The 144,179-nt window shown below is 38.7% G+C and overlaps 10 protein-coding genes across 17 annotated transcripts; 5 read left to right on the top strand and 5 right to left on the bottom strand.

Annotated features, from left to right (window-relative positions):
• Nucleotides 1-70,972: 70,972 nt before the first annotated feature.
• LOC145130726 (uncharacterized) lies at nt 70,973-72,252 on the bottom strand. Its single transcript, XM_079065500.1, has 2 exons — nt 71,788-72,252; nt 70,973-71,584 (listed from the first exon to the last, which is right to left on the bottom strand). Exons 1-2 carry the CDS (start codon nt 72,250-72,252, stop codon nt 70,973-70,975), a joined length of 1,077 nt encoding a protein of 358 aa, XP_078921626.1.
• A 4,632-nt stretch (nt 72,253-76,884) lies between these two features.
• On the bottom strand, nt 76,885-79,821 carry LOC145129875 (putative protein S-acyltransferase 4). 3 transcript variants are annotated; one of them, XM_079064694.1, is made up of 6 exons: nt 79,698-79,821; nt 78,899-79,486; nt 78,430-78,627; nt 78,026-78,334; nt 77,730-77,951; nt 76,885-77,650 (listed from the first exon to the last, which is right to left on the bottom strand). In XM_079064694.1, the coding sequence occupies exons 2-6, from the start codon at nt 78,953-78,955 to the stop codon at nt 77,192-77,194; spliced, it is 1,245 nt and encodes a 414-aa protein (XP_078920820.1). In that variant the 5' UTR covers nt 78,956-79,486; nt 79,698-79,821; the 3' UTR covers nt 76,885-77,191. The 3 variants fall into 3 exon arrangements, with proteins under 3 accessions (XP_078920820.1, XP_078920819.1, XP_078920821.1); XM_079064693.1 differs by lacking the exon at nt 79,698-79,821 and having other exon boundaries at nt 78,899-79,296; nt 79,386-79,478; XM_079064695.1 differs by lacking the exon at nt 79,698-79,821 and having other exon boundaries at nt 78,430-78,812; nt 78,899-79,388.
• A 135-nt stretch (nt 79,822-79,956) lies between these two features.
• LOC145129876 (putative protein S-acyltransferase 3) lies at nt 79,957-82,545 on the top strand. 3 transcript variants are annotated; one of them, XM_079064698.1, is made up of 5 exons: nt 79,957-80,067; nt 80,777-80,956; nt 81,030-81,338; nt 81,637-81,858; nt 81,954-82,545. In XM_079064698.1, exons 2-5 carry the CDS (start codon nt 80,879-80,881, stop codon nt 82,284-82,286), a joined length of 942 nt encoding a protein of 313 aa, XP_078920824.1. In that variant the 5' UTR covers nt 79,957-80,067; nt 80,777-80,878; the 3' UTR covers nt 82,287-82,545. The 3 variants fall into 3 exon arrangements, with proteins under 3 accessions (XP_078920824.1, XP_078920822.1, XP_078920823.1); XM_079064696.1 differs by having other exon boundaries at nt 79,968-80,075; XM_079064697.1 differs by having other exon boundaries at nt 80,046-80,155.
• A 1,689-nt stretch (nt 82,546-84,234) lies between these two features.
• On the top strand, nt 84,235-85,629 carry LOC145133155 (putative aquaporin SIP2-1). Its single transcript, XM_079068088.1, has 3 exons — nt 84,235-84,827; nt 84,992-85,252; nt 85,355-85,629. The coding sequence occupies exons 1-3, from the start codon at nt 84,546-84,548 to the stop codon at nt 85,514-85,516; spliced, it is 705 nt and encodes a 234-aa protein (XP_078924214.1). The 5' UTR covers nt 84,235-84,545; the 3' UTR covers nt 85,517-85,629.
• Nucleotides 85,630-88,910: 3,281 nt separating this feature from the next.
• On the bottom strand, nt 88,911-90,941 carry LOC145128273 (Chaperone DnaJ-domain superfamily protein). Of its 3 annotated transcripts, XM_079063078.1 has the most exons (4): nt 90,385-90,936; nt 89,931-90,000; nt 89,473-89,616; nt 88,911-89,354 (listed from the first exon to the last, which is right to left on the bottom strand). In XM_079063078.1, the coding sequence occupies exons 1-3, from the start codon at nt 90,786-90,788 to the stop codon at nt 89,554-89,556; spliced, it is 537 nt and encodes a 178-aa protein (XP_078919204.1). In that variant the 5' UTR covers nt 90,789-90,936; the 3' UTR covers nt 88,911-89,354; nt 89,473-89,553. The 3 variants fall into 3 exon arrangements, with proteins under 3 accessions (XP_078919204.1, XP_078919206.1, XP_078919205.1); XM_079063080.1 differs by lacking the exon at nt 88,911-89,354 and having other exon boundaries at nt 89,474-89,616; nt 89,933-90,000; nt 90,385-90,939; XM_079063079.1 differs by lacking the exon at nt 88,911-89,354 and having other exon boundaries at nt 89,604-89,665; nt 89,933-90,000; nt 90,385-90,941.
• A 3,935-nt stretch (nt 90,942-94,876) lies between these two features.
• LOC145128974 (PQ-loop repeat family protein / transmembrane family protein) lies at nt 94,877-98,418 on the top strand. Its single transcript, XM_079063743.1, has 13 exons — nt 94,877-95,028; nt 95,824-96,081; nt 96,202-96,244; nt 96,333-96,359; nt 96,455-96,547; nt 96,624-96,754; nt 96,855-97,014; nt 97,115-97,240; nt 97,349-97,471; nt 97,568-97,588; nt 97,711-97,769; nt 97,897-97,987; nt 98,113-98,418. The coding sequence occupies exons 2-13, from the start codon at nt 95,846-95,848 to the stop codon at nt 98,188-98,190; spliced, it is 1,188 nt and encodes a 395-aa protein (XP_078919869.1). The 5' UTR covers nt 94,877-95,028; nt 95,824-95,845; the 3' UTR covers nt 98,191-98,418.
• A 1,448-nt stretch (nt 98,419-99,866) lies between these two features.
• Nucleotides 99,867-103,967, top strand: ZIGA4 (ARF GAP-like zinc finger-containing protein ZIGA4). Of its 2 annotated transcripts, none has more exons than XM_079069462.1 (12): nt 99,867-100,258; nt 100,964-101,025; nt 101,209-101,296; nt 101,380-101,441; nt 101,529-101,625; nt 101,719-102,141; nt 102,215-102,844; nt 102,959-103,045; nt 103,123-103,230; nt 103,311-103,397; nt 103,507-103,589; nt 103,681-103,967. In XM_079069462.1, the coding sequence occupies exons 1-12, from the start codon at nt 100,163-100,165 to the stop codon at nt 103,733-103,735; spliced, it is 1,878 nt and encodes a 625-aa protein (XP_078925588.1). In that variant the 5' UTR covers nt 99,867-100,162; the 3' UTR covers nt 103,736-103,967. The 2 variants fall into 2 exon arrangements, with proteins under 2 accessions (XP_078925588.1, XP_078925587.1); XM_079069461.1 differs by having other exon boundaries at nt 102,956-103,045.
• Nucleotides 103,968-105,682: 1,715 nt separating this feature from the next.
• LOC145134618 (Presenilin-1) lies at nt 105,683-107,703 on the top strand. The gene has a single exon (XM_079069463.1). The coding sequence runs from the start codon at nt 105,852-105,854 to the stop codon at nt 107,154-107,156; it is 1,305 nt and encodes a 434-aa protein (XP_078925589.1). The 5' UTR covers nt 105,683-105,851; the 3' UTR covers nt 107,157-107,703.
• A 1,902-nt stretch (nt 107,704-109,605) lies between these two features.
• LOC145134606 (surfeit locus protein 1-like) lies at nt 109,606-111,911 on the bottom strand. Its single transcript, XM_079069454.1, has 7 exons — nt 111,771-111,911; nt 111,216-111,509; nt 110,975-111,069; nt 110,639-110,877; nt 110,377-110,560; nt 109,969-110,252; nt 109,606-109,893 (listed from the first exon to the last, which is right to left on the bottom strand). The coding sequence occupies exons 2-7, from the start codon at nt 111,412-111,414 to the stop codon at nt 109,824-109,826; spliced, it is 1,071 nt and encodes a 356-aa protein (XP_078925580.1). The 5' UTR covers nt 111,415-111,509; nt 111,771-111,911; the 3' UTR covers nt 109,606-109,823.
• Nucleotides 111,912-131,618: 19,707 nt separating this feature from the next.
• LOC145133208 (RHOMBOID-like protein 1) lies at nt 131,619-133,926 on the bottom strand. The gene is made up of 6 exons (XM_079068142.1): nt 133,482-133,926; nt 132,777-132,940; nt 132,515-132,678; nt 132,175-132,434; nt 131,967-132,093; nt 131,619-131,882 (listed from the first exon to the last, which is right to left on the bottom strand). Exons 1-6 carry the CDS (start codon nt 133,835-133,837, stop codon nt 131,760-131,762), a joined length of 1,194 nt encoding a protein of 397 aa, XP_078924268.1. The 5' UTR covers nt 133,838-133,926; the 3' UTR covers nt 131,619-131,759.
• Nucleotides 133,927-144,179: the final 10,253 nt, after the last annotated feature.

Below are 144,179 nucleotides of genomic sequence, written 5' to 3'. Positions count from 1 at the left end.
GCCGCATAAATTCATAATAGTAGCTTTTGGAGTTCTTTCAAACAAAAAACGTTTAAAAATAACTATTGAATGAATTTTTTTTAAATAAAGGTTATTTTTTTTTCTAAAAAAAATTGCTAGTTAACAAGCTATTATCAAGAGTGTTTCTAAGGGCCTGTTTGATAGTTGCTGATTGAAAAAGTGCTGACTCGGAAAGGTCTGTGTGGGTAAGAAATTTTGACTGAGTAAGAAATCATATTGTTTGATTGTACATCTGACTGAATGTGCTGACTGATGAAAAATGACCATTTTATCATGCTGTTATATATAGTGATGGATGAAGTTGCTGAATAATTATAAAAATATACAGATTGTCATACAAAATGTAAATTACACACAAGTCATTTAAAAATCCAAATAAAAATTGTCATACAAAATGTAAATTAAACATAAATCATTTAATATCTAAATAAAAACATAATGAAATTTAAAATAACATAATAAATTAATGTAAAGTAGGTGAAAATAGTTGATTTGCAATCTGATCACGCAAAACACGCATATATTGAACGGCTTCTGGACCCTATTCTATGCCTTGTATGTTTTCTCTATCAATTCCCCCACCTTGGACATCCGGAGTAACCATAGTGTTCTCCTAAAAATTTGTAAACAAGTCATCTTCTATATTGTATTTCCTTATAAAATTATGGATCGCGACACAAGCAATGACTATGTCTCTTTGCATTGTAAAAGGATAAGGAGCCATTTGTTTTAAGATAGGGAATATCGCCTTCAATACACCATAAACACGCTCAATAACATTTCTAAGTTGTGCATGAGCATAATTGAACCTTTCTTCTCTAGTTAAAGGTCTGCCTTTTCGAAAATCGGCTAAAAAATGCCTAGTATTGCGGTATGGAGCCATAAACCCACGAGTGTTTGTATATGCAACATCACAAAGGTAGTATTTATCTGTAAATGAGTGTGACACATATTATATAAAGAATATAGATAATAAAAGTTATGTAACGATTACAAACCTGGTGGAGGAAATGGAAATCCAGAAGTCGAACTGAATGCAACTTCTTTCAAAACTCTTGAATCATGTGTTATACCCTCCCATCCAGCCTAAACAAAGGTGAATATCATATCAAAATCACAAATTCCTATTACATTTTAAAAACATTCTCCTTTTCCTCTTCCCCTATAACAAGTTTGTTGATCAACGAGTACAACCACATGTACAAGAGTTCCATCTAATGCACCCATTGCTCCGGAAAAAATCTCTTTTAAACGTCTATGTCGTTATGAGTTATGTCTTATTGGATTAGGAGTTGTTGGTACTATAATTATTTTTGCAAAACACATCATTGCAGTTAGGACCTCGTGAAAACATTGATAAATCGTTTGTGTGGAGTGATGAAATCTTCCCTTAACCACGTGAAAACGTTCATTATGTCATATAACATGTAAGAATATAACCATCTTCTCTTCAATGCTTATTGTCCTACTAGGTTGCAACCAATTTTTTTGGGTAAAATGGTTACATAATAATGCAAATGCCTCTTGTGTAAGAAGCATCATATCGTAACATTGTGTAGAGTCTCCGTACATCAAATCTTGCATATACGCATACCCGCTTGAATCGTTATCTCTAATTCTATGAATTCTGATTTGCCTGCGCCGGTTTGACCTCAACCAATTAATCACAAGTAAAAGAAAAGCTACAACTTCACCATCAGAAACCATACTTGACCTGTTACAAGCAATTAGGTAACATGTTAAAGTAAAAAAAAAAAATCATGCACCAAAAAATCTAGTAAACATCATCCAAAGTAACAAAAGTCATTTAACAAAAAACTAGTAAATAACAAAAGTCATATTCAATATCCAATAACATATCATCCAAAGTAACAAAAGTCATATAATAACAAACTAGTAAACATCATCCAAACTAACATCCAAAAAAGTCATCAAACATAGCATCCAAACGTCATGCAAATAACAAAAAGTCATGCAACAAAAAATTAGTAAACATCATCAAAGGTAACCACACTTCCTACCCGCACCCATCACCCATGACTCACAATTAGTATGTGAAAGTCGTAACTAAACTTTCATAACATCGACACTTTCACCAAATAGCAAAAGAGCGGTCTTGTGTCTTTCATCTTCTTCTCCCCATTCCATTTTGTTCAATTTCTCCATACATGCATCAACATCCTTATCCATTTCACCTTTTTCAATTTCTTCATTTTTTTCCACTAACAACCTTGCACACTTGACAATCTCATCCTCAACTTCTAATGCCCTTGCATCTTTTTTTTCCACCAACTCTTTTGTTTCCACCAACTTCCTTATTTTTTGAACGCCCCGAAGATTCTTCACTTGCACATACGTGTTGAGTTGAGGTTTCCATTGGAACATCATCATCAAAATCATTGGCACTAAACTCTTCTACAGGACGAGGGAGTGTAAAAGATGGCCCCCAACTTTGAAATTCGGTTGAGGTCGAGCCTTCAAATAGTTGGGTGCAAAGATCAGGGAACAACAGAGGTTTAGTTTTCAATGACAACACAAACTTGTTCAATTGTTTACAATTTTTATAAATATTAGCATTTGTTATAAAAATAATCATACTAGTATGTGTTATAAAAAGTATTACCTTCCTCTCTTCCTTCCATTGTTCATCGGTCAGATTAAATTTATTTTTTATAGGATCATATATATTGTCGGTTTTGTTTTTCAGTTTCACCCAAGCAAAATATTTTGATTTGTAGTAGTCAAAGTGGTTTCTCATTTGCTTCTGATCAACCTCTTTACCGTGTTCATTTATCAATTTTTTGCGTATTGTCTTCCATGAACTTGCCTTAAGCCCAGAACCCTCACGACCATGAGTGGTTAGTTCATGGATACATGCATCAAGAAAGGTTTTATCCTCACACTCGTTACAAACCAACATCCTAAAACATAAATAACAAGCTAACATAAATATCTAAACATAAAACAATTTTCTACCAATGTGAAACATCCCGACTCCTAGGTATAATATTTAATTAAATTATATTCATTTTGTTAGGGCAACTCGACGAGTTGGAGGCCCCAACTCGCCGAGTAGAGATTGAGATGGCCGCGTGGTTTTTAGAGTCTACTCGACGAGTTGAGGGGACCCGACTCGACGAGTAGGAGCTGAGTGTGAAAACCCTAATTTTCAGGGTTTACACCCTAACACGCTGACTCCCTCACCACCTTAACACGCTGAGAGAAACCCTAATCGATCTATTATCATCTGTGTGTGAGAGAGAGAGAGAGAGAGGCTAAAAGTGTGTGTTTTAGTGCATTCTTGGAAGGAGTTTGAGGAGCAAAAGGCTTGGAACAAGAAGGAGCCCTTGGATCCAGTATTCTTTCAGTGTTAGCTGACATTTGGAGGTAAAAAGCTATCACCTTGACCATTTGTTTGTTAGATCTCTTCACTAGGTAGTTTATGGCCATTTCCATCTTCTCTTTGAGTCCTTTAGTTGTTTGAGCATGCTTTGAAGATGAGACTTCAGATCTGGACAATATGAGGTCCCTTAGGCCAAAAGATTCAAGCTTTATCAAGCTTTGGCCAACTTTCATGCCTTAAACCCTCCGTGGAGCTTTGGGTTGGCAAACTTAGTCCTAGACGCCATGCATGAACGTAAAGCTTGCAGCTTTACGTGTTATTTCAGCCTTGGGAGGCTAGATCTAGAGTATGGGGCCTTAGTTCTGCTTAAAAACGTCTGAATGAGAGAATGGACTGAAGGGACTTGACGAGTTGGTGAGCCAACTCGACGAGTTGGTTATGGTTTTTCCGCGATAGTCTGGGCGTGTTACGAAATCGACGAGTTGATGAGACAACTCGGCGAGTTGAGTTGGACTCTCCTGATAGTTTCTGAGAATAGGAGGAACTCAACGAGTCGCATAGATACACTCGATGAGTTGGGTCAACGTGGACTGTTGACTCGAGTGTTGACTTTCGTTGACTTTTAGGGTTTGGTCAAGTTATGGGTTATAGAGACCATGGAGGGGTAAAATGGTATTTCACCCTTTCAGAGAGTTAGAAAAAGGGGTTAGCTTAACATCTTTAGAGTTGTTGTTATAAAGTGTTAATTAGAGATGATTATGATATGTAGGCGAAGTCTAGACCGATCATTGAGTACGAGACCTACTTGCTTACGTATGAGGTGAGTCATCTCACTATACTTACCTGAGTGGTAACGATGTGTGACAGAAGGGTCTTATTTGAGTTATTGTCCAGAGGGTCTTATTTGAGTTACTGACCGGAGGGTCTTATGTGCTTATTCTGAGCTATTTGATATCATGCATTTTGTCTTTGTGATTTATGTTGTATATTATTTTGTGCCTTATTGAGTTAGGACCGGAGGGTCCAAACCGAGTTGTGAGACCGGAGGGTCTTCACTGAGATACCATACTGGAGGGTCCAACCCGAGGTGTGAGACCGGAGGGTCTTCACTGAGACACATGACCGGAGGGTCCTTATTGAGTTATAGCCATGAAAGGCTGATTATTTGTGTGTGGTATGTTGGGGAACTCACTAAGCTTCATGCTTATAGTGTTGTGTGAAATGTGTTTCAGGTACCTCTCAGGATCGCGGGAAGGCGCCGACTTGATTGTACACACCAGCTTGAGATTATGTTTTGAGGATTATGGGATATTGACAAACATGTTGTTGTTTTGTGTTTTGAACAACTTTTACATTTGGTTTTGATAAATATGAGATTGTGTTTTAAGATGTTTTTAAGATTGAAAAATTTGTTTCAAAATTTAGAGTGTTACAAGTTGGTATCAAAGCCTTGGTTTGAGGGATTCGGATGTACTCTCGGGTATGTCTGGACTCAAACTGGGGATTTGAGAAAATTTTCTAAAAGAAATGATTTTTCTAAAATGATTAAGAGATTTTAAGAGAAAACGAGATGAAGCAGTGTGTACAATCAGCTAGAGCCCGAATGGTGATTTCCCAAAATGCTATTATTTCTTTATATTATGAGATACTTATGAGATATTAGAGTTGCATGCTAGAGGATAGGCTAGGTATTTCAGGAATTTAGAGCTAGAGTTGTCTGATTAATGATACCTTAGCCTAGGGGATGCTATTCATTGATATTATCTGTTATTTGCTCTGTGTATGTGGTGAGTAGGAGTACCTAGCATGAATCTTTTAGAGAGAGAGAGCTTGAGTCGAGGAGTAATCTAGGAGAGATACCTAGATGTGCATTGAGAAACCTACCGATAGAGTAGTTTGATATCCGTGAGAGATAGAGTACTTGTGAATTAGGATCCTAGGAGGAGGACTTGGGGCGACTACAGGTTGGTGTGGAAGGTGATGGGTTTTGAGCATCCTAACACTCCTATGGTGTACATGCAACCCTAGAACCTTGGATCTATGTTTTACTATGAATACATGCAAATTTGTTTTTCCAAGGTTCATAACCTATCTAGCATGGCATGGGGAACTTTAAACATAAAAGCTAGAAGAATTACATACCTTTCAATAGTGAGTTGATTCCTTGGAGTTTGAGAGCCAAGCACCAATAATGTGGATGCCTCAAATGGAAGTCACAAATCACCACAAACTTTGGAAAAACTATGAGAGTGTATGTTTTCTTGTAGAAATCGGCCACCTTCTTACACACACTTAGTAGTACCATTTCAAGCATCATAAGCTCCTTTATATAGTGTGGGGAATTAGGGTTACATACATGTAAACCCTAATACCCATGACTCTTCCTTTCCAAGGATCCATGGGTTAAAAGCTCCATGGACTATCCATGGACTTCCATGCATGCCAAGCCCATTCCAAATGAGTATTAGCCCACACTTATATAAATACAAGAGCCCATATTAAATTAGTCACCTTTTTGATCACCAAATTAGTTCTCAATTAATTTATGATCAAATACTAATTAAATAATATGATTTCATATTAACATACTATAACTTATAATATATTAACAAATCATAAACATACAATTCTCAAAGGTTTAACCATACAATAGTTCGGGTGAAGTGCAACCCAAATGGACCATGCCGGTTCGGGTCAAGTATATACCAAATAAAGTTATGGACTTAGACACCTTATCCAACAGTCTCCCACTTGGATAAGTCTAACTATATTTGCCTATATTACTTCAGGAACCAACTGGCAATCGTAGCTCTTAAAACTCTGTTGAACTATGAAGCGCCATTTTAGATAAGTGATCATATAATCCTCTGTTCTCAAGATATTGTTGGATTAATGTCTAAGTCCATAACTATATTTGGTATGTACTTGACCCGACCCGGCATGGTCCATTTGGGTTGCACTTCACCGGCACAATTTATATGGATAGTCTTTTGAGAATAGTATATTTATGATTTATATTAATATATTATAAGTTCTAATATATTAATATGGAATCATATTATTTAACTAGTATTGATCAAGAATTAATTTAGAATTAATTAAGTGATCAAAAAGAATTAATTAAATATGAACTCTTATATATATGGAATGGGCCAAGTTCATTTAGGTTGGGCTAAGCTTTCATGGATGGTCCATGGAGCTTTTAACCCATGGATCCTATGTAAATGAAAGGTCATGGGTATTAGGGTTTACATGGATGTAACCCTAATCCTCCATAATATATATAAAGGGGTCCTTGGCTCACAAAAATGGAAAAAAATGTGTGAAAATAAGAGTGGGCCGATTTTAGTGTGCATACATATTCTCTCAAGTTCTTCCAAGGTGTTTTGATGATTTGTGATTCCATTTGAGGCTTCCACACTATTGGGGCTAAGCTCTTAAAGCTTGAAGACATCAAGCTACATCAAAAGGTATGTCATCTAACTAGAACTTTGTAGTATAGATGCTTCATAATATGTTAGTTAGGATGAAACCTTGGAATAGTTAATATTTGCATGTATAATAGAGAAAACATAGATCCAAGGTTTATAGGGTTGCCTGTACACCATAGGAGTGTTAGAATGCTCAAAACCCAACAGTGGTATCAGAGCCTGGTTGTTTTCTATTATATTGATGCAAATGTTTTATTTTCAAGTTGAAAAAAAAGGGAAAAAAAACATGACGTTTGTCAAATTTTAAGATAATTACTTGTTTTGTGAAAAACGAATTATTTGTAAAATTTGAATCATTTGGTATATGAGTTGAATTAGGTCAAATTTAGTAAAAGATAAAATGATATGATTATTTTATTAGTTTTAAAAGTTTGATCTAAATGTTTTAAGGAGTTACATATTTTGTCATAAAATTTTGGAGCTCAAAAGTTTTTTTTAAAGTTGTGATCTTAAGGGTTTTTGAAACTTCCATAAGTTATGGATATGAAAGTTTTTTTTTAAAAAAAAATTTGATTCAAAGTTTTTATGGAGTTACAAAATTTGGTGTTAATGTTTTAAAGAATTCCATAACTTGTTCTTAAGTTATGGAATATGGAAAGTTTCATCATAAAACACCATTAATTCCATAAGTTATGGAATCCAAAGGTTTTCAAGAATTACAAAACTTGCCCTCAAGTTTTGGAATTTGAGAAAAGTTTTTTATGAAAAAAAGAATTGAATTCTAAAACTCTTGGGTTCATAACTTAAACAATTAATTAAATGGTTTTAATTTTGAGTTTAATAATTGGAATTATGATGTTTTGTTGAATAGTTCAAATTAACTCTTATGGACTTTATTAATAGTTAATTAAAGCGTTTAATTAAAAGAGTATTATTAATCCATAAATATATGGTTTGAGTTTAATTAAATTAAAAGTCTAGTTTAGTTAATAGATTAAACCACCAAGTATTTTAAATGTCTAAAATACACCCTTATACTATTATAATATTAAAAGTTTAATATATTATATGTATAAGAGCAAGTCGTCTTACCATTAGTAGGCCTCATTCACGAAGCCGGTCTATAAGGGGGGTATAAGGTTACTGCCTATAAAATGGCAGTTTAATGGGTGTCCACTCTCACTCACCGCTTCCTTGACCGGTGGAGGGTCGTTAGCCGAACAGGTAGGACAAGGACTATAATTCTCCCTTCATTATAAGTATAATGATAAATACTAAGTAACTAAACACTTATAAATTCCCAATCTTAGTTACTTAGGAAAACGTGAATAAGGTGCTAATCCATGAAATTACATTTTGCACTTTGTTTAAGCTGTTAGTGGAGCGTGTGTGGTTAACCGGCACACTAACCTGGACTTAACAAGGTAGGCAAAGGGTAACTTAATGTTTATCATAGTATCGTTGGAGCGTGTGTGGTTAACCGACACATCGATTGAGGGGTAAATATTAAGGGTACCAAGTATATTTGCATGGTTACTTCACACCTTGTTTTGTGATCCTCGGCATCCCAGTCACAAAACCTGAAGGGCACACTCGAGATTTAAACATGCTATTGAAAAGTTCAATGAATCTCAAAAGAATCTAGGAGTTTCAACACCAATTAAAACCTAATAATACATTTCGTTTATCTTGGTGGAAATTGGTGAATCGTCATTCACCTACCTTCAAATATTTTATAGCTTGGATTACGGCATCCCTCTTCCAAGTTATAAAATAGTTTGTTGGGTCCTAGACTTAATATATCATATTGGGTGTTATATTAAGGACTTAAATCAACTTTACGTGAATTTCTCCCATTGTTGATGTCTGGTTTAGACAATAATGATCTTCCCAAACCAAGCTTTCCTAATGAATATGACTTCCAGAGTTTGGCTCATGGAAGTCATACTTCTCTTCCTCCACTTCCTCCAATTATTCTCCCTAACCCACAAGTTCAAGGTCAATTAAGCCCTAATGGCAAGCAAGGTCTATGTGTGATCACATCTTAGAGATGAAGTCACATATTGACAAGCCGGGAGAGTTGGGTGTCAAAGTCTTGAGAAAGTTGGATGTTCAATCACTTTCTAAGTCACATAGTGAGTTCCTTTGGGACTACTATGAAACAGACTATGACATGAACCTTAATGATCATATCTATTCGCTTGGTGCTGCTGAATCAACAATGATTTGGAACGATAGTAAAGCAAATTTGATTAGAAGATCAACTTCCCAAAAACTTTATGGACAGTGACAATGGTGACACTGGAAATCCAGAAAAAGCATTCTCTTCCCAATGGAAAGGGATTGGCCATAGTCAACCCGGTTGACCAAATGGTAAAGAGAAAGGCTAAGTCTGAGATAGTCCCATTACCAAAGGGTCCATATGTTTATTTTGCCAAAGGAAGGGGCGTTGATTGCAAAGCTGCCAAATTTACCTAAGGATGTTAAAGTCAATAAGTTTGACTCTACATCAGGTAGAGCCCATTATCTAACTCTGTTAAGTTCTATTCTGAGATCCTCATTACATGATGTGATTGGGTCACATGTTGATGTTTTAAGAATCAAAGAATAGAGAGAAATCTTAAAGAAAGTATATGCTGATTCTGATCGCGAAGGTGGATTTCGATCGCATCAGAATTTTGAGCAGTTGCTTAAGAAGTTATGATATATTGCTAAGGAATAGATAACAACAATTTTCCATGTGGATTGTAAGGATAAGTTTTTCCGCAAAGTTTTAAAATAAAAGAAAATTGTTTAATTTTATTTATTTGAAGTATCCTTACAATGGCATTTGTGGAAAATTATTGCTTATATGATTCCACTGACAACAATATTGGAAAATGGATTTGATTCTTTCATTTGTGGTAGTGTCTAAATTTACCAAATCAGGAAAGTTCCTCATCACCCAAGTTTCAATTGGACCGAAACTTAGAATCATGCAAGTTGAATAGTATGATGAATGAGAACTTTCAAGCATTGGAAAATCAAGACTAATTACTTGTTCACATGGATGTGTGAGTCAAGTGAAGGACTAAAGGGATCGAGTACACATTCTTGTGCACTGGTCATGTCCACCACAAAGCTCGTTAAGACTATTTGATTTACTAAAGTTTAGTAAATATGGTTATACTTACAAGTTTAAGTATAATTCTCAAACATTTGAAAAGTCTCAATGAATGGCAGAACGAATGGGAAGAATCAAATTAGGCAGAAAGATAAAAGTTTCTCAAATCTGAAAAGATGGGTGAGTACTTTAGTATCATGTTTGTGATCATCTTAATGATTTAGAAATCATATCACAATTAGTCCTCTAAAGGTCATCTTAGTGCATTCTTATGACTAAGAAGAGGAGTCATGAATTGTTGAAATGGTTAGATCAGGAAGATGAGTCATACTTCGTTCCAAAACAATTCTTAGAGTCATACTCCAAGATTGTAACTTGAGTGACATATCTTAAAGAAAGGTTTAAAACACTTATCAAATGTAAGAGTAAAAGTGTCCTACTCTTGTACATTTGAAATTGGTAAGTTGTGATGTTTTGGATAAAACAAAGACCAACTAAGGCCAATTGTGTGAAGTGTTTGTCTTGATAAAGAATCCGCACTATCTCTTGAATATTTGGCAAGATAGTCTTATATGTCAAGAGGATAGTGGGAGTCTTAAAGATCCTAAAAAGAATTTCAAGAACTAATCAAGAATAAAACCTGAGGTTCTTCACTAGCACACGACTTGAGGTTTATAACCTATCGTGTTGACATATTCTGTGCCCATTCCAGTTAAAGTTGGCTTTGAATAGGAGTTCTGAAAGTTCTCAATTGGTTGCATAACAACTTGGAAGCAATGGCAGGTATTGTACTGCCAGGTGGCAAGAAGTTAAGATTGCATAAGTTCAGTCCATATGAGTTTGGATTTGTCATTATCCTTGTCTTGTGACTATGGTTTTGACGATTCACATGGATAAGAACACATACACCATAAAATCTAAGGGTCATAAGGTTTCTCTCCGATTCATGAAAATGATGGTGAGGAAACACTTCCACCAAGTAGATTTGAAGCAGATGGCAAAAGGTCTAAACAATTGAGACTATGATTACGGCATCCCTTTTCATAGTTCTGAAATTGTTTAGACACACATGCATGCTATCTAAGGAAAGGTGTATGATTTTGATAAAGTTTTATCAAAGCATCTCGTATCAGAAATCTAAACTTTGGTAAGAAAGTCAATAAAGTATTGATTTCTAGAAGTCCAACTGATTTCTGAGTACATGTCAAAGCTAGTGGGAGCATAAGTGTTATGCTAATAATCATCATGTTAGTGGGAGCATGATAATTATTGTTAGTGTTGCAAGTTAGCAATGTTAATTATAGAAAACAAAAGTTTCAATTCGTGAGGCTGCAAGGATTGAAAAAGTTGTTTTGCTATAATTAAGGGAGAGGATATACTTCATTTCAGTTCTAAAGGCTTAGATTGAGACCTTAATCATCTTTAGTCAAGAATATATATATGAATTTCATGTTGGATTGGTTCAACTTAAGGAAATTCTATATATTGCGTTCTCAAAATTCGATTATGATTACGACATCCCTCTTCATAGTCAAATTTTGAAAACATGGCAAATAAAAATATTGTAGCAAAAGACTGGTCTAGAATCATGTCTTTATGTGAGACATCATGAATCGTGTACCATTTGCTTTGGGTACAGGATCGATTGCATGTGCTATAATATTTGTCATTTCTAAATTTTTCCAAATGCCCAGAGGCATTAAGAAGGGAAAAGGTCTAGAATTGGATATGACTAAAATGATTAAGCAATTGGCGAGGACAATCTGAGGTTTACCAAAGATTGGTTTCTCAGGGACAGTTGGAAGTATAGTGCTAATTTTGGAAGGACCATATTGACATATTCTGAAAAGAGGCATCTCTTATTCAGAAGTGGTAGTCAAAATGAGAATATGGAGTTGTCTCCATAGGTGGAAGTTATCTGTGTAAGATTAGAAAACTTAATGCAAGAAGCATGTCCAAAGCAATGTACTTTGAATATGAGACTTAGTTTCCATGGAGTTGATCTCCATTGGAATACCTTATAATGACTGTTGACAAGTCTTTGTGACTTTGTACATATTCATTATAGGAGGATCAGTGCATATAAGTTTAAAATCTAAACAGATTTCGATAAATGATAGGAATTTGAAATTCTCACATTTTTCGATAAGGATTTGGGAGTGTGAAATTAGAATCATTGAAATTATGTTCAATTTGTTTATTTCACAAAGTAAGGATCATAGACAAACATAGAGTGCATACTTGGTGTATGGAAAAGCTATTGTTTAAGAAAAACATAGTGTAGATGCTTGGAGCATGGGACAACTAGTGTTTTTAATTCAAGTATAAAGTTGATAAAACCGAAACAATGAATAATGAGTAATCAGTATGGTGATAAATAAAAGTGTTTATTTATATTCATAGGGTTTGATACCATATTTGATTCATTTATTCTTGTGTTTCACTTTGCATGTTTTGACTTCCAGAATAACTAAGTCGCTCTTCCTGAATGATTAAGTTATTCAAACCATCCACAGTCGGTCATATGTTGGAAGTAGATATGAATCAAGACTGTCATGGGTTGGTTTGTAGAGGTCCAAGTTGGTGGGCAAAGTGGTGCTACAACACTCATGAGTGCTCATAAGTTCTAAGTATTGGATTCAACCCGCGCTCATTTGAATCACTTCATGGATTTTATCACGAGTGATCATGAGACGATAATATCTTATATTCTTCAAACCTAGAGATATGAGTTGTTACTATGAGTTGGTTATACATTGATTGCACGAAAACGCATTTGGTAACTCGATGTTATAAAACGTGCCTTTGTGTATGATTCAACAAGTAGTAGAACAAGCCATATGAGTCGAAGTTTATCCATTCCTTTTACCTTCGGGATAAAAGCGATATCTGTGGGCCCCTCGATGATTTAGCGATGACACATGTGAGTGCTTGGCCAAGCCAGGACTGATTTGATTTGTTCAATCAGTCAGTCATCATAAATCGAAAATCGGGAAACAACAAATGGACAGAGAGAATGATTATAATCCATGTCTCAGTCCATCTGATATCTAGAATGGAGGAATATATGATCCCTTATCTAATGGACAAGTCATTGACAAGGTCAGAGTTCGACAACGGCTTTAAGAGCTACGATTGCGAGTTAGGTTTTGAAGTCATACTCAATAATAGTTTTAGACTTATCCAAGTGGGAGACTGTTGGATTAATGTCTAAGTCCATAACTATATTTGGTATGTACTTGACCCGACCCGGCATGGTCCATTTGGGTTGCACTTCACCGACACAATTTATATGGATAGTCTTTTGAGAATAGTATATTTATGATTTATATTAATATATTATAAGTTCTAATATATTAATATGGAATCATATTATTTAATTAGTATTGATCAAGAATTAATTTAGAATTAATTAAGTGATCAAAAAGAACTAATTAAATATGGACTCTTATATATATGGAATGGGCCAAGTTCATTTATGTTGGGCTAAGCTTTCATGGATGGTCCATGGAGCTTTTAACCCATGGATCCTATGTAAATGAAAGGTCATGGGTATTAGGGTTTACATGGATGTAACCCTAATCCTCCATAATATATATAAAGGGGTCCTTGGCTCACAAAAATGGAAAAAAGTGTGTGAAAATAAGAGTGGGTCGATTTTAGTGTGCATACATATTCTCTCAAGTTCTTCCAATGTGTTTTGGTGATTTGTGATTCCATTTGAGGCTTCCACACTATTGGGGCTAAGCTCTTAAAGCTTGAAGACATCAAGCTACATCAAAAGGTATGTCATCTAACTAGAACTTTGTAGTATAGGTGCTTCATAATATGCTAGTTAGGATGAAACCTTGGAATAGTTAATGCATGTATAATAGAGAAAACATAGATCCAAGGTTTATAGGGTTGCATGTACACCATAGGAGTGTTAGAATGCTGAAAACCCAACAGATATCAGCCGGACAAATACATAGAACAACGTTGTACTTATTGTCCAGCAGTTTGTTTCCCGATTTCCGATTTGTTTGACATAGAACTAAATTGAACACATCAATTAGGTTCTGACCGGGCCCGATACATAGGTCAAAACAAAATCATCGAGGGGCCTAGATATCGCTTCTAATCCTCCAAGGACTAGAAGGAACATATAAACTTCGACTCATATACTTGTTCTACTACTTGTTGAATTATACACAAAGGCACATTTTATAACATCAAGTTACTGATGCGTTTTCGTGCAATCAATGCATAACCAACTCATAGGCAACAACCCATATCTCTAGGTTTGAAGACGTATATGATATTACCGTCTCACGATCACTCGAGATAAATTCCATGAAGTGATGCAAGTGAGCATGGGTTTATTCCAATACTCAGAACTTATGAGCACTCATGAATGTTGTAGCAACCATTGCTATGGCTAAACACCTTTAGTCATCTACAAGCCCAATTCATGACAGTCTTAATTCATACCTACTTCCGACGTATGACCGACTGTGGAAGTTTGAATAAAGTAATTTATTCTGGAAGTCAAAACATGCAAAGCTGAAACAATAGTAAATAATTGACAAAAGACAGTAACCCCTTACTCATAAATAAACACACCTTTTACTCATCATCAAATGTCGATTACATTTTACAAGTTTCAGAAATAGCTATCTAATCTGTAAAACTAATATCATCCTTCAGCCCGATGCGCCTCGCATGCTGTAAATGCCTAACCCTCGTCAGTCCCTTCGTGAGGGGATCTGCAGGATTACTTTCTGATGATACCTTCTTTGCCACGAGGAGTCCTTCTTCTATCTTATGTCTTATGAAGTGATATTTTCTATCAATGTGTCTGGATCTGCCATGATCTCATGGTTCCTTGGCTAAGGCAACCGCACTATTACTGTCACAGAAAACCTCCATAGGCTCCTTAATAGCCGATACAACTCCAAGGTCTCTGATGAAGTTCTTCAGCCATATCGCCTCCTTTGCTGCTTCACTCGCTGCTATGTACTCTGATTTACAGGTCGAATAAGCTATCGTCTCCTGCTTGGAACTCTTCCAAGTGATTGCCCCTCCATTTAGAGTAAAGACCCAGCCCGACTGAGAGCGAAAGTTATCCCTATCATTCTGAAAGCTAGCATCACTATACCCTACTACTCTCAAGTCATCACTCCCACCAAGGGTAAGGATCCAATCCTTAGTCCTCCGCAGGTACTTGAGAATATTCTTTACCGCAGTCCAGTGAGCCTTGCTAGGGTTCCCCTGATATCTGCTGACCATGCTCAAAGCGAAGGCCACATCAGGGCGGGTACAAGTCATAACATACATGATCGAGCCAAAAGTGGAAGCATATGGTAATCGAATCATCTCAGCTATCTCAGCCTCTGTACTCGGACTCTGAGCCTTGCTCAGTCTGGCATTGCTTTGGATCGGTAATTCTCCTTTCTTGGAATTCTGCATGTTGAACCTTTTCAACACCTTATCCAAATAGGTACTCTGATTAAGTCCAATTAGTCTTTTACTCCTGTCTCTTAATATCCTTATCCCTAGGATATAGGCAGCCTCTCCAAGGTCCTTCATAGCAAAACACTTCCCAAGCCAGGACTTCACCTCCTGCAAGGTTGGGATGTCATTTCCTATGAGCAGTATGTCATCCACATACAGCACCAAGAAGCTAACTATACTCCCACTAGCTCTGACATATACACAGGACTCATCTTCACTTCTCGAAAAGCCAAACTCTTTGACTTTCTCATCGAAACAAAGATTCCATCTGCGAGGTGCTTGTTTCAATCCATAGATGGATTTCTCAAGCTTACACACTCTATTAGGGTACTCTGTGCTGACAAAACCCTCTGGCTGACTCATGTAAACATCCTCAGCCAACTTCCCATTAAGGAAAGCGGTTTTGACATTCATTTGCCATATTTCATAGTCATGAAATGCAGCAATGGCTAACATAACCCTAATAGACTTAATCTTTGCTACTGGTGAAAAGGTCTCATCATAATCAACTCCCGGAGTTTGAGAAAAGCCCTTTGTAACCAGTCGCGCCTTATAAGTGTGTACATTACCATCCATGTCGGTCTTCTTCTTGAAGATCCATTTGCACCGACTGTCTTACGACCTGGTACATTGTCAACCAAGTTCCAAACTTGATTGTCATACATGGATTGTATCTCGTTGTCCATAGCCTCTTTCCATTTAGCAGCCTCAGGGCTTGCCATGGCTTCCACGTAGTTGTTAGGTTCATCCAGATTTACCAGTGTGCTATCACTGATAAGTGTATCACCTTCCGCATTAATATGGAAACCATAGTAATGCTCAGGTGCATTCCTAACTCTCGTGGAACGCCTCAGAGGTACAGACTCGTCATTTGGATCAACAGGAGTTTCCTCCTCTGGTTGATTGCTAGGGTTTGAGGTTCCTTCACCACTTGGCTCTTGAATTTCTTCAAGGTCAATTTTCCTCCCACTGTTTCCTTGGCTTATGAACTCTCTCTCGCGAAAGACCCATCTCCTTGCGACAAAGACCACATTCTCACTGGGTCTGTAGAAGAGGTAACCAAAGGATTTCTGTGGATAGCCGATGAAAATACTCCTCTCACTTCGAGGTTCGAGCTTATCGTGAGTCTCACGCCTCACAAAAGCCTCGCAACCCCAAATCTTGATATGGTCTAAGTTGGGAACTTTTCCAGTCCACATCTCATGAGGTGTTTTGGCAACCTTCTTGTAACGCCCCGTTCCTGGAATGTATTTAATTATTAAATGTTTTTTTTTTATGAAGAGCTACTCGGCGAGTAGTAGCCCTAACTCGTCGAGTAGATGCCGGGTTGCACGCGGGTGTTAAGTGATCTACTCGGCGAGTCCGCGCCTGGACTCGACGAGTAGGCCAATCTGGAGGAAAACCCTAATTTTAAGGGTTTGCACCCTATTTAAACATCTTATTGCGCCCCAACTTCGCATCCATCACCCTCACAGCATTTCTTACCAAACCCTAGCTATCTTAAAGAGCGTGTGAGTGATTGTTGCTTTGTGAAGGAACTTTTGGTGCACTTTGGAGCAAGTAGAAGAAGGAGAAGGTTGTAGAGTTCAAGGAAGGGGAAGTAGATCCAGAACACACTCATTTGTGGCCATCCTTTCTGGTAATAAAGTCTCCATCTTGCTTATTGATCTATTAGATCTTGTTTGTCCCCAAATTGTTGCTTTTAAGCCCAAAAACCCCAAATCCTTTGTGGAGAAACCTTATGGTCGGGTTATACTTCAGATCTGGACCCTTATTGCATTCTAGAAGTGTAAAGTTTCAGTTGTGGTCATGATTGAGGTCCCTTTTGAGCTTGGAACCCCATTAAGAGCTTAGATTTGGCATTTGAAGCTTTTAAAGTCATGCATGCACGTAAAGTTTGCAACTTTACGTGATAAGCATGCCCTAGGAACTTGGATCTGTGATTTGGAGCCGCTGCATGGCTCAAATCAGGTCTGTATGGATTTTGGACTGAATGGACTCGGTGAGTCTAAAGGCTGACTCGGCGAGTCATATGAAGATAGCCGTCAACTCGACGAGTTGGATAAGCAACTCGGCGAGTCCGATGAAGATTGCCTCAGACTCGACGAGTTGTTCATACAACTCGGCGAGTCGGATGAGTTTTCCCGAGAAAAGTAGTGTTTGAGTGAAATAGCTTCATTCCTTCTTAGATACACGTAAAGTTAGCAACTTTACGTGTCCAGATGGTTCCAGGGGCTCAGATGTACAAGTTAGATGCTCGGGAATGGTTTAGAATTCAACTGTGTGGAATCTGCACGACAGAACTCAGCGAGTTGTTCTTGGACTCGACGAGTCGAGTCGCGAGTCCCCGTTTTTCTTCAACTTGTGAGTCCAGGGTGAGTCAGTGAGTAGGAAAGGGACTCGGTGAGTTAAAGTCAGTGTTAGTAAAGAAGGGAATCGGCGAGTCTGTGCCCTGACTCGGCGAGTCCGGTCAACCAGGAAGTTGACTTTGACCAGGAAGTTGACTTTGACCAGGGGGTAAAACAGTCATTTTGCCCTGAGATTAGTTATCAGTATTTGATTTAGTGTTTATGGGATTTGTAGCCGGGGAGTTCCGGAGCAGCGGTCAGACAGCCTCAGATTTAGCACCTCAGCAGCCAGCGTTACAAGGTGAGTTTCCTTCCAGTAGGAACGGGTCTATGGCCACAATGCCGGCCCGTTTAGTTAGCAGTAGTTCCGGACTTCGGTCTGATGCAGTAGTTCAGTGTGTTTGATGTCTTTGTGATTCAAGCATATCTTTGTGTTATGTGTTCCGGACTTCGTTCCGATGTAGTATGCAGTATATGTGTTTATGCTAGTAGTTATGATTATGCTATGCTATGTTCAGTCAGTTTCCGGACTTTGGTCTGATGCAGAGGGCAAGGCCCTGGTTAGTTCCAGACTTCGGTCTGATGCAGTTTCCGGACTTTGGTCCGATGCAGAGGGCAAGGCCCTGGTAGTTTCGGACTTCGCTCCGATGCAGTTTCCGGACTTTGGTCCGATGCAGAGGGCAAGGCCCTGGTTAGTTCCGGACTTCGGTCCGATGTAGTTTCCGGACTTCGGTCCGACGCAAAGGGCAAGGCCCTGGTTAGTTCCGGACTTCGGTCCGATGCAGTGGGCGAGGCCCAGTATGTGTTTTATATGTTATTGTATGGTATGTGGTAGATTGGGGGAACCCACTAAGCTTCGTGCTTACAGTTTACAGTTTTGTTTCAGGTACCTCTTCAGCGAAGGGGAAGGAGCTGGCGCGGTAGCGGCACATCATACACACACACATTGGTTTTTCCGCATTATGAGATGTTCTGGGATTGTACTTTGACATTATTATTATCTTATGATTTGGTTTTCAAACACGAGATATATTTTTATGAAATGATATGATCGGATGATGTTTTAATACAAATGTTTTACAAATCAATTAATCAAAAAGGAAATTTTTCGGACGTGAAAAATTGGGTCGTTACAAGTTGGTATCAGAGCCCTGGTTTGAGGGATTCGGACGCACCTTCGGGGGTGTCTGGACTCAAATCGAGGGACTAAAAGATCTTTATAAAGAAATGATTTTCTAAAGGCTAAGTAAAAGAATTTTGAGAAAGAACGAGGTGTGTGATGTGCGCGACCGGCCGAGCTCAAGTAAGTTTTCCCCAGAGTACCCATACAAGTTTATGTTATAATTATCAGTTCCAGTTTCAGTAGAATAACATGCTAGAATAGGACGAAGGATCTAGGAGGATGCCTTATGTGCCTGTTATATGTGTTTCAGCTTATTGAGAATTGTATGCTAGTATTGAGTAGACAGCAGTAGGATAGCCTGTTTAGGTTATGCCTGATAGTATGAGCTTATCATTGTATGCTAGTACAGTTTCTCGTTATGAGGATAGATTTGCTTGAGTAGTTTCCTGTGTCCGAATGCTGCTTGCTTCGTGCTTAGTAGGGCTCGGAGTGATGGGAGTTAGCCATTAGGTGAATACGTCACGTCACATGTGATCAGGGTTGAATAATCTAAGAGTGCTGGATTTAGCCCTATTGCGCAGCTCTCGTTTGAGTCTAACCGTTATAGGGACGAGTCTCTTACTCGAAGGATTATCTTAGCCTAGTCACATGTGATGGTATTCAGGTGATGGCTAATTGGCATTACAAGGAGGCCTTCAGCAGCTGAGGACTGGTTTGGGTAGAGTCAGAGATTTCCCTAGGGCAAGCCTAGGATGAGAGTAGGAGAGATCTGTAGCAGTAGAAGTGACTTGGTGGAGTCGAGGCAGTACTTGAGGAAAGTACAGATAGATTTGGAAGGTAGTATGGGCCCGTACTACTGAAAGCAGAGGATCCGTACTTGAACCAAGGAAAGCTGAGATGAGACCAGGAAACTTGTAGTAGTAGTGATCCCTCGAGATATATCAGTATTCCTGACGTGTATTATGATGTGTTTTCAGAATGGTGGTTTTACGCCCTAGACCAACAGTCGACAGTTCAGGTGCCGGAGAGGGATCAGGATCAGGCCCGAAGGCCGGGCAGTTGGACGAGCAGACTAGGGAGTTTCTCTCTTCAGAGATTACTCGCACCATACTTGAGCAGACTCCTGTGATATTCGGTTCGATCAAGGAGGGTATCTTAGAGTTGATGGACGAGAGGTTGAGCACCTTCTGTGTTGAGGTGGCGGCCATGATGGGGTCGCGCACACTCACATTCAGGGAGTTTCGGGCTTGTGGAGCTCTAGATTATCATGGGGCACGGGACCCCATAGCGAGTACCAGATGGTTGGCTGATGTTGCCAACGCCTTCCGCACCAGCAGATGTCCCGAGGGGGATAAGGTCAGACTAGCATCCTGTCTCCTGAAGGACAGGGCACGAGATTGGTGGGAGGAGATTGGGCATGCTATCGGAAATGACGCAGCTATTGATGCGATGACTGTTGGGTTTTGAGCATTCTAACAATCCTATGGTGTACATGCAACCCTATAAACCTTGGATCTATGTTTTCTCTATTATACATGCAAATATTAACTATTCCAAGGTTTCATCCTAACTAGCATATTATGAAGCACCTATACTACAAAGTTCTAGTTAGATGACATACCTTTTGATGTAGCTTGTGTTGGGTTATGAGCATTCTAACACTCCTAAGTGTACATGCAACCCTAAATACCTTGGATCTATGTTTTCTCTATTATACATACAATTATGAACATCCAAGGTATTATCCTAATCTAGCATACAAAATAATAAATATAACAAGATAGAATACATACCTCTTTGATGTAGAATGTCTTCATGAAGCTTGAGTGCCTAGTGCCCCAAGTGTGACACCTCAAATGGTTCACACAACACCAAATACACTTGGAATAACTTGAGAGAAACTTGAACACTCCTTGAAATCGTCTAGCCCTCACACTCACACATTAGTGCACGATTTCTTGAGCCATGGGATTCTTTTATATGGTGGCTATTAGGGTTACACCATGTAACTCATAACTTTACCCATTCCTTATGCTCCATGGATTTTAACCTCCATGGAGTATCCATGGGTCACCCCATGGACTTAGTCCAACATAAGGAATCTTGGATCACAAGCCCACATATATAAGAATGAATGATTTACACAATCAACCCATATATTTAATTAGTCTCCTTTTGATCACTTAATTAATTCCAAATTAATTCTTGATCAATGCTAATTAAATAACCTTATTAATATATTAGAACTTATAATATATTAACCAACCTTAAGTGTTATTTCTCTCATTATAGTCTATCCAAATGCATGATGCCATGCAACCCAAATGGACCATGCCGGGTCGGGTCAAGTTTTACCAATTATAGTTATGGACTTAGACATTAATCCAACAGTCTCCCACTTGGATAAGTCTAAAACTATTATTGCGTATGACTTCAGGAACCGATCAGCAATCGTAGCTCTCAAAAGCTTCTGTCGAACTTTGACCTTGTCGATGAACTCTGACCTTTGTCAATGACTTGTCCATTAGATAAGGGATCATATATTCCTCCATTCTAGATATCATATGGACTGAGACATGGATTATCAATCATTCTCTCTGTCCATTTGTTGTTTCCCGATTTCTGATTCATGATGACTGACTGATTGAACAAATCAAATCAGTCCTGGCTTGGCCAAGCACTCACATGTATCATCTTTAAATCATCGAGGGCCCCACAGATATCGCTTTTATCCCGAAGGTAAAAGGAATGGATAAACTTCGACTCATATGGCTTGTTCTACTACTTGTTGAATCATACACAAAGGCACGTTTTATAACATCGAGTTACCAATGCGTTTTCGTGCAATCAATGTATAACCAACTCATAGTAACAACTCATATCTCTAGGTTTGAAGAATATAAGATATTATCGTCTCATGATCACTCGTGATAAAATCCATGAAGTGATTCAAATGAGCGCGGGTTGAATCCAATACTCAGAACTTATGAGCACTCATGAGTGTTGTAGCACCACTTTGTCCACCAAATTGGACCTCTACAAACCAACCCATGACAGTCTTGATTCATATCTAATTCCAACATATGACCGACTGTGGATGGTTTGAATAACTTAATCATTCAGGAAGAGCGACTTAGTTATTCTGGAAGTCAAAACATGCAAAGTGAAACACAAGAATAAATGAATCAAATATGGTATCAAACCCTATGAATATAAATAAACACTTTTATTTATCACCATACTGATTACTCATTATTCATTGTTTCGGTTTTATCAACTTTATACTTGAATTTAAAACAATAGTTGTCCCATGCTCCAAGCATGTACACTATGTTTTCTAAACACTAGTCATGCCATACACCAAGTATGCATACTATGTTTGTCTATGATCTTTACTTTGTAAAATAGATCAATTGAACATCACTCCAATGATCCTCTTTTCACAGTCCCAAATCCTTACTGCAAATGCAAGAATTCCAAATTCATGCCATTTACTGAAATCTGTTAGATTCTAAACTTATATGCATTGATCCTCTTAATGATTATGCACGAAGTCAGAAAGACTTGACAACAATCATTACAGAGCATTCCAAAGGAGATCAGCTCCTTGGAAACATCCTTCTTTCATTAAGTTTCCTAATCTTACACAGATTGAATAATTTCTAACTTTGAAACATTTCCATATTCCATTTTGACTATCACTTCTGAACAAGAGTTGCCTCCTTACAGATTATGTCAATATGGTCCTTCCAGAATTAACATTATACTTCCAACTGTCCTTGAGCAACCAATCTTTGGTAAACCTTAGATTGTCCTCGACAATTGCTTAATCATTTTAGTCATATCCAATTCTAGACCTTTTCCCTTCATAATGCCCCAGGCATTTGGAAAATTTTAGAAAGGATGAATATAGCACATGTAATCGATCCTATATCCGAAGCATATGGGACACGATTCATGATGTCTCACATAAAGACTAAACCAGTCTTTTGCTATAATATTTCCATTTCAATTTTCCAAGTTCTCAAAATTCAAATTATGAAAAGGGATGCCGTAATCATAATCGAATTTTAGAACGCAAATAATGGACCCATATATAGAATTTCCTTATGTTGAGCCATTCCAACATGAAATTCATATATATATCCTTGATTAAATACGATTAAAATCTCAATCTAAGCTTTTAAAATTGAAATGGAGTATAATTTCCTCTCCCTTAATTATAATAAAACAACTTTTTCAACCCTTGCAACCTCACGAATTGAAACTTTTGTTTTCTATAATTAACATTGCTAACTTGCAACCTTTGTCATAATTATCATGCTCCCACTAACATGATGATTATTAGCATAACACTTATGCTCCCACTAGCTTTGACATGTACTCATAAATCAGCTGACTTTCTTACCAAAGTTCAGATTTCTGATACTAGATTGTTTTGATAAAACTTTATCAAAATCATACACCTCTCTTAGATAGCTCACATGTGTGTCTAAACAATTTTAGAACTATGAAAATGGATGCCGTAATCATAGTCTCAATTGTTTAGACCTTTTCCACTTCTCACAAGTCCATGTTAGTGTGCCGGTAAACCACACACGCTCCACTAACGACTTTGAGAATGCAAATATCACAATTGCTATCTAGCTAAAATCTACTTAGTGAAAGTGTTTCCTCACCATCATTTTCATGAATCGGAGAGAAACCTTATGACACTTAGATTTAATAGTGTATGTGTTCTTATCCATGTGAATTTGTCAAAACCATAATCACAAGACAAGGTTAGTGACAAATCCAAACTCATATTGATTAAACTTGTGCAATCTTAAATTCTTGCCATTTGGCAGCTCAGGTGCCTGCCATTGCTTCCAAGTAGTTGTGCAACCAATTGAGAACTCTCAGAACTCTTATGCAAAGCCAACTTGAATAGGCACAAAAATTTCAACACGATAGGTTATAAACCTCAAGTCGTGTGCTAGTGAAGGACTTTAGGTTTTATTCTTGATTAAGTCTTGAAACTTTCAAGAGCTTTAAGACTCCCACTGTCCTCTTGACATATAAGACTCCCTTGTCAAATATTCAAGAGATAGTGCGGATTCTTTATCAAGACTAACACTTTACACAATTGGCCTAAGTTGGTCTCTGTTTTATCCAAAACATCACAACTTACCAATTTCAAATGTACAAGAGTAGATAACCTTTTACTCTTACATTTGACTAGTGTTAACAAACCCTCTTTAAGATATGTCACTCAAGTTACAATCTTGGAGTATGACTCTAAGAATTGTTTTGGAACGAAGTATGACTCATCTTGTTGATTTAACCATTTCAACAATTCATGACTCCTCTTCTTAGTCATAAGAATGCACTAAGATGACTTTAGAGGACCAATTGTGATATGGTATCTTAATCATAAAGATGATCATAAAGATGATACTAAAGTACTCTCCCATCTTTTCAGATTTGAGAAACTTTTATCTTTCTGCCATACTTTGATTCTTCTTATTCGTTCTGTCTCACATTGAAACTTCTCCAATGCTACAGACTTATACTTAAACTTATAAGTATAACCATATTTACTGAACTTAAGTAAATCATGACGAATAGTCTTCTTGATCTTTTGTGGTGGACTTGACCAGTGCACAAGAATGTGTACTCGATCCCTTAGTCCTTTCCTTATTCACATAAGGAATTAGTCTTAATTTTCCAAGCTGAAAGTTCTCATTCATCATACTATACAACTTGCATGATTCCAAGTTTCGGTCCAATTGAACCTTGGGTGATGAGAATCTTTCCTTATTTGGTAATATTAGACTCTATCACAACCGAAAGAATCAAATCCATTTTTCCAATATTGCTATCAATGGAATCTTATAAGCAACACTTTTCACAAATGCCATTGTAAGGATACTTAAAATAAATAAAATCAAAACCTTTTTCTTTTATTTTAAAACTTTACGGAAAAACTTATCCTTACAATCCATATGAAAACCTTGTTGTTATCTATTCCTAAGCAATATAAATATCATAACTCTGAAGTAATAGCCCAAAATTTTGATCACCGAACCATGCGATTGAAATCCATCTTCGCGATCAGAATCAGCATGTACTTAATAGAGTTAGACAATGGACTTTACCTGAAGTAGAGCCAAACTTATTGACTTTAACATCCTTAGGTAAATTTGGCAGCTTCGTAACCAATGCCCCTTCCTTTGGCAATAGTTACCTATGGACCCTTGATAATGGGACTATCTCAGACTTCGCCTCTCTCTTTACCATTGGGTCAACCGAGTTGACTATGGCCGATCCCTTTCCATTGGGAAGAGAGAGCTTTACTGGATATCCAATGTCATCATTGTCAATGTCCATTGCGTTTTAGGAAGTTGATCTTAGCAAATAGATAAGATCATTAAGGGTCTTGTCTTAGTCTGTTTCATAGGATTCCCAAAAGAACTCACTATGTGACTTAGAAAGTAGTTGAGCCACCAACTTTCTCAAGACTTTGACACCCAACTCTCCCGGCTTGTCAATATGTGACTACATCTCCAAGATGTGATCACACCTAGACCTTGCCTTGCCAATAGGGCTTGAGTGACCTTAAACTTTTTAGGAACTTGTGGGTTAGGGAGAATAATTGGAGGAGGTGAAAGAAGTATGATATCCATGGGACATCATCTTCTATTAGGAAAGCTTGTTTCAAGAGATTTGGGAAGATCATAAATGTCTAGACCAGACATCTTTTTGGGAGATATTCAAGATAGTTGATTTAAAGTCCTTAATATGACACCCAATATGAAATATTAAGGCTAGGACCCAACAAACTATTTTATAACTTAGAAGAGGGATGCCGTAATCCAAGCTATAAAATATTTGAAGGTAGGTGAATGACGATTCACCAATTTCCACCATGAAAAACGAAATAATTTATTAGGTTTTAATTGGATTTGAAAGTCCTAGATCTTTGAGATTCATTGAACTGTTCAAAGGCATGTTTCAATCTCGAGTGTGCCCTTCAGGTTTTGTGACTGGGATGCCGAGGATCACAAAACAAGGTGTGAATAACCATGCAAATATACTTGGTACCCTTAATATTTACCCCTTAATCAGTGTGCCGGTTAACCACACACGCTCCACCGATACTATGATAAATATTAAGTTACCCTTTGCCTACCTTGTTAAGTCCAGGTTAGTGTGCCGGTTAACCACACACGCTCCACTAAAGACTTAAGCAAAGTGCAAAGTGTAATTTCATGGGTTAGCACCAAATTCACATTTTCCTAAGTAACTAAGATTGGGTATTAATAAGAATTTAGTTACTTAGTATTTATCATTAATACTTTTAATGAAAGGAGAATTATAGTCCTTGTCCTACCCGTTCGGCTAACGACCCTCCACCAGTCAAGGAAGCGGTGGGTGAGAGTGGACACCCATTAAACTGCCATTTTATAGGCAGTAACCTTATACCCCCCTTATAGACCGACTTCGTGAATGAGGCCTACTAACGGTAAGACTGACTTTACTCTTATACATATATATAAATATTATTAACTTATAATATTATAAAGTATAAGGGTTGAATTTTAACTTTTAAAATTCTAAGGGCTAACTTGGAATTAAAGTATTCATAAGTGAAAACTTTTCAAATTCCAAAACTTGAGGGCAAGTTTTGAAACTATTCAAAACTAATTAATTCCATAACTTATGAGTTTAAAGTAGTTTTAATTAAAAAAAAAAAAAAACTCTTCAAGTTCCATAACTTGAGGACAAGTTATGGAAGACTTTAAACTAATTAATAAAAAAAAGTAACTTTTTTTTATTGTAACTTATGGAACTAATTAAGGTTAGACTTTTTTTTTAATTTAATGAAGAGACTCTTGAACCTCCATAACTTGAGGACAAGTTATGGAGTCATAAAACCATTTAATTAGAACTAGACTCTTCATTTTGTAACCTTTGCCAACTTTTATGAGTTTTATGATTCTTAAATGTGACTTTTCATATAACTTGAGGACAAGTTACAAAAACACACTTTGGAATCAACTCTTAGATTAAAATGGATTGAAAACAACTATTTCACACAACTTTTCTATTAATCTAAGAACCTCATAAGAACAAGATAATTCAAATAATCAATCTTCAAGAAATTAGCATGAACATACAAACTAATACAAATCTTGAAATTATGACAATTATCTTAGAAATTGGATTAGCATGAACATTACCACATCAAAAACAAGTTTATAAGTCCAAAAACATCTTAGGGTAATGTTCCTAGTCCAATTCCAGCCAAAACAATCGAATATATGCATCAAACTCGATTTTTCAGCTACTTTTGCAAGTATAACAAGAAAACAAGCCTAGGCTCTGATACCACTGTTGGGTTATGAGCATTCTAACACTCCTAAGTGTACATGCAACCCTAAATACCTTGGATCTATGTTTTCTCTATTATACATACAATTATGAACATCCAAGGTATTATCCTAATCTAGCATACAAAATAATAAATATAACAAGATAAAATACATACCTCTTTGATGTAGAATGTCTTCATGAAGCTTGAGTGCCTAGTGCCCCAAGTGTGACACCTCAAATGGTTCACACAACACCAAATACACTTGGAATAACTTGAGAGAAACTTGAACACTCCTTGAAATCGTCTAGCCCTCACACTCACACATTAGTGCACGATTTCTTGAGCCATTGGATTCTTTTATATGGTGGCTATTAGGGTTACACCATGTAACTCATAACTTTACCCATTCCTTATGCTCCATGGATTTTAACCTCCATGGAGTATCCATGGGTCACCCCATGGACTTAGTCCAACATAAGGAATCTTGGATCACAAGCCCACATATATAAGAATGAATGATTTACACAATCAACCCATATATTTAATTAGTCTCCTTTTGATCACTCAATTAATTCCAAATTAATTCTTGATCAATGCTAATTAAATAACCTTATTAATATATTAGAACTTATAATATATTAACCAACCTTAAGTGTTATTTCTCTCATTATAGTCTATCCAAATGCATGATGCCATGCAACCCAAATGGACCATGCAGGGTCGGGTCAAGTCTTACCAATTATAGTTATGGACTTAGACATTAATCCAACAACTTGATGTCTTCAAGCTTTAAGAGCTTAGCCCCAATAGTGTGGAAGCCTTAAATGGAATCACAAATCACCAAAACACCTTGGAAGAACTTGGGAGAATATGTATGCACACTAAAATCGGCCCACTCTTATTTTCACACACTTGTACCAATTTTGTGAGCCAAGGACCCCTTTATATATTATGGAGGATTAGGGTTACATCCATGTAAACCCTAATACCCATGACCTTTCATTTACATAGGATCCATGGGTTAAAAGCTCCATGGACCACCCATGAAAGCTTAGCCCAACCTAAATGAACTTGGCCCATTCCATATATATAAGAGTCCATATTTAATTAGTTCTTTTTGATCACTTAATTAATTCTAAATTAATTCTTGATCAATACTAATTAAATAATATGATTCCATATTAATATATTAGAACTTATAATATATTAATATAAATCATAAATATACTATTCTCAAAAGACTATCCATATAAATTGTGCCGGTGAAGTGCAACCCAAATGGACCATGCCAGGTCGGGTCAAGTACATACCAAATATAGTTATGGACTTAGACATTAATCCAACAGTCTCCCACTTGGATAAGTCTAAAACTATTATTGAGTATGACTTCAAAACCTAACTGGCAATCGTAGCTCTTAAAGCCGCTGTCGAACTCTGACGTTGCCGATGAACTCTGACCTTTGTCAATGACTTGTCCATTAGATAAGGGATCATATATTCCTCCATTCTACATATCATATGGACTGAGACATGGATTATCAATCATTCTCTCTGTCCATTTGTTGTTTCCCGATTTCCGATTTATGATGACTGACTGATTGAACAAATCAAATCAGTCCTGGCTTGGCCAAGCACTCACATGTGTCATCGCTAAATCATCGAGGGGCCCACAGATATCGCTTTTATCCCGAAGGTAAAAGGAATGGATAAACTTCGACTCATATGGCTTGTTCTACTACTTGTTGAATCATACACAAAGGCACGTTTTATAACATCGAGTTACCAAATTCGTTTTCGTGCAATCAATGTATAACCAACTCATAGTAACAACTCATATCTCTAGGTTTGAAGAATATAAGATATTATCGTCTCATGATCACTCGTGATAAAATCCATGAAGTGATTCAAATGAGCGCGGGTTGAATCCAATACTCAGAACTTATGAGCGCGGGTTGAATCCAATATTCAAATGAGCGCGGGTTGAATCCAACACTCCCAAATCCTTATCGAAAAATGTGAGAATTTCAAATTCCTATCATTTATCGAAATCTGTTTAGATTTTAAACTTATATGCACTGACCCTCCTGTAATGGATATGTACAAAGTCACAAAAACTTGTCAACAGTCATTATAAGGTATTCCAATGGAGATCAACTCCATGGAAACTAAGTCTCATATTCAAAGTACATTGCTTTGGACATGCTTCTTGCATTAAGTTTTTCTAATCTTACACAGATAACTTCCACCTATGGAGACAACTCTATATTCTCATTTTGACTATCACTTCTGAATAAGAGATGCCTCTTTTCAGAATATGTCAATATGGTCCTTCCAAAATTAGCACTATACTTCCAACTGTCCCTGAGCAACCAATCTTTGGTAAACCTCAGATTGTCCTCGACAATTGCTTAATCATTTTAGTCATATCCAATTCTAGACCTTTTCCCTTCTTAATGCCTCTGGGCATTTGGAAAAATTTAGAAATGACAAATATTATAGCACATGCAATCGATCCTGTACCCAAAGCAAATGGTACACGATTCATGATGTCTCACATAAAGACATGACTCTAGACCAGTCTTTTGCTACAATATTTTTATTTGCCATGTTTTCAAAATTTGACTATGAAGAGGGATGTCGTAATCATAATCGAATTTTGAGAACGCAATATATATAATTTCCTTAAGTTGAACCAATCCAACATGAAATTCATATATATATTCTTGACTAAAGATGATTAAGGTCTCAATCTAAGCCTTTAGAACTGAAATGAAGTATATCCTCTCCCTTAATTATAGCAAAACAACTTTTTCAATCCCTGCAGCCTCACGAATTGAAACTTTTGTTTTCTATAATTAACATTGCTAACTTGCAACACTAACAATAATTATCATGCTCCCACTAACATGATGATTATTAGCATAACACTTATGCTCCCACTAGCTTTGACATGTACTCAGAAATCAGCTGGACTTCTAGAAATCAATACTTTATTGACTTTCTTACCAAAGTTCAGATTTCTGATACGAGATGCTTTTATAAAACTTTATCAAAATCATACACCTTTCCTTAGATAGCATGCATGTGTGTCTAAACAATTTCAGAACTATGAAAAGGGATGCCGTAATCATAGTCTCAATTGTTTAGACCTTTTTCCATCTGCTTCAAATCTACTTGGTGGAAGTGTTTCCTCACCATCATTTTCATGAATCGGAGAGAAACCTTATGACCCTTAGATTTTATGGTGTATGTGTTCTTATCCATGTGAATCGTCAAAACCATAGTCACAAGACAAGGATAATGACAAATCCAAACTCATATGGACTGAACTTATGCAATCTTAACTTCTTGCCACCTGGCAGTACAGGGCCTGCCATTGCTTCCAAGTTGTTATGCAACCAATTGAGAACTTTTAGAACTCCTATGCAACGCCAACTTTAATTGGAATGGGCACAGAATATGTCAACACGATAGGTTATAAACCTCAAGTCGTGTGCTAGTGAAGAACCTCAGGTTTTATTCTTGATTAGTTCTTGAAATTCTTTTTAGGATCTTTAAGACTCCCATTATCCTCTTGACATATAAGACTATCTTGCCAAATATTCAAGAGATAGTGCGGATTCTTTATCAAGACAAACACTTCACACAATTGGCCTTAGTTGGTCTTTGTTTTATCCAAAACATCACAACTTACCAATTTCAAATGTACAAGAGTAGGACACTTTTACTCTTACATTTGACAAGTGTTTTAAACCTTTCTTTAAGATATGTCACTCAAGTTACAATCTTGGAGTATGACTCTAAGAATTGTTTTGGAACGAAGTATGACTCATCTTCTTGATTTAACCATTTCAACAATTCATGACTCCTCTTCTTAGTCATAAGAATGCACTAAGATGACCTTTAGAGGACTAATTGTGATATGATTTCTAAATCATTAAGATGATCACAAACATGATACTAAAGTACTCTCCCATCTTTTCAGATTTGAGAAACTTTTATCTTTCTGCCTAATTTGATTCTTCCCATTCGTTCTGCCATACATTGAGACTTTTCCAATGTTTCAGAATTATACTTAAACTTGTAAGTATAACCATATTTACTAAACTTTAGTAAATCAAATAGTCTCAACGAGCTTTGTGGTGGACATGACCAGTGCACAAGAATGTGTACTCGATCCCTTTAGTCCTTCACTTGACTCACACATCCATGTGAACAAGTAATTAGTCTTGATTTTCCAATGCTTGAAAGTTCTCATTCATCATACTATTCAACTTGCATGATTCCAAGTTTCGGTCCAATTGAAACTTGGGTGATGAGGAACTTTCCCGATTTGGTAAATTTAGACACTACCACAAATGAAAGAATCAAATCCATTTTCCAATATTGCTGTCAGTGGAATCATATAAGCAACAATTTTCCACAAATGCCATTGTAAGGATACTTCAAATAAATAAAATTAAACAATTTTCTTTTATTTTAAAACTTTGCGGAAAAACTTATCCTTACAATCCACATGGAAAATTGTTGTTATCTATTCCTTAGCAATATATCATAACTTCTTAAGCAACTGCTCAAAATTCTGATGCGATCGAAATCCACCTTCGCGATCAGAATCAACATATACTTCCTTTAAGATTTCTCTCTATTCTTTGATTCTTAAAACATCAACATGTGACCCAGTCACATCATGTAATGAGGATCTCATAATAGAACTTAACAGAGTTAGATAATGGGCTCTACCTGATGTAGAGTCAAACTTATTGACTTTAACATCCTTAGGTAAATTTGGCAGCTTTGCAATCAACACCCCTTCCTTTGGCAAAATAAACATATGGACCCTTTGGTAATGGGACTATCTCAGACTTAGCCTTTCTCTTTACCATTTGGTCAACCGGGTTGACTATGGCCAATCCCTTTCCATTGGGAAGAGAATGTTTTTTCTGGATTTCCAGTGTCACCATTGTCACTGTCCATAAAGTTTTTGGGAAGTTGATCTTCTAATCAAATTTGCTTTACTATCGTTCCAAATCATTGCTGATTCAGCAGCACCAAGCAAATAGATATGATCATCAAGGTTCATGTCATAGTCTGTTTCATAGTAGTCCCAAAGGAACTCACTATGTGACTTAGAAAGTGATTGAACATCCAACTTTCTCAAGACTTTGACACCCAACTCTCCCGGCTTGTCAATATGTGACTTCATCTCTAAGATGTGATCACACATAGACATTGCTTGCCATTAGGGCTTGAGTGACCTTGAACTTGTGGGTTAGGGAGAATAATTGGAGGAGGTGGACGAGGAGAAGTATGACTTCCATGAGCCAAACTCGAGAAGTCATATTCATTAGGAAAGCTTGGTTTGGGAAGATCATTGTTGTCTATACCAGACATCAACAATGGGAGAAATTCACGTAAAGTTGATTTAAGTCCTTAATATAACACCCAATATGATATATTAAGGCTAGGAGCCAACAAACTATTTTATAACTTGGAAGAGGGATGCCGTAATCCAAGCTATAAAATATTTGAAGGTAGGTGAATGACGATTCACCAATTTCCACCAAGATAAACGAAATGTATTATTAGGTTTTAATTGGTTTTGAAACTCCTAGATTCTTTTGAGATTCATTGAACTTTTCAATAGCATGTTTAAATCTCGAGTGTGCCCTTCAGGTTTTGTGACTGGGATGCCGAGGATCACAAAACAAGGTGTGAAGTAACCATGCAAATATACTTGGTACCCTTAATATTTACCCATCAATCGATGTGTCGGTTAACCACACACGCTCCAACGATACTATGACAAACATTAAGTTACCCTTTGCCTACCTTGTTAAGTCCAGGTTAGTGTGCCGGTTAACCACACACGCTCCACTAACAGCTTAAACAAAGTGCAAAATGTAATTTCATGGATTAGCACCTTGTTCACATTTTCCTAAGTAACTAAGATTGGGAATTTATAAGTGTTTAGTTACTTAGTATTTATCATTATACTTATAATGAAGGGAGAATTATAGTCATTGTCCTACCTGTTCGGCTAACGACCCTCCACCGATCAAGGAAGCGGTGGGTGAGAGTAGACACCCATTAAACTGCCATTTTATAGGCAGTAACCTTATACCCCCCTTATAGACCGGCTTCGTGAATGAGGCCTACTATTGGTAAGACGACTTGCTCTTATACATATAATATATTAAACTTTTATTATTATAATAGTATAAGGGTGTATTTTAGACATTTAAAATACTTGGTGGTTTAATCTATTAATTAAACTAAACTTTTAATTTAATTAAACTCAAACCATATCTTTATTTATGGATTTAATAATACTCTTTTAATTAAACGCTTTAATTAACTATTAATAAAGTCCATAAGAGTTAATTTGAATTATTCAATAAAACATCATAATTCCAATTATTAAATTCAAAATTAAAACCATTTAATTAATTGTTTAAGTTATGAACCCAAGAGTTTTAGAATTCAATTCTTTTTTTTCATAAAAAGCTTTTCCAAATTCCAAAATTTGAGGGCAAGTTTTGTAACTCTTGAAAACCTTTGGATTCCATAACTTATGGAGTTAAATACTTGTTTTATGATGAAACTTTTCATGTTCCAAACTTAAGAACAAGTTATGGAATTCTTTAAAACATTAACTCCAAATTTTGTAACTCCATAAAAACTTTAAATCAATTTTTCTTTAAAAAAAAACTTTCATATTCATAACTTATGGAGGTTTCAAAACACTTAAGATCACAACTTTAAAAAAAACTTTTGAGCTCCAAAATTTTATGACAAAATTTGTAACTCCTTAAAACATTTAGATCAAACTTTTAAAACTAATAAAATAATCATATCATTTTATATTTTACTAAATTTGACCTAATTCAACTCATATAGCAAATGATTCAAATTTTACAAATAATTAGTTTTTTCACAAAACAAGTAATTATCTTAAAATTTGACAAACGTAATGTTTTTTTTCCTTTTTTTCCAACTTGAAAATAAAACATTTGCATCAATATAACAGAAAACAATCCATGGCTCTGATACCACTGTTGGGTTTTGAGCATTCTAACACTCCTCTGGTGTACATGCAACCCTATAAACCTTGGATCTATGTTTTCTCTATTATACATGCAAATATTAACTATTCCAAGGTTTCATCCTAACTAGCATATTATGAAGCACCTATACTACAAAGTTCTAGTTAGATGACATACCTTTTGATGTAGCTTGATGTCTTTAAGCTTTAAGAGCTTAGCCCCAATAGTGTGGAAGCCTCAAATGGAATCACAAATCACCAAAACACCTTGGAAGAACTTAAGAGAATATGTATGCACACTAAAATCGGCCCACTCTTATTTTCACACACTTGTACCAATTTTGTGAGCCAAGGACCCCTTTATATATTATGGAGGATTAGGGTTACATCCATGTAAACCCTAATACCCATGACCTTTCATTTACATAGGATCCATGGGTTAAAAGCTCCATGGACCATCCATGAAAGCTTAGCCCAACCTAAATGAACTTGGCCCATTCCATATATATAAGAGTCCATATTTAATTAGTTCTTTTTGATCACTTAATTAATTCTAAATTAATTCTTGATCAATACTAATTAAATAATATGATTCCATATTAATATATTAGAACTTATAATATATTAATATAAATCATAAATATACTATTCTCAAAAGACTATCCATATAAATTGTGTCGGTGAAGTGCAACCCAAATGGACCATACCAGGTCGGGTCAAGTACATACCAAATATAGTTATGGACTTAGACATTAATCCAACAATGACCTGGGCTGATTTTTCTACCAGGTTCAGAGCCGAGTTTGCACCGGTTATTGAGGTGCAGCAGTTAGCCAGAGAGTTTCAGGATCTCACCCAGACTTCAGAGACAGTGGCGGAGATTACCGCCAAGATCAGGGAGAGGGCTCTTCTTGTTCCTCAGTACGCATCTGATGAGGAAATGAAGAAGGCCCGTTATCATGAGATGTTGCGGAGCGATATCCGCCAGTTTGTGAGCCGATCCAACTGTAAAACGCTGGATGATATGATTGCGAGGCCTCGGGAGAGGGAGATAGATCTGGAGATGGAGAGGAAAAGGAAGCCAGAGGTGGCTTCTGGTACAGGGAGTTCTGGCAAAAAGCCCAAGGTGTCGGATCATAGATCCAGAGGACAGCAGAGCCATAGTCGGTGTGGCAAGTGTGGGAGATTGCACGATGGGACGTGCAAGGCAGGTAGTGCCGCTTGCTATAAGTGCGGCCGGACCGGGCATATGAGTAGAGATTGTACAGCTACTACCACCGCTACCGCAGCAGCTGATCTGATTTGCTTCCATTGCAATCAGAGGGGACATAAAAAGTCCCAGTGTCCGAGTTTAGCAGCAGCAAGGAAGGTGGCAGCACCTGCCCCTGCTACCTTGAGGATTACAGACGGCCGTCAGGGCCGGGGAGAGACGCCAGTGGCGAAGGGCAGAGCTTTCCAGATGACAGCAGAGGAGGCGCGAGCGACTCTTGATGTGGTGGCAGGTATATATTTTTCCTTGTATCTCCTTATCAATATTGATTGTTTCTCACGATTATATGTTTTGTATAGGGTCGTTCTTAGTGAACGGCATTTCAGCTACAGTATTGTTTGACTCGGGGGCTACCCGATCTTTTGTGTCTCTCGCACTTAGCAAGAGGTTTAGCAGAGCTCCGGGGGAGCTGGATTGCCCACTAGAGGTTGAGATAGCCGATGATAGGACCGTCAGGGTCGCGAGAGTTCATAGGGCATGTTCGTTGCAGTTATTCGATGAGCAGTTTTCAGTAGACTTGGTTCCCATTCCCCTGCGAGGGAATAAGGTTATAGTGGGTATGGATTGGCTGAGCCCCAATGGGGCAGTGATTGATTGTGAGCTGCAGTTAGTGAGGGTTCGCACTTCCAGTGGGAGAGAGTTAGTGATTCAGGGCGAGAGGCCACAACGCGGACCAATATTGTGTTCAGCAGCGAGAGCGAGGCGCTACGTTCAACAGGGTTGCGCAGGATACGTCGCCTATGTCATAGATGCCCGAGAGAAGGGTAAGGCGACGGTTGACGATGTGCCAGTAGTACGAGAGTACCCGGACGTATTCCTAGAGGATTTTCCTGGAATACCTCCGGAGAGACAGGTCGAGTTTCGGATTGACATGGTTCCGGGTGCGGCTCCGATAGCCAAAGCACCGTATCGGTTGGCTCCTCCAGAGATGCAGGAGTTGTCTATACAGCTGCAGGAGCTGCTAGACAAGGGTTTCATCAGGCCGAGTAGTTCACCATGGGGGGCCCCGATCCTTTTCGTGAGGAAAAAGGATGGGTCACATCGTATGTGCATAGATTACCGGGAGTTGAATAAGGTAACGGTGAAGAACCGTTACCCACTTTCGAGGATAGACGACTTGTTTGACCAGCTTCATGGAGCATCTTGGTTCTCCAAGATTGATCTACGGTCAGGATATCACCAGATGCGGGTCAGGGATGAGGATGTGCAGAAGACCGCTTTTAGGACCCGCTATGGTCATTATGAGTTTGTGGTGATGCCATTCGGGCTCACCAACGCCCCAGCCGCGTTCATGGACCTCATGAACCGCGTATGCAGACCGATGATGGATCGGTGTGTGATAGTGTTCATTGATGACATCTTGGTCTATTCCAAGACTAAGGAGCAGCACGAGGAGCACCTGAGAGAGGTGCTAGAGACGCTGAGGAGGGAGAGAATTTACGCGAAGTTCTCCAAGTGCGAGTTCTGGTTGCGCGAGGTGCAGTTCCTTGGACACCTCGTCAACCAGAAGGGTATACTAGTGGATCCGGCCAAGATAGAGGCCGTGATGCAGTGGGAGGTCCCGAGGTCTCCAACAGAGATTCGGAGCTTCCTAGGATTAGCAGGGTACTACAGGAGATTCATTCAGGATTTCTCCAAGATAGCAGTTCTGCTCACCCGACTGACCAAGAAGTCGGTGGTGTTTCGCTGGGGGCCTGAGCAGCAGACAGCATTTGAGACCCTCAGACAGAGATTGTGCGAGGCGCCGATTCTTACCCTGCCAGAGGGAGTAGAGGATTTTGTAGTCTACTGTGATGCTTCGATCACAGGTATGGGAGCAGTGTTGATGCAGCGAGGCCATGTGATAGCCTACGCCTCTAGACAGTTGAAGCCTCACGAGGATAACTATCCGACGCATGATTTAGAGTTGGGGGCAGTAGTGTTTGCCCTCAAGATTTGGAGACATTACCTCTATGGGGTCCGCTGTATCATTTACACGGATCACAAGAGTTTGAGGTACCTCGTGGATCAGCCGAATCTGAACATGAGGCAGCGCCGATGGTTAGATGTGGTGAAGGACTACGATTGTGAGATCCTTTATCATCCGGGCAAGGCCAACGTTGTGGCCGACGCCCTGAGCCGCAAGGCAGTAGCCGCTCCGATCAGGGATATTTGTTTGAGGATGACAGTGATTACTCCATTGTTGGAGCAGATCAGAGAGGCACAGGTTGAGGGCCTGAAGGAGGAGAGACAGAAGTGTGAGAGGATTGTGGGCCGAGTAGCTTCCTTTGACTATGACAGTCGAGGATTGTTGACCCTTCATGGGAGAGTTTGGGTACCGTACTGGGGAGGAGTACGGCAAGTACTGATGGATGAGGCCCACAAGTCTCGGTTTTCCATCCACCCAGGGGCGACGAAGATGTACAGAGATCTTCGACCCGACTATTGGTGGCCCTGCATGAAGCGGGACGTAGCTTGGTACGTGGAGAGATGCATGACCTGCAGGAAGGTCAAGGCGGAGCATCAGAGACCCCACGGCAAGATGGAGCCGTTAGATATTCCCGTGTGGAAATGGGAGGATATCACCATGGATTTCATCACTAAGCTTCCCAGGACCACACGTGGAGTTGATTCGATTTGGGTCATAGTGGATCGGCTGACCAAGAGCGCGCATTTCATACCGATTCAGCAGAGTATATCGGCCGAGAAGCTAGCTGATATTTATGTGCGCGAGGTAGTGGCACGGCATGGAGTGCCTGTCTCGGTGGTGTCAGACCGAGATGTCCGGTTTACTTCCAGATTTTGGAAGCGGTTTCATGACGAGATGGGTACTCGTCTCCACTTCAGCACCGCTTTCCACCCTCAGACGGATAGACAGAGCGAGAGGACGATTCAGACTCTCGAGGACATGCTTCGGGCATGTGTGCTAGATTTCGGTGGCAGTTGGGATACGTATCTTCCGTTAGCGGAATTTTCGTATAAGAACAGCTATCATGCCAGTATTGACCGCCCTCCTTTCGAGATGCTCTACGGAAGGAAGTGTAGGACCCCGATTTGTTGGGGTGAGGTCGGTCACCGAGTCATGGGGAGTACAGAGGTGGTACTCAAGACCACAGAGTTGATCCAGCAGGTCTGTAGCAGACTGCAGACTGAGCAGAGTCGGCAGAAGAGTTACGCCGACAGGAGGCGTTCAGATTTGGAATTTCAGGTGGGCGATATGGTCCTCTTGAAGGTATCACCCTGGAAGGGTGTTATCAGGTTTCGGAAGAGGGGCAAGTTGGGCCCCAGGTTCATTGGTCAATTTAGGGTTGTGGCCCGGGTGGGTCGGGTCGCTTATCGGTTGGACCCACCAGCAGAGCTTAGTCAGATCCACAACACTTTCCATGTTTCTCAGTTAAGGAAGTGTATGGTGGATGAGTCAGCAGTGGTACCGTTGGAGGATATTCAGGTTGATAGCAGCCTGAATTATATCGAAAGACTAGTCGCGATCTTAGATCGGAAGACAAAGACCTTGAGGAATAAGGTGGTTCAGTTAGTGAAGGTGCAGTGGCAGCACCGGAAGGGTTCAGAGTGGACATGGGAGGCGGAGGAGGAGATGAGGGAACACTACCCAGAGTTGTTTCCGGAGACAGCAGACTTCGAGGACGAAGTCTAAGATAAGTGGGGGAGAGTTGTAACGCCCCGTTCCTGGTACGTATTTAATTATTAAATGTTTTTTTATGAAGAGCTACTCGGCGAGTAGTAGCCCTAACTCGTCGAGTAGATGTCGGGTTGCACGCGAGTGTTAAGTGATCTACTCGGCGAGTCCGCGCCTGGACTCGACGAGTAGGCCAGTCTGGAGGAAAACCCTAATTTTAAGGGTTTGCACCCTATTTAAACATCTTATTGCGCCCCAACTTCGCCTCCATCACCCTCAGAGCATTTCTTACCAAACCCTAGCTATCTTAAAGAGTGTGTGAGTGATTGTTGCTTTGTGAAGGAACTTTTGGTGCACTTTGGAGCAAGTAGAAGAAGGAGAAGGTTGTAGAGTTCAAGGAAGGGGAAGTAGATCCAGAACACACTCATTTGTGGCCATCCTTTCTGGTAATAAAGTCTCCATCTTGCTTATTGATCTATTAGATCTTGTTTGTCCCCAAATTGTTGCTTTTAAGCCCAAAAACCCCAAATCCTTTGTGGAGAAACCTTATGGTCGGGTTATACTTCAGATCTGGACCCTTATTGCATTCTAGAAGTGTAAAGTTTCAGTTGTGGTCATGATTGAGGTCCCTTTTGAGCTTGGAACCCCAATAAGGGCTTAGATTTGGCATTTGAAGCTTTTAAAGTCATGCATGCACGTAAAGTTTGCAACTTTACATGATAAGCATGCCCTAGGAACTTGGATCTGTGATTTGGAGCCGCTGCATGGCTCAAATCAGGTCTGTATGGATTTTGGACTGAATGGACTTAGCGAGTCTAAAGGCTGACTCGGCGAGTCATATGAAGATAGCCGTCAACTCGACGAGTTGGATGAGCAACTCGGCGAGTCTGATGAAGATTGCCTCAGACTCGACGAGTTGTTCATACAACTCGGCGAGTCGGATGAGTTTTCCCGAGAAAAGTAGTGTTTGAGTGAAATAGCTTCATTCCTTCTTAGATACACGTAAAGTTAGCAACTTTACGTGTTCAGATGGTTCTAGGAGCTCAGATCTACAAGTTAGATGCTCGGGAATGGTTTAGAATTCAACTGTGTGGAATCTGCACGATAGAACTCAGCGAGTTGTTCTTGGACTCGACGAGTCGAGTCGCGAGTCCCCGTTTTTCTTCAACTTGTGAGTCCAGGGTGAGTCAGTGAGTAGGAAAGGGACTCGGTGAGTTAAAGTCAGTGTTAGTAAAGAAGGGACTCGACGAGTCTGTGCCCTGACTCGGCGAGTCCGGTCAACCAGGAAGTTGACTTTGACCAGGAAGTTGACTTTGACCAGGGGGTAAAACAGTCATTTTGCCCTGAGATTAGTTATCAGTATTTGATTTAGTGTTTATGGGATTTGTAGCCGGGGAGTTCCGGAGCAGCGGTCAGACAGCCTCAGATTTAGCACCTCAGCAGCCAGCGTTACGAGGTGAGTTTCCTTCCAGTAGGAACGGGTCTACGGCCACAATGCCGGCCCGTTTAGTTAGCAGTAGTTCCGGACTTCGGTCTGATGCAGTAGTTCAGTGTGTTTGATGTCTTTGTGATTCAAGCATATCTTTGTGTTATGTGTTCTGGACTTCGTTCCGATGTAGTATGCAGTATATGTGTTTATGCTAGTAGTTATGATTATTCTATGCTATGTTCAGTCAGTTTCCGGACTTTGGTCCGATGCAGAGGGCAAGGCCCTGGTTAGTTCCGGACTTCGGTCTGATGCAGTTTCCGGACTTTGGTCCGATGCAGAGGGCAAGGCCCTGGTAGTTCCGGACTTCGGTCCGATGCAGTTTCTGGACTTTGGTCCGATGCAGAGGGCAAGGCCCTGGTTAGTTCCGGACTTCGGTCCGACACAGAGGGCAAGGCCCTGGTTAGTTACGGACTTCGGTCCGATGCAGTGGGCGAGGCCCAATATGTGTTTTATATGTTATTGTATGGTATGTGGTAGATTGGGGGAACTCACTAAGCTTCGTGCTTACAGTTTACAGTTTTGTTTCAGGTACCTCTTCAGCGAAGGGGAAGGAGTTGGCGCGGTAGCGGCACATCATACACACACGCATTGGTTTTTCCGCATTATGAGATGTTCTGGGATTGTACTCTGACATTATTATTATCTTATGATTTGGTTTTTAGACACAAGATATATTTTTATGAAATGATATGATCGGATGATGTTTTAATACAAATGTTTTACAAATCAATTAATCAAAAAGGAAATTTTTCGGACGTGAAAAATTGGGTCGTTACACTTCTTTGTAGGGACTAAATTAAGGATATGGGCGGCAGTCTCTAAGGCATACCCCCAAAAAGAGATTGGTAGTGAAGCTTGACTCATCATGGAACGAACCATGTCCAACAAGGTCCGATTACGCCTCTCAGCCACACCATTCAGCTGTGGTGTCCTGGGAGGTGTCAATTGTGAGACAATCCCACACTCCTTAAGATAGTCGAGGAACTCTGTACTAAGATACTCACCACCTCGATCGGATCGAAGCATCTTAATGTTCCTGCCTAATTGATTTTCTACTTCCTGTTTAAACTCTTTAAACCTTTCAAAAGTATCTGACTTATGCTTGATTAAGTAGACATAACCATATCTACTATAATCATCAGTAAAAGTCAGATAATAGGGATTAGCATCCCTTGTGGCGGTTTTGAAGGGTCCACATACATCAGTATGTATAAGGTCCAACAAACCCTCACCCCTTGTACAAGTACCAGTGAAGGGTGATTTTGTCATTTTCCCAAACAAACTAGATTCACATCTATCATCTGACTTTAGGTCAAATGATTCCAGTACTCCATCCTTTTGGAGTTGGCCTATGCGTTTCTTGCTTACATGTCCAAGACGACAATGCAACAATGATGCTTTATCTGTAAGGCCCGCGTTTCTAGGCTAGGCATTATTGTTGATGTAATAGTCTAGGTTAACCTTTGTAACTCTTTTGAAGTATTAATGATGAAATATTTGAGTATTATGTGTTTTATGCTTAGTTGTGTGGCTTAATTGAATTAAGAATAAAATAAGCGTCAAAATTAAAGTGTGAGATAAACCCGATATCTTTACATAAAGTTGTAGTGGTTGAAACAAGGATTCCGGAGATATAAAGAACGTCGAAATCCGAGTTATAACGAAGAAGTTATGACCTGTCGAAGTTTCGCGACAGAACCGGCACGACGCTGAATGATGTAAAATATGAATTTAAGATAGAGCGATATATAGCCTTAGTGATCTAAACGGAAGTTGTAGAGTTCGTTAAACCGAGAGCGTGCATAAAAAGAACGCCCAAATCTGACTTCGTATGAGGAAGTTATGATTTTCCGAAGTTTCGACTTAGCGGTATGGAGCCCGAATACTCGAATATGAGATCGAGTGATTTTTAGCCAAAACAATCTAAACGAGAATCGAAGATCTCGTCGATAGTAGTCCAACGGTAAAAAGACAGATGAAAACGGACGTCGGATGAAGAAGTTATGAATTTCTAACGGAGTTTTCCTGTCCCGGCCTACTAAAAATAATATAATAAAAATATAATAAAAATAAAGTCAAAATTAGCCAACGGAGTCTAAACGAGAGTTGTAGAGCATAATCTCACCTACGCGTGCATATAAAGAACGTCGAAAACGAAGCTCGTATGCGAAAGATATGAATTTCTGAAGTTCGGGGCACGAAATCCGATCCTGTGTCAGAACTCACGACGTGAACACTGTGTTCACGACGTGAACTCAGAAAAACGTCACCTGGACTCTGTCAGACCCCGCTTGTGATGACGCATGCAGTGACGATCAAGCCCCACGACATGAGACCTTAAAACTCACGACGTGAACCCTGAAATCTCAGCCGATAAATAGAAATCAAGGGTCAGCCGATTATGGTTGCTTTATCTCTTCTCTCCCACTCCCGATACTCTCTCTAAGCCCTATTTTAACCCCCCGAAGCCCCGGTGTTCATCCCGAAACCCGAAGCAAGTCCCGAAGCCTGAAGATCCCGAGAAGAAAAGAGTTTTCGAGCCGAAGCTCTGTCCGCGAGAAGCCCGGTGTGTGAAGTGATCCCGGTTTCACCGAAGAATACTACTTCTACAAGCCGTAGTGCTGTCCGATCATCTTCTGATCAAGTGAGTGTGTAGTTACTTTCTTCTAATACATAAATACGAAGTATTTACTATGAAATACGTGTTTTGTGTTTATATATTGATGTTGATTTGAAGGGGGTACATAATCTCTTTCAAATGCACGATCTTATACAAGTATCGATTTAACGTACTAAGTATATGTGTTATGTGAGTGTATCGATGTTATCTTCTAATCTCATAGATATGATTTATTCTCTATGAAATACGTGTTATGTTTATGTGTCTCATCTTTTATCTGGAATGTGTTTTGAATGAACATACTATACAGGTTTTAAACTATGTATAAAAATGTATATGTTATCTACTAAAATGTTGGGTAGAACATGGGTAGATAGTTGTCTTGTGATAAAAAGATGAGAGGCATCGATGTTTTTGATTTAGTCATCTAGCGGAGTTTAGATGACGGCCACAGACTTTTCTAGACAGTCTTGTGGAACGCTAGCAGGCTCGCCACCTGTAGGTGTTAATGAACTTGGGTGTTCATTCGCTGTACTCCATCCCCCTCGTGGTTGCCTTATTTGACTTATATTGCTGAGGAACCCCCGAAGCATGTGCTGTCGCCCCGATGAAATATTCTTAGACTAGGTCCCTTATGTTAGTTGTCTTAGGGACGTAAAGTGAGAATAACGGGAATGGGTAATTGGGTTATTGTTGGTTGGTGGAATTAAATATAATTATTTATTGTGGGTTGAAAACCCTATATGCTCACCAGGCTCCCAAGCCTGACCCACTCAGTTTTCCTTGTATTATAGGTAGTGGCGCCAGAGCATAAGTTGGATGACTTGTCAAGTTATTTTTGGATTATAGACCTGTTGTTTTATATAACTGTTGTAAGGTCTGTATTGTAATGTTTATGCTTTTGGTCTGTTTATCGGAACATGACATCCCGAGTTTTGTTATATAATGAAAATACAAATCTTTATGAAATGCTTTGGTAAATCTTATTTTTATCATATTTCGTTTTGGGAACAAATTCCGCAACTCTTTTAATCAAAGGATTACTCTGAAATCATTTTAAAAGCATAAATTAAACCGGTCTTTTCTGGCCGTGATTTTGGGGATGTCACATTATCCAAACTAGTAGAGGAATCAATATACAACACATTATTTCCTAGGTTATCTACAACCGACACAGTTTCATACACACCATCACAAGGTAATGCTTTAAAATAAAGAACATTATTAAATAAAGCATTAATACTACCACATTCATTATCAAATGAAAAGGTAAACCCTTGTTTGTACAAACCATGAAAAGAAATAATATTCCTCGCCATTTCAGACGAGTAAACACATTTATTCAAATCTAACTTTAACCCACTACTTAGCAACAAAGTATAAACTCCAATCTTGGTAACAGGTGAAGCCTTCCTATTCCCCATGATTAAGTTTATCTTCCCGTGCTCCACATCCTCACTTCTTCTTAGGCCCTCCAAATCAGAACATATGTGAATACCACAACCTGTATCAAGGACCCAAGAGTTAGAATATAGTGAGTTATTAGACAATATAGTGTACCTGCATGGGATGGTTTCACTTTCCCATCCTTGACATCCTGCAAGTACTTTGGGCAGTTTCGCTTCCAGTGCCCCTTATTCTGGCAATAGAAGCAATCAGCATCCTTAGGGATGGCAGAAGGAGTAGCAAAACCACCCTTGGTTCCACTTGATGAGGAGCCATCAAGAGACTTTCCCTTGGTACCCTTCGAAGGGTGCTTCCTCTTCTTCCCTTTGCCCTCCCCGATAGCCAAAACAGGGGTTGATGTAGGAGTAGGAGTAACAACCGACTTACCTTTAAGACCACTTTCAGCGGTCTTCAGAAGTCCTTGAAGCTTGCTGAGTGTAAATTCCTCCTTGTTCATGTGGTATGTTATGCGAAATTGATCATAACACGAGGGTAGGGAGTGCAAAATGATATCAATTGCCAACTCCTCTGAGAAGTTCACATTCAGTTTCAGCAAACGGTCCACATACCTTTGCATTTTCTGCATGTGGCCCGTGATGGGTTCACCATCCTTCATCCGGGTTGTTATCATGGAGGAGATTATTTCATACTGCTCTTAACGAGCACTTTGATGGTACCTTTCCATCAAGTCCTGGTGCATATCAAAAGGTTAATAGTCCTCATAGGACTTTTGGAGCTCGGCTGTCATTGTGGCCATCATGATGCATGCCACTTTGGTGGCATCTCTTTCATGTGTCCTGTATTCAGCGATCTCCTCAGGAGTAGCAATAGTATCATCGAGTTCCTTAAGCTCCTTGTCGAGGACATATTCTTTGTCCTCGTAACGAGTGACCATCCTGATGTTCCGGATCCAATCCATAAAGTTGGAACCATCGAAGATGACTCTCCCACAAAGGTTCATGAGAGAGAAGGAGCCGGTAGGGTTAGAACCCGAAGCATTGTTGGAAGACATCTGAAAATAAGAAAGACAAGTTTAGATTAGATATATAGAGTCCTTAATAAGACACCCAAATGTAATATTAAGGCTAGGACCCAACACAATATATTATAACTTAGAAGAGGGATGTCGTAATCTAAGCTATAACATATTTGAAGGTAGGTGAATGACGATTCACCAATTTCCACCATGAAAACGAAATAAATTATTAGGTTTTAATTGGTTTTGAAATTCCTAGATTCTTTTGAGATTCATTGAACTTTTCAATGGCATGTTTCAATCTCGATTGTGCCCTTCAAGTTTTGTGACTAGGATGCCGAGGATCACAAAACAAGGTGTGAATAACCATGCAAATTTACTTGGTACCCTTAATATTATCACCTAATCAATGTGCCGGTTAACCACATGCGCTCCACCGATCTATGATAAACATTAAGTCACCCTTTGTTATCCTTACTAGTCCAAGTTAGTGTGCCGATTAACCACACATGCTCCACCAACGACTTGGTAAGGTACAAAGTGTGAATTTTATGGGTTAGCACCATTTTCAGATTTTCCTAAAGTAACTAAGATTGGGAATTTGTAAAAACATTTAGTTACTTTATAATAATCATTATACTTTTAATGAGAATTAAAGTCATTGTCCTACCCGTTTGGCTAACGACCCTCCACCAGTCAAGGAAGCGGTGGGTGAGAGTGGACACCCATTAAGCTGTCATTTTATAGGCAACAACCTTATACCCCCCTTATAGACCGGCTTCGTGAATGAGGCCTACTATCGGTAAAACGACTTGATCTTATACATATATATATATATATATATATATATATATATATATATATATATATATATATATATATATATATATATTAACCATTAATCTTATAATAGTATAAGGGTTGAATTTTAACTTTTAAAATCCTAAGGGTTGGAATTAAAGTGTGTGTGTCTTTACAAATTCCAAAACTTGAGGGCAAGTTTTGAAACTATTCAAAACTTTTCAATTCATAACTTATGAGTTAATGGTTCATAAAAGTGAAGACTCTTCATTTTTATGTAACTTATGTGTTTTAAATGTACATTAAAGAAAGTGACATTTGGAAATCCATAACTTGAGGACAAATTATGGATTCCATTAAAACACATAATTGATCAAGAATTAATCATTAAACAATTTAGCAAGTAATTCCTATGATCTAACAATAACGCATAAGAACATTAATATCATATCAAAACTTCAAGAATCATATGAACACATATAAAACATGGAATTTTGATATTAGCCATTGTAAATGGATTAGCATAACCATTACACCATCTAAGACAAGTTTTAAAATACCAAAGCAGTTTAGGGTAATGTTTCTAGTCCATTTCCAGCAGTAAAAGTCGAAAAACTGCAGTCAAAGCCTCCTACTCGTCGAGTGCAGGAACCTACTCAACGAGTAGGATGAATTTTTACTTGGATTCGTCGAGTCCCCCTATGGACTCGGCGAGTCCACTGCCCAGACAGCTCAATTTTTCGATTTTTCAACAGTTTGCATCAAGTATTCAAGAAAACAATCCTAGCCTCTGATACCACTAATGAGTTTTGAGCATCCTAACACTCCTATGGTGTACATGCAACCCTAGAAACCTTGGATCTATGTTTTACTATGAATACATGCAAATTTGTTTTTCCAAGGTTCATAACCTATCTAGCATGGTATGGGGAGCTTTAAACATAAAAGCTAGAAGAATTACATACCTTTCAATAGTGAGTTGATTCCTTGGAGTTTGAGAGCCAAGCACTAATAATGTGGATGCCTCAAATGGAAGTCACAAATCACCACAAACTTTGGAAAAACTATGAGAGTGTATGTTTGCATGTAGAAATCATCCACCTTCTTACACACACTTAGTAGTACCATTTCAAGCATCATAAGCTCATTTATATAGTGTGGGGAATTAGGGTTACATCCATGTAAACCCTAATACCCATGACTCTTCCTTTCCAAGGATCCATGGGTTAAAAGCTCCATGGACTATCCATGGACTCCCATGCATGCCAAGCCCATTCCAAATGAGTATTAGCCCACACTTATATAAATACAAGAGCCCATATTTAATTAGTCACCTTTTTATCATTAAATTAATTCTAAATTAATTTATGATCAAATACTAATTAAATAATATGATTTCATATTAACATACTATAACTTATAATATATTAACAAATCATAAACATACAATTCTCAAAGGTTTAACCATACAATAGTTCGGGTGAAGTGCAACCCAAATGAACCATGCCGGGTTGGGTCAAGTATATACCAAATAAAGTTGTGGACTTAGACAGCTTATCCAACAGAAGGTAGTATTAGGCCTGTACTACTGAAAGCACCAGATCTGTATGCTACCCAAGTAAGAACCTTACGATGCTAAGGAGCATGTAGGGGTGGGTAATTAAGTGTGCGTTTGAGCCAGTCCCTGATGATTTTGTGTTTGTGTTTCAGAGAGACTATGGTGATTACCCGCAACAACCCCGGGGGCAGTGGTACTAGTAACGAGGAGATCCGCAAGATCATTGCTGAGGAGGTGGCCGCAATTATCAGGGAGGCCATACCATAGATGTTCGGGTCTATTAAGACCATGCTGATTGATACAATTGATGAACGATATGCTGCTGTCACAGAGGCTACTGCTGCTGCAGCCACCACAGCTGTAGCTGCTGTGAGGCCACAGGGGGTGACTCGTTGTTGTTGCGAGAGTTCTGCAACATAAAGCCACCAGAGTTTGACGGGACCCAGGACCCGATTTCTGCCATGAGATGGATCTCCGACATTGAGGGGTGTTTCCATACGTGTTCATACCCGGAGCACTTGAGAGTTCGGTTTGCACTAAACCAACTTTGCTTGGGAGTGAAGGACTGGTGGAAGTTCGTGACGACTGATTTTACTCCTGCAGACCATGCTGCAGTGATTTGGGAGAGGTTTACCCAGTTGTTCAGAGATGAGTATGTTCCCCAGGTGGAGAGGGAATGTTTGGCCCAGGAGTTTCTGTCTCTCAAACAGAAGACAGAAACAATGACTGAGTTTATGATGATGTTTCATGAGAGGGCGTTGTACTGCCCTGAGCACGTGTCTACTGAGCAGGCACGTGTTAGCCGATATTTGAGCATCTTGAGGAGAGATATTCGGGAGTTCGTGTCGAACTCGTCATATCAGAAATTGGGTGAGTTACAGACCAATGTCAGGAGGAGAGAGATTGAGAGGGAGATTCAGACCAGAGAGGAGGGAGAGTCTCAGGGGAGAGACATGAGACCAGTGCAGTCGCAGCCGGCGACGAAGCGGGCTAAGCCCACTGATACGAGAGCAGGAGGCCAAAAGGGCCGCACTTGTGGCAAGTGCGACAAGAGCCATGAGGGATCTTGTCGAGCAGGGATTTGCTACAAATGTGGCAAAGAGGGGCATATGGCGAAGGACTGCCCCAAGGGATTTTCGGTTTGCTTTCATTGCAACCAGACTGGCCACCGGAAGGCCGAGTGTCCTCAGCTCACTCAGGGACTAGCCCAGGCTTCTGCTCCTGCTACTTTGCGCGTTACTGATGGCCGGCCAGGGAAGGCCGAGGCTTCGAGAGCTCGTGGGAGAGCATTCCAGCTGACTGCGGAGGAGGTCCGTGCAACGCCTGATGTTGTTGCTGGTACGTATCTCCTTATTCATGTTATTTTGAGATTTGTTTATGCTTTTACTGTGTTGAATTAGGTACTTTTCTTGTGAGTTCTGTGCCTGCCTTGGTGTTATTTGACTCGGGTGCGAGTCGATCTTTCGTGTCTTTATCCTTTAATCGTCACATTAGTGTTAGACGCGAGGTGTTGAGTCGACCACTGAGGGTTTCTATAGCCGTTGAGCATGCGATATTTGCCACCGATGTATTCCGGGGATGTGTATTAGAGATTTTCGGTGTTGAGTTTTCGATAGATCTGGTGCCGATAGCGATGGGTGATGTCTGTGTCATAGTGGGCATGGATTGGTTTAGCCGGTTTGGAGCCGTGATTGACTGTGAGCGTCAGATGGTGACCATACGAGACCCTAGGGAGGGAGTACTTACTGTGTATGGCGAGAGAACTAGATCGGGATTAGCTTTCTGCTCTGCCGCCAAGGCGAGGCAGAGTCTACAACAGGGATGTATGGGCTTTTTAACGTACGTGATGGATACGCGAGTTGCCACTGAGAGGCAGAGTTCTATTTCCGATGTTCCAGTAGTATGTGAGTCCCCGGATGTTTTCCCCGAGGAATTGCCGGGTGTGCCTCCTGAGAGACAGTTGGAGTTCCAGATCGATCTGATTCCGGGGGCGGCGCCTATTGCCACGACACTTTATCGCTTTGCGCCACCTGAGATGCAGGAGTTGTCCTCGCAGATCCATGAGTTGGTGGGGAAGGCTTTTATTAGACCGAGTAGCTCACCGTGGGGAGCGTCGATCCTTTTTGTCAAGAAAAAGGATGGTTCACACCAGATGTGCATTGATTACCGGGAGTTGAACAAGCTGACGGTCAAGAACCGTTATCCACTACCGATGATCGACGATTTGTTTGACCAGTTGCAGGGGGGTCTTGGTTTTCCAATATTGATTTCAGATTTGGGTATCATCAGATGAGAGTCTGCGAGGAGGATATTCAAAAGACGACCTTTAGGACTCGTTATGGGCATTACGAGTTTGTGGTGATGCCTTTCGGGCTCACCAATGCACCGACGTTGTTCATGGACCTCATGAACCGGGTGCGTAGGCCCACGTTGGATCGGTCGGTGATCATGTTAATCAACGACATTTTGGTGTACTCGAGGTCTAGGGAACAACACGAGGAGTATCTTAGGGGGATTCTTGGAGTGTTGAGGATGGAGAGGCTTTATGTCATATTCTCCAAGTGTGATTTCTGGTTACGAGAGGTCCAGTTTTTGGGACACCTCATCAACCAGAATGGGATTTTTGTCGACCCGGCCAAGATTGAGGCAGTTATACGATGGGAGGTGCTGAGATCCCCATCCGAGATCAGGAGTTTTCTGTGTCTGGCGGGTTACTATCGAAGGTTTATCAGAGATTTCTCCAAGATTGCCGTTCCTCTCACCAGATTGACCAGGAAGGGTGTTACTTTTGTCTGGGGGCCCTAGCAGCAGGCTTCATTTGGAGATGGGGGCGGTGGTATTCGCCCTCAAGATTTGGTGCCACTATATTTATGGTGTCTGATGTACCATATACACGGACCATAAGAACCTGAAGTACCTTATGGATCAGCGCAACCTGAATATGAGACAGAGGAGGTGGTTGGATGTAGTGAAAGACTATGATTGTGAGATTTTGTATCACCCTGGCAAGGCTAATGTGGTAGTTGATGTCATGAGTCGTAGAGCAATGAGTGCTCCGATCCGAGACGTGTGCATGAGGATGACGATGATGAATCCAGTATTAGATACCATCCGAGAGGCCCAAGTGGTGGCCATGAGAACAGAGAACCGTAAGAGAAAGCGGGTGATCGGGCAGATTTCTGAGTTTGAGACTGATGTTCGGGGGCTTATGACCTTCTGTGGGCGGATATGGGTGCCATATACGGGTGGAGCTCGACGTATTTTGATGGAGGAGGCCCATAGGTCGAGATTCACGATCCATCCTAGGGTCACCAAGATGTATTTGGACTTAAGAATGGATTATTGGTGGCCCTGTATGAAGAGATATGTGGCATGGGTAGTCGAGAGATGCCTGACCTGTCGTCAGGTCAAGGCAGAGCACCAGCGTCCCTAAGGCCAGTTGCAGTCTTTGGAGATTCCCCTGTGGAAGTGGGAATAGATCTCCATGGATTTTATTACCAAGTTACCGAGGATTGTGCGAGGTGTCGATGAGATATGGGTGATTGTAGATCGGTTGACGAAGAGTGCTCACTTTCTGGCTATAAGTGAGAGCTCTTCTGCGAAGAAATTGGCCGAGATCTATGTTCGAGAAGTGGTGGCACAACATGGGGTGCCAACATCGATAGTTTCAGATCGGGACGTGTGTTTTACTTCCAGATTCTGGAAGAAATTTCATGAGGAGTTGGGTACCCGGTTGCATTTCAGCACCGCTTACCACCCACAGACAGACGGGCAGAGCGAGCGGACGATTCAGACGCTCAAGGACATGCTACACACATTTTTTATGGATTTTAGTGGAAGTTGGGACACTTGCTTTCCCTTGACTGAGTTTTCATACAACAACAGCCATCACTACAACATCAATATGCCTCCCTTTGAGCTTTTATACAGGAGGAGGTGCCAGACTCCCATTTGTTGGGGAGAGGTAGGGTAGAGGGTGATGGGGAGCACTGAGATAGTGCTCAAGACGACAGAGTAGATCCATCAGGTTAGACAGAGGTTACTGACGGCCCAGAGTCGTCAGAAGAGTTACACAGACCGGCGACGTTCAGAGCTAGAGTTCCAGGTTGGAGATTTTGTCTTCCTGAAGGTATCCCCATGGAAAGGGTTGATCCGATTCAAGAAGCGGGGCAAGGTGGGCCCTAGATACATCAGTCCTTTCAGAGTGATCGCTCGAGTGGGTAAGGTAGCTTATCAGTTAGAGCTGCCTTCAGAGTTGAGTCAGATTCATAACACCTTCCATGTGTCCCAGTTGAGGAAGTGTGTAGCCGACGAGACCGCAGTGGTCCCTTTAGAGGACATTCAGGTTAATGATCGCCTGAACTACATTGAGAAGCCGGTGGCGATTTTGGATAAGAAGGTGAAGGTCTTGAGGAATAAAGAGGTGCCCTTGGTTCAGGTTCAGTGGCAGCATCAGAAGGGATCCGAGTGGACTTGGGAGCCGGAATCCGAGATGCGTGAGCAGTACCCAGAGTTGTTTCCGGAGGATAACTTTGAGGGCAAAGTCTGATTCTACTGGGGGAGAATTGTAACATCCCGACTCCCAGGTATAATATATAATTATATTATATTCATTTTGTCAGGGCAACTCGACGAGTTGGAGGTCCCAACTCTCCGAGTAAAGATTGAGATGGCCGCGTGATTTTTAGAGTCTACTCGTCGAGTTGAGGGGACCCGACTCGATGAGTAGGAGCTGAGTGAGCTGAGTGTGAAAACCCTAATTTTCAGGGTTTACACCCTATTTAAAGGACCTTAAGTCCTTTACCCCGCCTCCCTCACCACCTTAACACGCTGAGAGAAACCCTAATCGAGCTATTATCATCTGAGAGAGAGAGAGAGGCTAAAAGTGTGTGTTTTAGTGCATTCTTGGAAGGAGTTTGAGGAGAAAAAAGCTTGGAACGAGAAGGAGCCCTTGGATCCAGTATTATTTCAGTGTTAGCTACCATTTAGAGGTAAAAATCTATCACCTTGACTATTTGTTTGTTAGATCTCTTCACTAGGGAGTTTATGGCCATTTCCATCTTCTCTTTGAGTCCTTTAGTTGTTTGAGCATGTTTTGAAGATGAGACTTCAGATCTAGACAATATGAGGTCCCTTAGGCCAAAAGATTCAAGCTTTATCAAGCTTTGGCCAACTTTCATGCCTTAAACCCTCTGTGGAGCTTTGGGTTGGCAAACTTAGCCCTAGATACCATGCATGAACGTAAAGCTTGCAGCTTTACGTGTTATTTCAGCCTTGGGAGGCTACATCTAGAGTATGTATGGGGACTTATTTCTGCTTAAAAACGTCTGAATGAGAGAATGAACTGAAGGGACTTGACGAGTTGGTGAGCCAACTCGACGAGTTGGTTATGGTTTTTCCCTGATAGTCTGGGGGCATTACGAACTCGACGAGTTGAGTTGGACTTTCCCGATAGTTTCTGAGAACAGGAGGAACTCGATGAGTCGCATAGATGCACTCGACAAGTTGGGTCAACATGGACTGTTGACTCGAGTGTTGACTTCTGTTGACTTTTAGGGTTTCGTCAAGTTATGGATTATAGAGACCATGGAGGGGTAAAATGCTCTTTCACCCTTTCAGAGAGTTAGAAAAAGGGGTTAGCTTAACATCTTTAGAGTTGTTGTTATAAAGTGTTAATTAGAGATGATTATAATATGTAGGCGGAGTCTAGACCGATCATTGAGTACGAGACCTACTTGCTTACGTACGAGGTGAGTCATCTCACTATACTTACCTGAGTGGTAATACTGTGTGACCGGAGGGTCTTATTTGAATTATTAACCGAAGGGTCTTATTTGAGTTACTGACCGGAGGGTCTTATGTGCTTATTCTGAGCTATTTGATATAATGCATTTTGTCTTTGTGATTTATGATGTATATTATTTTGTGTCTTATTGAGTTAGGACTGGAGGGTCCAAACCTAGTTGTGAGATCGGAGGGTATTCACTGGGATACCAGACTGGAGGGTCCGACCCGAGCTGTGAGACAAGAGGGTCTTCACTGAGACACATGATTGGAGGGTCCTTATTAAGTTATAGTCATGAGAGGCTAATTATTTGTGTGTGGTATGTTGGGGAACTCACTAAACTTCGTGCTTACAATGTTGTGTGAAATGTGTTTTAGGCACCTCTCAGAATCGCGGGAAGACGTGTAACACCCGCAAATTCGGGCTAGTCAGTTAAAATATAATAAACGTTAAAAATATGTTTTTTTATAGAAATTTATCTAGGATAAATAATCTTAACCAAAATAATAGTTAGGATCGACTATTGTAACCTATTTGACGTAATAAAGAAGAATTATATGAATATTATGTGTTTCATGATTATTATAATATAATAAAATTGGGAAAATCAGCCGAAACGTCCGTAAATCGTAAAAATAAGTGTGCCAAAACATATATATTATTATATATTTAGAAAGTACACGTCTTCTCGGTCCCAAAAATATAAATTTCGTAAAAATCCGACTTCATATGAATTAGATATGATCTTTATAAGATATAAAAGTCAGTCGCGCACAAGGAAAGTGTGACGTAAAAAGTTACGAAGAGAATGATTGACTTTTAGCAAATGCCACCAAAACAAAAATCATAGTACTCCTTAAAATAGGAATTTTGAGAAAAAAAGAATGCCAAAAACGGAGTTCGTATGAGAGAGTTGTGATTTTAGCAAAATCATTTAATTTTATAACAATATGGACGAAAAATAAAGTCAAAATTAGCCGACGGAGTCTAAACGAAAGTTGTAGATCTCATCGATAGCTACGCGTGGATATAAAGAACGTCAAAAACGGAGTTCGTATGAACGAGTTATAACTTTTAATAGAATATTTATGTATTAAAATAAAGTATAAATCATATATAACTATAAGGTCATTAAGCATACATACGTATACATATATATACATATGTATATATCATTAGAAAGGTATCGAGGATGCGGTCATTATAAGAGTAGTGTTGAGTACTTTCGACATTAGTTTAGTACAAATATCCTTAAATCTATCTAAAATAGTATTATAAAGGGGTGTTTACTCGTTTATATAACTATAAGGTCATTAAGTAACTATAGAGGGTAGTTTTTGAAAATTCAATTATTATAAATAAGAGTCTCTAGGCTCTCATATTTCTTACATCATTCTCTTGATTCAAGAGTCTTTCTCTTCTTATCCCTCCCGAACATTTCGGCCCCTCGTGATTCGACTTCTCTTTCTGTAGTTTTAGTATAGTAAGGTGAGTGCTGAAGCGCTGCAAGAATCTTTTTTAGAAAGATCCAGCGACGAAGTTCTGCCCCTGAAGAGCCTGGCTCCTAGCCAAACCCCCTTGTAAGTAAGATATGCTTACCCTACTTTAAGTATAGCTTATATTTAAAATTAGTGTTGTTATTATGAACTTATAATAAATATTTGGGCTAGTATTATGACTTATATAAGTGTCGTTATAATATCTTTTTAACTACTCGCGGTACGGGGAATCTGGTTTGAAGGGCCGCATAGGGTTGTTGGATTTCAAAACGGCTTAAATGCTAAAATGGTCATGCCCTCCGGTGTTTCATGTATGACCCTTGTCTGTACATAGTGGTTGGAAAGTATTGTTTAACGCTTATATAATAATAATAATAATACTAAGACTAATAATGTAACATCCCAAAAATTTTAAGCCAAATTTAAACTTTTTCAACCATAAAACCAAATAGTGTTTTACAAAAATGTTTTCAAAATATTATTCATCAGAGTGTCCCAGAAGTATAATCATATGGATGAGGAGCGGTACGGTCAAGCCTTCGCCTTGCCACGATCTCCAGAAGTACCTGAAACAATAAACTGAAACTGTAATCCCGAGGGCTTAGTGAGCTACCCCCAAAATACCAATACTACACCGATAATACCATACTAACCACAGGTAATCAACAACATGCATACTAGGCCTTCGGCCTGACTGGACCACCCAACCGGGCCTACAATCTATCTGGATCTATCTCGAGCCTTCGGTATGACTGGACCGCCATACGGGCCCACAGTCTACCCGGACCGCTCGTAGGGTATGTTGGCCTTCAGCACAAAGCAGGACCGCCTCAACCCAAACATCAAGAAAATAACCATGTGCACAAGACTAACATAAGCTAGCATATACAGACATCAGATATAACTATCTCACAGATCATCGATCATAGCAATCTCTCCTAACCAGAGCACCAAGCTAACCAGGTCACTAACATACCAATCCTACCGGATCATAAGAGCATAACAACATACTGTCTATCATGTTACCGATCTAACAGATCATAACCACATGTAGCATACTGTAACCAAGATAACAACTAAAAGGGCCGGCCTTGGTGCCTTAGACCCTATTGATATAGTGAGCATAACTCACCTTGGTAGTAGCTCGGAGTTATACATGCCCATACCTCCCGATATAGCTCCAACCACCTCGCCTGTACCCATAAGTGGTCCACTCAATAATTACTCAAATTACCAAAATGCCATTGGAAGGTACAAGACATCACACAGTCAAGTCAAGTCTCTGGTCAATGGTCAACAGTCCATGTTGACCTATTTGCTGAATATAACTTTCTCTGCTTCGAGCCTCTCCTGATTCCAGAATTTCTCGACTCAACTCGCTGAGTCTCTAGCAGACTCGTCGAGTCGATACGCGACTCAGATTGGAAGTCTAAACTGACTCGCCGGGTCATTTCCCAGACCTCGCCGAGTCCAAGCGGGACTAATCTGGACAAAACCCTACCCGAATTGTCGAGTCATCTTCCAGACTCGCCGAGTCCATACGCATACTCTCATGATCAAGCGATTCTGAACTACCCCTTTGATCCAAACAGTAGATCTAGGTCCCTAGAGTGCATTAGCAACGTAAAGTTGCTACCTTTACGTTTTTGCATGACTCAAAATCCACATGTAAGCTTTGAATGGGACTTGACTCATAAACAAGGGTTCCTTCATGACCCTATTAAGAACTTTATGGACTTAGGACTTAAAAGAGGTTCAGATCTGAAGTTTCAACTTCAGATCTAGCTCCCATACCATAATCCCCTTCATGAATAGCTAAGGAAAGCCCTAATCTTCACATATGAAAGATTCTAGAAGAAAAGAGGTCAAGGTAACAGCTTGTTACCTCCAAAACGTGCCCAAGCTGAAGTCGACTCTGGATCCACACGAAATCCTTGATGCTAGCCTCTTGATCTACAAGTTTCCTTCATAAAAATCACTTTCCAAAGCTCCAAAACACTCTCCAATCTCACACTCACGGAAATTAGGGTTTCTGGCTCTCAAGGGGTGATAGAGGACAGTGGGAGGCGATAATGGTCCAATATATAGGGTGCAAAAACCCTGAAATTTAGGGTTTCCTCTGCCAGCTCCTACTCGTCGAGTCCCCATGCCGACTCGCCGAGTCACTCATTAAATGACGTGTCCTGGCTCACTGCTACTCGACGAGTCACAGCGTGAACTCGTCGAGTAAACCTTAAGACATGAAATCTAAATGGAATAATAATGATACCTGACGGTTGGGATGCTACAATTCTCCCCCACTTAACTTAGACTTCGTCCTCGAAGTCTGCTGTAGCGAATAACTCCGGGTAATGCTCCGGCATCTCAGCCTCCGACTCCTATGTCCACTCGGATCGCCTCTGATGCTCCCGTTGTATCTTCACCAACGAAACCTCCTTGTTGCGCAGGACTTTCACTTTCCTTTCCAAAACGGCAACCGACCTCTCAATATAATTCAGGCGCTCATCAACTTGAATGTCATCCAGTGGCACCACTGCCTCCGGGTCCACAATGCACTTTCGCAATTGCGACACGTGAAAGGTGTTGTGAATCCGGTTGAGCTCATCCGGTAGTTCCAGCCTGTACGCCACTTTACCAATCATGGTGATGACCCTGAACGGCCCAATATAGCGGGGACCCAACTTTCCCCTTTTTCTGAAGCGAATCACGCCCTTCCAGGGTGAGACCTTCAAGAGTACCATATCATCAACCTGAAACTCCAAATCCAATCGGCGTCTGCCATCGTAACTCTTTTGTCGACTCTGGGCGGTCTGTAGTCGCTGTCTAATATGCTGGATCTTTTCGGTAGTCTGCAAAACTACCTCCGTCCGACCCAACACTTTGTGTCCAACCTCACCCCAACAGATCGGGGTTCTACATTTCCGACCATACAACAGCTCAAAAGGCGGGGCGCCTATACTGGAATGATAGTTGTTGTTGTAAGCAAACTCTGTAAGAGGTAGATGGGAATCCCAACTCCCTCCGAAGTCGATAGCACATGCCCTCAACATATCCTCGAGGGTCTGAATGGTCCGCTCACTCTGCCCGTCGGTCTGAGGATGAAACGTTGTACTAAAGTGAAGGCATGTACCCAGTTCCTCATGGAACTTCTGCCAGAAACGGGAGGTAAACCTGACATCCCGATCGGAAACGATGGAGGCCGGAACCCCATGGCGAGAGACAATCTCGCGGACGTACATGTCGGCCAATTTCTCGGCCGACGAACTCTCCCGAATAGCCATGAAATGGGCACTCTTGGTCAATCGATCCACGATGACCCATATAGCATCGAACCCCTTCGCCGTTCTCGGCAGCTTCGTAATGAAGTCCATCGTGATCTGCTCCCATTTCCACATGGGAATTTCTAGAGGCTGCAGCTTACCATACAGCCTCTGATGCTCGGCCTTGACCATCCTATAGGTCAAGCACCTCTCGACATACCAAGCGATTTCTCGCTTCATACATGGCCACCAGTAACTCAAACTCAGATCGCGGTACATCTTGGTGGCCCCCGGGTGTATAGAAAAATGAGACTTATGAGCCTCCTCCATCACTGTCTGCCTGACCCCACCAGACATCGGAACCCAAACCCGACCGTATCATGTCAATAATCCACGGCTATCCTGAACAAACCGGGCGCTCTCGCCCTTGACCTTTTCCAACTTTCAGTTCTCTGGCCGCATGCCCTCAACCTGGGCATCTCTAATCAAGCCCACAAGCGGAGAATCTATCGCTATCCTCATGCACCTTGCTGGGGTAGAAGACCCATCTGACTTGCGGGTCAAAGCGTCCGCAACCACTTTCGCTTTACCGGGGTGGTAAAGGATCTCGCAGTCGTAGTCCTTGACTACATCCAGCCACCTGCGCTGCCTCCTGTTCAGGTTCGGCTGATCCATGATGTGCCTCAAACTATTGTGATCCGTGTATATGGTACAACGGACCCCATATAGGTAATGCCTCCAAATTTTGAGAGCAAAAACCACCGCTCTCAACTCCAGATCGTGCGTAGGGTATCTCGTCTCATGCGGCTTCAGCTGCCGTGATGCATAGGTTATCACTCGTCCTCTCTGCATGAGGACTGCCCCCAAACCTGTGATAGATGCATCACAGAATACTACAAAATCCTTAACTCCCTCGGGGAGTGTCAACATTGGTGCCTCGCATAAACACTGCCGGAGGGTCTCAAATGCCCTCTGTTGCTCAGGGTCCCACCGGAAGTCCACCCACTTCCTCGTTAGACGAGTGAGGGGTACTTCAATCTTTGATAAATCTCGAATGAATCTCCGGTAGTACCCTACTAATCCTAAGAAGCTCCTGATATCTGAGGGAGATTTCGGAATCTCCCACTGCATAACCGCCTCAACTTTGGCCGGATCGACCAAAATCCCCTCCTGGTCAATGAGGTGCTCAAGGAACTGGACCTCTCGCAACCAAAACTCACACTTTGAGAACTTGGCATAAAGCCGTTCTCGCCTCAAAACTCCCAATAGCTCCCTGAGGTGCTCCTCGTGCTGCTCTCGGGTCCTAGAATACACCAATATAGCATCTATGAACACGATGACCGAGTGATCAAGCATCGGTCTGCAGACCCGATTCATCAGATCCATGAACACTGCCGACACGTTGGTAAGCCCAAACGGCATCACCACGAACTCGTAATGACCATAACGAGTCCGAAACGCGGTCTTCTCCACGTCTTCCTCTCTCACCCTGACCTGGTGATATTCGGATCTCAGATCGATCTTGGAAAACCAAGATGCACCCTGCAACTGATAGAAAAGATCATCTATCCTTGGGAGTGGATAACGGTTTTTCACCGTTAACTTGTTCAACTCCCTATAATCAATGCACATCCGGTGCGAACCGTCCTTCTTCCTGACAAAAAGGATCGGTGCTCCCCATGGAGAACTACTCGGACGAATAAACTACTTACCCAGCAACTCCTACAGCAGAGATGACAACTCCTACATCTCTGGCGGTGCCAAACGGTATGACGCCTTAGCGATAGGGGCCGGACCCAGCACTAGATCAATCCTGAACTCCACCTGCCTCTCCGGAGGCACTCCAGGTAACTCCTCCGGAAACACGTCAGCAAACTCTCTAATCACCGGAACCTCTGAAACTGTAGTTTGATCCCTGACCCGTGTATCCACCACATACGCTAAATAATCTGCACACCCGTGTTGAATATACTGCCGAGCCCTGGCTACCGAACAAAACCCTGATCCTACTCTGGTGCCCTCACCATATACCACCAGTTCTCCCCCACTTGGGGTTCGAACTACTACTCGTTGTCCCTCACAATCGATTATGGCGCCAAATCGACTGAGCCAATCCATCCCCACGATCACACATACTTCCCCCATGGGAATAGGAATCAAATCTATCGGGAATGATACCCCAAAAATCTCCAACTCACATCCCCGATAGACCGAAGAAGCAGAAACCCCGTGTTCGTTGGCGATAGAAACTCGCAACGGACACTCAAGCTCATCTACCGGCACACTGAACCCCCTACTGAAAGTCTGAGATACAAACGACCGACTCACCCCCGAGTCGAATAAAACCGATGCAGGCAAAAAGTTTACTAAGAACGTACCTAAACATAGGTACAACAGATAAGCATAACACACATATGATAACTGAAATAGAGAATAGAAACATACCAGCAACCACATCCGGTGTTGCCTTGGCCTCCTCGGCCGTGAGCTGGAAGGCACGCCCCTGAGCCTTCGGAGGCTCCATCTTAACTGTCCTCCCATCCGCAATCCTCAACGTAGCTGGTGCGGGAATCTGCGCCGGCTTGGCGGCGAGCTGCGGACAGTTGGTCTTCACATGACCAACCTGATGACAGTGATAACATATCCTCATATCTGTCGGAGGGGCGGACTGGCGACAGTCCCTGGCATAGTGACCCTCCTTGCCACATTTGTGGCAACCACCACCTGCTCAACAAACTCCAGAATGACCCCTGCCACACTTTCTACAAGTGCGGCTCTGCTAACCTCCGATCCTAGTATCAGCGGTCTTAGACCGCTTAGGTACCGGCTGAGGCTGAGCCGGAACCTGACGCTGCTCCTTCAACTGCAGCTCTATCTCCAACTCATGCCGCCTCGCGGTTTCCTGAAGATCCAAAAGAGTATCACAATGTTGCGTAGCAACAAACTGAAGGATATCTGTCTTGAGCATACTCAGATAACGGGTCATCTGAGATTGCTCGGAAGCAAACTTCGGGCAGAACATAACCCTCTCTATGAACATGCGGGTGATTTCCATCATCGACTCTCCATCCTGTCTCAATGTCAAAAACTCCTGAGCAAGCCGCTCCCGCTCCACGCGTGGAGCGTAGCGGGTACGGAACATATCCCTGAACTGCTCCCAAGTAATAGCAGCTCTCTGATCATCGGTGTACGACCCAGTCGTCAGTCTCCACCAGTCCTTGGCCCCAAGCCTCAGCAGGTTCAGGGCACACCTGACCTTCTGGTCAGTAGGACAAGAGCACGTGAAGAAATAGCCCTCCACGTCAGATAACCACCTCATAGACCTGATCGCATCCTTTGTACCATCAAACATCGGGGGCTTCGTGTTATCGAAGTCCCGGTACTGGAAAGCCCGGCTGGCTCCTCCTCCACCCCTTGCCGCTGTTACAGCCGAAGTGGCTGCAGCGGCAGCCGTCTCTGCTAAGGCTGCATAACGCTCATCAAAGTACTCGACCATAGCGGTCTTGATCGACCCACACATCTCTGGTAGTTGCGCTCGAAACGCAGCAGCAATCTCATCATGCAGGATCTCCCGAATCCTGGCATCCAACTCCTCTGTCCCTATCTGCACCACGGGCTCAGGTGCTATAGGCTCATCCGGGCCTCCGCCCCCTGATCCTGATCCTGATCCGGTCATAAAGCGTCTCGTCATCACCATACTGAAAATATGCCCAAGACGTCAGATAAACAACATAATATCGGGAGACCAATTCCCACAAACACTAGGGGTTGTGACTACCTTGCTACGCGTATGGGTCCTGTGCTTTCAGTAGTACGGGCCCATACTACCTTCCACAACTACCCATATTTGTCTCAAGTATCACCACAGCGCCCTAACAATAGACATCAACATAGCAAGCGCTCAACCCTCACTCCTAGAGGAATGTGAAACTATCTCACAACTGGCCTCACGGCTTCTCCCGACCCATCCATCCATGAAACTTCCACCAACCATGCAGCTTTAGTGTATGCTAGCCACACATAAAGCTGGACCCGATAGACTTTCAAATATCCAATCCTACCCTAAGGTCGAATCAAACATTCTCAGACTATAAGATCTTGATTATGCACAGCCGTGATGCATACACTAAACAACTACAGTAATGATGTCAATTCAATATAAAAGAAACCCGAGGCTAGTAGGCATCATATAATCAGACAAGTCTATCATGCAATTCCTGAAGATCCCTAGCCTAGCACTAGCATGCTGTTCTAACAGATCATAATATCAAATAACTGTATGGTATTTTGGGGTCTACTTACTGGCTCCGGCTGACCGTACACTCTGCATCCTCCATCCCTTATTTTGAAAACCACTTTAGAATTTATTCAAAAAATTTCCTTGATTTGAGACTAGATTCACACGAGTGTTCCTCCAATTCACTCAAATCAAGGCTCTGATACCTACTTGTAACATCCCAAAAATTTTAAGCCAAATTTAAACTTTTTCAACCATAAAACCAAATAGTGTTTTACAAAAATGTTTTCAAAATATTATTCATCAGAGTGTCCCAGAAGTATAATCATATGGATGAGGAGCGGTACGGTCAAGCCTTCGCCTTGCCAAGATCTCCGGAAGTACCTGAAACAATAAACTGAAACTGTAAGCCCGAGGGCTTAGTGAGCTACCCCCAAAATACCAATACTACACCGATAATACCATACTAACCACAGATAATCAACAACATGCATACTGGGCCTTCGGCCTGACTGGACCGCCCAACCGGGCCTACAGTCTATCTATATCTATCCCGAGCCTTCGGTATGACTGGACCGCCATACGGGCCCACAGTCTACCCGGACCGCTCGTAGGGTATGTTGGCCTTCAGCACAAAGCAGGACCGCCTCAACCCAAACATCAAGCAAATAACCATGTGCACAAGACTAACATAAGCTAGCATATACAGACATCAGATATTGTAACATCCGCATTCTCATGTATTCTATGTTATTCATTTATTTTGAGTTGGAGAGAAGGACTCGACGAGTCGACGCCTAGACTCGTCGAGTAGGATTGCGATTTGCTGACTGGATTAACGAATGGACTCGACGAGTCGGCAGGGTGACTCGACGAGTCCGTGCTGGCGGCAGAAACCCTAAATCTTTGGGCCTGTGCCCTATTTAAGGGTCCTTATAGCCCTCATTTGCGACTACCAGTCCAGAGAGAGAAACCCTAGAGAGCTTGGGTGAGTTGTGTGTGAGAGTAAGCCATTTTAATCCTTTTTGGTGTTGTTTTGCAAAGAAGAAGGTGTTTCCAGCTAGAGGAGGTCAAGAGGATTGCTAATCCGTGATTTTCAAGCTTGGATCTGCAGTATTGAGGTAGCAAATCGAACTTTCCTTCTGTTTTGGTTAAGATCTATGAATCTAGGGTTTTCTATACCCTTTTTATGGCTTGAATTTATGAGTTTATGGTCCCTTTATGTGTTAGACTTCAGATCTGGACCCATAAAGGTCCAGAGAGCATTATCGATCTTGCTTTATGAAGTGTTATGGAAGGAATGAACTTAGGTTGCCATTTTTGAGGCTATTTCTTCAAAAGGAACCATATATGTGTTGCATGAGTATAAAGGTTTCACCTTTACGTGATTAGTGGGTATGGAAAGGTCAGATCTATAGGTTAGAGAAGCGGATCTGACCTCAGAAAGTCATTTGAGTGTTGCCATGGACGCTACTCGTCGAGTTCATAAGTGGACTCGACGAGTCGAGTCGGGGTTGCCTCGCGATTCGTGACAGGAGTAACCCGTCGAGTGAAGGGATGACTCGACGTGCCAAGTGAGGCTAGAAGGATTCAGAGGACCCGCATGGACTCGCCGAGTCGCCCATGTGCACTCGACGAGTCGGGTCAAAGTTTGACCGTTGGCTTCAGTTGACCTTAGGGTTTTGGTCAAGCTGATTCAGGAGAGTTCAGGGAGGGGTAGAATGGCCTTCTACCCAATCTTTAGAGATGAGACTATGAGAAGGTATTGATCAGGAATGTTATTCGGATGATAGGAGGAGGCTAGGTCGGGACGTCAAGCACGAGAGCTTATCCGACTTCGTACGAGGTGAGTCTTCTCACTATACTGTACCTAGGATGGAACCTATGTGTGACCGAAAGGTCTTATATGCTATGAGATGTATGTGCTGTATGCTGTTATATGATATGTATGTGTTATGTATGTTATGAATGAGAAGGACCGGAAGGTCATTATGATGTGGACCGGAAGGTCATGATGATATGGACCGGAAGGTCATTATGGGTAGGATCGGAAGGTCTACCAGGGTTGTGGGACGGAAGTCCTCTGAGACACAGTGACCGAAAGGTCTTATAACCTTGAGTGGCGTATGTGCATATGTGGTATTTTGGGGAACTCACTAAGCATTTATGCTTACAGTTGTTGTGTTATGTGTTTCAGGTACTAGCGAGGATCGCGGGAAGGCGCCGGCATGATCCGTACACACTCATGGAGTTTATGTCTTGAGATTCTGGGATATGTTTTGTTATGATAACATTGGATACATTATGTTTTTATATTACCTTATGAATAAAAGTATGTTTTAAAAATGAAAAATTGTTTTGGAAATTTACGTTGTTACAGATATAACTATCTCACAGATCATCGATCATAGCAATCTCTCCTAACCAAAGCACCGACCTAACCAGGTCACTAACATACCAATCCTAACGGATCATAAGAGCATAACAACATACTGTCTATCCTGTTACCGATCTAACAGATCATAACCACATGTAGCATACTGTAACCAAGATAACAACTAAAAGGGCCGACCTTGGTGCCTTAGACCCTATTGATATAGTGAGGATAACTCACCTTGGTAGTAGCTCGGAGTGATACTGCCCACACCTCCCGATATATCTCCAACCACCTCGCATGTACCCATAAGTGGTCCACTCAATAATTACTCAAATTATCAAAATGCCATTGGAAGGTACAAGACATCCCACAGTCAAGTCAAGTCTCTGGTCAATGGTCAACAGTCCATGTTGACCTGTTTGCTGAATATAACTTTCTCTGCTTCGAGCCCCTCCTGATTCCAGAATTTCTCGACTCAACTCGCCGAGTCTCTAGCAGACTAGCCGAGTCGATATGCGACTCAGCTTGGAAGTCCAAATTGACTCGCCGGGTCATTTCCCAGACCTCGCCGAGTCCAAGCGGGACTAATCTGGACAAAACCCTACCCGACTCGCCAGGTCATCTTCCAGACTCGTCGAGTCCATACGCATACTCTCATGATCAAGCGATTCTGAACTACCCCTTTGATCCAAACAGTAGATCTAGGTCCCTAGAGTGCATTAGCAACGTAAAGTTGCTACCTTTACGTATTTGCATGACTCAAAATCCACATCTAAGCTTTAAATGGGACTTTACTCATAAACAAGGGTTCCTTCATGACCTTATTAAGAACTTTATGGACTTAGGACTTAAAAGAGGTTCAGATCTGAAGTTTCAACTTCAGATCTAGCTCCCATACCATAATCCCCTTCATGAATAGCTAAAGAAAGCCCTAATCTTCACATATGAAAGATTCTAGAAGAAAAGAGGTCAAGGTAACAGCTTGTTACCTCCAAAACGTGCCCAAGCTGAAGTAGACTCTGGATCCACACGAAATCCTTGATGATATCCTCTTGATCTACAAGTTTCCTTCACAAAAATCACACTCACAGAAATTAGGGTTTCTGGCTCTCAAGGGGTGATAGAGGACAGTGGGAGGCGCTAATGGTCCAATATATAGGGTGCAAAAACCCTGAAATTTAGGGTTTCCTCTGCCAGCTCCTACTCGTCGAATCCCCATGCCGACTTGCCGAGTCACTCATTAAATGACGTGTCCTGACCCGCTGCTACTCGACGAGTCACAGCGTCAACTCGTCGAGTAGACCTTAAGACATGAAATCTAAATGGAATAATAATGATACCTGACGGTTGGGATGCTACAAATAATTTGTCACGGTAAATATTAGACTAAAATCTAATGGTAATGATACTAGGTTTCGTCAGAGGAAAGTAAATTAATAGAAGCGAAGGGTTGTCTGAGTTCGGAATCATCAGAGTAGATAACTCAAACCCCGCGCATAATCTGCCCTCTACTCGACGAGTTAGGGCCACCAACTCGTCGAGTTACCCTTCCAAAATAAATAAATAAATTAATTAAATGCATACCAGGAACCATGCGTTACAATAACATCATGCAATGGGTCCACAGCTAACAGACTAGATTACCCTTGAGCCCTCAGAATAAGTCTGGATTGCCCTCGACCCACAACTTATGTCTGGCTTGCTCCCCGGCTTGATCAGTCCTCAGACTGAATACCACTAAGCCCTTAGTACGAGTCTGACATACCATTCCCGACTCTCAGCTCGTATCTGGAATGCTCATGAGCCCTCAGTATGAGTCTGGCATGCCCTCCCCGGCCCTCGGCTCATATCTGGTTTGCTCCAGGGTTTGTTGGCTACAACACGGAGCAGTACAACCTCAACCTAACCCCCACAATATGTCGACATATACATATAATATCATATACAGATAGACAAACAATATCACAGGTAGTCCTACAGATCTACTAGACTAGCATATCAAATCTAGCATGAATATCTATTCCATACTCAACATATCAACAAATATCAGGTTATCAAACCAATAAGTCGGCCTTGGTGCCTTCGACCCGAAAATATAGTGGGGAAATCTCACCTCACAAGCTGAACATAACTGATAAGGCCCGATTCTGAATCTCAGCTCTCTACTCAATGCCTACATCCACCAAGTGACCAATTCCATCAAAATCCCAAAATACCCTCATTAGTCAAACTTGGTCAAACTTAGTCAAACTCAAAGTCAACTGGTCAAAATCAATAAACCCATTGAGTCAACCCAACTGAGTCAACCCAACCGAGTTAACTCAACATGGGATGATTTATGCGAGTACGCGGGGCGTACTCCGGAAGTACGCTCAGCATACACGAGGCTTCGCCGAAAACCACCATCGGGGTGGCTGACCGGGTATGCGGGGCGTACACCAAGCTACGCGGGGCGTACCCTCGCAAACTCAAATTCTTTATTTAGTGCTTAATGGCTTCAGCACTTAAGCTTCCATTTTGATCCAAGGTCCAGAGGCATACTCATAAAGTTTCCAACTTTATGACTCTACACGTCCATAAAGTCCTTAACACAAGGTCTTAATCCATTAAGACCTTCTACAAGATGCATGGAGCCAAACTAGCTAAAAGGACCTCATTTTTATGGCTTAGGACCCTTCATAGGGTCTGAAAGGACATCTCAAAACGTCTTAAAACCAAACATGCATGAAATGGGACTTTTGAGACAAGAAGAACAACATAAGGTTATCAAAATGAGATCCATGCAAACAAAGCATCAAGGTGGAGACTTTTTACCTTCTGGAGCTTCTCAAGAAGGTAATGATCCAAGATCCACAAGCTTGCTTCAACTTCTAAGCTCCTTGATGCAACTCCTTCTTACTTAAGCACACCAAGAACACACTTTTTAGCTCAGACACACTCTTAAGGGACTAGGGTTTGCCAAAAACGACTCAAAGGGTTTGGAGGCTGAAAAGGTGGGGAGAAATGAGCCATAATGATGCTTATATACCACCTAAACCATAAAAATTAGGGTTTTCCCCTGACAAGAGTATGCCCCGCGTACATAAGTGTACGCCCAGCGTAGTAGGGTGCGCCCTAGTACGCTTAACGTACCCTCATGTATGCTTGGCATACTCATCCTGCTCAAATTACCAAATTGCCACAAGGCTTCAAGGCTCATTCTCATGGACTTAGGGACTAAAATTTCATATGATAAAACCATAGGGATGAATTTAGAAGTACCTGAATCTCGGGATGTTACAAAAATAAGTTTTTTCAATTGAAATTTTTTCATGAGAAAACTTCAACAAAAAACTCTTATATTGTAGACGGTTTAAAAGCCATCAAACGACATACCCATGAAACTCTTATATTGTAGACGGTTTAAAAGCCATCAAACTCTCTCTCTATCTCACTCTCACTCTCACTCACTCACATACACACACACACACACACACACACACTCTCTCTCTCTCTCTCTTAAGAACACAATCAAAGCGACATGATTTTTCGGACACTTATTTTTGGGCCTAATTGTTGACGAAATAAAAAATTTGAGTATATTGGAGGTTAAAATACCGCCATTCTTACGTTTTCGTGTTTTATCGTTAAGTACCAATGACAGTTGTTGACGTATTTTCCAGGCTGTCACACATCTACAATGTTGATTCCCAAAAGGTCGCACATGTTGCTCTCTTTTGACTTATAGTGAGCACATTCTTTGCATTCTACGGTGAAAACAGGGAGGACATGATCTCCGGCCTGAAGTTCAGTTACTCATTCCGCAACACTCTCCACAATCCCTTTTCGATTTGATACACGAATCAAATTAACATACCCTCCAAATCCATGTCTTAAAATTCAGGGAAACATGAGATTCTGACCCTGAAACGTTCATCGAAAACCAAGATTCAAGATTTGAGTTTTGATAGAGGTTCAAGTAAGAGGGATAGTAGATTGATTACCTTGGCTTCCCATAAGTAAACAGCTGAAGAGGAATTTGATCCAAACTTCCATTTTCTAGGGTGGTGCCACCTCCACTTTTTCGATCAACAGTGGCTTTCCGGCTTCCCATGCCACCGTTGCTATCATATTTACATTCATCAACAACAGTTCTTCTTTTAGGGAAAATCACAATATAATGAATGGAATGCTTACCTTTGCATCGAATCACCTTTTTAGTAGTGCTCGACATTTTTATCTTCTTGTTACTTGATTGTTGAAATATAGAATATGAAAACAACTTCAATTGGGTTTGTTAATTACTTAGATATGAAGGAGTAATGAAGAATTGGGTATTTATAAGAGAGTGTGTTAATATAATGATCGAGAAGGTTTGATTTGAGTTTGTAGAATTTAGTAAACAAGATACTAAACCAAAACTAGAAACCTGCCTCTAGGTTTTGATTTGCTTATATTCGTTGGATCAAGGTGTTGACTAACTAAACGCACAATTTAACGAATTTGAGCTGAAGAAACTAGCATATACCATCATTGGGACGTTGCTAGATTGTGTTCTTAAGAGAGAGAAATAGATAAATAGATAGATAGATATATAGAGAGAGAGATAGATAAATAGATAGATAGATATATAGAGAGAGAGAGAGACCTCAAGTTTTGTCTATATGTCACTCAAAACGGCTAAAACAAGTAAAAATGGCTAAAAATATAGGTTGTCTACAAGTTGGTTCCCTCGTAAAGCCATGAAAACAATTTAGAGACTAAAAGGACCAACCCTCTAAAAAGTTCAGGGCATTTGTATCATTTCTCAAAAAAAAAAATCTAATATTGTGGTAGGTATTTCTTAAAGTGAGTAAGGTTTAGTGAAGAAGTTGTGAAGCTGACATACTTTTTGAGTAAGAACGTTGTGACCTATTCTGTATAACCTAAAAAGAAGTATATTGTGTACCAGTAATAAAGTACACATTAATAAAAAGAAACATTGCAAATAAAAAAGAAATATATTTTTAGCATTTAGTTAAGCTTTTCTAGACTATACATCCAAAAAAAACTTTTTTAGACATGCATCCATAAATAATAATTTTAATATGAAACTTTTTCTTTTTTGTGTGGAAGATATCTTTTATGACATAAAGAAGGTTAGATATTCATAAAAAAAATAAATAAATAAAACCAAAACCAAAAACTAAATCGACCATTATCGTTTATAATTAACCAAAAGGCTTTTAGATTACATTCGCAACTTGAAAATTAAAACCGATGGCTCAAATCCCATATAAAGTATTGATGAAATTAAAAACAGTTTATGAATAAATTAAATTTGTAGTTCTAAAAATATAGTATAAATTAGAGAGAGCAGTTTTATATAGCTCTAGATAATGATTCCAATCAATTCCAAGATTACGTGGAATACGTTTTGGTTTAGATCCAAAATTCTGTCGGCATTAGAAAAACGCGGAGTGGATAAAATAATTAAGATACTGAGGTTTGTTGGTATTTAATGGTTACGCGGTTTATACGCGTCATGTGACTTGGGGTCTCACCTCGGGTTGACCAAATCTAGTAGTGTATACCCCCCCACGTATTTTACCATTTACCAAACCACCAATCCTGTCCTCGATTTGGTTGACTTAATAGTTAATACCATTTTTTTTTTGAAAGATATAGATTCCACACTCTCCAATGTATTTTTTGAATGAACTTTTGTGTTTGTACCAAATGAAAGTTAATGATTTTATCCTTTCCACTATATTCGCCGGAACAATGGGAATATTATCGAAAACCCATTTGTTTCTATCAATCCAGATACACCACAACGCTCAACATAGTATCGCATTCAGCAAACTTTTTTTTCTTATTGCACCTAGACCACCGTGATATGAAAAACAGCATATTCTTCACTGAATTAAATCTGTCACACCTGATTTCACACCAAGCAAGAATCGAATCCATAATAGCCTTCGCCATTGGACATGAGAGCAAAATGTGATCACTAGTCTCCTCCTCTAGATTACATGCACCACACATCGTAGATGGAATTGTAATCCCCCTTTGTCTTAGCGCCACTGCTGATGGTATTCTTCCCTGCTTAGCTCTCCAAATGAAGCATAGAATCTTAAATGGGGTCACCTTACCCCAATCGAATGGTCCATCATTGACCACATAACCTGCTAATTCAATTCGTTCGCGTAATTGACTCACAATAAAGCGACCATCAATTACGAATTCCGATTCCCAGCGACCATCAATTGAGTTCCAAGATACAATTTCCTTAGGATCAATGTTGAAATTCTTCAAACTCGACCGGGATTTAGTTATATTTTTCCACACTCCATTACTAGATCTATTAGCAAAAACAGTTTCTAAGTTGTGGATACACCGAATGGCTTTCACCCACAAGGCTGACGTCTGTTTTCAAGCGCCACATCCACTTAGCTAGCAGGGAAATATCGAGAGATTTAATAGAACCGAGCCCTATACCACCCGCCTTTCTTGGAGCTATAAGCTTTTCCCATGCAACCCAACAAATACTTTTTTTTATCATACTCCCTACTTCAAATAAAATTCCTTCTAATTCTTTCCAGGGTTTCAATGACTCCTTTTTGGATTACAAAGATGGACATAAAAAAAGTAGGGAGATTACCAAGCACCGCCTTTGCAAGAGTTACTCTACCACCAAAACTCAGTGATTTCGCTTTCCAAGACGAAAGCTTTGCATGAATTTTATCAATAATCGACCTCCATGCATTTTTCAAATTCATGTTCTCACCCACCGGAATACCAAGATAAGTGAACGGGATGGATGATGGTTCACACCCAAGAGGAGCAGACAAATTTAATAATTCCATATGAGATGCTCCTACCCCATACACCTTCGACTTCCTGAAGCTCACCTTTAACCCCGACGAGATATGAAAACATCTTAAGATCCGAGCCAAATTAGCAATATTGCGCTTCGACCATTCTCCAATAAATAATGCATCATCTGCATAAAATAAATGGGACAAACAAATGTTAGAGTTTGGAAATTTTATCACATCGAAAACTCTTTTTTCCACTACTGTCTTCATCGCCATTTTGTAGTTTGTAATTTTGTGTCACTGTATATAAACCTACGGTATTTCTTATGATAAAACTTTAGTTTAGCCTTTACAAATTGATGTTACATGTTCATAATCATTAAAATAAAAAGTCAAAATTTTAATATCGGATAATGACAACAATCACTATAAAGTTTTGCCACCCTTTAAACAATATCTTAAATGATCACCAATTTAAAAAAAAATGGTCTAAGTTTCAAAATAGGTTGAAAATGTTTAGTAGTACAAGGATTCTATTAGTTTGGAAATACTTTACGATTTACAAAAGGGTGCAACATTCCATGGTTTCGGCTACCGGCACACCGCTTGTATCGCTCTCCCAGTCTCAGAACCTCATTAGTAGGTTTTTCGGTTTATAAAATGAGAGGTATGTTTGTAAAAATAGCTAGTAGGTGGAAATTGTATCTTTTATTTGTATCAAAGTGTTCGAAAAAAATGTTGCAAGATTTGAATGATGTGAAATGATTTAAAATATCAAAGGTAAAAACTCTCAAAATCTATTTGATGTAACTTTTGAATTATGAGTTTTTGATTAAAATAAAAGTATTGTTTGTATTATCGATTTTTTTTTATTTTAATTTTTTTCCTAAAAGTTTAAAGCAAAAATGTCTTAAAAGCTTTCAAAAGTTCGTTTTTTAGCATACAACAAGTAAAGTTTTATAGGTACCCTATACACAAAGGTAAACTGAGTTGCAAGTTCTTCGGTATAAAAAAAATGAGATTATAATTGTGAAGACAATGATAACTATTGTTCGACAACTCATTTCTCTATGTCTGTCTCGGATCATGGGGACCTTTATTACAGTGGAGAATTTCCACAAATTATATGATGTTTGCTACAAAGAGTTGTTAATGAGTCAACAAGAGGGATGTGGAAGATTGTAAGGAATTATTATGCACAAAGACATTAGAAGAAGTAACAATGAAGAAGAAATGAATTGTCGGAATTAAATAATAGATTAAACTAGTAGAAAAATGGATACCCGTATTGTTGTTTTCAATCTCGACTTCACAAAGAGTTTCATCATCTTGAAACAATAATGGATTTATTGATGGCAAAAAATATTATATTCTTATCAGTTATAAGAATTATAAAAATAAAATTAGTTAGAAAGATATTAACTTTAGTTTCTTTTTTCGTTATTTAGTTATTTGGTAACTAATGTATCATATATTTGGTTTTATAATGTTAAGATGCAATTTATTTAGCTGTAAATTTGGTTTTATTAAGATGCAATGTATATACATAATGAGATACTTAAACAGTTGGTATCATACACATATATATGATAAATAATATAAATAGCCTTGACATTTTTTGTTTCCAACTGACCACCGCTACTTTTATACTCTAAAAACATACAAAAAATACAACAATCCATATCATTATTTCATTACGATATACACTTGACACTACGAAAAGTGAACATCACATCCGAGATATGTTTTCCACTCAGTCATCTTCAGTAATCTATTGACTCTAAAAATATAGGGAGACGAACCCCAAAATGACGAAATATTTCTTTCACCCTTTCAAGTAAAGATAAAATGTAGGCCGATGATTATAATGAAATATACTATAAGGATTACGGTCATGAAAATTATAAAAAATTGATTAATCATATTTAACTTGATACATTTTATAGAGAATAAAAATTGATTAATCATCTTTAACTTGATACATTTCATTGATAGTAATATATATGATTGTTTTTACTTTTTATAGTCATTACGTACCTGTATATATTTTCTTATACAAAAAAACTATGAAAAAAAACATAAAGTGTAAAATTATAAGTATGATTAGAGGGTGTGTGTTAGTCCTTAAAAAAATAAACATAAAAGTTACCAATATTAGGTATACATAAATAAATATTAGCATATATGAATAAAGTTTAGAATGAATAAATAAATATTGGTATGGATAAATAAAAGTTAGAATACACATATTGTAACATCATTAAAGGCAAGTGTAATTCTTGTGGACATTCGATACTGATCCAAGCTCTAAGAGAGGTCAGAGTGGATCGGGAAGAACGATTTTGGGCTGACGGTATCGTCGATACTGTCGGAGGATTATACCGAGCAAAAAATGGGACCTCTGATTCTTTCTGAGGCAGGTAGGAGAGCCGGCGATTAATTCTTGTTTGATTTTTCTTCCACCTTTGACTTTGACTGGTCAACGGTCAAAGAAATTAAATATTTTTTAACTTATATATAAAACCATCACATCCCATTTTATTTCCACTCCATTCTATCCCAATTTCATTTTATTTTCTCTCAATTCTATTCCAACCTTCTCCAATTCCATTCGTTTTCTCCAGCTTTTCAACAAAATGAATTCAATTATTCGTAAAATAGTAATGGAAAATTGTGCAGACGATTCATCTTCATCCGATGATAAAACTAACAACACTAATTTGTTTGTTGCATTATCTTGTTCTGCACAACTTTTGTTTCAAAATAATGTTGGTTCAAGTAATATTAATACGAGAAGGTTAATCAATAAAGGTCGAAAAACTACTAATCTGAAATTATTTTGTTGGTGATCCAATTTTTGCGAACCAGTAATTTCGTAAAAGGTTACGTATGAGCAAACGTTTGTTTATGTGTATTCGTGGTAACCTAGAAAATACGTATCCTTGTTTTTAAACATCATAGAACGCAAGTGGTGGGCGAAGTTTTAGTGCGCTTCAAAAATACACTTCAACAGTAAGTCAAATAGTGTACACCCATAACCCAAACTCGCTAGACGAGTATCTGAATATGTGAGAAAGGATTTCACGTGAAAATCTTCAAAACTTCTGTTATGGTGTTGTCAAACTGTATAAGTCTGAATATCTTCGTCGCCCAACATCCACTGACATTCAACTCTTGTATGAAGCACACGAAAACAGACATGGATTCCCTGCAATGTTAGGTGGCATTGACTACACACATTGGAACTGGATGAATTGTCCAACTGAATTGAGAGGTCAATACATGAGGGGTGATCATGAGTATCCAACAATGATACTAGAAGCAGTAAAATCACAAGATTTATGGTTTTGGCATGCATATTATGGTATAGCAGGTTCGGACAATGATTTAAACGTCCTCTACGCATCACCATTGTTTGACGAAAAATATCATGGAACAACACCCGAGTGTTTCTTTTATGTTAATGACGAACACTACAAGCATAGATACTATTATGCAGATGGAATATATCCACTGTTGTATATATATTTGTGAAGTCATATCCACATCTAATAACCGATAAAAAGATATAGTTCAAGGCCACACAAGAGTCGGCAAGAAAGGACGTAGGACGTCGTGCTTTTGGGGTCCTTAAAGGATGTTGGGACATATTAAAATTTTCGGCGCGGTTTATGTCGGCGAATAAAACACGAGATATAATGTACACATGGATTATACTACAAAATATGATACTGCAAGATGAGGGTGTTGCAATATCTTCTGTTCATCAGCCTGATCCCCCAAATAAGTGGTTGACCCAGAAATACTACACGAATTGCGAAATGCAGAAATCCATCACCAGCTTTGGTCCGATCTTTGTTGTTTTATTGAACATGACTACATTTCATCTCTAGATCATGAAATATGTTATTTCAATGTGTTGTAGGTTGGGAAAGATGAAAGAAAAATGAGAGAGAAAAACCGATGTAGAGCTGATATGACAATGGGTTGGAAGGGAACAGGGACGGATGCAGAAATACATAGCAGGTGTAGCCGGGATGAATAGGTGTTGCCGATACATGAAAAATAAGTAAAAAAATTGAAAAATCGAAAATTTTTCCACTGCGGCCAGAAAAGTTAGGGGTTGTCGGTGCCACACCGGGAACCCCTTAGAACCGTCCCTGGAAGGGAACCACTCCTACCTTTCTAAATGTCAAATTTGATCTGAAACAATGTTTGAACAAGTTATAATATATCTTAGAGAAGAAATGATGAGAAGAAAGTGTTTAGGAAAAAAATAGTAAACGATACACACTACATTGTTGTTATGAAATGAAATGGGACAAAATGGAAGTTTAGTAATTTATGAATCCCATCCAAGGCATCAAAGAGTTTGTCAGGTGAAAAGTGTGCGAGCAAATCACTTGTAAACCATATGTAAGTGTCATGAGAACCTTTGCAACTTGGTGTTTCAAGAACATAAAGGCGAATATGGATATACCTCAAAGATGTGGAAAGGTTACAATTTAGGAAGATAACGTAAATCGGAAAGAAATTGATAAATGTTGTTTAAAATTATATTTTATATGCAAATAAACCATACGAATTATGTTAGACAAGTTATAATGTGGTTTAGAATGAAAATGGTGTTAAAGAACACCTAGCTATACAAAGATTAAACAAAAACTCAGAATGGGTTTGCTGTTGTGTTACAGAATGGGACAAAGGCCGAAACCATAAATAAGGAGGAATATGCCCTAGGTTTTTAATATATCAAGCCCAACCTTATTTACATATATTAGGAAAAAGGCCCAAATAATAAATTAGGCCACACCATTGTAATTTTGAAAGACCGACTGAATAACACCTAACGAGTTCTACAACATTGAGAAAGTTGACAACAAAAATAAAAGGAATTGAAAATCAAACTACTAAACCAGTTCTTGATTATTTCACTAACAAGAATCATGTTCTTCATTTGTTGTGGGAGTTCTTGATTACATCCAGAATTTACAACAAGATTGAATTCAACATATAAATTGGCAGGATTCTGCACTTATGTTGGGAAGGATGACATTGCCATTTCAAACGCAAAAAACATAATAGATCAATGATGCCAAAAAATAGTTTGAATGTCAAACCTGCAAGATGTATGAAAACAGTGTAAAAGTTTCAGGAGTTTTAGTTTCTTAGTATCAATTTATATATTGATGAAGAAACAGGATATTTGTTGCCTCTATACTTGATGACCAATGTGAGTTTGAGGAGTAATAATTCCATCATCACACTTCTCCTCTATTTCAATACGAGACTTCCTTCTTTCTACAACCACATCATTTGCCTCAAAAAGGAAGGGAGATGGAAGGGAATCCGCTATTCCATTCCCCTCCTTACTTCTCATGCTCTCTTCTAACTCCTCATAATGCAAATGCTGTAGAATTTCAGGAAGCGAAATACCACTTGCTTCTGCAAAACTACTTCCCATTTCAATGTCAATTTTTTCCTTTGAAGTACCTCCAAGATTTGGACTTGTAGGATCCATCACTATACTGTCATCTTCTTGAATATATCCCCGGAAATCAATAAGAGAAGGAGGAATTGGTGAAAGAAAGACTTGTACAAGATTCTGTTTTACACCTTTGTGATATGGATTATCCTTCTTATCATATCGGTATCTGAAGTTTTCATATGTTGTCTGCATTAACATAAATTGTAATCAACTTTATATGACTATGACATTTACATTATAAAGATTATGAAGAGGATGATATTACCTGGTTTGAGCAAATAAGATAGAAGTGGAAGATTGTAAGCCCCCCCACAAACCAAACTGCAATGAAGCAGTAAACTATGAGAAAATCTGATAAAATGTCCTGTGACATAGCCTTCAATATGTGGTCTCCTTGTTGAGCTATGTTGACCCATGAAAATATGAACACATATAGGCACAAGATGGTTGATGTTGAGATAAACATGTAAAAGAACCGATAGTTACGCTGCAAATAGATGAAGAAAGAAAACTGTTAATTTTAATTCAAGCATTAAATCTTATAAATAAATGTTGACTTACTAGTCCAATGCATTGACCAACCCATGGACAGTGATGATCAAATCTTTGAACACAGTTGTTGCAGACAGAGCAATGTGAAGCTCTTGGAGGACGATAGAGCATACAAGTATCACAGTATTTGACTTTGACTGTGTGACCATTCACAAGGACATCTCTGGTTCTAGGTAATCTCAAGTGAGGTGTTCTTCCATTGATCCACTCCATTGAAGGGGTGTTCATGTCAAATCCTTCATCTGTGTCAGGTGGTGATGTGTTTCGTGGGACTATACCAGGGTCTCTTCCGGATGTCATCAAAAGAAATGTTATATCCTGTGTGTTGTGTAATAAATAAGGTAAATGTTGTTTGAAGAATCTGAGAAGAAGGTAGTTATAACCATGGAAACCATGAAGATTGGTTTACTTACTAAACAAGTGAGGGCTGCTGCTAGAATCAACACTCCATACCAATAATAACCAGGATCATTGTGGTGTTGTTTATTGTGGTTGATGATGGTGTAGACTTTAATACAGAATGATACAGCAGGGCCTGCAACTAGGAGCACGGAGAAACACAAAGAAGCAACATCTGGACCGAAGATCAATCTTCCTCCACATAAAAATTTCTGAAACATCAGATTGTAATGAAATATGTTCCCAACAATTCATTATAAAAAGAAATGAAAGACTTATATGATCATTTGCTGCAGTGAATTCTTTGGTTGTATCGGACTCTTATATTTGAAGTTAAAAGTTTCTGACAATATTTCAGTGCAAATAGCGATGATCCTTTACCAACAAAGAAGTAATGCTAGGATTGACATAAGAAACAAGCAAACCAAGTAATTAATCGAACCCTAATTCCAATTAACTATAGGAAACGTGAGAAGAACTTACATTGCTTCCTTTCCAGAGCTGATATTGTCTTTTTGGGTTCTTCTTCTCTTCTGCCATCAGCTTTTTAGACTAAGAATTTGGATTTAGAGTTTTGGAAACTGATTGATTTTGTTCTGATCAACTCAAAACCCATGAGAATGATGAAAAAGAATCGCAACGAACGAAAGGAGACGAAAAGCCAGGAATTAGGATTTGAATTTGGACGGATTTACCCAGAAAATAGGTGGCAACAACATCACATATACAGCTTATACCTTCAAACCTTCTTCACTGTCATTTGTCCTTACTCGGCCAACAAAGCTGGTATGGCGAATGTTCCAATTTTTGTAGCGACATTCCCGCGGGTAACTTTACATACATTATTTTCCCTCGCCATAACCCGTGTTCACTGTTCAGTTCTTTCATAATTTGTCGTTATTTAATTTAATACTTTAAAATTTTTTGTTGAATGAGAGATGACAAAGTCCATGTTAACATTAAATATTACCACAAACTCCATATGCGTAAGATTCTCTTGAGACTCTGCAGAGGCATGGTGCGAGTGCCAATTGTAGAGGTTGAGTTGCCGTTTCACCACCAAGATGGGTCCTGATTAATTTGGATCATCAAAGGGTCAGTGAAACGGAAATGGACATGGTATCTTATGGTCGCATTGAAAAATAGTAAGGATTCCCATTTGATTATTTTATCCGAAAATGTGATATGCATCTCATATACCCACGAAAATTTAGCACAAATTATTTGGGATTTTGGAACCCTCCGATTCTATCGGTGACAAGATGGAGAGAAAGAGAGATACCAAAACGATTTGGGTTTCAGCAATTCTAATCAGAGAGAGGAGGAGAGCCGGGGCAGGGGCCGCAGCTGTTGATCGTAAAAACAGAGAAGATATTGAAAGAGAAAGCATAACATATCATAGTTTAATACACAGAGATTTAGAGAGAGAGGGAGAGAGAGGGAGGGTTTGTTCATCCGTAACAAAACATAAACTCCCCCTATCGATCTCCCCCTCTTCTTTAAACAACAAATTTCCTCTATCCGGTTTGAATTCAAGTCTGAATCTGAATGGGTTGATAACCATCTTCAACAATTAATGATGATGAGCGGAAGCGATACCCCGAACTCCCTTCCTCCTCCCAAGACCAAGAGGCTGTATCAAGTTTGGAAAGGTCGTAATGTGAGTTGATTATCCTATTCTATCATCATGCGATTTCATGATTATCTTGTGGGTATTGCTTAAATCTCAAATTAATTTTGGTAATGATCACATTTCCTTTGTTTTCTATGATAATTATCCTATTCCTTGCAACATTTAATCTTTCATACTCCTAAGGGGCATAAAGAATACAAAATGCTTATGTGGGTTTTTGTTCATTACAAAAATTGATCTTGTAATTATTATATATCTTCAAAGTTATTGATTACCTGCAACATCTTCAAAATAAACATGGATGTAGATAAATCTCAAATTGATCTAATAATTAATAGCTATCTTTTCATAACTTTTTCTGTGAGAAATATGGGTTTTCTACAATTCTCTAAAGAAGTGAAAATTTTGACTTCAAAGAAGACACAAATGTATATTGAGGAGCATATTGTTTGGTATGGGAATTATATATTCCCTGCAACATTTCAGAAGTTTGGCTTTCAAAAGTCAAAATGGACATGAATACATTTTAGGGTAAAGTTTTGCTATTAATATAAACAATAAAAGAATGTTTTCATGGTATTTATTCAATATCAGATTGACCTCATTAGCACTCCTGGGTACTTGATAAATGTAACCTCATAGTTACCATCATGTTCTCATTACTTTTTGTGTGAGGATTATGGATTTTGTACAAGTCTTAAAAAAGTCAACATTTTGACCTTGTGCAGAAATTCTGTTGTGGCGGTAGATTGGTTTTTGGTGCGGATGGTGGGTCAGTGATTTTATCTGCAATCCTTATCGGAGCTCCGGCGATCACCTTCTGCATCAAAATGTTTTTCAATATCAAAAAAGACAAAACCAACTTTGGATTCGTGGAATTATCAATAGGAATAATCCTCACATTATTGGTATGTTACCTTCTTTTTTTTACGTTGACCTTAAATTTTATGAATTGACTATCTTTCTTTCTTGTATACACAGGATCTAATTTTTCTCTTCATGACATCCGCAAGTAACCCCGGAATAGTTCGCCGGAACAAACGACCGCCGGAATGTGAAGAGTCGTTCGATTTCCGGTCACAATCATTGAGATGGATGAATGGATCGGTGATGAGTATGAGGATACCAAGAATCAAAGATATGCTTGTTAATGGACACACCATAAAAGTTAAATATTGTGACACTTGCATGCTCTATCGCCCGCCTCGTGCCTCTCATTGCTCGGTTTGCAATAACTGTGTTCAACGTTTTGATCACCACTGCCCGTGGGTAGGCCAATGTATCGGAGGTGTAAGTCCACAAAAATTTGTTTGTCTATCGGTTAGAATTAGACTGTGTTTGTTACATGGGACAAGACTGCGTCATAAGATTTTTAGGGTTATTTTCGATGATGATGAGTATGTGGAGGGCATTAACATCTTTTTCACATACGATGGACCACTCCATCTTTTTGGATGGTATAAAGTTTACAATTTTAATTTTGTCCCATTATGTCAGTCTCATTGACCAAACACAGTGCAACCTTGTTCTGTCATGTCATGTGTGTCATGTCATGTGTTGGTTGTAACCATGGTAAATGGATTTGCAGCGCAACTATCGATTTTTTATTGTATTCATCATGACATCAACGGCGTTGTGTGTCTATGTGTTCACGTTTTCATTGATCGATGTTATCCGTCAACACGGAAGCTTGTGGAATAGTTTATCAAAAGACGCTATTTCGGTTGCACTTGTAGGATACTCTTTCGTATGCTCTTGGTTTGTTGGTGGGCTCTGTGTTTTCCATATTTTTCTTATTTCCACAAACCAGGTTAGATAAACAATGGCAATGGCAAATCGGTAAATTTACTTAGAATTGTTTTCCTCATATCAAAGTATAATTTATTATTTGGTCGTATATTGTAGACAACATACGAAAATTTTCGGTACCGATACGAGAAGAAGAAAAATCCATATAATGAAGGGTTTACAAAGAACCTTAAGGACATATTTGGTTCTAGATTGCCACCTGCTATTGATTTTAGAGAGTGGGTGACAGTTGAAGAGGAGGATGAGGACGAGGATGCGTCAATGTCACATAGATTTGGTGGATCTATGCGTACCTCAAAAATAAAACTCAATGGGGAACCCAAGGATGACAAAACATTGCCAAAGACTTGTGGTTCTTCAGCTGCAGCAGCTGATAAAGATTTAAAAGGCAACCATGAACCTAAAAACTCACCACAGGACCAAAAGTGATTGATTGTAGTTAGCTACACAAGGTTTCAGTAGACACACGGAACCGTGTTATTTTCAAGGAATAATACGTGTTTATTTGCTTATTTTGAGCATATGTGGTTGTTTGAGGTAGTGATATTTGTCTTTCAAATAGATCGTTTTTCTAGATCAATGAGTTTCAAATCCCACATATTTTCCTCTCGTTGACGGTTTACTAGAAGAGCAAGTAGGTTGTTTGTTTGATGAATGTCTTGTATATGAAGCAAGCACTATATATGAACAGGTTGTCATATATAAGAAATCATTACCAATAAAACAAGATGCATGGCACTATCAGTATTCAAACATTACATGTGATGCTATCGGTACTCATAACAGTTATATCAAGTGAGTATAAAAATTAAAAATAAACAAATCCAGATTCTGCTTTTATAAAAAAGGTATGCAGTAAAAACCATGATATCCCGTGCATCTTATACCCAAGGATACTAATAAAAGTGTAGACATACGCCAATATTGTAAAGACTCATGCCCTCACAAAAAACTTAAGAGAAATTAAATACCCTCCTACCATTTCTTCCTACTTATCTTCCTACCCATTTGAAATGGTGACATGTGTCATATTTTGATAAAATTAATTATATTTTAAAACACTTGTCATCATTTAAAGTGGGTAGGAAGATAATTAGGAGGAAAAGTAGGAGGATATTTAAATTTAAATAAATTTTAAATTAATAAATTAAACCCACGATTTTTTTTAACAACCTACTTACACTTTTATAAGTTTTATAAATAAAAATGTATGTTATCATGGCCGAAGCTAGCATTTAGCAAGGTGGGTCCCATCTAATTTTTTAATTTTATTTAATATTTATGTGAGAAAAAATTTAGGACATATATTGAAAAAAAAAATTAAGACATATCTTACTGAAAAAAATAAGAAGAAAATAAATAAATAATTTTTTTGGTGAAAGGTTTATACTTAAAATTGCAATGTAAATGATTAATATTTATCAAAATTTAACTCACATAAGAGATAAAGAAAAAGATATGTAGGTGTTTGATTTTATAAAAAATAATGATGAAGGGTTATAAGGAAATTTAAAAAACAATACAACTCCTCTTACATTGTTGGTTGTAGGAAATGACATTTGCAAATAGAATTTTTTAAAAGAAAAGTAAAACAGTCATACATAATTAATAATTATAATTTTGCAAAAATTCGTCTTTAGGGGTCAAGTAGGCTGGTTTTTAAGACTTTTTTTTTTACAAACAGGCCGGTTCTTACTGGGTCAAACTCAACCCGATTTGACATGCCACAAGTATTATTGACTTCGTCGTTTTTATAGGCTTTATTTGATTAGGGAACCACATGTTTTCCTACTTTAAATTAATTCACCAATGTTATATAATTTTTCAAGAATTTTGACACATCTCAATAACATATATGGTCAATGAGAGAATAAACCAACTAAAATGGGGTGCAACATCACCAAACAATCTTGAATTCCTCATTTTGGTCGATTAGTCGTATGTATGATATTTAGAGTATCACACAACATAATGGGATGCAACATCACCAAACAATCTTTAATTTCTCATTTTGGTCATATTTAGAGTATCACACAACATAATTTAATAGAATAAATGAAGGAGGTTAAATGTTTAGTTGATATTCAATGGATTGAATTTAACCACGGTTAAATATCACGAGTTCAATGACCATTGAATTCGTCGATGAAGAAAAAAAAATTTGTAATACAAAAGTTTTTTTGTTTAAATGTGTTTTATTGAACTTTTGTAGAAATTAAATACAAAATCAAATGGTAAAATTATATGAAAATGAAATAATAATGTAACAATCTACCGTATATTTTTAATTGATAACAATCATTATGGTTATGTATTTTAACCTTTTATAAATTGTCTAGATGTTTAATATATTTTTTTAGATTATGAATGAATTTTTGAGGGTTGTTTCCACAAGTTCTTGAAAGGTAAATTCATACAGCGGTTACAATTGTAATGGTAGAAATGGGATCAAATCCTCATCTTAGAAACGGAAAACGACGATACTTTCCGGTGGTAGCAGTAATCTTCTGAAGAATGCAATTTCGCCATTTTTCGTTCCCCTTTTCCTCATACACCCACGAGCCTTCATATCACATTTTTTCAATGTAATCGATAGAATTCACTGAAACTACGTACAATTCGTCAAACTGAACCCATTTTGGGGAAAAGAAAAGAGGGTTGTCAAATCGAAACCAACCACTTTTAAAAATGGCGGGAATGGCGCAGCTGATGATCACAGATACGATAATGTCTTTCATGTGGGTTTGGTCAGGCATTATCATCAGATTAATTGCTCACGTTGTTTTAGGGCTGAGCGGTCACGCTTCTGAATTCGTTAGGTCTGTTCTCACCATTCTCAACATGTTCTTGTTTACTCATCTGGTTAAACTCACCGATGGCGGGGCGTACAATCCCATTGTTGTCTTTACATCCGCCATCAATGGAACTTTTACCACCTTTCTCTTCAACATCGCAAGAATCCCCTTTCAGGTCCGTTACAGTTTTTATCATTTTCTTCTGATCTTTTGCGATATGAATTAGGGTTCTGCCAATCCCGTTTTCCTGGTATCGACTCAGATTGATCCTGTTTTCGGAATGGGATTAGATTTTTGTTAGTTAAAGGTGGTTTATGTTTGATTATGAATGAATGACAGGTGGCTGGATCGATTGTTGGAGTGAGGCTTATCATTGAGACATTTCCCGAGCTATGGCGTGGGCCAGCGCTGGTGATCAACCTCCATCAGGGTGCACTGACAGAAGGATTATTGACATTCTCACAGGTGCTCATCACACTTGGTCTTGACAGAAGCATTAATGGCAGTTTCTATATGAAGACATGGATTAGTAGCATCTTAAAATTTTCTCTTCATATACTCGGATCTGATTTGACTGGTGGATGCATGAATCCAGCTGCTGTAAGTATTAGTATCCTTTAACTTCAATTTTTGTCCCATTAACTTCAGTCTTTTTCTTGAACTTGACAAATTGACAGTTATTAGCTTTAATAAATCTTTTAGGTAGTTGGATGGGCGTATGCATTTGGTGTTCATAAAAGAAAGGAGCATATAATTGTTTATTGGTTTGCCCCAATTGAGGCGACTCTATTGGCATCATGGACATTTAGGTTGCTCACGCATCGTCCAAAACCAGAGAAGAAAAAGAAACAGAAGATCAACTAATCAGAGTTTTTTATTTTTTATTTTTTTGAGGTTTGTAGAAAATCAATCCTTCTATATATGATGAGAATTCATCTATACAAGTACATTTTAGATTATAGATTTTATTTTCTTCACATTTGTGTTCCCTTTATCTAAGATTTAGCTAATTTGACTTTTTTCTAGTCAAACAAGTATTAGTTGGGTATTGTCATTACCAATTAGTGTAGAATCAATTTTTTAATAAATTTGGGTTTTGGTTTGTTCCAATCAGATTCCTTCGCTATGACGTACATACATATAATACATAACTACGTATGTATATACACATATACATTTATACTATCTTATAAAAAACTCTTAAGTTTAAAAAATATAAACTATAAAACATTATTTGTGTTACAACCTTTGAATATTTGGTTTTAGTTTGGTTTATTTCCAAAATGAATAGTTTTAAATTTCTAGCCAAAAAAAGGATGAACAAGTAATTTTTTCTTTTAAATATGTAAGCTTCTATTGGTTCATATACTTGAATCAAAGAATCATGGGCTCGTTTTCTTAGGGAGTGTTTTTCAAAATGATTTATTAGCTAGCTTTTCAAAAAGTCAGTAAGTTAAAAAGTGTTTGGCAAATAGGGAATTTATAGGCAAAAAAAAATGGCTTTTTCAAAAAAGCTAGATTCTCCAAAAAGCCAATAAGCACTTTGAGAAGCAATCACAAACACACCCTTAGTCAAATGGTGAACCTAAATTGTTGGGAATGATTAATTTTTGGATTTTCCCTATAAACTAACCATTGTTTTTTAATTTTAGTTTAAAAAGAGATCTTTGTTTGGTAGCCTAATGGTGGGGTTTTTGCAAAGCAAATATTGTGTAGTGTAGAGAGTAGAGTATAGACTAATAGACCAGTAATTGCCATATCAAACTTTTCATATATCTGGTGTTGTTTACACTTTAAAGATATCTTATCAAAGTGGAAAGCCTCTACGCTCTCCTTTGGCGGCAGATTTACATTATGCAAAGCGGTGTTGGGTAGCCTCGGTACATTCCTCTTTTCATTATATAAGGCACCAATTAAAGTTCTTAATAATCTCGAAAAAATAAGAAGACGCTTCTTCTGGGGTGGCTCATCAGAGAAATCAAAATTAGCATGGATTGGCTGGGAAAAAGTTCTATCGAAACAAGAGAATGGAGGTTTAAGTATCGGTAGTCTCAAAGCCCATAACCTCGCATTGTTAGTAAAGTGGTGGTGGCGTTTCAAAGAACACAAACAGGAACTATGGAAGAGTGTCATCATTTCAATCTATGGACAAGATGGGGGTTTTAATGCACCCTCCAGAGCAAAGTGAAAAAGTTGTTGCTGGGGTAATATTGTAAACCTGCCAACAATTCTTGCAAAAGAAAATATTGACCTCAAAGAACTCTTCACAGAATCTCAGTCTAATCAGCGATCAAATTGGAGCTGGAAGTTGGAACCATCAGGAATATACTCGGTCTCTTCCCTACGGACTTTGGTTGACGAAATGTCATTGCCTAAATCGACAGTAGTCTGGGATTGGAACAATCTAGTCCCTAAGAAGGTCAATATACTGGCCTGGAGAGTGGCTCACGGTCGGATCCCAACAAGGGCGAACCTCTTGAAGAGAGGAATTGGAACTAACCCCATGTGCATACTATGCGAGCAAGAAACAGAAACTGAAGAACATCTTTTTCTCAATTGCATAATCTCTGGTGAGGTCTGGAATAGTCTCAAAACCTGGTGGCGCACACTCCCAGACTCTCTGACATCAGTGACAGACCTCTTGTTTTGGGAAAATGGGACATCAAACATCACACTTCAACTCCAGTCAGCTATAATGCTAGTCTACATATGGATCATCTGGAATTACAGAAACTCGAAGGCCTATTCAGGAAAAATAAAATCTCACAATGGTCTGGCAAATGATATCCAAACGATATCACACTTATGGATAAATGCAAGGTTAAAAAATAGGTCAATTGAATGGAAGGACTGGTGTTTCGATCCAATCAATACAATCTGTCGATTATAAGTGATATGCTCTTGGGATGTGGTACTGGTTTGGATGGTGTGGACAAAAAAAAAAAAAAAAAAAAAAAAGATCTCTTGTTGTCTTCTGATGTGGCTGGGGTGTTACAGTGTTCATAATTTCCCAACTTTAATCAGTTGTACGTTGATGTTGGCGTCGCATTGACTTGGGGGGGGGGGGGGGGGGGGGGAGGTGGTAAGGGGATAATTTGGGGTCTCTTGGTGACATATCTCGGCGCAACTAGTGTGTGTTTGGCGTGTGTTTTTAATTCATAGGGTAGACATCAATTAGGACATATGTTGCGTCGGATATTCTTTTCTGTGTCTTAATTGATTCTTTCGTGTGGGTATTGGGTCGGGGGGATATGCTTTGGTGTGTGTAAGTGTTTTCTTTGATTGGAATATTCTCCCAAGTGCAGGTAAACACATTTCAGTTAAGCCCATCTTAACCAGAAGGTGGAGGTGTTGTTGTTGGAAGTATTGACCAAATTGCCCCTATCAACGGGGTGGCGGAACCATTGAAGCTGTCCACCAGGCTTGATGCATAGAGAATGGTGTTATCAGCTGTGACCTAGGATCATGGATATGCAAAAGTTGGAGACTAGTTCTGGTCCAAAAAATACCCCTAATGGGCGATGGGATAGCAATAAAGTCACTTGTCGTTGTTCTGCAAATAGGCCATGGATTGTCTGCTCCACAAAAAATTTGGTTTTAAGGAAGTCCTATACTCTTGAATATACTAGGGCAAATCTATATTTGGTTTCTCAAATTTCGTGGCTGTCCTCTTTGGTGAGCCCAGTGATACATCACTCCATGTCTGTCATCAAATGGTATGGAAATTACCCTTAAAAGAAAGGTGTTACTCAATGTTGGTTGTTGCTGCTGTCGACTTCTAGCCATCCTCTCCATTGGACACTAGTTACCTCTTTCAGTCACTTAGATATTGTCCATCAGATATTTGGGTGTTGATTTTAAATTCCTATGTATTTTCTTTTTGTTCTTATGTTTTTGTTTATTTTCTGTAACTGCCCAGCTTCTAGCTGGTTCTTTTTAATAAATATATTTATTGAGCCGTTCAAAAAAAAAAAATCCCTTTCTTCCATCTGTTTATGTAATGGATAGAGTCTTTACATGGTGGGAATTCAATCATCATTTAAAGATTTCACCTATGTATGCAATTTGATCATCAGATTTGTTTGTCTTGTTTGTATTTGTCACAGAAATTCATAATCGAAAAAGAATTCTTCATTTATATTCATAAACAAAAGGTTATTGTTTATTTATCGAGTCTCACGTTTGAAATATTGTTTATAGGTTTTGTAAATTAATCTGTTATTTATATGCTTGATAGAATATACAAAGATAGAAAGAATAACGAAAAAGTCCAAGTGTAAAATCACATCTTGGTTGTCACAATAACCAAAACCTGTAAGCGTTTGCATTAGTGAAGTTTACAATAAACAAAATTTTATCTCTCTGTTGGTTCCACTACACAGTTATACAACTAGTAATATACATAATACACAGATAGAGCACTTATTGGTTAAATTCAACTTCTGTAATATATCATATTCTTCCACTTCATTTAAATTGACATCAAAATAACATAACCAAATGCACATAAGGCCTCATAAGTCATAACATACACATCAATGTCACACCTACACCTACATTTATATTTATATCTCTATTCATTTTCTTTAGGTTGGACTTAAGAAAATATATCATCATAGCTAAAAATTGTTGTTGGCCTTGTTAATTATTTTTGTACAAAAAACATCGTCCACTTTTTCTTTTGCAACAAGCTCCCTCTTGGCTGATTACCAAAAAAAAAGGAGGATGTTATTCTTGGCCGAAATGATTATACTGGATTCCAAAAAGTAGAGGTGAATATAATTTTCCAGAGACAAAAGCTTAAAAAAAATATAACTTACATTTCAGATTCAATGCACCATTGATATTTGTGTTCATCTTCTGTTACTTGTGTAGAATCTGGAGAGTATTACACCTCCTCATTATTCCTTTTCCTTCACTGTTTTTGTCTTCTGTATAGATTCCATTGCTTCTTCAAATGATTTCTTTACACAAGAAAATGCACAACTGTCAATATCACTCTCAGCCATTTTCCTGTTTATGCAACAATGTTTCAATCTCTTACCAATTTATGCAACAAACTCAACCACTTGCCAATTTATGCATGCATACATTCACATTTCACACATTGGTAAACGTTGGCAGCATAAATTGGTAAGAAAGCCACTCCGTTGTGTATTTTGTTGCATAAACAAGTCACAACCCCAAATGTTAAAGCAGAATGATTTTCACTTCTGAGCTGTAAATTGGGTATGCAAACACTTGAAACATAGTAAGTCACAAAGGACAAGTAACATACACCTGGATTCTGCATCTTCCAGATTGCATCTCTGCCTATTTCAACAGCCGCTAGACCACTTAATATAGCCCTGCAGAAAGTTTCTATATCACACAGTTAATCATCATTTGGGAAACAAGTTTGAGCATACAGGTATGATTCATGATCATGCATGCTTTCATGGTCTTAAAAATTTACAGAAAAAGACAGACATGTGAGATATTGAATGGGGAGGAAATAAGATGTGGGGAGTGAGGGGCCTGAGGGCAATCTGGCCTTTAAATGGCAGCTATCAAACGGAAAGGGATACAAGATTCCTTCTGTGATGGTTTCTACAGATGAAGGATGTCTACAAATCATGCTATAAGATTTTCGAAAAAGTGGTAATAATCAAAAGAATTAAAACCTAGAAACATGATTGTTTTCAATTTCAAAAGCAATCATGATAATTTTAGTTCAAGAGACAGAGCAATACCCGGCAAAAGCAACATTGAGAAGGAATGCACGACTGTTTATGTATCCAAGGGCGATCTGAAACCTAGACACGGATGCCTTCTTGCCGTAGTAATCATAATTAGATGAACGGTTCTTCCTGCTATCATATGTGTACCCATATCCATACCCGTACCCGGAACCACTTGGGCCGCCCTGATTGCTACGATTAGAACGGAGATTATAATCAGCGCGCTTGTGATCATCGACTAAAACCTCGTAAGCTTCGGATGCCTGCTTGAATCGGACGGTGGCACCGTCCCTGACGGATTTCGGAGACGCAGAGTGCTTATCGGGGTGGAATTTCTTGGCTATATTCCTAAATGCTTCTTTGATTTCGTCTTTGGTAGCGTTGCTACTCAGACCCAGCACCTTATAATAATCCATCCTTCAATCGATTGACAGAGAGAATTGGGTTGAATTTGACATAACAAAGAGCAGAAGAGGAATCAACAGGAGGTCACTTGAGTGGTCGGGAACACGATCTCGTGGCCAGGGTACAACCATACATCGCCGCAAACTACCTCGCCTCAGAATTACTACACTAGGCTAGAGCCTAGAACTCGATTCCGTAACAAATTTGCTCGGCTAAAAAAAACACCCATTTTTACCATTTAGACAACCTAAATAATTTTGAAGAATTTTTATCAGTTGAAATTGCATTGTTTTTCGAAAAAACTGATTACAAGTAGTTTATTATAGGTTGACTTTTTATAAAAATGATGAGAGGGTGTCTAAGGGGTGTCTTATTAGCAGCACCCAATTTTTAAGGCCTGTAAAATCTATGATACGGTTCATTTTCATTTTTTATTTTTCTTTTCTATTTCATATCATGTTAATTTTGAACTCTACTTAAATGACATTTTTAAGGTCAAAGGGAGTGTGCTTGGAATAAGCTGGACATCGTCTACGTGTACTCGACATACACCATGGTAGGGTGTGTAAGAGGCGGTTTGGTTCGGTTATTAGTCAAAACTGAACCATAACCATTACAATTGGTTAATGTATTTCAATAACCATTGGGTAACGATTAATATTGGTTTTGGATAACGGTTTTAGTCGGTTGATGGTTGTTTTGCTCCTTGTGAAGGAAGTATAGAAGTGGGAAGGTGCTTTATTTGTTGAAAAGGTTATAGATCCAAAATCATCACCCTTTTTGCAAGTTTATTGAGGTATCAAGTTCAAACCTTGTCTTTTCCATGATTAGATCTCTTCATTTCTTTGTTTTTATGCTTTTGGTCCCTTTTTGGGTTGGTTTGAGGAGTTGGGTCGTTTTAAGGACTTATTGTTTTAGATCCGAGCTTGTTATGGACTCCTATTGCATAAAGGTGCAAGCTTTATGGGATTTCTGGTCACATGCATGCATTAAGTCACTTGTTAAGTCCTCTTGGGCTTTAAGAGCTTCATTTAGTCATACGTGAACGTAAAGTTAGCAACTTAACGTGATAATCCAACTCAAGGAAGTCAGATCTATGTTTTGGAGCAATGTCTTAAGGGATTAAGGGTTGAATGTGAAAGGTGGCTGAACAGGAGGAGTACGCTGGGCGTACAATTAGAATTGATATCCTAGAAGGAAAAAAATACAACTACAAATGAATCTAAGGCACGCCTGAAGCGTGGAAGACCAGCCGGTTCCAAAGATAAAAATCATCAAAAATGAAATTGAGCAAATATAATTGATGGTCTAAAAGAGAAAACAAAATCTCTTGAAAATATTAATGAAGCTCTAGAAGAGCCCAATGACACAACAAAAGAAAATAAGGTACCTGAAGAAAATGAAAATGATGAGATCTCAATAAATTATGTCATGACAGGAATAAATGAAACTGAAATAAGATAGACGTCGACGATAATTTTCATATCATGTTGCGCGCGAGATTATGGAAGAAAATGAGGATCTTGAACCCGAATCTATAGATGAATGTAGAAATAGAAAAGATTGGCCAAAATGGAAAGGTGCATGCATTAAAGAGCTTAATTCTCTTACTTAATGAAAAGTTTTTGGACCTATAGTTCGTACACCAAACAGAGTAAAACCAGTGGGACACACATGAATATATGTGCTTAAAATAAACGATAAAAATGAAGTTGTGATATATAAAGCAAGACTCGTTGCACAAGATTTTACCCAAAGGCCCAAAATTGATTATGAAGAAACATACGCTCCTTTGGTTGATGCAACTACTTTTTTTATCTAATAAGTCTGGCAACACATGAAAAACTGGAGAAACCCTAGAAGGGTTTAAGGTGCCAGAAGCACAAACTTCTAATTCTCGAAAAGTATATTTGGTAAAATTAAATAATTCTTTGTATGGATTGAAACAATAAGACCATATGTGGTTCAATTGTTTAAATACCATTTTGTTGAAAGAGGACTACAAAAATGATCCAATAAGCCCATGTGTATTCATAAAAAGATCCATACCATCATTTGTCATAATTGATGTTTATGTAGATCATTTGAACATAATTGGAACTCCTAGAGAATTGAAAAAGGCCACTTCTTGTTTGAAAGAAAAAAAAATTGAAATGAAAGATCTTGGTAAAACGAAATTTTGTTTGGGTCTTTAAATTGTGCATACAAGAAAATTGAGTTTTTGTACATTAATCCATTTATCTAGAAAATGTGCTTAAGAGGTTTTTATATCGATAACTCACACCCATTAAATAACTCGATGGTGGTAAGGCACTTAGATGCCAAAAAGGACCAATTATGAACTTGTGAAAAACATGGAACACTTCTTGGTCCCGAAGTACCATATCTTAGTGTTATTAGTGCACTAATATATCTTACTATTAATAAAAGACCTGATATATCTTTTGTCGTAAATCTTCGAGGTACAGTGGATATGAATTTATACTACTCAAATTCATCAAATGCGAAGTTAATTGGTTCTGCAGATGCTAGATATTTATCTGATCCACACAAAGCTCGAACTCAAACATGTTATTTATTCACTTATGGAGGTAAGAAATTTTTTTGACATTCTGTTAAACAAACTTTAGATGTTGCTTCTTCTAACCATGCAGAGATTATAGCAATTCATGAGGCAAGTCATGAATGTATTTGGTTAAGAAATTTAACTCAACACATTCGTAAGAATTGTGGTCTAACTTCTAACAGTGATGTTTCAAACATAATATATGAAGATAATACGACTTGTGTAGCTCCATTCAAGGAAAGATTTATCAAAAGAGACGGAACCAAGCATATATCACCCAAGTTCTTTTTCACTCATGATTTTTAAAAAGAGTGTGGCGTTAACATCCAAAATATTCAGTCAAGTAACAACTTTCCCGATTTGTTCACTAAAGCACTTCCTACATCCAAATTTGAAAAGATGGTACGAAACATTGTTATGTGGCGCTTCAAGGAAATCAAGTGATGTGTTGATCAGAGAGGGAGTTGTAAATATATTGTACTATTTTCCTTAGCTATGTTTTTCCCACTGGGTTTTCTTAGCAAGGTTTTAAACGAGGCAATTGTTTCCAACATCTATTATTAATCATGTACTCTTTTTCCTTAATAAAGAGTTTTTCCCATGAGGTTTTACCTATTAAGGTTTTAACGAGGCATGATACAATCGTCAATTAAGGGGGAGTGTTATGAAATATTAGTTTGTGAATGACCATTGGATTCCCCATTTCTCCTACAACTCTCTATCGTTATTTAGCATTAATAACAATCATTTCAATTTGTTTTATGAGTGTAATAATGCACCATCATAATTTGCATTCATCTTTTATCTTATTTTGGTTGTATAAATAGTGAGTCATATTATTAGAAAGTTGATGATTTCATCACAAGTATTGAAATAAAAGTTCTCTCCATTCTTATGTCTTTGTTTACTTTATAATTTATCTTGTTATTTGATCATATTTTATAACAACATGAATAGTTTAAAAACACAAAATTAATTAATCGTTATAATGATAATTTTCAAAATACAATAACTTTTCAAAATAATAATATATTAATATTTAAAAAAATAAAAGCTATAAATTACTAAAAATGATAAATAAAAGAATACCTGATCGTGATCTTTGAATTGTATGAATACGTGCTTGTCGAACTCTTTGATGATATTTTTAGGATATATGATATGATATTCAGAAGTTAAAAACTTTAACAAACAAATTTAAAACTAAATTTATTTCACAAAATTTCACTCTTCACCTATTATTTTTCCATAATTATAGTTATTATTTTTTATTAATATAATAATATAATGATAAAAGTATATACATTGGAATTATTATTAAAAAAATTATGAGCGGAATTACTATAAAAATGGAGAAGTTATTTGAGAAAATAAATAAAAATAAAAATATTAAATACATTGTAAAAATTTATAATAACTTTTTTCTCAATATTCGTCAAATTATATAGTTTTGGATTGAGAAGCCCATATTTTCACTTGAAGGCTTGAAGTGGGGTAGCCCTAATGGCAGGCAGGGCAGGTGGCTAATGATATAAAGCAAGCAAAGGTGCGGCAGAAAGCTGACAACTCCTTGTAAATTGCACACCATTATGCTTTTTAGTTTTTAGCCCTTGCACTTGCAGGATTTCCTTCAATTCTCAAAAACAACCGGAGAAGTTATTTAGTGATGAATTGAAGACTATCGAGTAATCACCTACGCTATGTTTTTACAATTCTTATCGTTTACCTGAATCCTGTTTTCGCGTTCTTCTGCTCATATGGTTTAAGCTTCACATCATCCGATTCTAGCTTCTGTTTTGTTTATACTTGATAATGCAGCATCATCTAAATTCGAACTGTTCTTATTATGGCTACTAAATTTCTATCGTCGCAGTTTGAATTTTTCTGTTTTGCCGCGAAATTGTAGGGATTTTACGTTGGATGTATTGTGTTTTACTTCTGCCCTATCGAGTGATTAGTTTCGTGATTTGCTTTGATGTTCTGGTAATCGTAAGTAATATGGAGTAATGATGAAAACATTATATACATATATAATTATGAGTTTTTCAAGGTACCCTACCCTCAATTGAATCCGATGTTCGTATAGTACAGATCCCCTGGGCCATTGAACTCTTGGTTCCCTATATTTAATTAAATATTAATGTATCACAAAAGTTGAATAAACAATTTGTTTGCATATGTGTTAAATTGATAAAACAGAGGTTGTTTTTGTGATTCTTTTCGCCACAAGGTCAACAAATAGCAACAAAAAAAGTCTATTTCAACAAAATTAACAATCTTGAATAGTCTTACTACTTTGAGGAACATGTACTTTTTGACTTTTATGATCAAAGGAATAACCTTTTAAACAGAATTGATCCTTTATTTTTCTAAACTTAATAGAAACATCTTTTACATGCGGTATAAGTTTGAATATTTCATATATCACTTGATGCAATCTTGAATCTCCTGATAATAATTTAATGTCATGTTCTTTATAGGTACTACAGTTTGTTGGATGCCATGGAACTCTTAAAAAGTAATATGCCAATGTGCCCTGCAGATCAACATTGCTCACAATGGGCTAGGAATTACATGAAATATTGTCTTTGCACAAGGAAGGATTGGATTTCACTGATATTGGGATTAATTAGTGTTATGAGTTGGGGTGTTGCAGAGGTACCTCAGATCATCACAAATTACAAACAAAAATCTTCAGAAGGCCTTGCTATGTGTTTCCTTTTGACATGGATACTCGGGTAATAATATACTTATATTTTCTTCACTAAAGATATGTAAATCTGATCAAATAATTCACAAATCTTCATTCTTTACTCTTCCCTTTTTCCCTTATTTACTTTTCTTTTTCTGTTTGGCAGAGATCTTTTCAACGTGTTTGGTTGTTTGCTCGAACCAGCTACAGTGAGTTTCTGTTTTTGTGTAAAGATATGTTATTTATCTTCTTCATTGTGTTAACTATGGTGTTTGGCTCTATTCTCTTACCCTGCAGCTTCCAACACAGTATTATATGGCAGTGGTAAGCAGTTTATAACCCCACAAAGTGTCTTAATTCATTTGTCTATTGTTATAAATTGAATTTGCACTGTTTATTGACTTTTGGGTGGGATGTAGTTGTACTTGGTGACTACCTTAGCTCTTACCTCCCAGGCACTTTACTATGGTTACTTCTGTCATCAAAATACATCCAAAAGACAAGATCATAAGGTAAGAATTTTCCTTTTTTTTTTTAAATTCATATGGTAGGCAGTTCTTAATCCATAAAGTTTCCTCATTTTTACAGATTGAGTCAGCAGACAAGAAAATAAAATGCAACCTGGAAGAGTCAACGGTTCCTATGCTATCAAAATCCACCCCAAGTTTGCCAATTCCAGCTGGTGATTACGATTCTGCCCCTGAGAGAGTATACTACACGTAATGTTCTTCCATTGAAGCAATTACTTTATAATATATCTCCATGCTTTTTACTAGTAGTTTTTATTTATATATTTATCTTTCTTGGTGATTGGTGCAGCTCTGCTAGATCTTTAACTAGAAGTCACACTCCTACAAATTTCTTTCAAAGAGCAACTACCCCTATACCTATATCTGTATGTGATCAGGGTTCTGTTCAAGAACCCTTGCTTTTAGGAAAGTCGCCACCTGTTTCACAACTTAAGTCTATGCTATGTGTGGTGCGTTTGTTGTATTTGTATGCAACTTCTTCATTCGAAAGAAAAATTTAATAATCTTGTCACTGATTTTTTGCAATAAATATGGTGTTTTATGATTCAGGTTTTCACTGTGGCAATTTTCTTGTACACATCGAATCTCAAACTTGAAAGAAACAGTTACCTTGATTCTACTTCTGTAAAACCACATGAAGGATTTGTTATTCAATTGGGAAGAAAGCTTTTACAGGTAAAGATTACTAATTTGGTTCTTTAAATCAACAACATATACTTATTTTTTCTTGTTATTACATTTATTACTGCATTTTAGTTTACCTAATAATTATTATAACTGCAGGTAAGTGGCAGTTTACTGGAAGGTAATGAGGGGGGCACTCAGAGTATTGGAATTGGTACCTTCCTTGGTTGGGGAATGGCAGCTATTTACATGGGTGGACGCCTCCCACAAATTTTCTTAAATGTAAAAACCCCTCCCTTTTCTTAAATTTAATTTTAAAAAATAAAATAAGATAAGCATATTAATATGTTTATATTTGGATGTCCTTAATTTCTGCAGATAAGAAGGGGACATGTTCAGGTATATCTTTCATCTTCTCCTTGTTTATTATTTCTTTTTTTGAGTGGGCAAAATTTTAATAAAAACATGTATCTGCATATTGAAATTAATGTTTCAGTTATGTTATTCTCTGAAATGTGTAGGGTTTGAATCCACTGATGTTTGTCTTTGCACTTGTTGGGAACTCTACTTATGTAGCAAGGTTAGTATATATATATGATTGTGATATCATGAAAAAGTATGATTATAATGTTAATGAATTGTTTAAATAAATATATGTTAAATCTGTAAAGTATTTTGAAACGTATGATGTTTATGTATTTGTGTAGCATACTTGTGAGCAGCCTGGAATGGTCAAAAATACACCCGAATCTTCCATGGGTGGTGGAAGCAAGTGGATGCGTGATGCTTGATACTTTTGTATCCTTGAAAACTATGTTTTTTTGTGCCTTTTATAAAATAAATCATTTGAGTTTTATAAAATATATAAAGTTTTTTATTTTTCATATGACTGTTTATCCTTAACATGCAGCATGTGATACTAGATTCTAATTCAGTTTATCTACTTTCGCTATCGAAAAAATAGAAGTATTGACACGAGGCATAGGGAGTTGGATCCATGATTGTTAAACAACAAAAGGAAGTAGAAATTTGTTGTTTTGTTCACCACTCCTTTGATTTATTTCTTATCTTAATTTAATAGAAAACATTTCATACAAAATGTTTCAACGTGTAATATGCATATGGAGTGGAAAGTTGTATTTGAGGCATTTTGCATGGTTGACGCCCGTTTAACATTGAGATTCTTTTGTTTCAAAGTGGGCTCTAGTAATGACAAAGAATTTCAAACATTTCGTTGATCTTGTATTAAAAATGACTATCACGATTATAAGAATACAACAGATGATGAAATTATACATAATTGATGATTCAAAATGTTATTTTATTTTAAATATTTTGATTTTTAAATGATTATTGTGTAATTTTGTTTTTGTATGACAATTTATATGTTTTTATAATTATTCAACAACTTCATCCATCACACTATAAAACACTTTATTAGATAACAACTATCAAACGGGCCCTAAAACATAATGTATAAGATTCTATCCGTATTCTTTTGAACTGAAAGTCTTGTTGTATATCTTTTTATTCGATAGGAGGTATTTGATATGATTTTTATTGAGTCCATAAGAGATTGATTCTAATTTGGTCAAATTACGTTCAAAAGCCTCTGATTTGGTCCTAACTCCTCTTATATGCCTTTTACTCGATCGGATCTAGAGCTTTGTTTGATACAATCATATCCGACTCAATCAACAACTATCAAACAACCTTTAATATAATTTAAACACCACATGACCCGTTAAAAATGATTATTGATTTTACTTCGATCTTCATTATGAATGATTTTTCATTTTAAAAAGGAAGAAAACAGTAATAAAATGTGAGCCGTATATCAAGAGTGTAGCATTACTCATTCCGGTAATTCATAATTGGTTTCATAAGTTGAATCTCTTAGGTGTTGTTTGTTTTTTGGAAAAAACCTCTTCAGACCTCTTATTGTTGCGCGGCGCAGCACACGTACAACACTTTTCATCTCGCAGATATTTGTTTTTCAGAAGTCTTCGAATTAAAAAACATATGCGCGTGTTCTTCTTGGCGCAACACTTGTTTTGCCTCTTCATACCTCTTCCAACCTCTTCTTCTTTTTTTTTTCTTGCTAAAATATTGATTATATATTGCTGAAATCTTATTTCACATTTTTTTTCGTTTTTTTTTTGTTTAGTCTTGTTGATTTTTTTTTATATTGAATAATAATAATTTGTTGATGAAATATCATTATTTTATGCTAAAATATCTTTATTTTTTGTTAAAATATCATTATTTTTTGCTGAAATATCATAAATTCTTGCCGAAATGTCATTCATTATTAAATTTTCGGTATTAAAAAACTATTTTTGGATTATAAAATCAGTTTATTTTAATTTTTTAATATCTGCAGCAGCATGCAGATGTTAAAAAAACAAACACGCTTCTTATTGCAGTCTGCAGCCGTTTGGTCCACCTCTTCTACTGCAGAGGGTTGCAGAGGTGGTCCGCAGACTTTATGGATTTTTGCTTAAAAAAACAAACAACACCTTAGTCAATATGAGTTGCGACACAATATTTCATAAGTTGGAGGGTTGGAATGCTTTAAATCAATCATAAGGGAGTTGAAATGCAAATTTACCACGTTTTGACTGGACAGGGAGTATAGGCAGAGCATCATGTACTGTAACGGGCCAAATTTAAATGGATATTGGATGGATGTGCACAACTACACTCTACAAATAATGCATATATAATTGAGCCTAAAAGCTAAAAAGCACAATTTCAAGCACTAATTTTTGTCGTTGCGCTGACGGGATAGCTAGGAAATCGAGCAAGGGTCGGGAAGAGGGATACCGCTGATTCATTCAATCCCTCTCTTTGAAAACCCAAAACCCTAGATTCAGTTATCCTCTATTTGTGTTTATTTTTTTCTACTCAGATTCACAATTTGAACAATTTTTAGGATAGGGAGCAGTTTTTCTTGAGGAAATCAATACAAAAATGAGCAGCAGGAAGGAGGAGGAGCGAAATGAGAAAATTATAAGGGGTTTAATGAAACTTCCCCCTAATCGAAGATGCATCAACTGCAACAGCTTGGTGTGTGTTTCTATGTATATACCTTTTTAAAGTTTACAGTTTCTTTTAGTTCTACTAGTTTTATGTTTGTAGTTTTTGGAAGTTTTCACACATGTTTTTCATCGTTGTTCGAGTATTCATGAATGCTGCTGATAGAGACCGAATCAGTTGCTTAGCTAATTATGTTAGTTCATATGACTGGAAGTTAAGTTGTTTCATTGTAACGATGAGACTCCCAGTTACGTAACAACATTGATATAAATAATTTTTTGCAATGGAAACAAATTAGAATTATAGGTGTTTCAAAAGTTGGAGACCTACCTTTTCTACTTGAAGACAATATATCTACTTAAGTGAATATTAGCTCACATAAGTCTGAGTGTTTTCATAGTTGATTTCCTAGAAATGATTCATAATGGGACATCCGCATAGCTAAATGAGTATGCCATATTGATGATGAGATTCTTACTTATCTCTTAAAGTGACAGATTAGTCTTTGCATTCCTCTAACTCCATGGGAGGCCCGAAGCACAAAGTGTCATATGCTCCTTCTGTTAATAATCAACTATAACTTATAGCTCCATTATTTATGTAAAGCATACTAGCCTGGGGTTATAGCAAGTTACTTGAAATAATAATTGCATAACTTGTTTATTTTGGTGATAAAACTTATATTGCTTCACCTTGTTCCCTGACCATATTTTAATTTTAAAATTTGATTTCCAGGGACCTCAATACGTGTGCACAAATTTTTGGACGTTCGTTTGCATGACATGTAGTGGGATACAGTGAGTTTTTGTCCTTAGTTGAAGTTCTTTCTTTCAATGTTATTCAACATCATGAATTCTGTATAGAACAATGTATGTATGTATGTGTTACTTAGATATACATAAAACAATGTATGTATGCTGCTGGGTAACCTAGTTATCTGTTTCAACATCATATTAAAGTTACCTCAATGCATGTTGCAGCCGTGAGTTCACTCACCGAGTTAAGTCTGTATCAATGTCCAAATTCACTTCACAAGAAGTTGAAGCCCTTCAAGAAGGTGGTAATCAGGTACACGTGAAACATGATACTACCCAATTTCCTTTTCTCCATGGAAGCTATTCTGGTTTCTGACATTATGTTTGCTTCTTCAGCGTGCAAGGGAAACATTTCTTAAAGATTGGGACCCACGAGAGCAAAGACTCCCAGATAACAGGTGATACACTTTTATATTTTTACATGTGTGTGTGTGTTTTTTTTTTTGATAAAAAAATAGACTTGTCATGCATGGTCTCTGTTACAGCAACGTGGAGAAAGTTAGAGAGTTTATAAAGAGTGTGTATGTGGATAAGAAATTTTTCGCTTCAAAGGCCTCTGGAAAACCTCCTAGAGATACACTGGTAAGATACAACATCTTAAGTCTTAACAAGTGAGCCTGTTTTGTTTTGGTGTGTACTGATTTGTTCCATACCATTTGGTTATAAACGTATCAGAGCCTTAGAAACCATGAAGATGAAACAAGAAGAGCTAGTTCATATCATTCTTACTCTCAAAGTCCACCGTATGATTATCAATATGAAGAACGACGTTATGGGAAACAGGCTCCTGCACTTACTAAAAAACCTGGATCAGATAGAGGAATGTTGAGGTTTTTGAGCACCAGTCGTTTAAGTGATCATGGGCAAGAGGATAGTTTTGCTAATGAGGTGGCTAATGCTCGAGTCTCAGATTATTCAGCAAGTAGTGGAGCTGACCCGTTTAGATCTGGTACCCAATCGCCACCTCCCTATCAGAAGGAACTTGGATTCAGTAGTCTCAGTAGAGAAATGTCAAGAGATAATTTAACTGAAGATGTTCAGCAGCAGTCTTCAGTCAACACATTCTCCAGTCCAAATGCTAAAGGAGAATCAGATCAGGTTGAACTACATTATCCCTGTTGTTACACACTATACTATATATATATTTTGTAGATTCTGATTTTTATTTTAGAAACCTGGTCCTTCAGGCACCACATCTACAGCTTCAGCTGAGTTTGGAAAGTTTGATGGTCTGGACCTGTTTAGTGCACCAAATGCACCTCAATTCACCACATCTGCACCTCCAGGTGAATCTGAAAAGTTTGGTGGTTTAGACCTTTTTAGTGCACCATATCCATATACACCTCAATCAACCACACCTGCTCCTGCGATTGCTCCTTCAGTCATTGACCTATTTGACTTTTCAGCTACATCTTCTTCAACTTTGTCCATAAATAATAATACTTCCCAGCCACCACATGATCCTGTTCCACCAACTTCAAGTGTAAATCAGCAGTTCCAACCTTTTGACCCCTCATCTTTGGATTTATTTACTGTTATGCCACAACAGCAGACAACCACCCTGAAAGCCAAAGATATAGAAAATGAGGGATGGGCCACATTTGACATGCCTTGGCATGCACAACCTGCTAAAAATTCAACCACCATTGTGCCAGAAACTTCTACAAGTGAAGGGTCTTTTGGGAAATTTGACCAACCTCCATCTAATTCTATGGACAAAAACTCTCAATGGTCATTTCAACAAGACTTTGGTGTTGATGATATTGGGATCCCACTTGGAGTTGGGGTTCAGAATAATCAGGTATGCTGTCTTTGCAATAGGTTTGTGTTATCAACTCAAACATAATTACATGTATTGTATTCATTTGTATAAGTAAAATGACATTATATTATCACTCTTAATTTTCTTTAGCAGTCATCATGGAGTTCATTTCAAGAGTCTAGTACACCTTTTCAAGATCCTTTAGCTGTTGATCCGTATTTGGCATGGGGGATATCAGAGGTAACCCTTTATTTAGCTACAAATATCATTATTAGGAAGCAAACTATTTTTTTAATATATTATATATTTATTTACAGAATATGAAGATGAAACAAGCTGATGTGGATGCCAGACCTGCTTCTTTTCTTAACACAACACCACATGTCATTGGATCATTAGACTCTTCAAATGAACTCCCTGTCCTGGTAGGATGCTTTAATTTATTTATAAACACATTATAATTATCATTATTAATTTTTTTTTTTTTTATATTTGATTGTTTCAGGATGCAGCACAATCACATGGAATTGATACAAAATCTCGCAATCCGTTTGATTTTCCTAGCGATGATGATCTTGAAGCTAGCAACATGGTTAGTTTTTGATGTATATAAATTTTTTTTCACTAATTCATACTAGCATACTTCTCAAAATCTGTTTTTTTTTTCTTTTTAATAAAATAAAATAAAATTCCAAATGCAGTTCTTGGACATGAGCTCTTTGCAATCTAGTCTGCCAAATCATAATTGGTTTCCTGAAAGTGCAGCACCGGGCATGCAGATTCCGTAAGTGTGTCTGTGTTGTTTTACTTAATTTTACAGTAGTAGTAACATAATTTATTTTATTTTAGTTTTATGTTTTTGGGTCGTTTTGTAGGAACATTCAAGCTCAGGGACCTGTGGCTTCAATTGGTGGGAATCCGTTTGGATAGGGGAGATTCTTTTGTGATTTTGTTTACATGGTTATGTTAAAAATTGTTATTCTTGTTTCCTTGTAAAAATAAGGTGTGTTTGGGTTTAATGGTATTTGGGGTTTCTAAATTACTTGAAACTTGATGTTTTCGTTTTGGCAATTTTAAAGCAGTCGGTAGGTGGCATGTATAATCTTAAAGGAAGGAATGCTAGTTTATTCGTAATAAAAAACACAGGATTTTGAACGAGTCATCACTGAGTCACATTTGATATGAGTTGCGTACAAGAGCCTGATTAATAAAGTTATTTGCAATTAGGTAGGTGTAGTTAAGTCGATTAGTTGATTTTAAGTTTTTAACCGGCTTTGGTATAAGCAAAACGTATCCTGATGGTCTACTTCTATACAAGGTTGCAGAAATTGTGATTAATCGTTTGGCGTTCTCCAACCGATTAGGATTAGGGGTGCTTGACGGGAATTAGGGATTCTTTGGGTTTGGCGGGATTAATCAGTCTTGGACGGATTAATCGGTCAACAAAAGTAAAAAAAAAAACAAAAAAAAAAGTTAAAAAATTCAAAAAATCAACTTTTTTTTTTTACCCAAAGTTTTTAGATTTTCAAAATCTCAAATATTATACAAAAATGTTCATATTTTTAAATTTTCAAAATGCAAATTTTCTTATTTTCTAATTTTGATGTATTTGTATTTCTTAAGATGTATTAATCTTTGATTAATTTTAATATTTTATTAATAATCTATGGTTTCCGATTAAGCCTCGATTAATCCCCGCCAAAAGCGATTAATCCCTTAACCTCAGTCGATCGTCGAGCTATTGTCAAACGATTTTTACAACTTTGCTTCTATAGATTTCTATTTCTTTGAAATTATACATCAACTCGTTTTATAGATTTCTATTTCTTTTGGAATACAATGAGCAAGTAAAAGAGATGGTGTTTGGATCCATATTTTGGAATTCATTATTCGATTGGACATATATTATTGAGAAAACAACTTTAAAGTTTTGTATATATTTAATATTTTTTTATATAGTTTACCAAACTCATATGAGTTGCTCAAAAACTATCATTTTGACCGATTATTATTATTATTATTATTATATTGTTTATTATTTACCATTAAACTTGCTTTGGACACAATCTACCCTCCCACCAACACCATCGGCCTCCAACAACAAACGTTGTCTTCTATCATCACTATAATCATCCGTCTACACCATTCATCAATCATCACTACCACCACGAAAATAATCTAAATTCTCTTAACGGATGTGGTTACTGATGGCAAGTGCTTAAAGAAGTAATGGGATAGAGAGAGATGTATAGGTAGGATAATTTTCATAAAGTAGCAAGAAAAAGATCACACGCTTAGCAACAAACTAAAACACAGACAAAAAAAATGATAATAGCCGGAAAATATGAAAGTGACCCAATGTGTACAGATATTAGTTTAATGTACAAAAATATAGGTTTACTTGTGTTTATTGAATAACAAATACAATTTTAAATGTGTTTTTTAAACCTGTAAACCGCTAGACATGTAATAATCAGTCAAAATGATATTTTTTATAAACAACAAACATGATTTTAATTGTATGCAAAAAAATATAAATATAAATATATAAATATATAAAAAATAATAGTTAATTACCCTATAATTTTTGAGATAATAATAGTAATTTTTAGGTGGGCAAAATATGTGAAAAAAGCAAAACAGATTCAAAATTTCTTTTCTTTTATCTTCTTTCGTCAATTTTATGCAATTAATTATTTCATTTGTACTTTCTTTTTATAATCCAAAAAGTTTGCTGATTAGTTCAATGGGATTTTCTAAAAACTTTATTATATTAAGAAACATACTCAAAAGATGTTTGCACTTTGCAATATAACTTCTTTAAATATACATTTTTAGTTAAAAGTCAAAAAACTAAAATATATTTAAGAAATCCCAGAGTGGCAGGTCAGACTCCGTAAAGAAGTATGTTCGAGAACGGTTCAAATACCGTTTTGTAAAATTCCCAATTACTGTAACTTCACCGGAAATCCATAAGAACCCTAGAATTTGACGACAGTTTTACCTAGAAATTGCCCTTCGAAAGCCAAATCGGAAATCTAAAGCCATGGATGGGAGTATCCTGGAATCAATCGGAGTGGAAATCATCGGCGTAATGTCTCCGGTCTCAATTTGCATGCTCCTAGTTGTCCTTATAGTCTACTCTCTCACATCCTTCTCCTCTTCGTCTGGCGAGCCCATCCGTACCGCTGCTAATCTCGTCTACCTCGAAACGCCGACGGATTCTACATCCGAGAAGATCGAAGGCTCACTACTCAATGCTCTTGTCTTTGTCATCCTCATCGCCGCTGTAACTTTCCTTCTTGTTCTCCTTTATTACTACAACTTTACCAATTTCCTCAAGAACTACATGCGTTTCTCGGCCTTCTTTGTGCTTGGTGTCATGGGCGGTTCCATCTTCATCTCCATTATTCGACAGTTCTCGATTCCGATTGATGCCATCACGTGTCTCATTTTGCTTTTCAATTTCACAGTCGTGGGAGTTCTCTCGATTTTCGCTGAGGGTATACCGATACCGATATTGTTGAGGCAGGTTTATATGGTCCTTCTGGGTATAATTGTGGCTGCGTGGTTTACTAATCTGCCAGAATGGACCACTTGGACTCTGCTTGTAGCATTGGCTCTCTACGATTTAGTTGCGGTTTTGGCCCCTGGTGGACCTCTTAAGATCTTGGTTGAATTGGCATCTAGCAGAGATGATGAACTTCCTGCTCTGGTTTACGAGGCTCGACCAACAGTTTCTCGGAACCCTAGAGGGTCTGGTTTTGGGCTTTTGGTTGGCGGGGTCTCTTCTGAGTCAGTGGAGGTTGAGATGACCCGGCATAATCCTAGTGATTCCAGGAACGGTGGTGATTCCGATGAGACGATGGAGGAGACTTCCCCATTGGTTCCAAGCCTAAGAGATAGGATGAGGTCTAGTTCAAGTGGCAGTAGTGAGTTTTCTTCTATTGATCGCATCCATCAAACTGGAACTGATATCATTGAAGACGAAGAAGTGGATTTGTCGCCACTTGGTGCGATTCTGGGCATGGGGGGGGATGAATCTAGAAGAGGCAGGGAGATTATTGATGAGGAGGAGACTAGTAGAGGCATAAAACTTGGGCTAGGTGACTTTGTTTTTTATAGTGTTCTTGTGGGTAGAGCTGCAATGTATGATTTGATGACAGTGTATGCTTGTTACCTTGCTATTATATCTGGATTGGGGTGCACTCTTATACTGTTATCAGTTTTTCGTCAGGCTTTGCCAGCTCTCCCGATTTCTATAGCACTGGGCATCATGTTCTACTTCTTGACCCGGTTATTAATGGAACCCTTTGTGGTTGGGACATCCACAAATTTAATGATGTTTTGACTCTACTCTCATAGAGCCAGGTTACTTCAAATCATTCTAGAGGGGTAGGGGATAACTTTCACCTTTTGAGTTGTAAAATTTTTGCAAGTTGATGGATGAATCATTCCATGCTGCAAGTATCTTCATGAATTCCAATCCTGTAAGTGTTTATGATTTTCTTGATTCAAGGGTAAATGAGATCATGCCGCAAATTGTAACCAGAAATTTTCAAGTGACATACATGTTTATGCCTCTATCTTGATGGATTCCTGTAAATTTAAAAAATCAGCTTTAATATTTGTCATACATGCTGATTATACTTATACAAGATTCACATGTGGAGAATCATGTATGGCTAATGGGTCTATGTAGAGTGGATGACAATGACATTTTATTTCACGCAACACAAATATGAATTGAGTTAGTTTGCAGTATAAGCGTATGCATATGAAATTATCAAAACTGTGGGTAGGCATAGGCGTAGGTGTAGCTAGTTAGTTTTGAGTCTTGTCAAATATTGTAAATTCGTGAATTATAATATTTCTGTTGCAATCCTGCTTGGTTTCTTGCTACCATAACCATAACCATTACCATGCCAAATGCAAATTATGCTCTTTCTTCTTTATGTAGAGCTGGTTTGCAGCCATGAAGATAATAATATTTCATGCATCTTGGGCTGATGTAAATCTTGTGATTTTCTGTTCAGTTTACCACATACTGCAGAAAAGAATTTGGTTTGTGGTTCATGATTTCAGTTACTGATGTAGTGTTCTTAAGATCTTTCTAATCTTACCACCAGCTGTGCGACAATGGCCTTAACTCATTTGTAATTCTCACGACAAGGAATAGCTATGTGCAGTTTTAGAATAATCTTCCTGCTCTTCTAGAAGTCTCATCAGTGCATGCTACTCCTTGAATAACCCGATTGAGGGGTTTAATAAGGGAATCGACAATGTTGTCTTTGGTGGGTACTTTATATATTGTCACAGCACATTTACCAACAGTCTCACAAATGAGACGTTTTTTTTTTTTTTTTGGTGTTTGTGTTTAAACTTATAGTAAATTACAAATTTGGTTCTTAAAGCTTTACCAAAAACCACAAGTTCTGTCTAAATTTGTAGATCGTTCAAATGTTTTCCCTAGTTTTGCATTTTATTATGCTTCCGTCTTATATAACTTCAAATATGGACGGAACTTGCATTTGAGTAAATCACATGACTATATTTGCAATGAAATATTAACTTAAGGATGACATTAGGACAAACGTAAAGGAGCTAAAATTTTATGGATGATTTTCAACTTGCACTTATGGTCCAAAAGTTATAACATTTTGTGGTTTTGGTACCTAAAAAAACTCCAAAGACTGTAATGCCTTTTTAATTTTTCTACACTATTTTAATATTCATTTCAATATTTTTATATTTAGAAAATAAAATGTAATGTCCCCCTCTCTCTAGAGTACACATCATCTTCATCAACTGGATTTCAAATTTAACTCGCACACAATGATGAACAAACGTCTGCAGATCAATGACTTTCAGATTCAACACACACAATGATGAACGGACACATCTCGTACCAAACATTAAACCCTCTCTTACCTCATTACTCACTTCTGAAATGAAATCAATGGACACCCATGAACTCAAAAAGAAAATCGATGAACACCTATAATCCCAAAAACAAAAACCATGTGTGAACAAAATTCTATTTGTGTATGTTTGTGTTTATCGTCAACCCTAACAAAACACAAAAGTCCATTTGTGTGTGTTTATGTTCATGGCCTGCAACCATGTGAGAAGATGAAGCATTTGTTTGTGTTTGTGTTTGTGTTTTTGTTCGTCGTCATCACTCTCACCCAGGATAGGATAAACCACCATCACCTGCAACTAGCCCACAATCTCCCCTTCCTTCTCCTACCATTCTTCAAAAATCAATACATCCGAATGACAAACATTCCTTTCAAGTTTTCCAAGTACCAAAACCAAAAAACAGTTTCGTTTTTTGGACCACTGTTGGAGGTTGAAAACTTTTTCGACCTCATCCATAGGTTTTAGCAAACCAAAAGTAACAAATTTGCAGCTTAATTTCAAATTTTGGACTGAACTTGCAATTTTGTGTAGAGCATAAGGACCAAATTTGTTATTTACACTGGTGTTGTCATATTAGATTTCTATTTGATTCAAGAAACTAGCGACTAGGCATCAAATTTTGCTATTTACCCAACTATTGCAGTTGAATTGGTAGTTCCGTTTTGGAACTTAGACTTGTTTGAGAGGCTGAGGTGTTTGATTATTCTATTTCTACTGAATGGGCAAATATAATAATCAGGTTTTCTCAATTGCTTACACTGAATATACTTGCATGCAGGTTGTGCAACAAATGGCTCGGTTCAATTTTGGTCAAGCCATGCTAATTTGGATTTCAGCCAATACAAAACATTCAATTTCAGCTATTGGGCTATAAGAAATCATGCAAATATATTATATATTAGCTTGTATGTTAAAAAATAACAAGTATTTTACTGAAGTAATCAAGTATGTGATTATTAATAACAAACTAAACAATGTGTCAACTCAAACAAGAAAAGAGCTAACAATGTTGTGTACCTAGCCCGAAATTTGTCAGTTTTTAGAAGAGAAGCAAAAACAAACACAAAAATATGATCAGCAAAAGCACCTCAAATTATTATCTCATTTTCTTTTTAGGCTGTAGTCTCTTGAAAGCCATAAACGTAACTGCTGCTGATAAAGAATACCTGCATCATAAACAATTAGTATATATTAAAATCCAAGTAAAGTAGAATGATGAAACAAAGGATTAGAGCATATACCAAGTGATTGTATAGTTGAGATGATCCTGTGGCATTACTGAACTGCGTATCAAGGCATTGTTATCTTTTGGAATTGGGTATGGATTACTAGGGTTCACATTTTCATTCACTGCTTCAATGTATATCGTGTTCTCAGGAAGCCCACAACAACAAGCAATCCCATCAACATCAACATAAAACCATTGAAATGAATTCGGATCATTTGCTGGTACAAAAATACTAGGTTTCTCACTTCCACGAATAACTCCAACAACCTCATCCACCATTAACTGTTCTTCCTCTTCCTGTACAAAACATGTGTAATAGTTTTCAACACATCAGCTTTACTTCTTCTCATCATCATCATCATCCATATTTCATTTCATATGCTCTTAACTCTTAATTATTAAGCATACACATTACACACACCTTTTCTGTAATATCAGCCTTCTTAGACCAAAGTCTCCACCAAGAACTGCTCTCTTGTCTAGTAGTAGATTCAGATTCCATGTTTGTAGGATGTTCTTGTTCATCCTCTTTTAGAATTTTCACAGACTTGTCTCTCCAACTTCGTGGGACCCATCCTCTGTTCACTAAGATAGGCATCTGCAAGCTGCATTATATTTTCCACAAATGTACAAATTTAGAAAGAATGGAGTAATGTGAATATAAACAAAAATGGTGAAACAACCTTTCTGGACTGCTTGGGATGGGCATAAGGGGGGTAATCAGGTAATATCCGTTTTCTGTCACTCCTGATATGCTTCTAGAACGTGGACCAACATATATGGATTTTGAATCATCAAAAACTCCTTTGCAGACCACCCTTCTGAACTCTAAAGAGTCCAGATTTTCACCTGAAGGGGTGATGTAGTTGCAGTTAATAGGTTCCATTTGTAATCTACTCTGTTTGTACTCCAACATTTTCACCTACATGATCTCATCGTTTCAGGTAGTTATATAACTATATCACTATGTATGGTTGAGATTTGAAGATGAACAATAAGGTTCAAAGCAGCATTTCAACCTTTTCTTGTCTTCTGAAGATCTGCCAAGAGCCTAATCCAAAAGTGATAGCTCCCGGAACAAAAAGCAGGAATCTTGTCCATCCTTTTTGCTTCTCTGATAGATGATAAATGTTTAGATCAAGGTCCTTTAAAGATGTTCTCAATAGCTTTAAACTAAAGCATAAAATAACACAAGCTAATTCACTTTCTGTACCAAATTTAAGAGTCAAACGGACAGATATTTTGAGAGAAAAGAGGAACCTTGAGGTCGAGAAGAAGATGTTGGTAGTGGAGGTGGAGGTGGAGGTGGAAGTGGAAGTTCAGCGGCAGCAACGGCGGAGGAGTATGAGTATACAGATGAAGAAGATAGCTGTTCTAAGACTGGGGCTGGGACCCACCTCGATGAAGAAGCTCGAGCAATTCTTCTTGCTGTTAAGAAGCTTTTGGAAACGGAAGCCATGGGAATAATGACAAACTTGACATCTACTGTGAAGCTTTATCCTCCTCTTCAGAACCTACTTGGCCAAGCATACTGAACAAGCGCTTGATCGCAACCTGGCAATGAGAGAGAAGACGATATCATAAAAAATAAAAATCAAAACAAAACCAGAAATTGGAATCTAAATAGGATGCAACACTGGCCCCCGTTAATCTTGTATTGATGCATTATTGTTTACAATATATCTGGCGATCTGGGCCGTGATTTTTTACAACAGAAGATTACCAACTGAGAGATCTAAGAATAAGCGGACAGCAGAACACAGAGAGAAACCATGATCATGTTACTACCGAGCATAAGATAGAAATTCAGGATACCTGTATAATAATCAAGTGACGAGGGAGGGATTGGAGATTTTAGCAGTAGAGCGAATTCTGGTGGCTAGGGTTTATGCCACTCTGCACTGCTACGAAGGCGATTAAGGGAAGGACCAAGTCGATCAGTCGAGTATACGATTCGACTACTGTTAAAGTAATAATAATCGGTAAAACACGAGTTTGTCTTAATTTGCGAGTAATTTCGTTGTTATTATTTAAGTAAATCTTTTCGAAAAAGTTCTACAATTTTATCTTAGTTTACGAAAAAATCCATAATTTAAAATTTGTTTATGAAAAAACATGAAGTACTTGTAAGAATGGCGGTTTGACTATTTTTTTCTGGTTTACCAGTTTCATTACTTATTTGGTTTACCGGTTTCATTACTTATTTGGTCTCGTTATTTTACCATAATTTACGAATAAGTTCTAAACTAAAATTTAGTGATGATTTGACCATTTTCTCCATATAACATACATTTTATCAATTTCATTGCTGACCTGGACGTCTAGTTATTAAATGAGCTAATGAGATAGATATGTTGAGTTATATAATGTTATGTTTACCACAAAACATGATATCCTGATGCATTGTATATTTTTTGGAATATAAAGTGCATCTAACAAAGACTGCAATAATTACATAAACTAACAACAACTTCGTCATTTTTATGTTTATAAGAAATGTCAGATTGTCTATCTAAACTTATGTAACCTAATATATCCATCTCATCAGACATTAGCTCATTTCCTGCTGTTTTTTTTCCTAAAACACACATTTTATTGGTTTCATTGTTGACCTAGATACATAATCATAAATGAATCGATGAGATGGATATCAAATTTTACAGTAAATGTAGTATTATATAATCCATCGTATCTATCTTATCAGCTAATTTAATGACTAAGTGTTTATGTCAGCAATGAAACCGATAAAATGTATGTTACATGGACAAAAGTGTCAAATCATCACTAAATTTTAGTTTGAGACTTATTCGTAAATTAAGGTAAAATAATGAGACTTTAATGAAACAGGTAAGTAATGAAACCGATAAATATGGAAAAATTGGTCAGATCGCCATTCTTACCAGTAATTCATGTTTTTTCGTAAACAAATTTTAGTTTGAGATTTTTCGTAAATTAATGTAAAATTGTAGGACTTTTTCGAAGATTTTCCTATTATTTATCTAAGTTCGAATCGAATTAATTAAAATTTTAAACTATTAAACCTTTTTTAGTCACTTGGACCTAGGGATGAGCAATTTGTCCCAAATCCCGATCACGTACCGGCACCGTACCGGAACCAGTACCGAATCGTACCAAATTTAAAAATATGAGATGGTACTTGGTACTCCAAATACATGAAATTCGGGAATCGGTACCGCCGGTACCGGTACTAGTACCGAAAACCGGTACCATTCCCGGTACCGGTTTCGGTGATGTTAATTCGGTTCGGTATTCGAGATTGAATTTCAACCAAATTCTGTTTTCGGGAAATGGGGAACGGTACGGGTCGGTACTGGTTCCGTCCCACGCTCATCCCTAATTGGACCACCGGTTATAACAAGTTTTGTATCTCACAAGTAATAAACCGAAGACCATCCACGACCACGTTTAGATAGCTCTACTCTTCCTTTTTATCATCGCCACCCACCGTTTACACATCACCTTTCTCCCTCCTTAGCCTCCTTAGCCTCCGGTCGGCGACAATTTCATCTCCATCTCTGCCAAGGCGACCACAGTTGGCCACCCTCTCTTCAACGCCAACTGATACCTTCGGCCTCCAACGTTGGAACTCATTATACTCTATCTCTCTTGCCTCCTGCTACATTGCCACATCTAGCGACGACCACCTCCTCCATATCTCTTTACCCCGACATACATGTAGTTGCCTAACACTGCCATCTTAACGAATCTTTCTACCATAGCGGCGTCGACCACCTCCTACCCCCCCCCCCCCTAATGATGTTTGTTTTTATTTTAGATTTAGGGTTTCCATTTTGGTGGTTATGATGATATTGATGATCGAGGTGGTGTGGATAGTTTTAATGTTGGTGGTGGGTTTGGATTTCAATAGTGATGGTGGTTTAAAGTTTCAGTGGTGTAGTGATTGGTTTTCTTTCGACATTGTGGTTGGGTTTTTGATAGAAATGGGTATGGTAGTAGGGTGATATGGTGGTGTTGATATTAGTGATTGTGGTCGTGATTTGTGGTGTAATGGTGGTGTGGAGATGGGGTATGTGAGGCATTATGTATATTAATTAAGATAAAGATAATATAAAGGTAAAATAAATATGGGCATTTTCGTCATTTCACTTGTACCGAACATAACATCTTTAGACGGTAATAGCCTCAGGAGATTATTGGTGCAACTTTTGGAAACTTCATGTACCAAAATTGTAACTTACTCTTAAAATAATTAATTTGATATTATCGGTGATACTTATTTCCAATTATCGACAATAGATCACAAAGCTCGCAAATCTTGGTCACACATTAGTGAGATGTAGTCAAACCGTGTATTATTATTGATATCTCAAAGATTACGATACATATGAACCTAATATATATAGGTTAGATAAATACAATTAGGTACCCTCTAATTTAAGTAAAATACAATGCAACACATAAACTTAGTCTAACATTCCCCCGCAAGCTAAGGGCGGGGAACGACCTGTAGCTTGGATCGTAAAAAGAGAAATCTTTGAGAAGACAGTGGTTTGGTAAAAACATCAGCGATCTGATCAGCAGTAGAAATGAACTGAACACATAATTGACCAGAAGCCACACGTTCACGAACAAAGTGAAAATCCACTTCAACATGTTTGGTGCGAGCATGAAAAACCGGATTAGCAGCTAGATAGGTAGCACCAAGATTGTCACACCAAAGTGTAGGACGTTGAACTGAAACTCCCAATTCATTGAGAAGAGCTTTCAACCAGACTAATTCAGCCACCGTATCTGCAAGGGCTTTGTACTCCGACTCAGTTGAAGATCTTGAGACAGTACGCTGTTTTCGGGCAGTCCATGAGATCAAGTTCGATCCCAAATATATAGCAAATCCTCCCATGGAACGTTGATCATCAGGGCATCCTGCCCAGTCTGAATCCGAGAAAGCATGTAAAGAATCAAATGCAGAGTGTTGCCAATGAACATTCGTAAAGGCTTGGAGAGAGGAACCCGAATCATGCCTAATGAGAAGTCCAAAATCAGTTGTGCCCTGTAAGTACCGCACGATGCGTTTGACAGCAGACCAAAGGTTTTTGGTAGGAGCATGCATGAATTGACACACTTTGTTGACGGCATAAGCAATGTCAGGACGAGAGATACTATCATACTGAAGAGCTCTAACGAGTTGTCTATAGATAGTCGGATCCGGCAAGAGAGGACTGTTACCAATAGATAAGACCTGAGTGGTGGTCATTGGAGATTGGACCGGTTTGCAATCCTTGAGACCCGAACGATGAAGAATATCCAAAATATACTTCCGTTGAGACAATATGAGGTCAGAATTACGAGAAACAATCTCAGTGACCAAGAAGTAATGTAGTTGACCAAGGTCTTTAATGGCAAAAGTGGAACCCATCTGTTGAATGAGGTGAGCAATCATTGCATCATCATTACCTGTAATAATGATATCATCCACGTAGACTAGAATGTAAATTCGAGTCCGACCTGTTTTCATAATAAATAAAGATGGGTCAGTGCGAGACCCCGAAAAACCAAAACGATGCAACACAGTGGACAAGCGTTGAAACCAAGCTCGTGGAGCTTGCTTGAGACCATACAAATACTTGTGAAGAAGGCACACATGACCATGTTTAGAAGGATCAACAAATCCTTGTGGCTGCCGGATGTAAACGGTTTCTTTTAAGTCACCATGCAAAAATGCATTATGAACATCCAATTGCCTGATTGACCATTTGTTAGTTACAGCAAGAGAGAGAACAACCCGAATTGTGGTGGCTTTGATCACAGGACTGAAAGTTTCATGATAGTCAACACCCGCTTGTTGTTTGAAACCCTTTGCTACAAGTCGTGCTTTGTAGCGAGAAATATTGCCCTCGAGGTCTCGCTTAAGTTTATAAACCCATTTGCAATCTATGATGTTGGCATGAGGAACTGGAGGGACAAGAGTCCAAGTACCATTTTTGATAAGAGCAATGTATTCCTCTAACATGGCATTCCGCCATTCCTGAGATTTGCTCGCAACCGAAAAAGAGGTAGGTTCGGTAATAGAAGCAGTAGCATGATATGTCGAGGGGCTATAAGGTGTAGTCTGTTTCGAGTTGGGGCGTAAATGTGGGGGACGGGTGCGTGGAGCAGGAGGTGGCGTGGCAGCAGGAGAGGTATCAAACGACTCAGGCGGGGTAGTTTCGGTGGTGAGGGGTGGCGACGCTGCCAAGGGAGTAGTGATAGGAGATGCAGGAGGTGTGGCTGGAGGTGAGTCATCAATAGTAGTAGTAGAAGTAGGATCGGGTATAAAACTCAGGAGAGACGAAACATACGTAGCGGCAGGAGTGGTACTAGGAGGAGGTGGGCGTTTGAACAGAAAAACATTCTCATTAAATCGAACATGGCGAGCAATGTAGATTCGATCCGTAGAGGTGTCAAGGCACCGGTAACCATGGTGTAGTGGGCTATAACCAAGAAATGTACAAGGAGTAGAGCGGAAATCCATTTTGTATCTATTGTACGGGCGAATATGTGGAAAACATTCACATCCAAAAACCCAAAGAAAGGTGTAGTCAGGTTTTCGACTGAAGACATGTTGGTAAGGTGATCTATTGGATGAGGTTCGAGATGGTAAGCGGTTGATAAGATACACGACTGTCTCAAAAGCAAACTGCCAAAATCATTGGGGAAGATTGACATGAGCAAGGAGAGTAAGGCCAGTTTCAACCACGTGACGATGACGTCGCTCAACAAAACCATTTTGCTCGCTAGTGTGAGGGCATGAGCGACGATGAATAATTCCAAGTGATGAGAAAAAGGAAGATAGATTGCGAAATTCCCCTCCCCAATCGGTTTGAACACTTTTGAGTTTGGTATTGAATTGTGGTTCTACCATCTTGACAAAGTTGGTGAAAGTTTGAAAAACATCATATTTATGTGTCAACGGGAAAAACCACATATAGCGAGAGTGATGATCAACACAAAGTAAAAAGAACCGACAACCATCAAATGATAAAGTAGGTGAGGGACCCCAAACATCACAATAAATTAAGTCTAAAATATTATTGCTTCGAAAAGATGAACTAGGTAAAGAAAGTTTGGAAGATTTCCCTAACTGACAAGCAGAACATAAATCTAAACAATGTTTTGTAGAAACAGGAAGCGAACAACTAGAAACAATAGTGTCAAAGACACGTTGATGTGGATGACCAAGGCGGTGGTGCCAGATTCTTGAGGAAGCTTTAGTTGCTGTGAGAGCCAACTTTGGTAAATACTTGAAACTTGGAAGACGATGCGAGTAGAGACCGTTACTACTTGGTCCCGTGAGAAGAGTGGTGCGAGTACGTTCGTCCTTCACAACAAAGAAAGAAGAGTGAAATTCAAAGAAAACATTGTTGTCTTGACAAAATTGTTGAACGGATAAGAGATTTTTCTTGACATCCGGAACATGAAGAATATTGGAAAGATTAAAGGTTTTATTAGATGAATAACATTTTGAGGATCCAATATGAAGAATAGGAAGAGAGTTACCATCACCAACATGAAGAGAATCAGGACCACGATAGAACTCGGAGGTGTCAAGGTTGGACAGATCTGGTGTGGTGTGGGAGTTTGCACATGTGTCAGGGAACCAAGTAGTGCCTGAAGTAGAGACATTGTCAGCAAAGGTTGCGAAATTTGCCTGCAAATTCGGTTTTGGCGAGTTACTTGCATATTGGTTATTTGGACACTGCGATGGAAGATGGCCAATACCATAACGGTTTCAATGACCAAATACTGTGTTTTGTGTGGAGGCCCATGAGAATTGCCTGGAGGGACCTGAGTTGGCACCATGAGATCGATTCTGAAAATTCCCACGCGAATTATTCCCACGCGAGTTTCCTCGACGGTTGCCTCTATAGTTGTTGTTTGGGGGTTGTGAGGCATAGAAGGCTTGAGGAGTTACACTTTGTGGAGCAATCGGATTAAGTTGGAAGCCAAGGTGGGACGCCATGCTTTGTAGAGACTGAAGTTGACTTTGAAAATTGTTAATGTTGAGTGATGTTTCTGTTGAAGCAGCAAACATGTGTGGCTGTGATGCAGGGACAGCAGTAAGATTTTTACTTATCATATAATCATGATCACTCAGAAGGGCATGTAGCTCAATGAAGGTAACAGGTGGGTGACGAGCTAAGAGGGTAGACTTAAGTGCGTTATACTCTTCATGTAGCCCAAAAATAACAAGAAGAACCAGATCCTTGTCTTTAACAGGTTCACCAATATTAGCAAGTGCAGTAGCATATTCTTGTGCACGTACAAGATAGGCAAGAGGAGTTTCATCGCCTTTCATGGTGAGTTTTAGCAACTGGGTTTTTAATGTATACTCTCTTGAAGAATTGGTTGGTGTCACACCCCAAAACCAGAATGGCGGAAACGTTCTGGGGTGGAGGACGTCATGTATAGCATCACAACCAATGTATAATAGCAATCATAGCAACGCAACCATTACAATGAATACTTAAATAAAAATGTTTACATCAATTTGGAAATCGTCTGAAACTTGTTTGAATTACATCATATAGTTTGTATGAATATAAACATTAAACTCTTATTGCTCCAACTCCTCAAAAACCCAGCAGGTACCTGTCTACTGATTTCCTGAGAATACAAGCAGTTTGAAAATATCAGCATAAAGCTGGTGAGTTCATAAGCAGTAGTTTATAATGAAGACTTGTTGATGAGCTAGCAGAAATGTTTGTATAGTTTCAAGAAAATCCGATATTTTCTGTAGCGAAAATGTAGTGTTATCGATTCCGTATAAAACCATGAATGTTCGTTACTGAAAACTGTAGTAATATGTGAAAATACTACCTCATGTGACTAGCTAAAGCTAATCATGAAGTATAAGTGTCTTGTATGTGAAACCATTGCATAATCGGTTCTGTTTAAAAACCCTGGCTTTAGCCAGTATAAGTAGTGTGTTTTAGTTCTATTTAGTATAAATAAAACCGTTGAAGAATGCCAGATTGTAAACTAAAGATGATTTATACATAATGTGAGTCGTATAACCATACTTGATATGACTAGAGACCTTTCCAACGTTCTTCAGGCGTCGAGTTAAATGACATTTGTCACCCTAGGCATGCCTGCCTAACTGTAGCTAGCAGTTCGGGTGTGGGATTGTCGGTCCGGAATAGATCTATTCACAAATCTCACGCTCTCCCTCCAGGAGACTCTAGTTATACTATGATAGGATTTATCCCTGTACACCTAAGGGTACAGTATTGAAGTAGTGCCTCACAGTATCGTACAATCTAGTTTACATGTAGTGTAGTAGCGTTCTACCATAGTGAAAATCCGTATGTACACCGTGTATAGTGATATTTATAGTGATAACGTAGTGATGTAAACTGTAAACTATTTCTGTCTTAGTGCATATGTTTAGTAGTGAAAATTATTGTACTTGTTATATTTAGAAAATTCCAAACTATACCGATTATAGTTTGCATGTATAACATAGTGAATAGCGAATCCGGAGAACTATGCAATTTTAGTGAAAAACGACCCTTATGCTCAACACAGTACAAAAGGGTTAATGTATGAGGATTGCATGAGTTTTATACTTGTTAAAAATCTCTTTGTACTAACAAAAGCATTTAAGGTTTAGCTTGTATTCCCCCTGAAAACGTTTGAAAACCAGTAAAATGTAGGGGTATGAACTCACATCGGGTAAGTGGTTTGATTGAAGGATCGATACGGGGAGCCGGGTGTTCAAGTGAAGCCTTGAACACGATTCGATCCTAATAACATGTAATGACACATAAACGAGTCAAATGAGGGTATTTCACCACTATAAGTGATGGAAAACCACTCTAGGGACTTGAAACTATTTGCACCAAGTGATAGGACCTTGTAGGATTGAGTGTAGGGGGTGTATGGCCACCTAGAGTGTGTGTGCGGCCATGAGTGTGCGGTCCAATGGGTGTGCGGCCGTACAAGTGTGTGTGCGGCCGTACACAGGTGTGTACGGTCGTACACTCCTCAAAACGATGCCCAAAAGTCCATTCCAAGGTGTAGCGAGGCTAGGGGCACATCTACATCGAATATGGAAGTTAAACTCTCACTTTGGAGGGTGTTTTAGGGGTGTGCGGCCACCCGAAGAGGGTGTGTGGCCGCACTCACTTCCAAATACGAAGAACATGTCGTTTTTGCACACATAGAGCTTGGATAGAGTGGTCTTTCATGGATTGTAAGCTAGAGGAAGAAGTACTCACGTTCTTGAAGCTTTGGGAAGGTTCAAAGTTGGAGAAACTTGAGAGGAAATGATGTTGTGTGCTGCCAAGGTGCTAAAGGAATGAAAGGAAGGGGGCTACCCTATATATAGGGGTAAGGGTGCTGCCCAAAAGTGAGTGTGCTGCCAAGGGAGTGGGTGTGCGGACGCACACCCATGTGTACGGCCGTACACTCCTCCAAGAGGTGTGTATGGCCCGATTTTCTCACTATTCAACACTCTGACTCATTCCTAAACTCAACCTTGGTTATATACAAGCTTAGAACACTTAAATGAACCCTTAAATAGCATCAGAAATCAACAAAACAAGTTGAATATTGATTGAATTGACTAAGTGTACAAGATTGAAGTTTCCGGGTTGTCACATCATCCCCCGTTAGAGGGAATTTCGTCCCGAAATTCAAGAATAAAGCACAGTCATGAACTTGGAAAGAAATGGGGATACTTCTGCTTCATTGAGTCCTCGCGCTTCCAAGTGAATTCAGGACCCCGCTTGGCATTCCAACGGACCTTCACTATCGGGATGCGACTATGTTTCGTACGCTGGACTTCCCGATCCATGATTTCGATAGGTTCTTCCACGAAGTGTAGACCCTCGTCCAATTCGATCTCGTCGAGAGGAATCACAATTGTCTCGTCGGACAGACACTTCTTTAGGTTCGACACGTGGAAGACAGGATGGACATTACTGAGTTCTCGCGGTAACTGTAGTTTGTATGCTACGGGACCGATCCTAGCAAGGATCTCAAATGGTCCAATGTACCTTGGGTTTAGCTTTCCACGTTTTCCGAAACGTATCATGCCTTTCCAGGGTGAGACCTTCAGGAGGACGCGGTCACCAACCTGGAATTCCAAGGGTTTTTGTATCTTATCGGCGTAGCTCTTTTGTCTATCCCGAGATGCTTTCAGTCGCTCTCTGATTTGTACGATCTTTTCTGTTGTCTCTCGGATGATTTCAGGTCTAGTGAGAGTACTGTCGGGGACTTGACCCCTGGCTAGCTGCGTGTCACCCACTTCAGCCCAACACAGAGGGGATCTGCACTTGCGGCCATAGAGGGCTTCAAACGGCGCAACCTTGATGCTGGTATGGTAGCTGTTGTTGTAGGAAAATTCGACCAAAGGAAGATGAGTGTCCCATGACATACCGAAGTCGATGACACATGCTCTCAACATATCTTCCAATGTATGGATTGTCCTCTCACTCTGACCATCTGTTTGAGGATGATAAGTTGTGCTCATATTCAACTTAGTTCCAAGTGCCTTCTGAAGCGATTGCCAGAACCTTGAGGTGAACCTGCTATCTCGGTCAGAGATAATGGATACAGGTACCCCATGAAGGCGAACTATCTCTTGAATGTAGATCCGTGTAAGTCTCTCCATCTTGAAGTTTTCTTTGATTGGCAGGAAGTGGGCGGATTTAGTCAACCGATCGACAATCACCCAGATGGCGTCGTGCCCACTCGGGGATCTAGGTAACTTAGTGATAAAATCCATTGTTATCATTTCCCACTTCCACTCAGGTATTTCTGGCTGCTGAAGTAAACCTGAGGGCTTCTGATACTCCACATTTACCTTGGCGCAAGTCAAGCAATTGCCCACGGTTGCAATTTCTGCTTTCATGTTTGGCCACCAATAGAGCTGCTTGAGATCCAAATACATCTTATCTGAACCTGGGTGAATGGAGTATTTCGCCTTGTGAGCCTCATTCATGACAACCTCTCTGTACCCGCCAAACTTTGGGGTCCAGATCCGGTTCATGAAATAGTACACTCCGTCTCCCTTAACCTCTAAGTTCTTGTCCATTCCCCGCAATGCTTCATCCGCCACTTTCTCTGGTTTCAAGGCTTCCTGCTGAGCCTCTCGGATTTGTGCGGATAGATGGGAACGAATGGTCATTGTCAATACCTTCACCTTTCGCCCTGAATACTCCTTTCGGCTGAGGGCATCTGCTACCACATTGGCCTTGCCGAGATGGTAGCGAATTTCGCACTCGTAGTCACTGAGTAGCTCTACCCATCGTCGCTGTCTCATGTTTAACTCCTTCTGATCAAAGATGTGCTGCAGGCTCTTATGGTCGGTGAAGATAGTGCACTTGGTTCCATAGAGATAGTGTCTCCAGATTTTCATTGCAAAGACCACTGCTCCCAACTCTAGGTCGTGAGTTGTATAATTGACCCCGTGTGCTTTCAACTGCCTCGAGGCATAAGCGATAACCTTTCCTCGTTGCATGAGCACACAACCTAAGCCCTGATTGGATGCATCACAGTAGACAACGAAGTCTTCCGTCCCTTCGGGCAGGGACAAGATAGGTGCGCTGCACAGGGCCTGCTTCAATGTTTGAAATGTAGTGTCTTGCTGGACTCCCCAACTAAAGGTTACACCTTTCTGTGTTAGGGTAGTTAGAGGCTTAGCGATTCTGGAGAAGTTCTGGATGAACCTGCGATAATAGCCCGCGAGACCCAAGAATTTCCGGATTTCTGTGGGTGTCTTTGGTGCAGACCAATTTTCAATCGCTTTAATCTTGGAAGGGTCCACGTGTATTCCTTCCTTGCTAATCACGTGACCTAGGAAATTTACCTTCCTGATCCAGAACTCGCACTTTGAAAATTTCGCGAATGGTCGATTCTCTAAGAGAGGATTTGTTCACAGCCGAGTCTGTCCAAGAGCTTGGGTAAGCATTCAAAGCAAAAGCAGACTCCTTTCACGACCACTTTTCAGTATCAATGAGTGCTGCGGGAACAACAACCTTTTCTTCTTCTGAGTACCACTCTTGTATAGCTTTTCCGCCCTTAATGTTTCCAACACCTGTCGCAAGTGGTGTTTATGATCACTCTCACTCCGCGAATAGACAAGTATGTCATCGATGAACACGATCACGAACTTGTCTAGGAAAGGGCGGCACACCCGATTCATCAGGTCCATGAATACTGTCGGTGCGTTAGTCAGACCAAAGGGCATTACTACAAACTTGTAGTGTCCATAGCGAGTTCGAAATGCTGTCTTGGGCACATCACTCTCGTGAACTCGCAGCTGATGGTACCCTGATCTTAGATCTATCTTTGAAACGTAACTGGCTCCTTGCAACTGATCGAAAAGGTCGTCGATTCTGGGTAAAGGATATCGGTTCTTGATCGTCAGCTTGTTAAGTTCTCGGTAGTCAATGCACATCCGAAAAGATCCATCTTTCTTTTTCACAAATAAGATCAGAGCTCCCCAGGGTGAGGAACTCGGTCTTATGAATCCCTTGCTGATCAGCTCATTGAGCTGGCTGGATAACTCTTGCATTTCCGCCAACGCTAAAAGATAAGGGGACTTAGCTACAGGAGTAGCTCCGGGAATTAAGTCGATACGAAACTCGACTTTGACGCTCGGGAGGAATTCCTGGGAGGTCTTCGGGGAATACATCAGGAAAATTGCAGACTTCGGGAAGACTCCCGAGGTCTTTAACTTTTTGCGTCTCATCAACGACGTGAGCTAGGAATGCATGACATCCTTCCGCAGATACTTCTGGGCCTTGATGCACGAGATGATACGAAGGATAAATCATGAGGATTTCACCAGAAGGAAGATTGAGACGGATAGCTTTCTCGAAACAAAGGATATCAGCACGATTGGGGCTTAACCAGTCCATGTCGATGATGACATCGAAGCTCTTGATGGATACCGACATAAGATCAATGGGAAAGGAGTGATTGTCTACGGTAAGAGTACAGCCTATGAATATGTCGCTAGCGTTCTCTTTCTTTCCGTTAGCCATCTCGACAGTGAACGTTTCAGTTAAAGGTTGGGGTTTACGTTTGATTAGATGTTTGAATGCATGACTCACAAAACTCCTCTCCGCACCAGAATCGAAAAAATGCATGCATAAGAGTTGTCAAGGAGGAACGTACCCGTAACAACGGTAGGATCAGCGACCGCTTCCTCCTGGCCCATTGTCAGAACTCTCCCTGCGTTGCCACCGGTTGCTGCCTTGGGGCAGTTTCTCCTGAAGTGCCCAACCTCTCCACATCCATAACAAGCTTGACCAGCACCCGCTCCCGGAGCCTGGTTGGTCGGTTGGGTTGGCATTTTGTAGAACCGAGTTGTGTGTCCCTTCCTTCCACAGCTTTTGCAACTCAACTCACGGCAGGGTCCGTGATGATGAAAGTTGCACTTGTTGCATAGAGGTAGCTTCCCTGCATAAACACCAGTAGGAGCTTGAGCGGTTGGAACGATAGCTGGAGTAGCAGCAGGAGTAGTAGCAGCATGAACTACCACTGTTTGTTGCTTATTGGAAGGCTCCTGCGAAGGCTGACCCTTCCGTTTGTTCCATGATTTCTTCTTCTTCCCACCACTTTCCTTCTGTGGCTCAGAAACAGCTGCCACCTCGTCTAGATCAACCCCATTATCGATCAGAACCTGTGCCAGATCCTTGGCGCTCTCAAATGTAGTTGGTCTAGCAGCCAAGACATTTCCCTTGGTGGGTTGTGTCAGCCCCCAGATGTACCTCTCGATTTTCTTACTTTCCGGGGTGACCATTCCTGAACAGAGAAGCGCCAGATCACAGAATCTAGCAGTGTAAGCAGCAATGTCAGAACCCTTCATCTTCAAGTTCCAAAGTTCGTGCTCCAACTTTTGCACCTCGCCCCTCGGGCAGTATTCAGCCAACATGAGTTCCTTCAGTCTTTCCCAACCCATGGCATTAGCCACTGACAGGGTTAGGGTTTTGACTCGACCATTCCACCAGGTCAAAGCTCTGTCAGTGAAGGTGCAGGCGGCGAACTTCACCTTGTTGGCTTCGGAACAGGCGCAAATTTCGAAGATGGATTCGATCTTCTCGAACCATCGAGTCAGAGCGATGACTCCTCCGTTTCCGTCAAAGGACTTGGGTTTTGCGGTCATGAAGTCCTTGTAGGAACACTCCTTTTGATGTCCCTGACTTCCGTCTTGCCGTTGAGGGTCGGTTCCACCTCCAGCCCCACCGGAGTTCACTTGTGCCATTGCTGCGGTTACAGCGGCGGTTACTGCTGCCTGGAACATGACGGGGTCGAACTGGGGTGGTGGTGGCGGAGTGTCGTTCCTTCTGTTGGGTCTTGGTCGATGAGGCATCATTTTCTAGAAACAATCAGGAAGAAGAGGATGGTAAGTCCTCAAGATATATGAAACAAAATATATCTCATCCTGATAAACAAGTGTTCTACCAAGCGATAAGCAAGAAAGGTTACTAATGTAACTAAGTTATCGCTACGAAACAAATAGGTAGCAACACCGAGAATGAATCTCCTCACTGAATTTGGCTCTAGCAAAATACTCCTATAGTATTTTATAGTGAATGTTTTTGGTAAGTTTTAGGCTTGTTGTAACACCACCATCATACCCAAGCACATGTTGGTCATGTTTCGACTGAATATAGTTGATCAGGCTATATTCACCCGAAACATGATTACATAGCTGCCCAGATTTAACCGCAGTGTCCCAACATCCAAATACTCTTTGTGTTGTTCCACTAATGACACGAATTATGTTATGTGTGCATGCTCGTATACTTTTTATACAAATACTTATATTTTTGAAAGTATACTTTTAGTGTAGAGCACTGAGGCCCCTTTAGTGTTTATAGTTGTATACCATGTAAGGTTCGGTATACTAGTTCGCTATAAACAAGGGCTCTGATACCAATCTGTCACACCCCAAAACCAGAATGACGGAAACGTTCTAGGGTAGAGGACGTCATGTATAGCATCACAACCAATGTATAATAGCAATCATAGCAACGCAACCATTACAATGAATACTTAAATAAAAATGTTTACATCAATTTGGAAATCGTTTGAAACTTGTTTGAATTACATCATATAGTTTGTATGAATATAAACATTAAACTCTTATTGCTCCAACTCCTCAAAAACCCAGCAGGTACCTGTCTACTGATTTCCTGAGAATACAAGCTGGTGAGTTCATAAGTAGTAGTTTATAATGAAGACTTGTTGATGAGCTAGCAGAAATGTTTGTATAGTTTCAAGAAAATCCGATATTTTCTTTAGCGAAAATGTAGTGTTATCGATTCCGTATAAAACCATGAATGTTCGTTACTGAAAACTGTAGTAATATGTGAAAATACTACCTCATGTGACTAGCTAAAGCTAATCATGAAGTATAAGTGTCTTGTATGTGAAACCATTGCATAATCGGTTCTGTTTAAAAACTCTGGCCTTAGCCAGTATAAGTAGTGTGCTTTAGTTCTATTTAGTATAAATAAAACCGTTGAAGAATGCCAGATTGTAAACTAAAGATGATTTATACATAATGTGAGTCGTATAACCATACTTGATATGACTAGAGACCTTTCCAACGTTCTTCAGGCGTCGAGTTAAATGACATTTGTCACCCTAGGCATGCCTGCCTAACTGTAGGTAGCAGTTCGGGTGTGGGATTGTCAGTCCTGAATAGATCTATTCACAAATCTCACGCTCTCCCTCCAGGAGACTCTAGTTATACTATGATAGGATTTATCCCTGTACACCTAAGGGTACAGTATTGAAGTAGTGCCTCACAGTATCGTACAATCTAGTTTACATGTAGTGTAGTAGCGTTCTACCATAGTGAAAATCCGTATGTACACCGTGTATAGTGATATTTATAGTGATAACGTAGTGATGTAAACTGTAAACTATTTCTGTCTTAGTGCATATGTTTAGCAGTGAAAATTATTGTACTTGTTATATTTAGAAAATTCCAAACTATACCGATTATAGTTTGCATGTATAACATAGTGAATAGCGAATCCGGAGAACTATGCAATTTTAGTGAAAAACGACCCTTATGCTCAACACAGTACAAAAGGGTTAATGTATGAGGATTGCATGAGTTTTATACTTGTTAAAAATCTCTTTGTACTAACAAAAGCATTTAAGGTTTAGCTTGTATTCCCCCTGAAAACGTTTGAAAACCAGTAAAATGTAGGGGTATGAACTCACATCGGGTAAGTGGTTTGATTGAAGGATCGATACGGGGAGCCGGGTGTTCAAGTGAAGCCTTGAACACGATTCGATCCTAATAACATGTAATGACACATAAACGAGTCAAATGAGGGTATTTCACCACTATAAGTGATGGAAAACCACTCTAGGGACTTGAAACTATTTGCACCAAGTGATAGGACCTTGTAGGATTGAGTGTAGGGGGTGTATGGCCACCTAGAGTGTGTGTGCGGCCATGAGTGTGCGGTCCAATGGGTGTGCGGCCGTACAAGTGTGTGTGCGGCCGTACACAGGTGTGTACGGTCGTACACTCCTCAAAACGATGCCCAAAAGTCCATTCCAAGGTGTAGCGAGGCTAGGGGCACATCTACATCGAATATGGAAGTTAAACTCTCACTTTGGAGGGTGTTTTAGGGGTGTGCGGCCACCCGAAGAGGGTGTGTGGCCGCACTCACTTCCAAATACGAAGAGCATGTCGTTTTTGCACACATAGAGCTTGGATAGAGTGGTCTTTCATGGATTGTAAGTTAGAGGAAGAAGTACTCACGTTCTTGAAGCTTTGGGAAGGTTCAAAGTTGGAGAAACTTGAGAGGAAATGATGTTGTGTGCTGCCAAGGTGCTAAAGGAATGAAAGGAAGGGGGCTACCCTTTATATAGGGGTAAGGGTGCTTCCCAAAAGTGAGTGTGCTGCCAAGGGAGTGGGTGTGCGGCCGCACACCCATGTGTACGGCCGTACACTCCTCCAAGAGGTGTGTATGGCCCGATTTTCTCACTATTCAACACTCTGACTCATTCCTAAACTCAACCTTGGTTATATACAAGCTTAGAACACTTAAATGAACCCTTAAATAGCATCAGAAATCAATAAAATAAGTTGAATATCGATTGAATTGACTAAGTGTACAAGATTGAAGTTTTCGGGTTGTCACAGTTAGGGCATAAACACGTTCTAATTGTAGCCAGAGATCTCGTGAGGTAGTACCCTGAACATGATGGAAGGAAGCCTCTGAGATGGTAGAGATGATGATCATACGAACATGAGCATCGTTAGAAATCCAACGAGAGTAACTAGGATTGTCTGTAATTGTCTCTCCTGTGCCGACTTTGGGCTCAGGGCATGGTATTGTACCATCGACATAGCCGAACAGATTGTTGGAGACGAGAAAGGGTTCTAGCATGGCCTTCCAATACCCATAGTTTGTGGGTGTGAGGGTAAAAGCGAATTTATGAGAATTATGAGAAGTTTTCTCATGTGTCGTGAAAGCAGCAATGGTCGCCATGAAGTTTCTTGACAGATCGGCGATTAGGGTTTATCTTGCGTAAGAGGCTATTGTGAGGATGCCGCCAATAAGGTAAGGATTAACTTGGCTTTGATACCAAGTCAAACCGTGTATTATTATTGATATCTCAAAGATTACGATACATATGAACCTAATATATATAGGTTAGATAAATACAATTAGGTACCCTCTAATTTAAGTAAAATACAATGCAACACATAAACTTAGTCTAACAGATGTACACTTTATTTGGCAACCTAACCTCATGTGAGTGTAAATCGATTCACGAAAGAGCATTACGTCTTGCGAGTCATTCGAGCATCATTATTTTTCTAACAACTTAACTACACACTCACGAATGGTGTTCACGAAAGCTATAAAATTCACATTCACTCCACGGAGTGTAGAGACATACGAAGGTCCAACACTAGACCCATGAAGATGATTTTGAGTCTCCATGAGTATCTTCCTATCTGCACAATACATAAATTCCAAAGTATAGTTCCTACATTGTCTACTTGATAAAGCAAACAAACGTGAAAGGTTTACCGTGTTTTGATAGTTGTTTGGCAATATCCATAACAATGTCATATTGTTCACATGTCGTCCACAATTCCCAAACATTCACGAACAAGGGAAGTGTGAGGGGAAGTTCGTGAAAAATAAATTATGTGAAACTTTATGTGCCATTGATTCTTTTGACACCATTACTGAATTCTCCGATTACTTGTGACCAATGAAACCTAAAACCCTAGTTTATGTGTACGTGCGATGAAGGAGAAAAGACCTTATACCGGGGAAAGGTACGATCAGTCCACCTTTGTGCCTACCGGAGAAGAAAACGCCTAATCAACAATGGATGATCGTCGATCAACCATAATGTGAATTATTTTTTCCAACTTTTTTATAATATTGTTATTGTTGTTATGATCTTAACACATTATCATGGTGGGACACTACCAACTAAAATCCCCGATTTTATTTTCAGAGCAATGACGGGAGCTAAAGAAGACAATCGAAGTGACTCCGAAAAGAGAGTTAGATACTTAATTAACGTGTAGACGTTCTCTTAGCATATGTGAAAGAAAAGTTGGAATGGGTAACTAATAGTAAAAAGAACTAAAGTTGTAGAAAAGGTGGATAAATGGTGTGGATAAGAGGATTGACATGCTTATGGCGGAACGGTGTCGTGTTACGGATGTTATTAGAATTAAATTTGATTGATCGTGATAAAATATGTATTTGTTACATAACACCTCTAACCACATACAAACAAGGATAACGCAATCACAAATGTTACATTGTTACGGTAGATTCTCAAGAAAACGAATCTTCAACTACATGTAGGTTTATTACCCTTCAACTTCGATGTCTTTCTCCCCCTCGCATTGGTTTTATTACCCTTCGCGATAAGATTAAATTGAAGTTAGTTTACCATGAAAACATACAATAGTCAATGAACATTGTATTTGATATCATTCTTTTTGGTTTTCAATTGCTTCACATTTATTACCCTTTAATGGTGTCTCTCTCCCCCTCCCCAGTTTTATAATTGCCAACATCTTACTATATATAGATTTCTATAAATATGATCCCATGGATACCAACACAACAAAAAAAAAATTCATTATAACTAAACAAAATCTTTATTTTATGAAAATAATACATGTTTCATGCATTTAAATTGTTTGCAACCAAAATTTTTCATGGTTTGACAAACAAATTGCCTTGATTCCCCGTGAAACCACGCTCCAACATGCAAATAAGACATACACAGATAACATCATCAGCGTAAAAGATCGAGCTCTCAAACAAGTCAAGTAAATTCTTAAAATATAAGAGATCAGTAGCATTTTTGTCGGGGAAGCCCCACGTCTTAAACCGGAAAATACCATTCTCATCCATCCGTGTAACACTACCAAACTATAGATCGGATATAAGACAAAACTATTCACATCCATGACGCAGCTTATATCATCTAGTTTGAAAACACAACCTATCATCATCATTTTCAAGATTGATTATTGAAATCAACATTGTATGGATGAGAAGATGGTCCTTATTCGTATTACGTAACTCCAACCTTAACCAAAAACATGAATTTCTAAACAGTGTCATTCAAGCTAGAGTAAGAGAACCTCTCCCTTATTTCAGTCATAAAGCTCCAACTTTCTCGTCAATACTCGATAGGGTTGGGTAATAGTCCTAGATCAAATGCTATTTTAGACAATGTTATCAAATCACACGCAAAAATACAATTACAAATTCGCACACATACAGTTAGTACAATGTCAATGTGGATAATTTAAAGCTTTCGTGCATGGTTAGTGGATGGTGGTGAAGGTCTTGTGGACATATATGTACCATTCCCGAGAGTTTCATCGTTGAGTTGGTGACGATTCCCTTTAAACTACTTGCAATTTCGTTCAAGGAAATGATAGTATATGATTATCAAATCCAAGTAACTAAACAAAATTACGTAAAACGTTAAAACCCACTTACCTGAGTGTTCTTATAGAAAAAAAAAGGTTGATTGATTACTTACTTGCATCATGTTTTTTCAATAGAGGATACACATTAACAAAGAAAAACGATGATCTTTGCTTCTTTTCTATAGTAAAAGAACTGGCAGACGGAAATGAACTTTTGAAAAGTGGGGACATGAGAGACCTTTTATTTTAGCTCGAGGGTTAGCAAATTCTTTTTTGCGGACCTCATGGTCATTTTAAAGATCATAAAATGGTGGTTACCCCAAAATATACATTTGAAATATATGGTCATCTTTATAAATAAATCAAATAAAAATGGAATTTATATTTATTGATTTTTTAATTCTACTATGAGATATTTTATTACTTTGGATGTTTTATCAATTAATTCATGAAAAAACTCAAACAACAAATTATTTGATTATATAATCTCAAACAGACACACAGCTGTTACAATTCAACATTTTATACAATACAAAAGCAAATGTATTTTAGTTATAAGATATATCTGTTCCCCATAATTTTCTAAAAAACTCATCCATAACATTTGGCTAAAAATTCATAAAAACAAATATATCATGCTGAATCATAATCCATTTCAGCTATAGGCCTTAAATCATATCATGATCCATTGCCTAAAAGATCATATGATGGTTAATAATATAGATTAGACGGCCTAAAAAAAACGAACTATAAATCAAATCATTACAATAAATGCATAAATGTTGAGTTGCTATATTACATCCATCAAAATAACCAAAAAAAATAAAAAATCATATTACACAGATATAATGTCCGTATACAAATGTGGTGTACATCTATCTACAAAGCTGACTACAAAGACCACGTAATTGAGACGTATTCGGATCTGTCAATGTGTATGTACCATTTTTACCGCTGTCGGAGCACGTCAATGTATACTGGTTATCCGTTTGCTCAGACTGTCATAACATAACATCTCTCAGTTAGCTTTTATCACTTAATACAGAAAGAACGACTTAACAGTTAATACACAAGAAACTCACCACACATGACACGGCCGATGTGTCACAGCTCCACCTAGACGTAGGTACACAACTCATGTAATGGCACCAAGAACAATGGTCATTCAAGTTCACTCCACGAAGAAGTGCAACAAGCCCCACAATCATCCTGTTTAATTTATTATTATTTTAATTATCTGTTGTAAATGTAATCAATCATCATATTTAATAAATACATGTATTTTCTTACCCAGTGACCACAAGGATCAATGAAAGGACCCACAGAACTCGCTGATATGTCTTGTATTTGGGCTTATTGGCTCCAGCCCTAGAATAAGGTGGGGCGTATCTTTGGCTAACCCATCCGAATTGAGGGCGCATCAAGAACACAAACCCTAGAAGAAAACCAGATGAAAACCCACCAAGATGAGCAAAGTTATCGACATGTGGCAGAATCCCAACCGCTAGATTGATTGCAATAATGATCACAAGCGTCACTAATGCTGCCAACTGACCATAAACATATATAGAAAGAAATGGGTTAAGTTGATTGAATACAAATGAAATAAGAAGATTTGGCTAATAAGTACCTTGTTGGCATATATAGTCCAATTGGTTATGAGTTCTGATAGCATTGCACCTAGCAACCCAAAAACTGCACCAGAAGCACCAACTGATATGTTGGATTGAAGGAAAAGAGCAGACAATAAACTGCCACCAAATCCAGATATGATATAGAGCAACCCAATGCGTACTGCAAATAAAGAAGCAAAAGGTGTGTTAGTATTTATGTATGCAATTGCACATTGTGACATTGAAATAAGTTGTGAAAGTTGAAGTTGATGTACTTACTGAATCCAAATTCTTGCTCCAGTCGAATGCCAATAACTAAGAGACTCAGCATGTTTGCTAATAAATGGAGAAGTCCACCGTGTAACCAAATGCAAGTAATGAGGCGCCACCCCTGGTGATCATCAACTACTTTATTCACATCCAAAGCCCCCATCTTCTCTAGCCTAAGAAACACAAGTTGCAACTGTCAATTTTATGTTTTCTCGAGAAAAAAATGTTTTGTACACAGCTTATTTTGATTGTCATGCGTATAAGTCTGGTTTTGTGGCTTTGGGAGAAATGAAATGAATCAAGAAAAAGAAGGTGATTACTGATTAACAGTCTAGTTTTGTGGCTTTGAAACTGAAAACGGGTATTTGTTTTCTATATAAAGGGAAATCTATAATAGGGTAAGTCTTCAACCTCGAATTGAATGCGGATGAAGTAAATCATATCCTATTCTCAATATTTGAGTCTAATTTATCAAAACCATCCACAGATTCAACTGCTCTTGGTCGCAGATTCTCTAGATTTTTCTTCGTTACAGCTTAGAAGAAGATCAGCATAATATTCAATCAAAATCATGTAAATCATTGATTGAATACTAAATTATCTAGTGTAGTTAACTAAGTTTGGAAATGGAACATCAATTAGGATCGAATAAGTGGGAGATTGCGTCTATTATCTATCAATTGCGATATTAGGAAGAGAGATTTAGAGATTTACGCCGAAGAAGAAGGACCGAGGAGGGGATTCTCTTTGAATGGCTGAAAGGAAAACCTCCCCAAGAAGGTAGCGACGCAAGTAACCGAGTTTTTGGGGCAATTGTTGACATACATCGTGATTATAAACATGACGACATCTGCTATAACAAAACTAGGAATCAACCATGGGAACCACTTCTTAAAATGCTTAATCTCCCGGAAAGGAGATGGGGTTTGACTTTGATATCCGGCGCGTTGTGCCGCCAGCAGAGGTGTCGGTGATGACTCAACTTCAACAGGATGAATTACATTTCCAACGCCGAGACCGCGCCTAGAATTGACCTTGAGTTGGATCTCCGGCCGATGGGTTTCCGCCATTTTGCCGGAAAAGGAAATTGGATTCTGAAATGAGGAAGTTCGTACAATGGGAAGAAGAATCTCTACCTAAGTTTGTAAAATTTAAGAGAGAGAGTGTGAAAGGGGTGGGGGTTGACAATAGGAAGATAAATTTTCAATAAACCCCCTAATGTTTGGTGTTTACTCGTTGTTAACCCATTTAAGTCGATGTTGTCTCGATAGTCACTAAACATTAAACAATCTCGATTGAAGGGACAAAAATAAGAAAACGGTTTTTATGTAGTTTACTTAGACTAGTGGTTTCATATCATATTTCACCAAACTGTTTTTTTCATTGCCATATTATTTTTCTTCCAATCCATGGGTACCATACCATATTATTTTTAATGGAACAAAATATAATTATATAAAATTAATAAAAAATACTTTATTAGTTCAATTTAAAACGATTATATAGCTAAAAAACGACAATTAAATTAAAACAATACATAATAGTATGGAGCTCCACAAACTTGGAACTCCCTGAATGTCATCGTGCGCGCCCCTATCATGACCGTCATCTCGGTGCGGAATGCACCCAACCTCTCATTAAGAATCTCCAGAATGCCCTCATTGACCGTACCGAAGATCACAGGAGTCTGGTCCAATATACTATGCGTGATCTCAGATGAAATGAACTCCCTCATCTGATCATCGAGTTGCCCGGCTCCAGAGCTCGAGCCTGATCCCTCACTGGTGCCAGAGCTGCAAACTGGTCTAGCGCGTAGCGTCACCATACTGAAAATACACCATAACAAACATCTGAATATTCATCATAACTCGAGGGATCACACACACTACAAGTTCCCTGGATTCATCTCAACTCTCCTTGACTCGAGTACGGATCCTCTGTTTTCAGTAATACGTCATACTACCTTCCACATCTATCCATACTTTCCTCAAGAATTGTCTTGACTCCACCAAGTCCCTTTCACTACTACTGCTGCTCTTCTCGCTAATCTCATCCTAGGCTTGCCCTAGGGTAATCTCCGACCCACTCTCCGCCACCAGCTGCATAAGAAGTCCCTGCTATCTCCCCCGTAACTAGCTCGCAAATACCATTACATATTACTAAGACTAGATTATTCTTCGAATGAGAGGTCCCTCCCTACAACGGTTGGACTCAAACACGAGCTGCGAAATAAGGGTAAATCTAACCTTCTGAAATTATTTAGTCCTCGTAATATGTAACTTAGCGTATTTGTTTACTAGTTAGTTAAGGATAGCTAGAACTCCTAAAAGCACAAAGCAAGCAGCATTCGAGCATTAAGTAATCAAAACCAAACATATCCTAATCAGGTCATCATATCACTGACTAATCAGTACTAACATGCAGTTCAATAAGCTCATACAGTAGGCATACAAGGCATCCTTCGTAGATCCTTAGCCCTAATATAGCATACAGTTCTCATACACATATAACAGGCATACAAGGCATCATTCCTAGATCCTTAGCCCTAATCTAGCATGCAGTTCTCATAATCATATCATATCATAACAAACATGTATGGGTAATTTGGGAGAACTTACTTAAGCTCGGCTGATTGTATGCACCACACCCTTTTCTCTTTTCAAAATCCTTTTTATAAAAATGGTTTTCTTTTGAAAATCTTTATACCAAGTCCTCAGTTTGAGTTCAAACACACCCGAGAGTGTGCCCCAATCGCTCAAACCAAGGTTCTGATACCAACTTGTAACATTCCAAAATTCAAGACCAAAAATTTTATTTTTAAATTATTAAATAAAACCATAGTTATCAAAATCTTCTCATCAAAATATTAAATCATAGTATCTCAAACATCATATCAAAAACACATGTCAATTTATCAGAGTAAAACATCCCAGGCTAAACATAATGGTGTGTGCACTGCAGTCACCCGAGCTATTCCATTTGCTACCGGAAGTACCTGAGACCAAAACTGAAAACTATAAGCATGAAGCTTAGTGAGTCTCCCCAAACTACCACATACCATACACACAATCATATAATCACATAATAACATAACATGGGCCCCGCCCGCTTCATCGGTCCCCGCCCGGCAACGGACAATGTTCGGCATCAGGCCCCGCCCGTCGTCGAGCAAAGCTCGGTATATATAAACATATCCGTTGGATTAGGTGTCTAAGCCCATAACTATAATTGGTATGTACTTGAATTGATAGCAGCACAGTCCTTTTGGGTTGCCCTCAACCTAGCAACTGGACAAGGAAATTATGAAAGGAGAGATATTAATTTATAAGATTAATAAATTAATATATATATATATATATATAAATGATTTATTAATATGTTAATGGATTAATGTATTAATTAGAAATCATTATGTTTAATTAATTGTTAGCCAGAAATTAATCAGAATTGATTTTGGGGTTAAAAGAATTAATTATAAGGTGCAGGGACTAGTTTGCAATTATCTAATAGTTGAGTGGAAGGCTCTAGAACCCCCTTGGAAGAGGGTGGACGAAATCTTTAGGGGAAACCCTAATAATTTCGTCCATAGGGGCTTGGATAAGGCCCTTGGGTTTGCTTAGGCCCTAAGCAAAGGATAACTAGGGTTTCCCTTAAACCCTAGATCCCTCAGCTATATAAGGAGCCTCCTGGTTCATGTTTTTGGACACTCTTTCTTTAGAAGAAACCCTAAGGCCGAGATTTTGCATACTCCCTCTCCCCTCTCTCTTCTACTTTCCTTCTTGCTAGTCATTGGGTGTGATTCCATTAGAGGCATTACACTTGTGGTGCTAAAGCTTCCAAGAAGATCAAGATCAAGATCAAGGGAATATCAATTGTTTGCTATAACAATTGAAAGGTATGTAAACCCTAAACCCTAGTTTGTTAATTTCGAAATTAGCCTTTCTCCTCTAGGGTTCTAGTTTTGCAATTCAAAGTTGTATGTTCAATAATTAAAACATAGATCCAAAGTAGGTTGCATGTGAACTTAGGAATTGTTTTCTAGTTTATTTGTTGTACCTAAAACCCATCAGTGGTATCAGAGCCATTGTTGTTTTAAATTGAATTGCTACAATTGTTGAATTGCAAATTAGGGTTTATAGCTATTAAACCCTAAAGGCCAAAATTTTCGATTTCTAGGGTTTTGGATCAAAAGTTTTTTTTTCGAAAACCCTAGCCTCCAAAGAACCCTAATCGAAATTAGGGTTAGGGTTTTGAAAACCCTAGCCTCCTCCCTTGTAAATTTCGAAATTTGCTTAGAAGTTTTAGGGTTTCTTGTTTTGGATAATTGTTGCTTAATTAGATTAATTGGATAATTATCCTTACCCTATTTTTCGAAATTTAAAGGGATAAGGATTAGGATTAAATTAATGGATTAATTTAATTAGATAATCCTTACAAGATTTAATAATTCGATTAATAGTTAATTAAAAGATAAATATTAAATCTAGTTAATTGGTTTATTTAAATTTAAATTTAATAGCTTAAATTTCGAAATTTATAAACCTTTGAAGTTTTAAAATGTTTTAAAACACACCTTATATATATATTATAATTAAAAGTTTAATATTATATATGTATAAGAACATGGTCAGTCAAATCGCTAGTATGCCTCATTCACGAAGCTAATCTATAAGGGGGGTATAAGGAAACTGCCTATAAAATGGTAGTTGAATGGGTGTCCACTCTCACCCACCGCTTCCTTGATTAGTGGAGGGTCGTTAGCAGAACGGATTTGATAGGACAACTACTTCTCATTAAAAGTATAATGATATTAAAGAAAGTACTAGAACATTATTTTCAAAATCCCAACTCTAGTTACTTTAGGAAAAATGTGAAAAGTATGCTAATCCATGAAATTGCACATTATGCTATATTGGTCGTTAGTGGAGCGTGTGTGGTTAACCAGCACACTAAAAGGCACTAATAAAGAGTAGTAATGGGTATCTCATAATTGTCATTTTGATGGAGCGTGTGTGGTTTACCAGCACATCAATAGTTAATGATAAAGACAATGAGGTTACCAAGCACATTTGCATGGTTATTCACATCTTGTTTGTGATCCTCGGCATCCCAGTCACAAATAGAAGAGCATAATCTGAGATTAAAACATGTCATTGAATAGTTTCAATGTATCTCAAAAGAATTAGGAATTTCACTTTGGTTGTTTCGTCTAATGGTGGAATTGGTGAATCGTCATTCACCTACCTTTATGAAATTTGCACTTGGATCTCGGCATCCCATTTCTAAGTTGTGAATCTTCATAGTTGGATCCTAACCTTGATATTATATCTTTGGGTTATTCTATTAAGGTATCTTGAAATCTAACTAAAACTTTCTTTCTTTTCAGATGTCTACTCCTGGAAACACTTCTGCTTCATCCTCCTCCAACCAGAACTTCTCTTTGCTCAATATCTGCTCCAAAGTCGTTATGGATGGCTCAAACTATAACGATTGGATGCGCAACATCAAGATGGCTCTTCGTTTCGAGAACAAAGAATATGTTCTTGAAAAGGAGCTCAAAGAGCTTGATGAGAATGAAGCTACTCCTGAAGATCTTGTTGCCTACAAGAAACATTACGATGATGCTACCAAAGTGGCATGCATCATGGTGGCAACTATGTCCCCAGAACTGCAGAGGTACTATGAGGACTACTGGCCTTTCGAGATGAACAAGGACCTTATGGAAAAGTACCATAAGCGAGCTCGTCAAGAAAAGTTCGAAGTAGTCAAGTCACTCATGGCTTGCAAGATGAAGGATGGGGAGTCGGTAGTGTCACATGTGCAAAGAATGCAACGCTACATAGAGCGTTTGGTCAAGCTCAATATTCACTTTGATGAGGAATTGGCCATTGACATGGTCTTGAACTCACTTCCTGAATGTTATGGTCAGTTTATTCTAACTTACCATTTGAACAATACTGAGCAGACCTTGGCCCAATTGCACAACTTGTTGCAGACAGCTGAGGCAGGGATGAAGGGTAAGAGTATACCCTCCACACCTACGAGTGCCCCTGTTTTGGCTATTGGACAGGGAAAGGGGAAAAAGAGGAAAGGTCCTCCCAAGCAAAACTGGAAGAGCAAGGCTCAAGCTGGGTCATCTAGTAATGGCCCAAAGGCTAAGCCCAATGGTTCCACTCCCCATGTTTCTGATCCAAAAGAGGCAGTTTGCTTTTACTGCAACCAAAAGGGGCATTGGAAGAGATCTTGCCCACAATATCTGCAAGATATCAAGGATGGCAAAGTGAAGCCATCTTCGGCAGGTATTTACACTATTTCTGCTAATAACTCATTATCTTCTCGTTCATGGGTCCTTGATACAGGATGTGGTTTTCATATCTGTTCTGATTTGCAGGGTCTAAAGGAAAGTGAGGAGATAGAGCGAGGAAGGATAAACCTGATCATGGGAAACAGAAAGTCTTCACCAGTAACCAAGATCGGAGTTTATCAGCTTCTGCTTAGTAATGATGTTAGATTAGATTTAATAAATTGTTGCTATTCGTCTGAGATGACGAGAAACATTATTTCATTTCATGCATTGTTCAGACAAGGTTTTACATATTCTTTTAATGATTTGAATGGTTCAATTTCTGTTTATAAGAATGGTGTTTTTATGTTTGAAGCTTTGCCTTGTAATGGTGTGTATGAAACAGTGACTTGTGTTGATAGCCTAGGAAATAGTGTACTTAATATTGACTTGTCTAATAGTGTAGACAAGGCATGCTTGTGGCATTGTCGTCTTGGACACATTAACAAGAAACGCATAGCCCAACTCCAAAAGGATGGAGTGTTGGAATCATTTGACCTAAAATCAAATGATATGTGTGAATCTTGTCTTTTGGGAAAGATGACAAAATCACCATTCACAGGGTCTTGTGAAAGAGGTGAAGGTCTGTTGGATCTCATACACACGGATGTGTGTGGGCCCTTCAGATCAACTACAAGAGATGCTAATCGATTCTATGTGACTTTCACTGACGATTATAGCAGATATGGATATATCTACTTGATCAAGCATAAGTCAGAAACTTTTGAAAAGTTCAAAGAGTTTAAGCATGAAGTCGAAAATCAATTGGGCAGAAAGATAAAGATACTTAGATCCGATAGAGGCGGGGAGTATCTTAGTATCGAGTTTAACGACTATCTGAAAGAATGTGGGATAGTCTCACAATTGACTCCTCCTAGGACACCACAGTTAAATGGTGTAGCTGAGAGGCGCAATCGAACCTTGTTAGACATGGTTCGTTCTATGATGAGTCGGGCTTCGCTTCCTATTCACTTCTGGGGGTATGCCTTAGAGACAGCCGCCCACATCCTCAATCTTGTCCCTACAAAGAAGGTTGCCAAAACACCTCACGAAATGTGGACAGGGAAAGTTCCCTCGTTAGCACATATTAAAGTCTGGGGTTGTGAAGCTTTCGTAAGACGAGAGACTCACGACAAGCTAGCAGCTAGAAGTGAGAAATGCGTTTTCATTGGTTACCCAAAGCAGTCTTTTGGATATTTGTTCTACAGGCCTAGTGAGAACGTGGTCTTTGTAGCACGAAGAGGAGTCTTTCTTGAAAGAGAGCTCATATTCAAAGAGGACAGTGGGAGCACTATTGACCTTGAAGAAATTCAAGAGTCAGCCAATGAGGGAACCTTAGATGACACTAGCACTCAACCAGAGGAAACAGTTCCTGTTGAACCAATTGATAACTCATTACCTCTTAGAAGATCCACTAGGGTGAGTGTGCCACCTGAGTTGTATGGTTTTCATATTACTTCAGATGGTGACACATTCATAAGTGACAGAACACTGGTAAACTTAGATGAACCAGTCACTTATAAGGAAGCAATGGCAGGCCCAGAGGCTTCCAAGTGGAAAGAGGCAATGGACAACGAGATTAAGTCCATGTATGACAACCAAGTTTGGAATTTGGTTGATAGTGCACCAGGTCGTAAGACAGTTGGGTGCAAATGGATCTTCAAGAAGAAGACAGACATGGATGGAAATGTGCACACATTCAAGGCTCGACTGGTTGCAAAAGGTTTCACTCAAACCCCAGGGGTTGACTATGATGAGACCTTCTCACCAGTAGCTAAGATTAAATCTATTAGGATATTGCTCGCCATAGCTGCCTTTCATGATTATGAAATCTGGCAAATGGATGTCAAAACTGCTTTCCTTAATGGGAAGTTGGCTGAAGATGTTTACATGAGTTAGCCAGAGGGTTTTGTTGATGCAAAGTTCCCCAATAGAGTGTGCAAGCTTGAGAAATCCATTTATGGATTGAAACAAGCATCTCGCAGTTGGAATCTTTGCTTCCATGAGAAAGTCAAAGAGTTTGGTTTCTCTAGAAGTGAAGATGAGTTTTGTGTGTATATCAAGGCTAGTGGGAGTATAGTAACTTTTCTGGTGTTATATGTCGATGACATATTACTCATTGGTAACGATGTTCCAACCTTGAAAGAAGTTAAGTCTTGGCTTGGAAAGTGTTTTGCCATGAAAGACCTTGGAGAAGCTGCCTATATTCTTGGGATTAGAATATTGAGAGATAGAAAGAAGAGACTAATTGGACTTAGTCAGAGCACATACTTGGATAAGGTACTAAAGAGATTTAGTATGGAAAACTCCAAGAAGGGAGAGCTACCTATCCAGAGCAATACCAAATTGAGTAAGACTCAATGCCCGAGTACAGATGTTGAAATAGATGACATGAGTCGTGTACCTTATGCTTCCGCTGTCGGATCGATCATGTACGCTATGACATGTACTCGCCCTGATGTGGCATTTGCTTTGAGCATGGTCAGTCGCTATCAGGGAAACCCATGTAGAGCTCATTGGGTAGCAGTTAAGAATATACTCAAGTATTTGCGAAGGACAAAGGACTGGGTCCTTGTGCTTGGTGGCAGTGATACTTTGAGAGTAGATGGTTACAGTGATGCCAGCTTTCAGACGGATAGAGATAACTTCCGTTCTCAGTCCGGCTGGGTGTTTTTACTGAATGGAGGAGCAGTTACTTGGAAGAGTTCCAAGCAAAATACGGTGGCTGATTCTACTTGTGAATCAGAGTACATAGCAGCAAGTGAAGCGTCGAAAGAAGCAGCTTGGTTGAGGAACTTCATCGGGGATCTCGGAGTTGTTCCAACCATCCAGGAGCCTATGGAACTGTTCTGCGATAATGAAGGAGCGGTTGCCTTGACAAAGGAACCAAGAGATCATGGTAAGACCAGACATATCGACAGAAAGTACCATTTCACCAGACATAGAGTAGAAGAAGGCCATCTTATAGTAAAGAGGGTGTCATCTGAAGATAACCCAGCAGATCCTCTCACAAAGGGTCTGAGTAGGGCTAAGCATATTCAGCATGCTCGGAGCATAGGACTGAAAGATGATATTAGTTTTAGTAGTTAGATTAGTTTTTGAAACTTGTAACAAAGTAAATGTAATTGACTTTTGGTGATTAAATAATAAAGTATTATTTATAAGTTTGGCTACTACCTTTTGTCGATTGTTTATTATTGTGTTTCATTTTTGCATGTTTTACTTCCTGAATAATGAGATTATTCAAACTCCACAGTCGCTCGTACTCTTGGAAGTAAGTAGTGAATTAAGACTGTCATGAATTGGATTGCAGATTGTGTAAGCGTAGACATGGCAATAGAATTGCTGCAACGTTCATGAGTACTCAGAAATTGAGATTTGAGTATTGGATAAACCCTCGCTCAGAGTATTACTTCATGGAATTCATCACGAGTAATACTGAGACGATAATATCTTATAATCTTGAAACGAAGATATATGAGTTGTAATTTACAAGTCGGTTGTGTATTGGTGATACGAAAACGCATCAGTAACTTGGTGTTATAAAACGTATTGTCATGCATAATTTGATGAGTAAAAGATACAAGCATATGATTCAACGTTTATTCGTTCCTTTTTCCCTAACAGGAAAAGCGATATATGTGGGCCCCTCGATGATTTGGTGTTGACTTATGTGCTGGGCCCAGCCAGGACTAAATTGATGTGTTCGATTAGAAGTCCTACATCATCACAAATCAGGAATCGGGAAACATAGATTCTGGACAAACAGATTGATTACATTCCATGTCTTTTGTCTGGGGATATCAAGCAGAACGAAGGGTTATATGATCACTTATCTTAGGACACGTAACTGACTGGGTCAGAGTTCGGCAGCAGCTTTTTGGAAGCTACAATTTGCTGGTCAAATTTAGAAGGCATACTAGCAATTATAGTTACAGACTTATCCAAGTGGGAGACTGTTGGATTAGGTGTCTAAGCCCATAACTATAATTGGTATGTACTTGAATTGATAGCAGCACAGTCCTTTTGGGTTGCCCTCAACCTAGCAACTGGACAAGGAAATTATGAAAGGAGAGATATTAATTTATAAGATTAATAAATTAATATATATATATATATATATATATATATATATAAATGATTTATTAATATGTTAATGGATTAATGTATTAATTAGAAATCATTATGTTTAATTAATTGTTAGCCAGAAATTAATCAGAATTGATTTTGGGGTTAAAAGAATTAATTATAAGGTGCAGGGACTAGTTTGCAATTATCTAATAGTTGAGTGGAAGGCTCTAGAACCCCCTTGGAAGAGGGTGGACGAAATCTTTAGGGGAAACCCTAATAATTTCGTCCATAGGGGCTTGGATAAGGCCCTTGGGTTTGCTTAGGCCCTAAGCAAAGGATAACTAGGGTTTCCCTTAAACCCTAGATCCCTCAGCTATATAAGGAGCCTCCTGGTTCATGTTTTTGGACACTCTTTCTTTAGAAGAAACCCTAAGGCCGAGATTTTGCATACTCCCTCTCCCCTCTCTCTTCTACTTTCCTTCTTGCTAGTCATTGGGTGTGATTCCATTAGAGGCATTACACTTGTGGTGCTAAAGCTTCCAAGAAGATCAAGATCAAGATCAAGGGAATATCAATTGTTTGCTATAACAATTGAAAGGTATGTAAACCCTAAACCCTAGTTTGTTAATTTCGAAATTAGCCTTTCTCCTCTAGGGTTCTAGTTTTGCAATTCAAAGTTGTATGTTCAATAGTTAAAACATAGATCCAAAGTAGGTTGCATGTGAACTTAGGAATTGTTTTCTAGTTTATTTGTTGTACCTAAAACCCATCAATATCAACAAATACTCATAAAATAATCACATAACATAAACATATAAACATTCATCGGGCCCCGCCCGACATCAGACCGTAATCTGGAAACATACAATACAGGCACATGCAAGAATCACGAAGACATCAAGCATACAACATTCCTCGGGCATTGCCCAACATCGGACTGCAATTCGGAAACATCTGGACCTTCATCGGGCACTGCCCTACATCGGACCTTAGTCCGA

This window comes from Lactuca virosa, chromosome 8, assembly GCF_052849685.1.
Source record: "Lactuca virosa cultivar CGN04683 chromosome 8, Lactuca_virosa_CGN04683_v6, whole genome shotgun sequence".
Lineage (NCBI taxonomy): Eukaryota > Viridiplantae > Streptophyta > Magnoliopsida > Asterales > Asteraceae > Lactuca > Lactuca virosa.
The sequence above is the reverse complement of the archived record's forward strand: the minus strand, read 5'-3'. Positions and strand labels throughout refer to the sequence as shown.

Excerpts from the sequence above, each read along its gene's own strand:
- LOC145130726 (XM_079065500.1), bottom strand. The coding sequence starts at position 72,252 with ATGGCGATGAAGACAGTAGTGGAAAAAAGAGTTTTCGATGTGATAAAA. Across the intron at positions 71,585-71,787 it reads CTTTTTTTATGTCCATCTTT|ACGTCAGCCTTGTGGGTGAA; the intron begins GTAATCCAAAAA and ends GCTTGAAAACAG.
- LOC145129875 (XM_079064694.1), bottom strand. The coding sequence starts at position 78,955 with ATGGCAGAAGAGAAGAAGAACCCAAAAAGACAATATCAGCTCTGGAAA. Across the intron at positions 78,335-78,429 it reads CAGCAGCCCTCACTTGTTTA|GATATAACATTTCTTTTGAT; the intron begins GTAAGTAAACCA and ends CACAACACACAG. Across the intron at positions 77,952-78,025 it reads TTGGTCAATGCATTGGACTA|CGTAACTATCGGTTCTTTTA; the intron begins GTAAGTCAACAT and ends ATCTATTTGCAG.
- LOC145129876 (XM_079064696.1), top strand. The coding sequence starts at position 79,992 with ATGATGATGAGCGGAAGCGATACCCCGAACTCCCTTCCTCCTCCCAAG. Across the intron at positions 80,957-81,029 it reads GAATAATCCTCACATTATTG|GATCTAATTTTTCTCTTCAT; the intron begins GTATGTTACCTT and ends TTGTATACACAG. Across the intron at positions 81,339-81,636 it reads TAGGCCAATGTATCGGAGGT|CGCAACTATCGATTTTTTAT; the intron begins GTAAGTCCACAA and ends ATGGATTTGCAG.
- LOC145133155 (XM_079068088.1), top strand. The coding sequence starts at position 84,546 with ATGGCGGGAATGGCGCAGCTGATGATCACAGATACGATAATGTCTTTC. Across the intron at positions 84,828-84,991 it reads TCGCAAGAATCCCCTTTCAG|GTGGCTGGATCGATTGTTGG; the intron begins GTCCGTTACAGT and ends AATGAATGACAG. Across the intron at positions 85,253-85,354 it reads GATGCATGAATCCAGCTGCT|GTAGTTGGATGGGCGTATGC; the intron begins GTAAGTATTAGT and ends TAAATCTTTTAG.
- LOC145128273 (XM_079063078.1), bottom strand. The coding sequence starts at position 90,788 with ATGGATTATTATAAGGTGCTGGGTCTGAGTAGCAACGCTACCAAAGAC. Across the intron at positions 90,001-90,384 it reads CTCAATGTTGCTTTTGCCGG|GGCTATATTAAGTGGTCTAG; the intron begins GTATTGCTCTGT and ends AACTTTCTGCAG. Across the intron at positions 89,617-89,930 it reads GGAAGATGCAGAATCCAGGT|AAATCATTTGAAGAAGCAAT; the intron begins GTATGTTACTTG and ends TCTTGTGTAAAG.
- LOC145128974 (XM_079063743.1), top strand. The coding sequence starts at position 95,846 with ATGGAACTCTTAAAAAGTAATATGCCAATGTGCCCTGCAGATCAACAT. Across the intron at positions 96,360-96,454 it reads CACAGTATTATATGGCAGTG|TTGTACTTGGTGACTACCTT; the intron begins GTAAGCAGTTTA and ends GGTGGGATGTAG. Across the intron at positions 97,015-97,114 it reads TTAAGTCTATGCTATGTGTG|GTTTTCACTGTGGCAATTTT; the intron begins GTGCGTTTGTTG and ends TTTATGATTCAG.
- ZIGA4 (XM_079069461.1), top strand. The coding sequence starts at position 100,163 with ATGAGCAGCAGGAAGGAGGAGGAGCGAAATGAGAAAATTATAAGGGGT. Across the intron at positions 101,026-101,208 it reads ATGACATGTAGTGGGATACA|CCGTGAGTTCACTCACCGAG; the intron begins GTGAGTTTTTGT and ends TGCATGTTGCAG. Across the intron at positions 101,626-101,718 it reads AACCTCCTAGAGATACACTG|AGCCTTAGAAACCATGAAGA; the intron begins GTAAGATACAAC and ends TAAACGTATCAG.
- LOC145134618 (XM_079069463.1), top strand. The coding sequence starts at position 105,852 with ATGGATGGGAGTATCCTGGAATCAATCGGAGTGGAAATCATCGGCGTA.
- LOC145134606 (XM_079069454.1), bottom strand. The coding sequence starts at position 111,414 with ATGGCTTCCGTTTCCAAAAGCTTCTTAACAGCAAGAAGAATTGCTCGA. Across the intron at positions 110,561-110,638 it reads ATCCCAAGCAGTCCAGAAAG|CTTGCAGATGCCTATCTTAG; the intron begins GTTGTTTCACCA and ends AATATAATGCAG. Across the intron at positions 109,894-109,968 it reads CTCAACTATACAATCACTTG|GTATTCTTTATCAGCAGCAG; the intron begins GTATATGCTCTA and ends TTTATGATGCAG.
- LOC145133208 (XM_079068142.1), bottom strand. The coding sequence starts at position 133,837 with ATGGCGGAAACCCATCGGCCGGAGATCCAACTCAAGGTCAATTCTAGG. Across the intron at positions 132,679-132,776 it reads GGAGCAAGAATTTGGATTCA|TACGCATTGGGTTGCTCTAT; the intron begins GTAAGTACATCA and ends CTTTATTTGCAG. Across the intron at positions 132,435-132,514 it reads GGACTATATATGCCAACAAG|TTGGCAGCATTAGTGACGCT; the intron begins GTACTTATTAGC and ends GTTTATGGTCAG.